At 39.9% G+C, this 144,179-nt stretch overlaps 3 protein-coding genes across 12 annotated transcripts; 1 reads left to right on the top strand and 2 right to left on the bottom strand.

Annotated features, from left to right (window-relative positions):
- Positions 1–34,085: 34,085 nt before the first annotated feature.
- Positions 34,086–37,806, bottom strand: LOC110739784 (malate synthase, glyoxysomal-like). The gene is made up of 4 exons (XM_021920255.1): positions 37,288–37,806; positions 35,953–36,278; positions 35,308–35,638; positions 34,086–34,950 (listed from the first exon to the last, which is right to left on the bottom strand). The coding sequence occupies exons 1-4, from the start codon at positions 37,675–37,677 to the stop codon at positions 34,291–34,293; spliced, it is 1,707 nt and encodes a 568-aa protein (XP_021775947.1). The 5' UTR covers positions 37,678–37,806; the 3' UTR covers positions 34,086–34,290.
- Positions 37,807–67,573: 29,767 nt separating this feature from the next.
- Positions 67,574–72,714, top strand: LOC110739785 (cyclin-dependent kinase G-2-like). 7 transcript variants are annotated; one of them, XM_021920260.1, is made up of 7 exons: positions 67,574–69,309; positions 69,420–69,555; positions 69,652–69,740; positions 69,850–69,961; positions 70,071–71,090; positions 71,656–72,114; positions 72,281–72,714. In XM_021920260.1, exons 1-5 carry the CDS (start codon positions 68,090–68,092, stop codon positions 70,182–70,184), a joined length of 1,671 nt encoding a protein of 556 aa, XP_021775952.1. In that variant the 5' UTR covers positions 67,574–68,089; the 3' UTR covers positions 70,185–71,090; positions 71,656–72,114; positions 72,281–72,714. The 7 variants fall into 7 exon arrangements, with proteins under 7 accessions (XP_021775952.1, XP_021775951.1, XP_021775953.1 ...); XM_021920259.1 differs by having other exon boundaries at positions 70,071–70,739; positions 71,014–71,090; positions 71,656–72,714; XM_021920261.1 differs by having other exon boundaries at positions 70,071–70,734; positions 71,014–71,090; positions 71,656–72,714.
- A 7,012-nt stretch (positions 72,715–79,726) lies between these two features.
- LOC110739786 lies at positions 79,727–91,050 on the bottom strand. Of its 4 annotated transcripts, none has more exons than XM_021920266.1 (6): positions 90,306–91,050; positions 86,369–86,800; positions 85,678–85,975; positions 85,370–85,590; positions 83,479–83,625; positions 79,727–80,319 (listed from the first exon to the last, which is right to left on the bottom strand). In XM_021920266.1, exons 1-4 carry the CDS (start codon positions 90,822–90,824, stop codon positions 85,442–85,444), a joined length of 1,398 nt encoding a protein of 465 aa, XP_021775958.1. In that variant the 5' UTR covers positions 90,825–91,050; the 3' UTR covers positions 79,727–80,319; positions 83,479–83,625; positions 85,370–85,441. The 4 variants fall into 4 exon arrangements, with proteins under 4 accessions (XP_021775958.1, XP_021775957.1, XP_021775959.1 ...); XM_021920265.1 differs by having other exon boundaries at positions 79,727–80,330; XM_021920267.1 differs by lacking the exon at positions 83,479–83,625.
- Between the last annotated feature and the right edge of the window lie 53,129 nt (positions 91,051–144,179).

Raw genomic sequence — 144,179 nt, forward strand, 5'->3', positions numbered from 1 at the left:
GGACGAAACTTCTTTTAAGAGGGGTAGACTGTAATACCCCGTATTTTTATACGTATTTTAATTTAAATAAGTATTTGTTAAAGTATTCAAATAATTCAAAATGAATTATTTATGGTTTTATTAATTTAAAAAGAATTATTTTAATTAAAAGTCTATTTTTAATTATTTAATGATCTTGAAAATATTATATTTTATGATTTGAAAATATTGGGGCATATTATTTTATAAAAAGATAATTTTTAGAGTCAATGGTATTTAAGGAAAGTCAAAATACTAGTTTGACTAGGAAAGAGATCATTAAGGGTAGTAAAGGAATTTTAAGTAGGAGGGATATTGAGAGGGGGTATAAATACCCATCATATGCCTAAGGTGGAGTGCACCCAAAGGTAAACTCTCTCTCTCCTCTTGTTTTCTTTTCCCCTTAATTTCTCCCCTTCCCCTTTATTTATTTTATTTTATTTTCAATCACCACCATTCGCCCGGCGCCACCACCACCGGCGCACGCCAGCAGCGGCAGCCACCAAGCCGGCACGCGGCAGCCGCCCAGCCATGGTGGTTCGTGCGCCCTTTTCAAAATAAAAAAAAACTATTTATTCTTTTTGTTTTTAATTCAATCTACCCTAAATCTAATTATTATTTTTGGGTTTCGTGATGATTTTATGATGTTTAATGATAAGTATTTTGTATATAAATTTTCAGATTTGGTTTTGAATTAAAAAGCCCCAAATTGAAAATCCTAAGTTTCTAAATTAATGTTTATTGATGGAATATGATTGTGGTTGATTAAAACTATTAAAATTAATGATTTTAAATTAAATTACAGCAAGTTTATAAGTTTTAATAATGCTGGAATTTTTATATATAAGCTATAATTATGTTTCTTGAAAGGATTTTTAATTACCAATTAATTGGGAATAAAAGTAAGGGTTTTAAATAAAATTTTAGCTTATTTTAGAGGGTTTATGAGTGATTTAAAGAGTGTATAGATCGCTGGAAATTTGTGTGGAAGAGGTATTAATACTTCTTTGTAATTGTAGTTTGTAGGAGACTTTCAAGTGAGTTTAGTCGTGGCGATTATGAGATCATATTCAAGGTACGTTCGCGTACTTAGTATTTAGTTGAATATGTAGAAGTATGCTAGGCTTTGCTTAATTAATTCCAAGTAGTATCATGATAGGTGATGGTTGAAATTTGTTGATTGGATCGATGTTGGTGAATGATTTGTGATGTATGATGAATTATTTGTGGTGAATTGATGATTGGAATTAATTATGTTGGCATGTTGGTTATGAACCACGCTTTTATTATTTACATGTTAGAGAGCATGTTTAAATAAACTAATCGTTTGATTTGGTTGGGAATATGAAAAGGAAATTTTATTATGGTTCATATAATTTTTATTGATGCTTTAAGCATGGGAATCGAGCTATCAAGTGTCTTAGTACACAGGAATGAATTATATTGTGGTGCTTATGTGCACTTAAGGTGTTTCTAACACCGAGGGATAGGATTTGCGGTGCGTTATGTATTTAAGGTGTCTTTGACACTGAGGTAGATTAAAAAGGGTTCAATTATTAAATTTATGTGGTCACTAATTATTCAAGAATTAAATTGGTATGTTTGATTGCTTGAATGATTTATAATGTTTGATTGTGCTATAGTTTGAGGGTCATCACCAAGTATAATAATATGTAAACACGTAAAGTGAAAGAGATTACACACTAAAACTCTTGGAACGTATATACCTTGAGTATGAACATATGGGGGGAGTTATGCGACTTTATATTTGACCATAACTTCTACTGGGAGTACAGGACGCTGTATTTTCCTTTTTATTTATTTTATGCGCAGGACGTCCAGTCACTTCATGTGACATTTGCCTACTCGGTTAGCTCCCGGTGTAGTTTACCTCAAGTTATTTGAGGCACGGATTTGGTTGGAAACTCGTTCGATGTGTAATCAAAATTAAATGAACATTGATATTTGTCTAGTTAGGTGTTGAGTGTTTTGTATGCTTGTAAACAGGTGCTACACGGTAAGCTGTGTGATGATAGGATGAAAGCATGTTAGTGTGTTTTATTACGCTTATGTACTCAGCATTGCTGATTGTGTGTTTGTATGTTTGTTTTGCCTTATCTTTACCTTGGCCCTACGACGACCCATTTCTAATAGCGAGTAGTGGGGACAAGTAGAGAGAAGCTTTATAGGTGGTGAAAGCATATTCATGATGGGCTTGAGTGAAAAGCGAATCATGCTTAGTTCTCATAGAAATATGATGTGTTACATTTGCTTTAAATATTATTTATATTATTATGCTCTCGAGACTAACACAAAGGTATTCATTATTGTTTGGTTTTAAGGGCCTACAATGGTTCTGAGTTGTAGGTTGACTTTGTTTGACTTTACTTTCGTTTGGTTTGACTTTTTTTAAGTTGACTTATTTTTACATGGTTTTAAAGATAGTCTTCTACTGTGTGTGTCTTTGATATTTTCCTTAGCCGTTTTCATGGTGGCGCTAATGTCTTAGATTTTCCTATTTCGTAATTTTAAAAGGGCAAATTTGGTATTTTAAAGGAAAGAAATTTCTAGGGTGTTACAATCCACCCCAGGTATCTTTATTGTAACCTAACACTTGTGTATAAGCAATTCATAGGTATTGGATACCATGTATGACTCACTTTATGCTCCTATTTCAGGAACCAAGTAAGAGGCTTCACAAGTGAATGTGCTACTACATCCGGACGACAGTCCTTCTGCCGTGTTTGTAGGCACAATTTTTGTCTTTTGAGATGTAATAGAACTTATTTAGTTTTATTATACTTTATCGTTGAGCAAATTATGATCTTTGGCATTGGACGCCGGGTAGTTTTTTATCACAAGACAACGACAATGGTTATTTTACACGTCTTGATTAAATGTTCTATGGTATATCACATTAATATATGTGCTTTCATTAGACAAAAGGATTTATAATGTTAACAATACCGCCAAAAGGGTTAAGACCAATGACTTGAATGAAACTAATTTGTGGCATTGTCGTCTAGGCCATATAAATATCAAATGCATCAAGAAACTTCTACATGAAGGGATTCTTGATTCACTCGACTTAGAGTCGTTTGAAAACTGCGAAGGATGCTTACTTGGCAAAATGATAAAACAATAATTCTCCAAGTTAGGAGAAAGGGCTAGTGACTTATTGGGTCTCATACACACGGATGTATGCGGACCAATGAGCATAACCGCAAGAAATGGTTATCGCTATTTTATCACAATCATGGACCACTATAGTAGATATGGTTATATCTACCTAATGTCACACAAATCTGAATCCTTTGAGAAGTTCAAAGAATTTCTGAGTGAAGTGGAAAATCAGCTCAGCAAGAAAATCAAAGCCCTTCAATCAGATCGAGGTGGCGAGTATTTGAGCTATGAATTCGATGACCATCTAAAAGAACATGGTATTCTCTCATAACTGACAACTCTCGAAACTTCACAATGGAACTTTGTTAGACATGGTTCGATCCATGATGGGTCTTACTGATCTTCCTATCTCTTTTTAGGGACACGTACTTCAAACCGCGGCACTAACACTGAACCGTGCTCCGTTAAAAGCTGTCGAAAAGACTCCATATGAATTATGGACGAAGAAACCTCCACGGTTGTCTTTTCTTAAGATTTAGGTTTGCGAAGCATATGTCAAAAGACTCATGTCCGACAAGCTTCACCAAAATCGGACAAATGTTTCTTTGTGGGGTATCCAAAAGAAACAAAGGGGTATTACTTCTACAACCAATCAGAGAACAAAGTATTTATTGCTCGAGATGGTGTCTTTTTAGAAAAGGAGCATCTTTCCAAAATGACAAGTGGGAGGAAAATCGAACCTGATGAAGTTCGAGAAAATGAGCAACAAAGTCAAACTGATAAAACTGACAATCAAAGTTATTTGGAAGCAACTGCTAATAAAAGTCAGAGTTAAACTAACAATATTCAAAGTCAAACTGACAATGCAAATGCTCAATCTACTACCCTGCGTAGGTCGCAAAGGCCTAGGTCTCAACCGGACAGATACCTCGATATCGTCTTAATCGAGAATCAAGACATCGTAGTTATGGATGAAGATGAGCCAATAACATACAAACAAGCTATGACGAGCCCGAACTCCGCTTAATGGCTAGAAACCATGAAATCCGAGATGGATTCCATGTTTGAGAATCAAGTCTGGGACTTGGTTGACTTGCCCGAAGGTTATACCCCTATCAGCTGCAAATGGATTTTCAAATTTAAAACCGACAAAGATGGAATTGCATATGTATGTAAAGCTAGACTGGTAGCAAAAGGTTACAGGAAAATTCACGGGGTTGATTATGATGAAACCTTTTCGCTAGTCGTCATGCTTAAATTTGTCCTGATTATCCTAGCAATTGCCGTATATTATGATTATGAAATATGGCAAATTGACGTCAAAACCGTCTTCCTTAATGGGATTTTGGAAGAAACTGTGTACATGACACAACCCGAAGGTTTTGTAGATCCAAACAATGCTGGGAAGGTATGCAGGCTTAAGAAGTCCATTTATGGATTAAAGCAAGCTAACAGGAGTTGGAATCTGTGATTCGATGAAGCCATCAGCAAGTTTAGTTTTATCAAGAATCTAGATGAGTCTTGTGTATACAAGAAGGTTAGTGGGAGTGACATTGCATTCCTTGTATTATATGTCGATGACATATTGCTCATTGGAAACAACATTCCAATGCCGGAGTCTGTAAAGACTTTGCTTGGAAAGTGTTTTTCAATGAAGGACTTGGGAGAGGCACATTATATATTGGGCATCAAGATCTATAGGGATAGATCTAAGAGGATGATTGGATTCAGCCAAATTACATATATTGATAAGGTACTGGCACGATTCAATATGGTGGAAGCCAAGAGAGGCCACCTACCCATGTCTCATGGCATAACTCTCATCAAGAAACAGTGTCCGAAGACACTTGATAAGCGAGAAAGAATGAGTCAGATTCCATATGCTTCGCTTATTGGATCGATCATGTATACCATGATATGTACAAGGCCGGATGTGTTGTATGCCTTGAATGCTACGAGCCGATACCAATCAGACCTAGGAGAGGCGCATTGGGCTGCGGCCAAAAATATCCTAAAGTACCTGAAAAGGAACAAGGATAAATTTCTGGTCTATAGTGGAAGTAAAGATTTGGTTGTTGAAGGTTATACCGACGCAAGCTTCCAAACTGACAGAGAGGACTTCAAGTCGCAATCAAGATATATGTTCTGTCTAAATGGAGGAGCGTTCAGTTGGAAGAGTGCTAAGCAAAGCACGACTGCAGATTCTACAACTGAAGTCGAATACTTGACAGCTTCTGAAGCAGCTAAGAAGGCAGTTTGGATTCGTATGTTCGTTAGTGAACTTAGTGTTGTACCCTTGATAAAGGGAACAATAAACCTCTATTAAGATAATAGTGGGGCTATTGCTCAAGCCAGGGGGCCAAGGGAGCATTAGAAAGTCAAACATGTCATGAGGCGATTTCAGATGATAAGGGAATGAAAGACCGAAGGTGAAATCAGAATTTGCAAGATTGGAACGGACGACAACATAGCCGATCCACTCACTAAACCTTTGCCTCAAGTGAAACACAACAAGCACATTGAGGCAATGGGGATTAGGCCTGTCAGTGACTAGCTTTAATTTCCCTGTTTGTGTGTTTTAATTAAGTTTTGGATATCTTAATGTAAAACACTAAGTTAAACCATTCATTTATGGAGTAATCTTAATTTTTCGCAAATTATTATTCCATTTCTATTTAATTGTGGTTTAGAATTAAATAATAAGTCCTTTCGATTTAAGAATATTCAAAATAGGGTATCAAGACAATGTCTTAATAAAGAAACTCCTATTAAGTGAACGTTGAATATCATATCGAAACTATCACTAATCGAGGTCATTTGAAAGTTGGATGACTAATGACCGCGCGAGATTAGTGTGTAGTATGATTTATAGCACCGTTTCTTGTGCTACAAGGACAAGATTGTCATAAATCATTTGCACAGGTATTAGTTTGGAAATATACCGAATCGACCTATGAGAATACTTTAAGAGATTTAACAATCGTCATAAGTATATTACTCATTTGGCTATCGTAACCTCTTTCCTTGACCATGAGTATTGTTAGTTCTCTTGTTTGAGTACTAGTCCGTTTAGATGTTGTCAAACGTCTACCATACAAGGGGTAGGGGCCGGTTCGGTGATCGAGGGTGTGAAACGTTGGAGGTCTTGCATTTGCGAGGCTTGAAGTTTTCTAAGTTCGAGCTCGAGTTACGAGCGAAGCACGCGTTAAGGGTGAGCTTCTTTCTCTCTGTTCTCTTTATGTGTTTATGTTTTCCTTAATTGCATGCTATTTTGTTATGTTTAATTTATGCATGCGATCAATTTTGCGGGTTTTGTTTTCACGCTGTGTCGGACATCGCAAAACCCAACAGGTGCTATGTTCAATGACTTCCGCAGTGACATTTATGGTGATGGTTCCAAGGGCTTGGCTACGAGATTTTTCATAGGCCCTTATGCTTTGTATGGATGGATTCAAGTCCTCATCATTTATTCCCAACATTCTAGCAGTACAAAGGGGGCATACATTGATTGCTGAACAATTGTTTATAAGAGTCATTAACACGTTCATCCTTTTGCATACCACTGTGAGGTGTAAGGCTTTGTTGTGTTTATCACCCTCTGGAGGTAAGTCTTTGTCAGAGAAGGTGATCAAGTTATTTGGACTAGGGAGGTCACTTGTGAGGAAATTGGCCAACCCTTTTGGAGTAGTTTCGGAATCTACTCCTACTTTTGCTAGAACATCCATCACCGCAACTCTATGCTCATGAGATGAGGCTAGAAGCTTCCATACATTCATCTCTACTTTAGTTTTCTTAAGTTGTTTGACTATATCATTGTCTTCTATGATGGATGTTGAAGCTTGTTGAGTTACAGGCAGAGGCACAGTTGTGGCTGGTTATTGCACCCTTCCAGACCTTGTAAGTACTGTGATTGGGGAATCTTCATCCCATATATCATCATTGCCATTGTTAGGATAAAGTGTTGTAAGGGGTGATTCAATCATGTCCTTGAGGTATACATCTTCATCATCACTATCCCAAATTTCATTGACAGTGGTATCATTGGAGGTAGGGATAGTGTTATCTTCTTTTGGGATCTTTTTCTTTCTTAAGATGAAGAGCTTCTCTTTATCTATGAGCTTTTGGACATATTCTTTGAACTGGAAATAGTTCTCAATTGTGTGGCCTCCAAATTGATTGTACGTATTTGCAATATAAATTGTCCATCCTCCTAAGGGATTTAAATGGCTTTAGTTCAAGAGGCTTGACCATACCCCTGCTATGGAGCATGTTAAAGTCTATTTCATAAGTGGTGCCTATAGGTGTGTAAGTCTTCTTATTCCTTTTCTCTTGTGGCTCAATAACGTTGAAAATAAATGGCTTCCTTCCAACGGTATTTAGTCCATGAGAGGAATAAGAAGAGTCACACTTTCTTTGAATAGAGTGGCGGTCAACACTCTCCATTCATCTAAGGAGGCCTCGAATTTTGAAATGAAGCATACAAAGAGTATTGTAAAGACGAGCCATGTCCTCTTTAGTAGCTTTATTTCAGGGGTTAGCAATGTTTTCATTGGTAGCCTCATCTTGGAAATCGATCCTAGCATCGAAGAAGACCTCCTCTTCTTCTTCAATGGCAGCGACTTCTTCCATGGGAGGTTCCTCAATAGGCTTAATGAGTAGTGATGGATCGAAAGAGGTTTGATCCTCAGAAATAGCCAAGGCGTCAGAAAGTGGAGAAGTGTTGATGCTTGACTTTTTACTGGCAGGAGGCATGAGGAGCTTGTTGTTATCGATCAAATATTAGATGGCTTCCTTTAGCTTCCAACAACTCTTGGTGGTGTGGCTCCTACCTTGATGGTACTTGCAATGGGCATTAGGATTCCAGTTAGGTGACCTTCTTTCAGGTGTAGGGTCTTGAATGGGTCCAATAGGAGTAATGAGTCCCTTGGCATTGAGACGATCGAAGGCGACGTCATAGCTCATCCCAATAAGGGTGAACTCTTTTCTTAGTTGTCTCCTTGGCCCTTGATTGTTCAGGGCTAAGACATCATTAAGATCGCAGGTGCTAACATTGTTACTAGAGTGGGTGCTTTTGGAAGAAGAGGGATGGTCGTTCTTTTTTCCTTTCCAGCCACTGTTGTTACCATTGTTAGCATCTTCCGATTTTATAAAGTCGTCTTCAATATCAATGGCTATGTTATAGACGGCCTTGAAAGTGTTCAAAGTTTAATATTTCAAGTGCTTTTTCTTGGAGATTTCTAATGAACATTCTCACAGATTGTTTTTCACTTGGAACTTCAATCATCTTGGCAGAAGTTTCCTTCCACCTATTATAAAATGCAGTGAAGCCCTCATTTTCCTTTTGCTTAAGGATTTCAAGCTCTCTATGATCAGTTTCTTGTTGAATATTACATTTGTATCTATCAATGAAAACATGTGTAATACTATCCCAAGTAGCAATTTTCTCAGAACCTATAGAGAAGAACCATTATTGGCATACTGGTTCCAATGAGAGAGAGAGAAAAGTGATGGGAAGATCTATTTATCAATCCCCTTGATCTCCATGATTGTCTCAAAAACCTTCAAGTGAAAGTAAGGATTGTCAATAGCATTGAACTTAGGGATGTCATTGGCAGAGAATTTCTGCGGAAGAAGGTCTTTGTCCACTGAGAGTCCCTTAGAGCTTATGCCAAGGTACTTATAGTCATTGGAGATTTGACTTAGGCTCTCTTCAATACGCTTGATTGTCTCAGGTGGTACATTCTTGTTAAGATCTTCGACCTTCTCTATTCTAGTGGTGAGCCCTTTGACAAGCTCAACAAGACCTTGATAAGTAGGTGCGGGTTAGGTTGTTGACTAACCTCCTAATTCAAACAATATTTATAAATTCCTAACTAACCACTAAGCAAGCATAGAGGCAAGTTCGAAGTTGAACCACAAGGACTAAGTGTATCAATTTGAGCTAATTAAACTCGTAGGAAAGATGTGAGGTAGAGGGAGAAACAACTAAAACACTACTTTAAACAATCAACAAAATACTAGGGAAAGTGGAATCCAATTACATTAATGAATTCAACATATTGCAATTAGATGATCATGATCTCAATTAGGAACAATCAACACACTCAACTCGCTCCCGCACAATTAAGCATGCTAACTATCCTACTAAGCTGATTCACTCCCGTGCAGCTAGGCTAGCATAGGTATGGAATAATCTAGACTCTCAATCAACTCACTTCCGCACAATTGATTGAAAGCACAATTAGAAACCTAGAATCAATTAGCTAAAAAAACTCTAAGCAATGTAAACATCATCCACACACTATAATCAAGAATCAATTGCATACTAATGACAATCAATCATTCAATTCATCAACATAACATTCATCTATTTCCGTGGAATAAAAGCTAAGCAATCATAATGAAGAATAATATGGAAAACAAGGTAAAACAAGAATTAAAGCAAGAATCAAACAAGTAATCTAATTATTATCTACTCTAATCAACAAATAATTAAACAAAAACAAGAATTAAAGAAAGCAATAAAGGTGAGAGCAAGTTAGGAATGCTCATTGAATAGTTTAGAAGAGAATCCACATAATTGCTTCTTCAAGCTCTCAATTCTCCATTGAAATCCCAAGCTTTCTCTCTCTAAAACTACTCCTAAACTATAAAGAGATTTCTTAATCTAAGCCTAATCCTAATTAGAGAAGAGAGAAAATGTCAAAATCTGGAAAAATTCCCCTCACAAAATAGGGTCGACCCCTATTTATATTACAAGAAGAAAAAGGTAAAAAAAATCGAAGATTAAACGCGAAGAACACCCAGAAAAACCGCCCGCGGTAGTCATGGCCATGCCCGCGCACGATTAAACATTGCTGCATAGTTGTAAACTTGGCGTGACACGGTTGGATCTTCCGTGACATGGTAGAACCTGCGATGACATGGTGGAACCTGCCGTGACACAGTGGTTCTGCCGCGCCACGGCAGCTCTTCCGCACCACGATGTTGCTTCCTCGGAGAACAATGCGTCTGAACAGGGCAGCAAGGTCGCGCCCGCGGTGGCTGTAGGCTGCACCCTCTCTTTGGCATCTCCTTGGCATCTACAGGATGTTCTTGCTTGAAGCTGCGCGCCCTCTCCGTGCCATCTCCGCTTAATCTTGTTAGCTTTTCCTCATCTTCTCCATTGCTCTTCACTTTAAAGCTTCATCCTTTGAATCTTGGTCTCTCCTTGTCCCATAGACAGCCTTAGACACCTCGAACACCTAGACAAAGGATCAAAGAAAGGCAAAATTAAGAGAATAAAGAGGAATAACACGCAAATCTAAGCAAGAAACCGAGCATAATTCACGTTAATGCAAACTAAGGCCTAAAAACATAAACTAAGGCAGTATTTACTAAAACAAGACTAAAAGGACTAAAATAACCAAAAAAGACCAAAATAAACCTAAAAAAAAGGGAGAAAACCACCCTAAAATGTGTCATAAATGACACTTATTAGACCTTCCATGGTCTTTTGGAGTTTGTCAACATCTTCTTGGTTGGCCGACATTTTCCTCTTTCTTCGAACCATGTTCTGGAAGAAGGTATCTTGTACGTAGGAGTTATCTCGAATTAAGCGCCCTTCTTTTCTTGACCAAACGCTGTAAAAAATAAACCATTGACTCTTTAATGACTGGACTCTAATTGACTCGTACTTTTATAGGGTTGAAAAAGCAAAAAATGGGTGCATATTTTATACGAATCAAATAAGGGAGACAAGTTTTCAAGCAACATAGTTTATGTTGGGAGGATAATATCCGACTTACCCCCCCTAAAAGAATGACGGAAAACAACGCATGCAAGACTCTAAGCATGTTCATGGTGAAAAAAGACATGTACAAAGTGTGAGCAAAGACTCGTGAGTAAAAGTGATATGTTCAAGACTCGTGTCATGACCATGTGACTAGAGATGTGATTAGATTTATACAAGACCAAGGAAAGACCATGTATGTACATTAAACTGGTTAATCGTGGCAGTGGACTCGACACGAAGACTCGGAAAGGAATAACTGAACCATCGCGTAACGATGGTACCGTCGCTGAACGATGGGTCCAACGCGAGACGACAACACTGTCGCGACGCGTTGGTAAGCCTCGTTCTGCGCTACAGATGCGAAGTAATACGCCAGAACCGGAGCATTACGACGCTCTGTTTTCAGTTGTTCTTTCGAAGGTTTAAACCTGTAGTCTTCTAGGTCGAGCATATTTAGACTTTATTGGTTCATATTAATTAACCAAATTGATTAAGCAAAGTCCTTTTAGTCTTTGGTTAGTATGTTTAGTCTTATGTACAAGAAACAAGTCAACACAAAGGGTTAGTTTAATCACAAACAAGGTTTACACAAGCAAGATATGCACAAGTAGCCACAATATGATGCAATGAGTTTGCCACCTAACCATGACTCTAGTTCTCTAAGGTCAAGGATTATGGTGTCCAAGAGGGTCGATGGTTAAGAGTCCGGATGCATCGCGCGGAAGCCTTACCTTAGAAGGCTTGGCACGATGGACGGGACCCCGCGACTTAAACTCAACTCCAAGGTTTGGTGAATTCAACAAACTCAGATGCACCCATTATTGCACGGAGCGTTTATTAGGGTGGACGGAGCGTGAATTCTCAAGGGCTAAAACCAGAACACATATGGGTTCAGAAAGGTCGAAAAAACTTAATCATGAATAAAATCATCGAGACGGTACTAGAATCGGGCAAAACACGAAGATAGAATTCTGGCGCAGAATCGCCAGATCGTATCACTGGACGGCAGGGACCAATGTCCGGCGACAGCATTGTCACGATGCGACAATGTTGTCGTCTGGCGTTGGTCGCTGACGCCTCGCGATGATTCTGACGCTCTGCGGCAATTTCAATTTTCGACGTTCTTTTACGATTTTTCGTAGCGTCTTTTCGATTTTAGTTGTGAAAAATATTTCCAGCCTATCCTACGTGTATGTCCTATGTTTTGACGCATTACGGATGGTCTTTCCAATGCGAACCTTTTTATTCTTATCCCGCAATGTTAATCAAAATTACGCACATGAATATCTAGAATCTTTCAAGTCTCATCCTCTCATTCCAAATCAATTGCTAAAATAATTTTAGGAATCAATCTAGAAATCCTCTCCAGTGGAGTCGCCAAAAACATAAGGGCGAGAGTTGAAAAATTGCCTACACTTTGTTGTAGTTCTTTTTTTTTTATAACTTTTTTTTTTCAAAAAAATTTATCAGGCTAATTCAACCAATGGATTATCTGAGGAGGAATGGAATGAGAATTTTAAAAAATGGTTTAAAGAAGTAAGCCATTAAATTTTCATCAGATTTTAAGATAATTGAAACTTGAAGTACATTAAATTTTTTTTCTTTTTTCTTCTCTGGTAGGTTGCTCGGTTATATGAGACTAATAAGAGCAAAGAAATAGAAAATCTCCTTTCACTATCACGTGACCCAACCCAAAATGTAACCTCTTTTAGTGGTTATGTTGTGAATGGGTATGGATTTCACACACAAAATCGTGAAAACGCTTTAAGAACATGATGTGGATTCTAACCCCTTGTTTAGTCAAGATTTTAGAAAATCCACAATCTTGAAGTAACGATCCAATCTTGAAGGATTTCTTTAAGATTGAATAAAAACGAACCGATATTTCTCCTCACAAGATCACTCCTGAAACTTATGATTCGAATCCCCAAATTAATTAACCCACTCCTGGACGCTAATTATTTTGAGATTAAACTCTTAGCCTACTCCTAGACACTAAGTGTTTAATGTTCTAATCTTCAACCAACTCCTTGAATTGAAAACTAGCAAAAGAATTTGTAAGCAATTAAGCAAAACAAACAATAAACTTGTATTAAATTTTCTGGTTTTGATATGTTCTTCAAAGCCACGAAAATAAGCTTTTAAAAGCCTCAAAAGAGGTCTCCTAGTCCTCCTAGAAGTAGAAGATCTAACCTAGATAGGATTCTAATAATCCTACATAAGATAGAATTTCAATCCTATCAAAGATAAGATTGCTAGGTAGTTTATTCCTAATCAAACTCTAACTAACTAAAAACTTTCCTAATCACCTTATGAAGTTTATAGCAACTAAATGACAGAAAAATAAACTTATCCTAATTGCTTAAACCAAGAAAAACCCTTTCAAGTGAAAGGTAAAAACTTGCAAGCAAAACTCTAGAAAAAACTAAGTAAAGAAAATCTTTCTTTTTGTACTGCCGCCGAACTACCACCTCACGCGCCTCCATCCTCGACACGCGCCCCACCACCGTGTAGCTGGACTCAGGCCGGAGCTAGGAAGCCGGCGCGTGGCACCCAGATCGGCGCGTCGCCACCGCTGTTGTCGTCGGAACCCAACTGGTCCTTGACTTCTTCTTCAATGGCTGCGCATGTTAACCATTCTTGATTCTTTGCTCCAAGCTCGAACCCTAATGGCCTTAAAACCAATATGATTGGCTCTTCAAAAGAATTTCCCTCTTGATTCACATCATTCTCCCCCTCTTCAAAAGAATTTGTCCTCAAATTCACTTCATCCATGTAAGGAGAACAATTCCATGAAACCATCCAAATTCGACGAATACAAGCCAAAAGAACTATTACATCAATGCTAGCAATTTTAAGCAATGTAACAACATCACCACGAGCAAGGCAATATTTTAGAAACAACCAATTCTCAATTTGGTCCTTGGTCTTCGAAGTTGACCATAAGAACACTTTAGGCTTCATGATATTTTTCTCATGTATGACTAACAATTTCTTCTCTTTATGCATGCCTAATGAATCCACCACTTCTAAAGAAACCATTAAATTATTATCTTGATTCACGAATGGCTCCTCAATAGTATCAAAAACCTTTTCCGACACCACCATTGGTAGATCATTATGAATAATCTGATCTTGAACAACGTCACACACAATTGGAACATCAATTGTTTCACTCACCTTTTCTTCGAGCTCTTTAGCACCTACATGTTCTTCTTCCTTATCCTTTTGACAATCTTCCTCCATCTCTTTAACTTTAACGCGGCATGGAGTAATAGTTAAAGGCATAAGTTTGAACCTCTTGTTTCCCACCTTGACCGAATATGTGTTGGCCACACCATCATGTTTAACATGTCGATCAAATTGCCATGGTCTCCCTAAAAGAAGGTGACAAGCACTCATAGGAATAATATCACACCATAACTCTTCCTTGTAATTGCGAATGGAGAAATTCACCAAAGCTTGTTGTTCTACATGAAAACTCATAGAATTATCTAGCCAACCCAACTTATATGGTTTTTCATGATCTCTTGTAGGAAGTTGGAGTTTAGTAACCATCTCTGTAGACGCTACATTGGTACATGAACCACTATCAATGATCACCCTACAAGTTCTATCAACAACTTTGCATCGAGTATGAAACAAACTATCTTGTTGACCTTGAAAAATAATTTCTTCATGTAAATTCAGTCGCTCCATAAGCATATGTTTGTTACCAAAGCCAAAATCTACGTTATCATCTTCATGTTTTTTCTTCTTTTTATGACCTTGAAGTAACTTTGCAAATTCATCCATAGATTTGCTCAAAGCTTCCTCCATAATTATAAGACAAAAACAGACTTAAAAGACCCCTTATCCACACAGGTATATCCCACAAAAATCGCAACACAACTTGGAACAAAATTGCACACAACGAGCAGTAAGTATTAAATCGGACCAAAACTGACACAGTTGCGGAAAACAGTCCAGTTTAATAGCAAACGAACTCGAAAAATTTCGAAATTTCACAGGCAGAAAGTAGACAAAATTTCACTCAAAATCAAAAAAAGAATCACCTGAAAAGACCTTGTAACGAAGGAGAACGAGCCTTCTGAAGTTGACAGAAAAACTGGTTATCCGAGAACAAGTGCGATTTGATGAACGAAGTGTTGAACGATCAAAAACCCCTGAAATCTGATACCAATTTGATGTGGTATCACACAAGCTCTGATACCAATTTGATGTGGTATCACACAAGCTCTGATACCAATTTGATGTGAATTCTAACCCCTTGTTTAGTCAAGATTTTAGAAAATCCACAATCTTGAAGTAACGATCCAATCTTGAAGGATTTCTTTAAGATTGAATAAAAACGAACCGATATTTCTCCTCACAAGATCACTCCTGAAACTTATGATTCGAATCCCCAAATTAATTAACCCACTCCTGGACGCTAATTATTTTGAGATTAAACTCTTAGCCTACTCCTAGACACTAAGTGTTTAATGTTCTAATCTTCAACCAACTCCTTGAATTGAAAACTAGCAAAAGAATTTGTAAGCAATTAAGCAAAACAAACAATAAACTTGTATTAAATTTTCTGGTTTTGATATGTTCTTCAAAGCCACGAAAATAAGCTTTTAAAAGCCTCAAAAGAGGTCTCCTAGTCCTCCTAGAAGTAGAAGATCTAACCTAGATAGGATTCTAATAATCCTACATAAGATAGAATTTCAATCCTATCAAAGATAAGATTGCTAGGTAGTTTATTCCTAATCAAACTCTAACTAACTAAAAACTTTCCTAATCACCTTATGAAGTTTATAGCAACTAAATGACAGAAAAATAAACTTATCCTAATTGCTTAAACCAAGAAAAACCCTTTCAAGTGAAAGGTAAAAACTTGCAAGCAAAACTCTAGAAAAAACTAAGTAAAGAAAATCTTTCTTTTTGTACTGCCGCCGAACTACCACCTCACGCGCCTCCATCCTCGACACGCGCCCCACCACCGTGTAGCTGGACTCAGGCCGGAGCTAGGAAGCCGGCGCGTGGCACCCAGATCGGCGCGTCGCCACCGCTGTTGTCGTCGGAACCCAACTGGTCCTTGACTTCTTCTTCAATGGCTGCGCATGTTAACCATTCTTGATTCTTTGCTCCAAGCTCGAACCCTAATGGCCTTAAAACCAATATGATTGGCTCTTCAAAAGAATTTCCCTCTTGATTCACATCAGAACACAAAATAGTGGAGTGGTTGTGATTGGAAACACGGGAGAAGGAGATGATAACATAGATTATTATGGAGTAGTAACAGATATAATTGAGATGCAATATCTTGGAGGAAATCGAGTTGTTTTATTTCGTTGTAAATGGTGGGATGTATTTGATAAGGTTAGAGGAATAAAAGAAGACGAATATGGAATTGTTAGTGTTAATTGCAATATGGAATTGTTATATTTTCCCTTTTGTTTATGGTTTATTTGAATTCCTAACATGTCAGATATACAATGTTTGAAAATTGAAATGCATTGCTTTAATTTAGCTATTAGCCTCATGCCTTCATCTGGTATAGTTATGTCGGGTATCAAGTCTATCGACACTATCCAAATCTGGGTATTATCCAGAGTACGCATCGAACCCTTCAGATGCATGTATGAATTTGATATTGTTTTCTTTCTACACTTTCTGGATCAATTTATGAATTAGATGCATCAATCCACATCCCAAATGTAGATGCTATATGTGATGAACCAAGATCTATCCACTAAAGGCCTAATCTGTTAAACCAATTATTCATTCATATAATACCTTATTCTCTGCTCCCTTCGTCCTTTATTCTCCCTGTCTTGACCTCAACAGCTGATAGAAGCCATAATTCAGCAATATTATGTGTTCTTGTGCTGGCCCTTCTGAATTTTATTGTGTGGCTGCCTTCCTTCTCTCCTCCACTGATCTCCTGCTATCTGCTCATAATTTGATGAAGTCCATCTGTCCATGGACCTTGCCCTTTATCCGGGCATGAATCTTGTGAAAGCAATCTTCTGAATATGTAGCAAACTAGCAGAAACTGACGGTGGCCTGCTTTAGTGATTTTACTGCAGATGGAATTGAGTGACTAACTAACAAATCAATTACATACCATTTATGCTATCTCCTTAAGAATAAATAACTTTATTTGTATCTTGATGTAATTTTCTCTATAATTAATTTTGTGTTCGGTAACATACTTTAATTTCTTTCTTTGAAACTTAGGTTGCACAAAAAGTTTTTAAATCCAAGTCTCGATATCGTGTTGTTGGTTTAGGAGGAGGAATAACTTTAAAAGATATGATTGGACCACAACCAAGTAGAGAAGAGCTTCAAATTGAGTTGAATGCAGCCCAAAAAAAAAAGTGAGATCTTACAAATCATGTGGAGACTATTCAAGAAGAAAAGACCGGACTTAAAAGTCGCATGGATTTGGTTGAAGCTGAAATGAAGATGTTGAAAAACACATTGATAAAACAATTCAATGCTTCGTTTTCGAACAATGGTTCCAACACACAAACTCCGAGTACCTAATTGTGCGTGGAGAGCTTTGATGAACAAGCCCATAGATTTAAATTTCAACCATTGTTTAGTTTGTTTAAGAATATATAAATACTTTTAGCATTAAGGTTTACTTTAGAACTTTGACATGGAGTTTTTATTTATTAATTGAGTTGTATGGATCGTACTAATGTATGACACTGTTTTTACTTGAATATTAAATTGTTCATGATTGTACATATTATGTTTATACTAACTAATTATTTCATCATACAAATACAGATTCAAATAATTTACAATAATGCAGCTCTTGTTATTTATATCCATATATAACGACAAACATGTACCGTCATTGTTTCACAAATTTTGAATAATTTAGATGATTTTCATATGATTTAACGAGGGATAATGTGGTCGTTATTGAATAAAAGTTTGTCGTTTTATGATATTTAATTACGACAACAAGGTGCATTGTTGTTAATAAATAACGATGAGAAGATATTTTTGTTGTTCTTAAGTAACGAAAAATATGAAATGTCGTTAGTTTTTAACGACGAACATTGTCGTTATAACCAATAACGAGGGAACCTGTTACATCAACTTGACGATGAAATTTTTTTCGTAGTTAATAATTTTAACAACCACTTTTTAGGCTTATAATGACAAAATTGTTGGTCGTTAAAAACCCTTTTTTCAGTATACATCTCCAGAAGAGTTTATGTTTAGTAAAATTGATATGTATTATTATAATTATATATAATAGTCTAGAAAAGTATAAAATGTCTAACAAGTTTAGCATGTATAAAGATTATAGTCAAAACTCCAGTAGAGTATGAGTTAATATTGGATCAAATATTAGTTGATTGTCTTGCCAATTGTATAAAGAAACACATGTTGGTGTTCTAATATCACACCATATTCATGGCCATGCATAAAGTAAGTTTAATAAAGTGATCACTAGAACATGTTAGAAAACTGACCTCAGTTCAATTTCAGAGATGTGATTGGATGTGATAATTAAATTAGGTCATCCGGGTTTAATAATTACCTGTTATGGAAACTTGAAGTTTCACTTGATATGAGAAAGAAATAATGTGATGACGCTCTTTCATGTTAGATATACAAAATTAATTGAATGGAAAAACATAACATTGAGATTGAGCTACGTATAGATTGTGATTTTAATAGTTTGTTTTGAAGAAATTTCCAAGTGATTGTACATTAGTTATAAAAATTTTGTATGTGGACATATAATAAGTGACCATAAGTGATTAGGGGATTTTTCCCCACCAATCACCATCTGACAAGTGGACCAATCAGGTTCCGCCATGTGTCCGTCACATGGGCCAATAGGAGCCTGCCACGTGTCAAGCAATGATCCGTCCACTATGGACCAATTACGACACGACACGTGTCCTTCCCATGACACCTGGGATAACCGGTCACCTAGGCCCAACTTCCGAGGGAAGCCCAATCAGCCCAAGGTTAACCTAAACCTAGATTGGCACGTTTCCCGAGGTTATAAATACCTCCCTTAATCCTCATTAAGGGGGATTACGCAAAAAACGCAGATTACACACATTAAACACTCTCACCTAGAGAGACCCAATCACTTTAATTTCCGCATTAATTACTCCTTAATCAAGTACTAACTTGACCGTCGGAGGCGGATCTCCAATCATCCGGAGCATCCGTTTGTTTTGCAGGTACAGGCGCAAGGATACCAGTCCCGGAATTGTAACTCTCCCGCAGGACATCAGAAAACCCCGAAACATCTTGGCGCCGTCTGTGGGGAGAGTACTTCTGAGATGGCATCCACGTTTGTACCGACTCCTGAAGAGAGACGTCCCCTGGACGACCCTCTAGTTCAGTCGGACCACGATACTGAGAATGAATTTGAAGTTGAAGCTCACACAACTTCAGACGGGACCCTAAGGGCCCGACGTACCCGTCATACCGAAAGGAGGGAGCGGGAACAACATCATACAGGAAGCGAGCCAGCAGGCGCACCGCCTGTTCGGCAGCAGCCGACTGATGGGTCTGCTCCCATCACAAGGAACGAACTCATGACCTTCATGAGGGACTTCAAGGGAGAAATTCAAGAGTTGATCAACAAGAAGCCGCCTGCTCTGGACAAGGAGCAGTCGACTAAGAAACCCTCCACTTCACAGAAGAGGAAGCCAGTTCAAGGGCGAGAGGCGACCCCTCATCCTAAATCTAGGAAGCGGGAGCCACCTGCCCTTGATTTCACAAAATACCGTTTTCCTATTCCAGGAAATAGGAAACCTGTTCGTCATATTCAGGCGGACGGGTCGAGGAAAACATACACAGACGCTCGGCTACTGCTAGAGCAGAAGAAGAGTGACCGATTGTCAGAGTCGGCCTCTACTTCAAACTTCCAAGACAGTCTGCGAAATTCCTCGATGAGGCATACTCAGTCGTATCATGAGAGTCAGTCAGGCGGCACCTCCCGTCAGTCCGGCTATCATAGCGACCAGGCGGTAACAAACTTACCGTTTGTACAGCAACAACAGTATTTTTTACAGCCACCTCCGTTTGGTGGACATGCAGCAAAAAACGTCCAACCTATGGACTGGCAGCTACGGTTGCTTAGACTTGGCGAACAGCCGTCGGCCTTCTCCAAGGAAATTACTGAAGCCGCTCAGCCGGACAAAGTGAAAAATGTATTAGTAGGCGCCTATGACGGCACTACTAACCCAGAAGACCATCTGATGGCATTCACCAACCTGATGTACCTTCAAGGGTTGGATGATCCCACTTGGTGCAAGTGTTTCCCAGCGACTCTCAAAGGAATCGCACAATAATGGTTCGGCAACCTGCCGACTGGTTGTGTAAATAACTTCAAGACGCTTGCTTACTTATTCACCTCCAACTTCTCCATGAACATCCCTGCGAAGAAGACGACCCTTGATTTAGGAACAGTTCAGCAGGGCGAGAAGGAGGGGCTTCGTTCTTACATCAGGCGGTTTAACCTGATGAGAATACAGATTCAAGGGTTACCGGATGAAGTAGCCTATACTGACTTTTTCAGAGGTCTCAAAGACGGGTCGACCTTCAAATTTGATTTGGTCCGAAAGAGGGTGGCGACTCTTCAAGAGGCCTTGATTGAAACGGAAGCTTATATACAGGCGACTGATCTTTGTAGTACGGTAAAACAGTCAGACGGGAGAAGGTCCGACAAAAGAGAAGGACGATAGAAACAGTCGTCAAACAAAGACGAGAAGAGAAAAGAGGTCTGGGCGGATGATTCCTCTAAACAGCTGGCCCAGAAAAAGAAAAAAGAATTCAAACCATACTCCCCAAAGTATGCGTTTAACAACGATAGCCAATTTATCCTAAAGGAAATCAAAGGACGGATCTCAATTGAGAAGCCGGTCCCCATGAAGGGTTCTGCAAACAACCGGAACCAAGAAAAATTCTGTGATTATCATGAAGATGTTGGTCATCACACCAATGAATGCATCAGTCTCATGCGGTATTTGGACCGCCTGGCTGAGCAAGGTGATCTTGACACTTATGTCAAGAAATCTACGGGGAACACTTCCTTGAAAAAGCAGTCGGCCAAAAAGAATCAGCAGGCCGATAGTTCCGATACAAATGATGCAGTCGTCTACACCATTGCAGGCGGCTTCTCAGGAGGCGGCCCCACTATTAGGGGCAACAAAGACAATATCAGACGGTTAGATGTAAATTCCGTTCACCAAGAACGGCCCTCCAAATATTCATTTCCTGAGATTGTCATCACTGAAGAAGATCTAGGAGGGGTAAGAGGGCCGCATGAAGACCCTATCGTTATTGAATGTAAAGTGGCCAACCAGAGAGTTGGCCGAATCCTCATAGATACCGGAAGCTCCTCAGATCTCATCAGTAGCAAATGTCTGTCGAAACTAAAATATCAGACTGATTGCATACATTCGGCATCCCACCCTTTAGTAGGGTTTGGAGGAGGAGTCGTCCATCCAGTGGGACGAGTGGATTTACCCATCCGCCTGGGCAAAAAAGGGGAAGGACGACACATGGTAGTCCGGTTCCTGGTAGTAGAAAAACTCTCGGCCTACAACATGATTCTGGGACGACCAACCCTGAATAATTCCAAGGCTGTTATAATCCCATCTCTTATGTTGCTCAAATTTGAGAGGGATAATGGAACAGTCGGGTCCCTAAGGGGAGATCAGAGGATGGCCCGAGAGTGCTATCTCTCGGATGTCAAGCCCACTGTTATGGCCACTATGTCGAGCGGTGGAAAAATAGACCTTGACAATGTCAAGGAGAGTGCGCCTGTTCAAGAAGCAGGCGGCAAGAAGAGAAAGGCATCCCAGACAGGGGCCGCAAGAAAAGACAGAAAATAGCAATCATTGGCAGAGGAGCGGTCGGATGAATTCCGCCCTCAGCCAGCTGGTGAGCATACGGACCTGATGTTAGATGACTCGCGTCCTGACAGAACAATCAAGGTTGGGACGACTGCTCTAAGGGACCTGGGTGACGACTTTCACAAACTATTGAAAGAATACAAGGACATCTTTGCCTTCGAAGTCCATGAAATGCCAGGCATTAGTCCTGATCTGGCGGTACATAAACTGGTCGTGGATCCGAAAAAGAAGCCAGTACGGCAGAAGAAGCGGAACCATGGCGAAGAAAGAAGTAAGGCGGCAGCCGCCAAAGTTAAAAATTACTTGATGCAGGGTTCATTCGGCAATGTTACTTCCCAGACTGGGTTGCAAATGTGGTGCTTGTTAAAAAGCCGAATGGCACCTGGCGAATGTGTGTAGACTACACAGACTTAAACAAGGCGTGCCCCAAAGACAGTTACCCTCTGCCTAAAATTGATAACCTGGTCGACTCAACAGCCGACCATGCTTTGATGAGCTTTATGGACGCCTACTCTGGTTTCCATCAAATTCCTTTATGGGAGAAAGATCAGGAGAAGACGGCCTTCGTCACTGATCAGGGGTTATATTGTTACACGGTCATGTCGTTTGGTCTTAAGAATGCCCCGGCCACTTTCCAGCGAATGATAAACACTGTTCTTTGATCAGATTGGGAGAAATGTCGAGGCATATATTGATGATATGATTGTCAAGTCTAAACTTCAGAAAGATCATCTGTCGGACCTCCGAGAAACTTTCGCCACACTCAGGCGGCACCATGTCATGCTCAATCCCAAGAAATGTGTCTTTGGAGTTGAGTCTGGAAAATTTCTCGGATTCCTTATCAATCAGAGAGGAATAGAGGCGAACCCTGAGAAGGTGCAGGCGGTCATTGACATGCAGTCGCCTCGTACCATCCGAGAGGTTCAGAAGTTAACAGGTTGTCTGGCGGCCTTGGGAAGATTTCTAAGCTGATCAGGCGACAAATGCCTATACTTTTTCCAGGCAATTAAGAAAAAGGCAAGGTTTGAATGGGGGCCGGATGCTGAGGCGGCCTTCCAGAAATTGAAAGTTCACTTGCATTCCTTGCCGAGGCTGGTCAGCCCTTTGCCCAAAGAAGTACTCTACATGTACCTGGCTGTCTCTGATCATGCGTTAAGCGTTGTTCTCCTTGCTGAAAGAGACGGTTGTCAGCTCCCGGTCTACTTTGTCAGTCACGTACTGAAAAATGCCGAGTTGAGGTATCCCTTAGTGGAGAAATTTGGTCTTGCACTCTTCATGGCTGTTAAAAAATTGAAGCCCTACTTTTTGGCACATGCAGTCGTCGTGTATACAGACCAACCTATCAAGCGGCCACTGACCATCATGGAGTCGTCAGGCCGAATGATCAAATGGGCCATAGAAATACAGAGCCTCGAAGTTACCTTCGAGCCTAGAAAAGCAGTGAAGGGGCAAGCCTTTGCTGACTTTATTGTTGAGATGACTCGTCCTCCTGACTCTCAAGTTCCAGACCAAGTCTAGAAGGTATATGTGGACGGAAGCTCTACTTCAAATGGTTGTGGAGCAGACGTCATATGTCAGTCGCCAGAGGGAGACAAGTACGAGTATGCTCTACGCTTCAGTTTTCAGGCCTCAAACAATGAGGCAGAATATGAAGCTTTACTAGCCGGAATCCGCATGTGCAAGGCGGCAGGGGAAAGAAAAATATACGCCTGTTCCGATTCACAATTGATAGTGAGTCAGTACAATGGCGAATACGAAGCAACCCATCCGGCCATGATCAAGTATTTACAGGCGGTCCGACAAGCAGTCGGCTCCCTTGAGGATTTCCATCTGACCCAAGTGTCGAGATCAGAAAACAACCAGGCGGATGCACTTTCAAAATTCGCATCATCCGCCTCCTGTGATACTCCTCGAGCTGTTTTTTGGGAAGTAATGGAGAGGAGAAGCATTGAGGAAGAACCTATTGGAATCTTAGACAGAAGCTCAACCTGGATGGATCCAATCAGGGCATATCTGACAAATGGTACCCTGCCGGATGATCATCAACAGGCGGCAGCACTGAAAAAACGAGCAACCAGTTTTGAAATAATAAAGGGAGAACTTCACAAAAGGGGGTACCTTCAACCCTTCTTAAAGTGTGTTACTCCAGAAAAGGGGCGAGAGATACTGGACGATCTTCACTCTGGTTACTGTGCTTCCCATATAGGCGGTAGGACGCTTGCTCAACGGGCAAGGCGGCAGGGCTACTTTTGGCCTGCTTTAGAAGCAGATGCGATGGAGATGGTGAAAAAATGTGACAAGTGCCAAAGGTTTGGCAAACTAATTCACCGTCCGGCTACTGACCTCACTACCATTCATAGCCCACTATCGTTTGCTAAGTGGGGCATGGATATTCTGGGTCCATATACGCCTGCTACAGGCGGAAGGAGGTACATACTTGTTGCCGTCGACTACTTCACTAAATGGGTAGAGGCGGAGGTTGTAAAGGGAATCAAGACGAAGGATGTAATTTCATTCATTTGGAAAAATGTCATCACTCGGTTCGGGGTTCCCATGTCTATGGTTTTTGATAATGGTCCCCAGTTTGAGACGCCTGTTCTCAAACGCTGGTTGGGTGACCAAGGAATTGCACACTACTTTGCATCTGTCGGCCGTCCACAAGCAAACGGCCAGGTAGAAGCCTTTAATAAAATCATCTCAGACGGTCTCAAGAAAAAGGTTGAACGAGCAGGCGGCCTATGGGCGAATGAATTACCACATGTTCTCTGGGCCATTAGGACAACTGAAAAAGGGGCGACTGGAGAAACTCCATTCCTCCTAACTTATGGTGCGGAAGCTGTTCTTCCAATAGAACACTACGAGCCGACTCTTCGAGTAATGCTATATGACGAAGAGGCAAACTGGGAAGCCATGCGCCTGGCATTAGACTCACTTCCTGAAAGGAGGGGCAATGCTGTCTTGCGCCATGAAATTTACCGCCTGAGAATGACTAGATCATACAACAAAAAAGTACACAGGCGTCCACTCAAAGTGGGGGACTTTGTACTTAGAAAAATGGAAGCGATTGGAAGGGCTAATGAGTCTGGCAAACTAACTCCCAACTGGGAAGGACCCTACAGAATCTGTGAAGAGGTCAGGCACGGTACCTACCGTCTGGGAACACCAGACGGACAACCGTTGCCTCGAACTTGGAATGTAGATAATCTTAAGAAATATTTCTTTTGAATGATGTAAATAGTCAAGGGCTACTTAATTAAAGTTTGCATACTTAATATTCAATTTTGTACTAAGAGGGGCACGCCTACTAACAAACGGTCGGCTACTCTCCATACTCAGTTTTTATTCTTACTTAAGAGGGGCATGTCGTCTGTACCTTTACAGTCGGCTACTCTCCATTGAGTATTTTACTCTATCTTAAGAGGGGCATGCCGTCTGTACCTTTACAGTCGGCTACTCTCCATTGAGTATTTTACTCTATCTTCGGAGGGGCATGCCGCCTGTACCTTTACAGTCGGCTACTCTCCATTGAATATTTTACTCTATCACCATAGGGGCATGCCGTCTGGACATATAGTCGGCTACTCTCCATAGAAGAGGGCCGACTGGTTCCAAACACACAGCCACCCCCTTATACTTAACTAAAAATGATCAGGGCCTGGCCGACCCTGTGCCTAAACAAGCGGCTACCCTCCTTTTACTTAGCACCTACGTTCACCAAGAACTAACCAAGGCCACAGGCCGAATGATCAGACCAGGCGCCAAGCCAACTGATCCAATCTTCAAAACTAATACGACCTGTCCCAACATCATAGCAGGCGCTCGGCGGCATCCTTCCGGATGAAATTCGTCGCAGAGAGCAGCTCCCTTTTGGGTGGAACATTGCTCTATAAACTAATTACACGGAACCTATACGACTGACCCCAAGGGCAACCACGTAGCCGTTTTTGAGACAAGGATAACTCTATCACTAACCAAACCAGTGGTAGCAGTTGGCATCTGAGTCAGATGACCGCCTGTATTACTTGGGATAAATTCAGGGGGTACCTCTTGAGTTAATAGCCAACAAACATTGGCGAATCAAAAGGTTCAGCCGGCCTCCGTCGCCTGGTACCTTTACTACTCAAGCAGGAGTGACGGCGACTGAGTAACACCAAAGTTAACTCAGTCACTCTCTCAAACTTAGTATGGAGCCTAAAAGGTATGAGTCGTCCGCCTGTTTTTAGCAAACAGGGGCTCTCAACCACTACTCCTGCTAAGTTAACAACCTATGAGTTAAAAGCCAACAAACATTGGCGAATAAAGGGGGACAACCGGTACCCACCGCTTGATACCTCTACTACTCAGTTACTTGGCGACTAGGTAACAATCATGTTTACTTGGTCACTCCCTAAAAATTTTAGTTTGAAACTAAAAAGGTGTTCATACAGTCAACCTAGACGGCCTAAAGTCTCTAGCCTAAAAGCATGACAAGTAGGAAACAATTTCCCTACTTGGTTGATTTTACAAATGACAGGACCGCCTGCCTAAAGGGGATCCAGTCTTTAAAATGGTTCGAATACCGATTGGGTAAATGGCCGACTGATCGTCTAGCCTGGAAACAGACAACCAGTCGTCCAGGGGCATAGGCGGCGTGACTAACTATCCGTACCTGTCTGCAACTATCGGCCATGTAAAACAGTCGGTATAGTGTACAATTGGATATCATAATAATTCAATACTTGAACAAATTTGAAGCAAAACAAAAAAATTCATTAAAAAGAATCCGGTCATTAAAGACCGGCAAAATATTCAGAGCCCCGGCCCCTGGCCGGGTAAATACAAACAAACGGCACGCAGGCCGTGGAAAGAAGACATAAAGCTTAAGAAGGGGGCAGATCTTCAATATTAGCAGCTGCCGCCTGGTCAGCACTCTTCCTGCTGGACTCGGCTTCAGCTGCATCCTTCTTTGATGCATTACCCCCAAGCGGCACAAGCGCCACTACCGGCTGCTCCTCCTCCTCCAACGCCTCTTCCTCAGCAGCCGCCAGGATCTCTTGATTATATCTATCAGAACACTGGCGGTACGTTTTTTCCCATGAGGCAAAGTCGGCATTGGGGAAGAGGCGGCCCCAAGTCATGCGCTGGATTTGAGCAGAGTCTTCCATCATCTCCCGGACCAGCTCTTTCTTTTCTTGCTCGGCCTTTTCCGAGAGCTCTTGAGTAAGACTCTTCTCCTAGGTCACCAGGCGTACCTTTACGCTCGCCAAGGATTTCTCCAAGGTCTCGTATGAGGACATCTTTTGGCGAAGAGGTCTCAGCTCGGCCTTGAGGTTGTTGATGGTCGCCTTCAGCTCGCTATTCCTCTTCTGGGCCGCCTCTAACTGAGCCCGGATAGCGGCGGTAGCCTGCGCCTGATAATAAAGAATATCAATGGTCAGAACTTCATTTTGGGCAATTTGAAACATTGCCTTATCACAGTCAGAGGCGGCCATAGCTTTTGCAGCCTTTACCTCTTTGTTCTTCCGGTCAAGCGGCTTGCGAAGGCCGTTCACTCGGAGCAGGGCTTAAGTAAAAAGGGGAACAGGCGTCAGTTTCCAAACAAAAAAAGAAAACAGGCGTCCTGGAATTCAAATACTCAAAAATATGCTAAGTATACCTCAGCAAGGACCCCTGCAATCCCGTCTAGGTCAAGGGTGCCGACACCCCTGACCGCCTCCCTTTCAGCTGGAAGAACGGCCTTGATCATAGACTTGGCCACCTTGACCAAGTCAGGCTCCTGAGGGCCGGCTGCATCAAGCATAAACAAACGGATTAGACCTAGTACAGAAGGGAGCAAGTCTAAAATTTACAAGGATAAATTCATACTTCTAGGTGGCCCAGCTGGAGTTTTAGAAGAAGTGGTCGGCTGCTTCTCAGCCGCCACATGTTTCCTGGCAGAACCAGGAGAGCTCGCAACAGTCGTCCTCCGGGCCTTGGGGTCCGGCTGTTGGGAAGAAGAAGCTCTTGGAGCGCCCGTCTAAAAAAGAAGAAAAGAGTCAGTATATGCATAAACACAACTCCAAAGAGAGGGTGAAAGGTTCGAAGCCCACCAAGGGTGCCCCCTTGTTGGGGGAGTCGGTTGAAGACTGTTGCATGATGGAGGCCCGCAACATGGCCGCCGCAGTCTTGGAGGCGGTAATCTTGCTCATGGCGTCCGCTGCAAAAACAAATAGCAAAGTTAATAAAAGTCATAACACGAAATGCATGGAACAACAGAGTATTCGACAGGCCGGCTACCTCTTGAGCACCGACTGCTGAGGCCACAGGCGGGCAAAAAGTACTCGTCGTAGAGCCATTTGAAGCTCGGGACGCAGTGCAGGGGTACTTGCTCTCGTACCCCTGAAGTAGAGTTCACCTTCGACTCTACTTTGAAGAGTCCTTTATCTAGGATCTCTTTCTTAGCCTTGGGGGGAACAGGCGGCATGCTGCGGCCGCCTGCAAGAAGGGGCGGATTCCTGTTCCACCTATTGAAGCGCTTGTTCAGCTCTGTGTCTGAACTCTCAATGATAAGGAAGGTGCTCCGCCAGTCCTTCCATTTGTTTGCTTTACCTCTCGTCATGAGGTAGCCCCTGTGGCTCGTCAATTGATATCAGCCGGTACCGCCTGCCTTAGGGGTCCGGCTGAGGTAGTTCATGTGGGCGAAAGCCTCGAAGTTCGGCTCCACCCCGTGCAGTTCGCACCCGGCCACATAGCCGAGTACGTTGACCCAGGAGTTCGGGGCTAACTGCCATAACCCCAACTCATACCCATCCAAGATCCGCTGAACAGCCGGATGTAATGGGAAGCGCAGCCCAGCCTTGATGGCCGCCTCGTAGCAGCCAAAGCAGGCGCCATCATAACTGGTACCAGCCGGCCAGACGACGGTGTCTTCTGGATCCGGCACGAACACTAAAAAGTCGGGGCCCATTGTGTGGTTTGCGATAAAGCTCTCCACTTTCTCTTGCATGGCTGTAATCCGGCCCCGAGGTACCGTGCAGTAGTAGGGGGTATTTTGCTCTCGGTGAGAGGCGGATGGCTCCGCCCAATCGTCCCCCTTCTCAACTGCGTGAGAAAGCCTCGCCTCTTGTAGGCGACTGTTTTTCTCTTCTGTGTCCAGAGAAGCATGGCCAGAAGAGCTAGACTCGGAATCGTCCTCTGACGAGTCCGAAGAGGACGACTCTTCCCCTCTCCCGGAGGGGCCCGCCTCCTCTCCTTTAAAAGGAGCAGGAGAGAATGTAGAATTGTCAACTGTAAAATGGGAAGGGGTCACTTTGACTCCTCCCTCAGAACTGCTGTCTTTCAAGCCGCTTTGTTTCACTTCCACATCTGGCGCCTGGTCAGATGTTTCACGAACTGCCGTCTTTTTTGTTCTGGCCATCATGCTCTGCATAGACACAGATACAGTTGGACTTTGTATAAAGGGAAAAGATGGGTCCAGAAAAGGGCAGGCGGCACTCCTAGTCCTAGATTCATCCGTCCCGGTGACCGGCTGATCAGTAACCTAGGTCGTGTCGTGTGCTTCCGTGGTGCCATTTCAAAAAAGAATAAAGTAAAGAGAAAATTAAGAGTAAGAGAACCGACGGTTTCCTGAACGAGTGACGATTGATGAAGTTCTGAAAATCCTTTGCAGTCGGCTTGTCAGAGCAGGCGGTAGGCAGAAAGGGTCCAAAATGTCAGAGCAAGTTCAGGGGTCCGAATGTTCTCTCAAAGTTTTCAAGTGTGAAAATGACCGAAGTCAACACTCCTTTATATAGGCGAAGTGAGAAGGCGAAGGGTCACTTCCAGAATTCAAAATTTTGGCGGGAGAATCTCTCGGCCTCTCGCCGAGTGACACCTGTAGCAGGTCGTCGCTTGTTACAGGGCGATACCTGTCACAGGTAACACGTGACCAGTCACGTGCCACCTGTGAGGGGAAAATGATTAGGGGATTTTTCCCCACCAATCACCATCTGACAAGTGGACCAATCAGGTTCCGCCATGTGTCCGTCACATGGGCCAATAGGAGTCTGCCACGTGTCAAGCAATGATCCGTCCACTATGGACCAATTACGACACGACACGTGTCCTTCCCATGACACCTGGGATAACCGGTCACCTAGGCCCAACTTCCGAGGGAAGCCCAATCAGCCCAAGGTTAACCTAAACCTAGATTGGCACGTTTCCCGAGGTTATAAATACCTCCCTTAATCCTCATTAAGGGGGATTACGCAAAAAACGTAGATTACACACATTAAACACTCTCACCTAGAGAGACCCAATCACTTTAATTTCCGCATTAATTACTCCTTAATCAAGTACTAACTTGACCGTCGGAGGCGGATCTCCAATCATCCGGAGCATCCGTTTGTTTTGCAGGTACAGGCGCAAGGATACCAGTCCCGGAATTGTAACTCTCCCGCAGGACATCAGAAAACCCCGAAACAATAAGTTTACATATAAATTAGAAGTTTACCGCAATAGCTTATATGTTGTTCACTATTAGGTGACTTGAAGCTCACCAAAGTAACTTTTACGAGGAAATGTTTAGATAACTTCCACTATTAAAATTTTTGGGATCCAGGAGATCATCATCTAGTGGAATTACAAACAAGTTATTTATATTTACACAATAATCTCTAGATGGGGTTATTATAAGTCAGCATAAGAATTAAGAAAATAAATGATAAATAACTGCACAATAAACTCCTCCCCATGGATAACAACATAGATAAATTATGTTAAATATAATCCTCCTAAAGAATTTTGTTGAACAATTATGCACTAAGTTGGGTAAGAATTTTGATGTCCCTATGATATTTAATATATTTTACCAGCTTAGGGGGAGAAGAAATGGAGTAAGTTGCCAAAATTATAATTAGTTGATTCCTATATTGGTAATTTGTAAAGTTACATGCCAACTTCTATATCAAGATATGTTGCACACATCTATGATTTGATTTGTATGCCATTATGACCCGTTCAAAGGCATAGAGAGATACATTTTGGTCATAGTGAAAATGTGCATACATTGAGATATATCTTATCAAATTTCCTTGAATCACTATACTCAAAGTGTAGATTGTATGATCGGTTCCAATATATGTAATATATGGCAAGATAGTGTAGTTGACACTTTTAAAGTGTAAGAATATGATATTAATACCATAATGTATGAAATACCCTAGAAGTGGTATAAATATCTGAACTATAATAGATGGCCTATGATATAAGATGATTATAATACTACCAAATGGAAATGGATTCAGATATCATTGTAAAATAGCATGCGGAATGTACATTACAAAAATTTTATGATACCGGTATATTATGGAACCGATAAATACTATGCATATGCATGATAGAATGGACTAGTGAATAAGGGATCTGAAATATATAGGTTCATTTTGATGTGGACATAATGATAATGATCAAAAGTTTATCACGGACCAGAAGTCCAATGAAATATGGATTTCTAAATACACACTGTACAATGTCTTGCATTATTTTGAATCTCATGTTCATGTGCATGTGTAAGTCATACGTTATTAGATTACTTATTGCATGTGTAAGAAGTTGTTAAATGCATTACTCATTGTATATATTATTTAATATCTTACCATGATTTCTATATCTCATATTCCATGCACTCGTTTCTATACAATATTTGTGGTATATGTGAATGTTCGTCCAAAGTATAGCAATATTTACAACTTTGATGGAAAATTAGAAAGAGATATTTATATTCCAACAGGCTTATAATTGTGATGAAATTATATATGACGTTGATCTAATAACATGTTTTGAATCATGTAAGAAAAGTTCCTAAAGAACTTATATAACGTATTTAATTATCCAGTCTTACAAATTTTATATTTTGAACATTGCAATTATTATCGAACTTCTGAAAAGCCTATGTGACTACATCATTGGCATCTTAACCTGAAGTTTGGGCATTTGAGAGTTAGTGAGATTTACTATTTGTATTTGCTAGAGAACTATCATATCAATTATGAAACGTCGTCTAAAGAATAATAACGAGGTAGTTATGCGTGAGAATGTCCTCTTATGGTCCAAAAGAACCATAAGTAAAGCATGTAATTATTAAACATATAAGATTGGACAACGACATTGATGATATCACGTACGTGTTGACATCAAATTATTAAGAATAAATCTTTGATCAAATTTTGGTCATTAGTTTTTATTTTGCATGATATGACCTCCAAAAGAAGGCATTAGTTTTACGTTTAAGGCAACTTTAAATAGAGATTTCGAATGACATAGAGATAAACACATGTATTATTATCATTAGCATGGTGGAATGAAGACACTTTACATGTTCCACGTAAAGACTTGAAGATTCAAATTCAATTTGGGAGGAGCAACTATCAAGGAATATACTTTATTCTGCTACAAATGAAAAGTTATCCACCGGCATTGGATTCATTGTAATAGAAGATCTCAAGTTATGTATTCATCTGGAGGAGAATTTACGCGCTGCACTCTTTTTCCCTTGACCATGGTTTTGTCCCATAATGGGTTTTCCTAGTAAGGTTTTTTAATGAGACAGCATCTCAAGTGTATTACAAAGAATGATGTACTCTTTTTCTTTCATTAAGTTTTTATCCCACATGATTTTTCCTAATAAGGTTTTAAACTTTTAACGAGGCACGATATTCAATAATGGACATCCAAGGGGGAGTGTTATGAAATATTGTGTGGATGCCCATAATACCCATGATCATTCCGGAATACACTAGATGTAGGGTTAGTCCATTGTTATCCAAGTAAACCTTATATATATATATTGGGATCCAGTGAGAAGTGCTCTTATGGTGAGAAGTGTGAGAAGATCAGATACATCGATCAAAAACATATTGAGGTATATTGACTAAAAATTATAGATACATTAGAAATTCATTGCAGATACATCGATTATTTATTATAGATACATCAAAAAAATTACTCGTAGTTTAGATACAATAAAAACACATTACGGATTCATTGACTATTCACTATAGATACATCAAAAAATCTGTTCAGGTACATTAAAGTAAATAAACCCACTGCAGGTATACTAAAAGACCATTATTGTGAATATCACCTGCACTATGAAAACTTGCTTAATGAAAAATACATTTAATGAAGGTAAACCTCTTCAATCTTCATGATTCAAGTTGGGAATTATGTTTTAATTAGCTAGCATATTAAATTTATTATTATAAAACATTAGACATTTTCAATTCAATTAAATTCAATTAGCTGTTGGTCATCTTCTTCATTCAAACACCATTTAGAGCATAATTCAATTAACCAAAAAACAGAACTAGAGCTCTAAACAACAATGGAGGAATTGCAAACAGGGTACGACGAAGCCGACTGAAAACAACATGACCCGTTTCGAGCTCCATAGCAACACTTGAAGTTGATAAGAGGTTGAAGAGAGAGAAAGGAGGAGAGGGAAAGAAAATGGGAAAGCATTCTATCGGGATCTAGGAATTGTTCGAAGGACTTGAAATGTTTTTGGGACATTAAAGATGATCTATTGTGGATACATTAAAAATCATTATAATTACATTAAATAATTTATAGAAATACATCAAATAGATAATGTAGGTACAACAAGAATTAACAGATGACAAATATGGAATGACGCCATTTTCAACTTCCATTGCTCCATGAAATTATAGAAGAAAGAAGGGGAGAGAAAATGAAAATGATACTACCAAAGTCCTGTATTAGTTTTTGGGTAGAATCATGTGGAGCATAGTCTGACAAAAGGGAAGGATAATGTTTGTATAATTACCAATATGCCATCACTAACACGGGAGTATTATTATCCATCAGATATAATTGATCTAACAGCTACGGATGCTTCTCACACTTCTCACACTTCTCACCTTAATTGTATTCCTCACACGGGAGTTTTTAACTGGCTTCTCATATTCTCATTTCTCATTCTAGCAAATTCATATATATATATATATATATATATATATATATATATATATATATATATATATATATATATATATATATATATATATAAAAGAAATAAGAAAATGAGAAAGCTACTAATCTCTTGACATATCATCTTGGTTTAAAATTCAAATTCCCTCCTCTTTTTATTCTTAACTTTCTCATATTTTAACAATGAAATGTGTTAGGATATTATTAGCTTTCTCATTTTCTCATTTCTCATTCTAGCAACTCTCTCTCTCTCTCTCTCTAAAAAATGACCTGTTTGGTAGGTTGTAGGTAATTTGACCTATTAAAAGAAATACTCCTTTAAAGTCGACTAATTTTGAGTTAATTGAAAAGTTGGCTTATTTTAAGCTAACCAGGGAAAGGTTGGCTTATTCTTGACAAATTTTCCAATAATTTATTCTTACAATACTAGCATTTAAACATTATGCGCATTGGTTTTTTATTTTTATGATGCAACATAGACCTAGTGCAGAATCCCAAGTAAACATAGTAATAATAGACCATTGCTTCAAGTCTCCTTTAAAGCCTCGGCGACCCAGGCTTGGGGTGATCGATGACAATGTGGTTATAAGCATCAAGAGTCAGAAAATCATCCAGCTCTGTAGCAGTACACTGGTTGGTAAAAAGGGTGCAGGCTTCCTTGTAATTACCAGTCTGAAACTTCTCACTTCCAACCTGTTTCTGAATTCTCTCCATTTCTTCCTCAACTACGCGAGCAAAGAGTTCCGGAGTGACCTTAACTCCAAGCCCATCCCCGTCTAACTCGGCCCTGTACTTGAGCCACTGCCAGTTCTGAGCCCTGCTGATCTCTGCAGTAGCAGCATCCTCCATCAAGTTGTACAGAGGGACTGCACCTGACCCTGAAAGCCATGCTGCTAAGTACTGAATTCCAACTCGGGTGTTGAGCCGGAGCCCTTCTATGGTACGAACTCCTTCAGGTAGCTGCAACAGATCCTCCTCTGATATGGCAGAAGCTTCTGGCCGGGGCGCAGATTGGATTTGGTTTGGGGCATCGCCCATGTTGGGGTCGAAGGCTTCTAAGATTGGTGGGATTAGGCCTGGGTGTGCAGCCCAAGTACCATCATGTCCTGCTTTTACTTCTCTCAACTTGTCCAACTTTACTAGCTCCATAGCCCTCTCGTTTGCTTGTGCATTGTCCCTTATAGGAATCTGGGCCGCCTGTTCATTAAAAATACGCATTTGTTACTTATAATTTTAGATTGAATGTGTTATGTGTAAGTAGTGAAGCGAATTGGACAGTCATCGTGATCAGACGATCTTACAATAACTTACTGTTATAGTGTTATACCAAGGAATTTTTTACTTTTAAGGAAAACTTGGAAGTCTCATGCTATGTTAGTGTAAAACTTCAAAAGTCATGTATTTGAAACATAGAAAAACAGAAGTGCCAATGATATAAATATAGAGTGGTTATAACAGTTCCAGTAAATGAAGACTAGTAATGTTTCAGACAGGCGAGAGTAATGTTTCAGACAGACGAGAGTAATGTTTCAGACAGGTGAAAAGAGTACATACCATGCCTCCCATAGCGTGGACACCACGCTTGTGGCAAGTGTAGATGAGAAGATCGGAATAACTTCTCATGAAGTGTTGGGACATCCCAACCTGAACACGGTCAGGTACAAGGCGGTCAGGGTGAGATTGGAAAGTCTTGATATAGCTGAAGATGTAGTCCCACCTCCCACAGTTGAGCCCTACAGAGTGGTCTCTCAGCTCATACAATATCTCATTCATTTGGAATACTGCAGGAAGTGTCTCTATGAGTACCGTCGCCCTAATACTTCCTTTCTCTATTCCTGCTATCTTCTCTGCTTTCTCAAACACATTGTTCCATATCTTTGCTTCCCTGTGTAATTGAACAAAGTAGTTAACAAATTAGCACATTGTACAAGCATAATTGCATAAACCAAGAAAGTGTAGCTGGAAAATGTCTAACATTTGACTAGCAATAGGAGTAAGACATCTAAAACACATTATACAAGTATATATCAACAGAGTGAAACAGCAAAAAAGTTTTATAACCTAGTAAATCGAGCAAGACTCGGGTACTATCTAGCATTCTAGCCTATCTAGTGAGCTAATAACAGGAGTAACACATTAAAGAAACTGTAAAAACATAGCTGCATATACAGCAATGTGGCAATGTTTCATATCATTCACCTGGAGTGTTCCATCTTTGGGAGATAGAAGAAGGGGCCAAAGCCATCACCCTGCACTTGGCGGAATTTGGCAAAGTTGTGGTAGAAGTAGAGGCCAAAGTCGACAAGACAGCCAGTAGCAGGCTCGCCGTCAATCAGAATATGGGCTTCAGGCAGGTGCCAACCGCGTGGGCGGACAAAGAGCTTAGCAATTTGGTCATTTAGTTTATAGACTCTATTCCTAGCTTTGTCATTGAAACTAATTGTCCCATTCACAGCATCTCTTAAGTTCACCTGTCCTTTCATCAAGTTCTCCCAGCTTGGTGATAATGCATCTTCAAAATCAGCCTGCATTTATTATAAAATCAATAATTAACATCACAATATAATTAACCTTATTTGTTCAGGCATGTTACGGAGAATATACAGAGAATTATTACAAGTGATACTATTATCCAAAGATAAACAAAACATTTAAGGAAGTAAATAATCTACAACAAATATTTATATATCTTGTATACTGTCTTACACACTACACATAATCAGAGGGACTTTAAGAGTGAATCTCATCCGAATCAAAAGATTCATTTAGCTTCAAAGTGATTTTGCTGTTTGCAGGATTTTAGAAATGAAGCAGCAAACAATATAGTGGATATTCTGCATTTAAACAGGGAGTAAAAGAACAGGGGAAAAAAGAGGTGTACAGCACTAATCATAGACATAGAACTATAGTCTCAGACTATTGTGATCTTATGTCCAAAAAAAAAAAAAAAAACTATTGTAATCAACTCAATCTGACTCATACCCAATTACTCAAATAAAACTAATTGCTATCAAATTTACGACTGAAATCGAAATAGGCCAACATAATTGATGATTGATTAAGCCACATAAATTGATTAATAACAGTATGATACAAGTCTATGTAAAACCAAACCAAATGATTAATCGTCACCCTAATAGACATAAATCAATTTAATCCCCATTCAAACTACTAGTAAATTAGCTGTACTTAATAGGATGATGCGATGATCAATTTCCTAGTGTAGTCCAAACATTACAAATTACTAATCAGCTAATAGGTTTAAATTCAATTATCTTTAATTTATAAAAAATACAGAAAGTGGATCATAAACATGACACAACAGTTGTGCAAATCAGCAAATATAATTGTGACACATATTTGAAAGTGGTAATATATCATGCATATATCATCCATAATCTTTCAAAATAAATGAGGAATCAAATATAAAATAAAACAATAACTATTGTATATACATAGTAAAATCATATAAATTATTGACTAGAAATTAGGATCAGATGAAATGGTAACATATCATAAGGTTGGAATGCATACCATAAAGACTTTAGCCCCAGAATTAAGAGCATTAATGACCATCTTTCTCTCAACCGGACCCGTAATCTCAACCCTCCGATCAGCAACCGCAGGTGGTGGTGCAGCACACACCCAATCCCCTTCCCTGATCATCTTAGTCGAAGGATCGAACCCCGGTAACGCCCCACTATTATACTTAGCCTTAGCCTCCTTCCTACACTCCATAGCATACTTAATATGGCTCCTAAACTCCCTTTGTAACTCAGCAACAAATAGCAAGGCATCCTTAGACAGGATTTTCGCAAACTCGTCGTCGTACCTTCCTCTTACATCCACCCCTTCGGGCACCTCGTACCGATCGGCTTCCGATCGGCCGGTAGCCGGATAATGATGTGTTGTTCCCAAATCCATGCTTTTTCCTTGGTAAATTCCTAACCCCCTCAAAACTTTTATTTATGTATTATGGTAACGTTTAGTATATAGTTTGTGTATAATGAATTGGTACACTGTACTATTATTAGTTGTGATGTGCATTTATATATGATAATGGATTGGATATGACAAATGACAAAGCACGATAAAGATTAAAGATATTATCGTATCATTATTTATGGGAAGTGAGTTAGTGACAGTGGCATTTTGTGCGTAGGATAGGTTGGATGATTAGAATCTGACGCAAAGACTGGATAGATTAAAATATTATGGCCAATATTGCCAATTTTGAATTTTGTGCTTGTAGCAATTGCCTTGGTTAGGGCAATTTCTGTTACCAACATGGAATTCCAAGGTATGTGTTTGTTTGATAGTCCGGTCGATGGGCTGAAACGTGCCCCAACGGTGTATTGGTTCGCTTTTTGGTCGACTAATAATAATTTTTAAAACCAACGATATACATTTCATACTTTTTTTGTTTTTAATTTAAAAAATTTATTTATTAGACGTAATCTTGATTAAATTAAACACTTCAAAGTTGGACCACCAATATTTACAAATATGTCAAATGAAAAATGTAGTGACATCTTGTTGAAATTGTTTTGATTAGACCCATTGAAGAGGAGTACAAGTTAATGAAGTTATCCAATTGCACAAAGTAGAAATTCCGAAGGGCTTAATTGAGTCAATTCCTGGAGTTAATATAAGATTGGGGGTCTTACTTTTCACATTTTTTACCTTTTGGTACTTGTGATTTTTTTTTTTTTCACCGTTTGGGACCTATATTCCTTTTTCCGTCCAAAAAATATACAAAGGTGAGTTAAAAACTCATACCCTTGGTTAAAAACTTAATCTCTACCTTATAAAAAGTATAAAATAACTCTTAGAAACAGTGTGCTACCAACTATACCCTTAAAAATGTGTATTTACATTTTTACCTTCATTAATATGTTTACTTCAATGATATTTTAATGTTTTTTCATTGAAAATATCATCAATGCTTTTTTTTTAATTTTTTGAATAAAAAAAACTTCTAATGCTTTATTATTATTATTATTATTGAAAAAGAAAAACAATTGTATGTACGAAGAGACTATTTATTTTTACTCCTTCGTGGTTGCTCTTCTTATTTACAATCTTGTCGTCCTTTAATTAGGGCTTGCAATAGGGGCGTTCAAAAAAACCCGACCCGGTTGTCCCGTCCTGATTACCCGATGACCCGCAAAAAACACGATGGGAAATTGACAAATTTTTCTGTGTTTTTTTGGGTCGGGTACCCGTCCCGCTAAAATAGTAGTTTCGTGGCCCGGGGCATGGGACAGGCTTTGCTAATCTCGGGTACCCGGATACCCGTTAAAAAAAAAAAAAAAAAAATCGTTAACCAGCCCAGTCTAAAATGAATCAGGTTTAGATCCAAGCTTCATAAACTTCATCTTTGCCAAAATTAAACAGCACCCACCAACTAAAATCAAAAACCCAAAAACAGAAATCTGGGTAAAAATGAAAAACAAACTAAAGATCAAAGTAAAAACTAAAAATGACCCTCCTTCAAACACCTTCTTCTTTCCTCCAAACAAAAGTTTAAGAGAGAGAAAGTGAAAGTGAAAATGAAGAGAGAGAAAACAAAAGTATAGTAATTGATGAAGAAAAGGGAGGAGGTTAAGTTGATTATGCTTCCTAACAACGTTTTCTTTCTCTCTCTCTCCTTTTGCCTCACTTGCTGAGTGATGGGCCGCAACCCACTGAGTTTAGCGGAAATCGCCTCGGACGACAATGACGATCTAGGGTTTCGGTCGAATCAACGATCGGATCTCTTTTCAAGCGCGCTCATCCTCTCCCGCACAATTCCGACGCTTTGAAATTCACCGAACATCAATTCTCAGTCGCCGGCCACCGTTTTCGCTCTCGTCGAAAATTGTTCCAGTTCAAAGGAAATACGTTGATTTATGCCGTCATTTTGCTTGTAGTGTTTGGAGAGCTCTATTACTTCCATGTTTAGGCAAGGCGGTGATGCCGGTGAAGCGTCCACGCGCGGGTTCAGGCTTAGGACTGGTTTACGGTTTGTTTAAAAAAAAAATAAAATAAAATAAAATCCGGTTACCCGTGTCTCGTCCCGGATAATTCAGGTACCCGAATTATCCAGGACGGGACACGGATCGACTTATCAACTACCCGAAAATCCGGGTACCCGGATCTGAACACCCCTAGCTGGCAATCCCTAACCCAACCCGAGAACACGACCCGAACCCGAACAACCCGAATTCGACCCGATTTGATCCAAATTTCATATTTCGTAATAATATTAGGTTCTACACAATTTTTGATAGTTTCTAAGCATAACCCGAAATCTGACCCGAACCCGACCTGCTGACCCGAATTGTGACCCCTACCTTTACCTGCAACTATTGTTTATTAGGTTTATTAAATTTTGAAATGTACATCTGTTTGATGGTACATAAACAACGTTATGGAATTGTGAGTGAGATTCATATTAAATAGTGATATTTGAGCAGATGTCATCAAAAGGTATAAAGAACTTAAAAATCCTAAAATCAAGGGAAATCAGTGATAGAAAAAAAAAGCTGGTATTATTTATGGGAGGGAAAATGAAGGAATTTAAGAGGAAAAATATAACTAATTGGTTATTGCTTTAGTATTAGAAATTAGATGGTAGCAGCACATTTAAGAATTTTCATCTTTAAGTTTTTAGCTAGCAACATTTCACATATTATTACTTCGTATGACTTAAGCTCACCAAAAAAAAAAAAATTCTGAAGAACACCACGCTAGAAATATTATACGAAGTATTATTGAAACATGCAAATCAAGTAGGAGTTATAAACTAACATACAATTGCCCCTTAAGATATGAAGGGATAATAATATGATATGAAGGGATGAAAATCAATTAAATATGTTTGATTTGCCTCAAAAAAAATATATTATTTGATAATAATCATGGAATAATTCTTTCAAACTTTAGAGGATTTTAAAAAATAATCGTCACAAAAGATTTTGGTGGCTTTCAATCCCTTCTACAAAACCACCACATAGCACATAAACCAAATAGTACGTTTTAAAACTACCACCCAAACTTAAGGTATAAACACAAGCCAATATAACTTCTCTGCCAGGGCTAGCCCCTCCGAACGCATCGCGGGCGTAGGCCACCCTAGTCTCTCAAAAAGTGCAATTATGCAGGTAAAAAAAATTATATATATATATATAAAAAAAAAACCATTAGTTATTGCTTCTTCAACAAAACACTCATTCTCAAAAAACCCACTTACATGGTGTTTTGTCAAAGCAAAATTAATGGGTTATTATTATTATTATTATTATTATTATTATTATTATTATTATATTATTATAGAAAAATAACAAAAACCTACAAAGTAAATCGATTTACAAGAAATTAGTGGGGAGTCGAGATACAATCTGGGCCCCCACCCCTCTAGTTATAGCAAATCCGATCCTGTTGAAGATGTGAGCAGCTACACGAGCACCGATATCCTGAGTCCTAGCGAACGTCTGAACCCACTTCAGTAACGCAACAACATCCTTATCTAATTCCCCCAATGAAGAAAAGGAGAAAGGAAGAAAACCATAGCCAATAGCCCTGCAACGCCCCATACTTGTCCCACTTCTGTTGAGCCGCAGCCAACACAACATGACCAGGAACGAAGTTAGACAACCCAGATTGTGTTAAAGGAGAAGATCCCGTCAAGTCAACATATACATCAAGTCCTCTGTCCTAGGAATAAAGCAACACATCTACTGGTCGAAGAGTCCCATCGTTCCCTCCAGTCAACCCTTGAGCAAGCATAACACGGTGTCGAAATGGAGAACAAAGGAACACCCAACTGGTAGCAAAGAATACAATGGTAAGTCTTACCATTCATAGTCTGACCAAAACTTGATATTGGGGCCACTCGCAACCAAGCAAAAATGTGATCTCCCTGCTAGGACTTCCATAAGGCAACCTGACGTAGAGATAAGGAGAAAGTGGATTCTGCAAATGTAGTGACCTTCGTGAAATATATATCTGCCAATTACTTCATGAGTTTGGGGTTGCGATCTCACTAGGGTTACTCATAAGGTCAGTCTCACAGTCCTATTAAAAAGACTAAGAGCACCTTCGAAGGCCTAACCAAGACCAACAATACCAGAATTGCGAAGAAGCGTAGCCTGAAGACTAGTATACTGCAAGCGCGACGCAAGGAAAGCATAGTGCCGAACATCACCCGCTGAATAAACACCCGGTCCACCATAAGCAAAAGGTAATGTGGCAAGTCGCCATTGCCAATCACCAAAACCAGGCCCGGAAGAAGTTACAATGCGCTCCAACGAAACCCGAAGGGCCACATCAAAAGAAATCTAGGCCGCTTCAAAAAGACGAGGGGGACAAGTTCGCATAGCAAAGTAAAGTTTTGAAACCCCAGTACACGCACTAAGTAGTAACAACTCACATTGGGGATCATCAAGCTTAGCAACAACATCCATTAGCACAATGGTCTTAGACACTCTCTGCGAAACAAGCTCACCACAGAAAGAGGAATCCGAACTGACAGGACCACCAAGTAAATTAACACCATGCACAGGTCGAGCAATATCTGGAGGAAAGACACCTACGAGACGGCTACGTAGGTCCTTTGTGGGAAAGAAAACTTCCGATTTCTCATCGTTGATGTTTCGGGGTTTTCTGATGTCCTGCGGGAGAGTTACAATTCCGGGACTGGTATCCTTGCGCCTGTACCTGCAAAACAAACGGATGCTCCGGATGATTGGAGATCCGCCTCCGACGGTCAAGTTAGTACTTGATTAAGGAGTAATTAATGCGGAAATTATAGTGATTGGGTCTCTCTAGGTGAGAGTGTTTAATGTGTGTAATCTGTGTTTTTTTGCGTAATCCCCCTTAATGAGGATTAAGGGAGGTATTTATAACCTCGGGAAACGTGCCAATCTAGGTTTAGGTTAACCTTGGGCTGATTGGGCTTCCCTCGGAAGTTGGGCCCAGGTGACCGGTTATCCCAGGTGTCATGGGAAGGACACGTGTCGTGTCGTAATTGGTCCATAGTGGACGGATCATTGCTTGACACGTGGCAGGCTCCTATTGGCCCATGTGACGGACACATGGCGGAACCTGATTGGTCCACTTGTCAGATGGTGATTGGTGGGGAAAAATCCCCTAATCATTTTCCCCTCACAGGTGGCACGTGACTGGTCACGTGTTACCTGTGACAGGTATCGCCCTGTAACAGGCGACGGCCTGCTACAGGTGTCACTCGGCGAGAGGCCGAGAGATTCTCCCGCCAAAATTTTGAATTCTGGAAGTGACCCTTCGCCTTCTCACTTCACCTATATAAAGGAGTGTTGACTTCGGTCATTTTCACACTTGAAAACTTTGAGAGAACATTCGGACCCCTGAACTTGCTCTGACATTTTGGACCCTTTCTGCCTACCGCCTGCTCTGACAAGCCGACTACAAAGGATTTTCAGAACTTCATCAATCGTCACTCGTTCAGGTAACCGTCGGTTCTCTTACTCTTAATTTTCTCTTTACTTTATTCTTTTTTGAAATGGCACCACGGAAGCATACGACACGACCTAGGTTAGTGATCAGCCGGTCACCTGGGACGGCTGAATCTAGGACTAGGAGTGCCGCCTGCCCTTTTCTAGACCCATCTTTGCCCTTTATACAAAGTCCGACTGTATCTGTGTCTATGCAGAGCATGATGGCCAGAACAAAAAAGACTGTCAGGATCTCAAACTCAGATGGCTCCTCCCACAGGGTGCCGATTAGTGAAACATCTAACCAGGCGCCAGATGTGGAAGTGAAACAAAGCGGCTTGAAAGCCGGCAATTCTGAGGGAGGAGTCAAAGTGACCCCTTCCCATTTTACAGTTGACAATTCTACATTCTCTCCTGCTCCTTTTAAAGGAGAGGAGGCGGGCCCCTCCGGGAGAGGGGAAGAGTCGTCCTCTTCGGACTCGTCAGAGGACGATTCCGAGTCTAGCTCTTCTGGCCATGCTTCTCTGGACACAGAACAGAAAAAAAGTCGCCTACAAGAGGTGAGGCTTTCTCACGCAGTTGAGAAGGGGGACGATTGGGCGGAGCCATCTGCCTCTCACCGAGAGCAAAATACCCCCTACTACTGCACGGTACCTCGGGGCCGGATCACAGCCATGCAAGAGAAAGTGGAGAGCTTTATCGCAAACCACACAATGGGCCCCGGCTTTTTAGTGTTCGTGCCGGATCCAGAAAACACCGTCGTCTGGTCGGCTGGTACCAGTTATGATGGCGCCTGCTTTGGCTGCTACGAGGCGGCCATCAAGGCTGGGCTGCGCTTCCCACTACATCCGGCTGTTCAGCGGATCTTGGATGGGTATGAGTTGGGGTTATGGTAGTTAGCCCCGAACTCCTAGGTCAACGTACTCGGCTATGTGGCCGGGTGCGAACTGCACGGGGTAGAGCCGAACTTCGAGGCTTTCGCCCACATGAACTACCTCAGCCGGACCCCTAAGGCAGGCGGTACCTGCTGGTATCAATTGACGAGCCACAGGGGCTACCTCATGACGAGAGGTAAAGCAAACAAATGGAAGGACTGGCGGAGCACCTTCCTTATCATTGAGAGTTCAGACACAGAGCTGAACAAGCGCTTCAACAGGTGGAACAGGAATCCGCCCCTTCTTGCAGGCGGCCGCAGCATGCCGCCTGTTCCCCCCAAGGCTAAGAAAGAGATCCTAGATAAAGGACTCTTCAAAGTAGAGTCGAAGGTGAACTCTACTTCAGGGGTACGAGAGCAAGTACCCCTGCACTGCGTCCCGAGCTTCAAATGGCTCTACGACGAGTACTTTTTGGCCGCTTGTGGCCTCAGCAGTCGGTGCTCAAGAGGTAGCCGGCCTGTCGAATACTCTGTTGTTCCATGCATTTCGTGTTATGACTTTTATTAACTTTGCTATTTGTTTTTGCAGCGGACGACATGAGCAAGATTACCGCCTCCAAGACTGCGGCGGCCATGTTGCAGGCCTCCATCATGCAACAGTCTTCAACCGACTCCCCCAACAAGGGGGCACCCTTGGTGGGCTTCGAACCTTTCACCCTCTCTTTGGAGTTGTGTTTATGCATATACTGACTCTTTTCTTCTTTTTTAGACGGGCGCTCTAAGAGCTTCTTCTTCCCAACAGCCGGACCCCAAGGCCCGGAGGACGACTGTTGCGAGCTCTCCTGGTTCTGCCAGGAAACATGTGGCGGCTGAGAAGCAGCCGGCCACTTCTTCTAAAACTCCAGCTGGGCCACCTAGAAGTATGAATTTATCCTTGTAAATTTTAGACTTGCTCCCTTCTGTACTAGGTCTAATCCGTTTGTTTATGCTTGATGCAGCCGGCCCTCAGGAGCCTGACTTGGTCGAGGTGGCCAAGTCTATGATCAAGGCCGTTCCTCCAGCTGAAAGGGAGGCGGTCAGGGGTGTCGGCACCCTTGACCTAGGCGGGATTGCAGGGGTCCTTGCTGAGGTATACTTAGCATATTTTTGAGTATTTGAATTCAAGGACGCCTGTTTTCTTTTTTGTTTGGAAACTGACGCCTGTTCCCCTTTTTACTTAGGCCCTGCTCCGAGTGAACGGCCTTCGCAAGCCGCTTGACCGGAAGAACAAAGAGGTAAAGGCTGCAAAAGCTATGGCCGCCTCTGACTGTGATAAGGCAATGTTTCAAATTGCCCAAAATGAAGTTCTGACCATTGATATTCTTTATTATCAGGCGCAGGCTACCGCCGCTATCCGGGCTCAGTTAGAGGCGGCCCAGAAGAGGAATAGCAAGCTGAAGGCGACCATCAACAACCTCAAGGCCGAGCTGAGACCTCTTCGCCAAAAGATGTCCTCATACGAGACCTTGGAGAAATCCTTGGCGAGCGTAAAGGTACGCCTGGTGACCCAGGAGAAGAGTCTTACTCAGGAGCTCTCGGAAAAGGCCGAGCAAGAAAAGAAAGAGCTGGTCCGGAAGATGATGGAAGACTCTGCTCAAATCCAGCGCATGACTTGGGGCCGCCTCTTCCCCAATGCCGACTTTGCCTCATGGGAAAAAACGTACCGCCAGTGTTCTGATAGATATAATCAAGAGATCCTGGCGGCTGCTGAGGAAGAGGCGTTGGAGGAGGAGGAGCAGCCGGTAGTGGCGCTTGTGCCGCTTGGGGGTAATGCATCAAAGAAGGATGCAGCTGAAGCCGAGTCCAGCAGGAAGAGTGCTGACCAGGCGGCAGCTGCTAATATTGAAGATCTGCCCCCTTCTTAAGCTTTATGTCTTCTTTCCACGGCCTGCGTGCCGTTTGTTTGTATTTACCCGGCCAGGGGGCCGGGGCTCTGAATATTTTGCCGGTCTTTAATGACCGGCTTCTTTTTAATGAATTTTTTTGTTTTGCTTCAAATTTGTTCAAGTATTGAATTATTCTGATATCCAATTGTACACTATACCGACTGTTTTACATGGCCGATAGTTGCAGACAGGTACGGATAGTTAGTCACGCCGCCTATGCCCCTGGACGACTGGTTGTCTGTTTCTAGGCTAGATGATCAGTCGGCCATTTACCCAATCGGTATTCGAACCATTTTAAAGACTGGATCCCCTTTAGGCAGGCGGTCCTGTCATTTGTAAAATCAACCAAGTAGGGAAATTGTTTCCTACTTGTCATGCTTTTAGGCTAGAGACTTTAGGTCGTCTAGGTTGACTGTATGAACACCTTTTTAGTTTCAAACTAAAATTTTTAGGGAGTGACCAAGTAAACATGATTGTTACCTAGTCGCCAAGTAACTGAGTAGTAGAGGTATTAAGCGGTGGGTACCGGTTGTCCCCCTTTATTCGCCAATGTTTGTTGGCTTTTAACTCATAGGTTGTTAACTTAGCAGGAGTAGTGGTTGAGAGCCCCTGTTTTCTAAAAACAGGCGGACGACTCATACCTTTTAGGCTCCATACTAAGTTTGAGAGAGTGACTGAGTTAACTTTGGTGTTACTCAGTCGCCGTCACTCCTGCTTGAGTAGTAAAGGTACCAGGCGGCGGAGGCCGGCTGAACCTTTTGATTCACCAATGTTTGTTGGCTATTAACTCAAGAGGTACCCCCTGCATTTATCCCAAGTAATACAGGCGGTCATCTGACTCAGATGCCAACTGCTACCACTTGTTTGGTTAGTGATAGAGTTATCCTTGTCTCAAAAACGGCTACGTGGTTGCCCTTGGGGTCAGTCGTATAGGTGCCGTGTAATTAGTTTATAGAGCAATGTTCCACCCAAAAGGGAGCTGCTCTCTGCGACGAATTTCATCCGGAAGGATGCCGCCGAGCGCCTGCTATGATGTTGGGACAGGTCGTATTAGTTTTGAAGATTGGATCAGTTGGCTTGGCGCCTGGTCTGATCATTCGGCCTGTGGCCTTGGTTAGTTCTTGGTGAACGTAGGTGCTAAGTAAAAGGAGGGTAGCCGCTTGTTTAGGCACAGGGTCGGCCAGGCCCTGATCATTTTTAGTTAAGTATAAGGGGGGTGGTTGTGTGTTTGGAACCAGTCGGCCCTCTTCTATGGAGAGTAGCCGACTATATGTCCAGACGGCATGCCCCTATGGTGATAGAGTAAAATATTCAATGGAGAGTAGCCGACTGTAAAGGTACAGGCGGCATGCCCCTCCGAAGATAGAGTAAAATACTCAATGGAGAGTAGCCGACTGTAAAGGTACAGACGGCATGCCCCTCTTAAGATAGAGTAAAATACTCAATGGAGAGTAGCCGACTGTAAGGGTACAGATGGCATGCCCCTCTTAAGTAAGAATAAAAACTGAGTATGGAGAGTAGCCGACCGTTTGTTAGTAGGCGTGCCCCTCTTAGTACAAAATTGAATATTAAGTATGCAAACTTTAATTAAGTAGCCCTTGACTATTTACATCATTCAAAAGAAATATTTCTTAAGATTATCTACATTCCAAGTTCGAGGCAACGGTTGTCCGTCTGGTGTTCCCAGACGGTAGGTACCGTCCCTGACCTCTTCACAGATTCGGTAGGGTCCTTCCCAGTTGGGAGTTAGTTTGCCAGACTCATTAGCCCTTCCAATCGCTTCCATTTTTCTAAGTACAAAGTCCCCCACTTTGAGTGGACGCCTGTGTACTTTTTTGTTGTATGATCTAGTCATTCTCAGGCGGTAAATTTCATGGCGCAAGACAGCATTGCCCCTCCTTTCAGGAAGTGAGTCTAATGCCAGGCGCATGGCTTCCCAGTTTGCCTCTTCGTCATATAGCATTACTCGAAGAGTCGGCTCGTAGTGTTCTATTGGAAGAACAGCTTCCGCACCATAAGTTAGGAGGAATGGAGTTTCTCCAGTCGCCCCTTTTTCAGTTGTCCTAATGGCCCAGAGAACATGTGGTAATTCATCCGCCCATAGGCCGCCTGCTCGTTCAACCTTTTTCTTGAGACCGTCTGAGATGATTTTATTAAAGGCTTCTACCTGGCCGTTGCTTGTGGACGGCCGACAGATGCAAAGTAGTGTGCAATTCCTTGGTCACCCAACCAGCTTTTGAGAACAGGCGTCTCAAACTGGGGACCATTATCAAAAACCATAGACATGGGAACCCCGAACCGAGTGATGACATTTTTCCAAATGAATGAAATTACATCCTTCGTCTTGATTCCCTTTACAGCCTCCGCCTCTACCCATTTAGTGAAGTAGTCGACGGCAACAAGTATGGACCTCCTTCCGCCTGTAGCAGGCGTATATGGACCCAGAATATCCATGCCCCACTTAGCAAACGGTAGTGGGCTATGAATGGTAGTGAGGTCAGTAGCCGGACGGTGAATTAGTTTGTCAAACCTTTGGCACTTGTCACATTTTTTTCACCATCTCCATCGCATCTGCTTCTAAAGCAGGCCAAAAGTAGCCCTGCCGCCTTGCCCGTTGAGCAAGCGTCCTACCGCCTATATGGGAAGCACAGTAACCAGAGTGAAGATCGTCCAGTATCTCTCGCCCCTTTTCTGGAGTAACACACTTTAAGAAGGGTTGAAGGTACCCCCTTTTGTGAAGTTCTCCCTTTATTATTTCAAAACTGGTTGCTCGTTTTTTCAGTGCTGCCGCCTGTTGATGATCATCCGGCAGGGTACCATTTGTCAGATATGCCCTGATTGGATCCATCCAGGTTGAGCTTCTGTCTAAGATTCCAATAGGTTCTTCCTCAATGCTTCTCCTCTCCATTACTTCCCAAAAAACAATTCGAGGAGTATCACAGGAGGCGGATGATGCTAATTTTGAAAGTGCATCCGCCTGGTTGTTTTCTGATCTCGGCACTTGGGTCAGATGGAAATCCTCAAGGGAGCCGACTGCTTGTCGGACCGCCTGTAAATACTTATCATGGCCGGATGGGTTGCTTCGTATTCGCCATTGTACTGACTCACTATCAATTGTGAATCGGAACAGGCGTATATTTTTCTTGCCCCTGCCGCCTTGCACATGCGGATTCCGGCTAGTAAAGCTTCATATTCTGCCTCATTGTTTGAGGCCTGAAAACTGAAGCGTAGAGCATACTCGTACCTGTCGCCCTCTGGCGACTAACATATGACGCCTGCTCCCCAACCATTTGAAGTAGAGCTTCCGTCCACATATACCTTCCAGACTTGGTCTGGAACTTGAGAGTCAGGAGGACGAGTCATCTCAACAATAAAGTCAGCAAAGGCTTGCCCCTTCACTGCTTTTCTAGGCTCGAAGGTAACTTCGAGGCTCTGTATTTCTATGGCCCATTTGATCATTCGGCCTGACGACTCCATGATGGTCAGTGGCCGCTTGATAGGTTGGTCTGTATACACGACGACAGCATGTGCCAAAAAGTAGGGCTTCAATTTTTTAACAGCCATGAGAAGTGCAAAACCAAATTTCTCCACTAAGGGATACCTCAACTCGGCATTTTTCAGTACGTGACTGACAAAGTAGACCGGGAGCTGACAGCCGTCTCTTTCAGCAAGGAGAACAGCGCTTAACGCATGATCAGAGATGGCCAGGTACATGTAGAGTACTTCTTTGGGCAAAGGGCTGACCAGCCTCGGCAAGGAATGCAAGTGAACTTTCAATTTCTGGAAGGCCGCCTCAGCATCCGGCCCCCATTCAAACCTTGCCTTTTTCTTAATTGCCTGGAAAAAGTATAGGCATTTGTCGCCTGATCGGCTTAGAAATCTTCCCAAGGCCGCCAGACAACCTGTTAACTTCTGAACCTCTCGGATGGTACGAGGCGACTGCATGTCGATGACCGCCTGCACCTTCTCAGGGTTCGCCTCTATTCCTCTCTGATTGATAAGGAATCCGAGAAATTTCCCAGACTCAACTCCAAAGACACATTTCTTGGGATTGAGCATGACATGGTGCCGCCTGAGTGTGGCGAAAGCTTCTCGGAGGTCCGACAGATGATCTTTCTGAAGTTTAGACTTGACAATCATATCATCAATATATGCCTCGACATTTCTCCCAATCTGATCAAAGAACAGTGTTTATCATTCGCTGGAAAGTGGCCGGGGCATTCTTAAGACCAAACGGCATGACCGTGTAACAGTATAACCCCTGATCAGTGACGAAGGCCGTCTTCTCCTGGTCTTTCTCCCATAAAGGAATTTGATGGAAACCAGAGTAGGCGTCCATAAAGCTCATCAAAGCATGGTCGGCTGTTGAGTCGACCAGGTTATCAATTTTAGGCAGAGGGTAACTGTCTTTGGGGCACGCCTTGTTTAAGTCTGTGTAGTCTACACACATTCGCCAGGTGCCATTCGGCTTTTTAACAAGCACCACATTTGCAACCCAGTCTGGGAAGTAACATTGCCGAATGAACCCTGCATCAAGTAATTTTTAACTTCGGCGGCTGCCGCCTGACTTCTTTCTTCGCCATGGTTCCGCTTCTTCTGCCGTACTGGCTTCTTTTTCGGATCCACGACCAGTTTATGTACCGCCAGATCAGGACTAATGCCTGGCATTTCATGGACTTCGAAGGCAAAGATGTCCTTGTATTCTTTCAATAGTTTGTGAAAGTCGTCACCCAGGTCCCTTAGAGCAGTCGTCCCAACCTTGATTGTTCTGTCAGGACGCGAGTCATCTAACATCAGGTCCGTATGCTCACCAGCTGGCTGAGGGCGGAATTCATCCGACCGCTCCTCTGCCAATGATTGTTATTTTCTGTCTTTTCTTGCGGCCCCTGTCTGGGATGCCTTTCTCTTCTTGCCGCCTGCTTCTTGAACAGGCGCACTCTCCTTGACATTGTCAAGGTCTATTTTTCCACCGCTCGACATAGTGGCCATAACAGTGGGCTTGACATCCGAGAGATAGCACTCTCGGGCCATCCTCTAATCTCCCCTTAGGGACCCGACTGTTCCATTATCCCTCTCAAATTTGAGCAACATAAGAGATGGGATTATAACAGCCTTGGAATTATTCAGGGTTGGTCGTCCCAGAATCATGTTGTAGGCCGAGAGTTTTTCTACTACCAGGAACCGGACTACCATGTGTCGCCCTTCCCCTTTTTCGCCCAGGCGGATGGGTAAATCCACTCGTCCCACTGGATGGACGACTCCTCCTCCAAACCCTACTAAAGGGTGGGATGCCGGATGTATGCAATCAGTCTGATATTTTAGTTTCGACAGACATTTGCTACTGATGAGATCTGAGGAGCTTCCGGTATCTATGAGGATTCGGCCAACTCTCTGGTTGGCCACTTTACATTCAATAACGATAGGGTCGTCATGCGGCCCTCTTACCCCTCCTAGATCTTCTTCAGTGATGACAATCTCAGGAAATGAATATTTGGAGGGCTTTTCTTGGTGAACGGAATTTACATCTAACCGTCTGATATTGTCTTTGTTGCCCCTAATAGTGGGGCCGCCTCCTGAGAAGCCGCCTGCAATGGTGTAGACGACTGCATCATCTGTATCGAAACTGTTGGCCTGCTGATTCTTTTTGGCCGACTGCTTTTTCGAGGAAGTGTTCCCCGTAGATTTCTTGACATAAGTGTCAAGATCACCTTGCTCAGCCAGGCGGTCCAGATACCGCATGAGACTGATGCATTCATTGGTGTGATGACCAACATCTTCATGATAATCACAGAATTTTTCTTGGTTCCGGTTGTTTGCAGAACCCTTCATGGGGACTAGCTTCTCAATTGAGATCCGTCCTTTGATTTCCTTTAGGATAAATTGGCTATCCTTGTTAAACGCATACTTTGGGGAGTATGGTTTGAATTCTTTTTTCTTTTTCTGGGCCGGCTGTTTAGAGGAATCAGCCGCCCAGACCTCTTTTCTCTTCTCGTCTTTGTTTGACGACTGTTTCTGTCGTCCTTCTCTTTTGTCGGACCTTCTCCCGTCTGACTGTTTTACCGTACTACAAAGATCAGTCGCCTGTATATAAGTTTCCGCTTCAATCAAGGCCTCTTGAAGAGTCGCCACCCTCTTTCGGACCAAATCAAATTTGAAGGTCGACCCGTCTTTGAGACCTCTGAAAAAGTCAGTATAGGCTACTTCATCCGGTAACCCTTGAATCTGTATTCTCACCAGGTGCCGCCTGACTGACTCTCATGATACGACTGAGTATGCCTCATCGAGGAATTTCGCAGACTGTCTTGGAAGTTTGAAGTAGAGGCCGACTCTGACAATCGGTCACTCTTCTTCTGCTCTAGCAGTAGCCGAGCGTCTGTGTATGTTTTCCTCGACCCGTCCGCCTGAATATGACGAACAGGTTTCCTATTTCCTGGAATAGGAAAACGGTATTTTGTGAAATCAAGGGCAGGTGGCTCCCGCTTCCTAGATTTAGGATGAGGGGTCGCCTCTCGCCCTTGAACTGGCTTCCTCTTCTGTGAAGTGGAGGGTTTCTTAGTCGACTGCTCCTTGTCCAGAGCAGGCGGCTTCTTGTTGATCAACTCTTGAATTTCTCCCTTGAAGTCCCTCATGAAGGTCATGAGTTCGTTCCTTGTGATGGGAGCAGACCCATCAGTCGGCTGCTGCCGAACAGGCGGTGCGCCTGCTGGCTCGCTTCCTGTATGATGTTGTTCCCGCTCCCTCCTTTCGGTATGACGGGTACGTCGGGCCCTTAGGGTCCCGTCTGAAGTTGTGTGAGCTTCAACTTCAAATTCATTCTCAGTATCGTGGTCCGACTGAACTAGAGGGTCGTCCAGGGGACGTCTCTCTTCAGGAGTCGGTACAAACGTGGATGCCATCTCAGAAGTACTCTCCCCACAGACGGCGCCAAGATGTTTCGGGGTTTTCTGATGTCCTGCGGGAGAGTTACAATTCCGGGACTGGTATCCTTGCGCCTGTACCTGCAAAACAAACGGATGCTCCGGATGATTGGAGATCCGCCTCCGACGGTCAAGTTAGTACTTGATTAAGGAGTAATTAATGCGGAAATTAAAGTGATTGGGTCTCTCTAGGTGAGAGTGTTTAATGTGTGTAATCTGCGTTTTTTGCGTAATCCCCCTTAATGAGGATTAAGGGAGGTATTTATAACCTCGGGAAACGTGCCAATCTAGGTTTAGGTTAACCTTGGGCTGATTGGGCTTCCCTCGGAAGTTGGGCCTAGGTGACCGGTTATCCCAGGTGTCATGGGAAGGACACGTGTCGTGTCGTAATTGGTCCATAGTGGACGGATCATTGCTTGACACGTGGCAGGCTCCTATTGGCCCATGTGACGGACACATGGCGGAACCTGATTGGTCCACTTGTCAGATGGTGATTGGTGGGGAAAAATCCCCTAATCAGTTGACATGGAGGCCGAGACGAGGTCCCTCTGCCATTATCAACTCCATAACCTTTCCTACCACCAAGGTGTCACTAATAATAGTGTCGTCATCCAAATAATAAGCTTGCAAACACAAGTCAAAAAAATCCCTGATTCGGCACACCAACGGATGGAGAACCAAAGTAAAAAAGCAAAGGGCCAAGAGGATCACCCTATTGCACTCTTTGACATGACCATAAGGTATGCTCCCCATAAAACAGCCTGGCTGGAGAAGAGTAATAGAATTCCACCCAACGCGAGATTGCTTGACAACGGAGACGAACCTCACGCAACAAAGCCGTACGGTCAACCAAATTAAAGGCATTCTGGAAATCCACCAGCAACATAGAGAGCCCAACATGACCACCACGAGCCTCAATTCAACCAAACGATTATATAAAAATAACAAAATCCTACAAAGTTAATCGATTTACAAGAAATTAGTGGGGAGCCGAGATACAATCTGGGCCCCCACTCCTCTAACTATAGCGAACCCGATCCTGTTGAAGATCTGAGCAGCTGCACGAGCACCAATATCCTAAGTCCTAGCGAACGCCTAAACCCGCTTCAGCAACGCAACTACATCCTTCACTAATTCCCCCAATGAAGAAATGGAGAAAGGAAGAAAACCATAGCCAATAGCCCTGCAATGCGCCCCATACTTGTCCCCCTTCCGCTAAGCCGCAACCGACACAACACGACCAGGAACGAAGTCAAACAACCTAGATTGTGTCAAAGGAGAAGACCCCGCCAAGTCAACACATACATCAAGGCCTCTATCCCAGGAATAAAGCAACACATTTACTGGTCGAAGAGCCTCGTCGTTCCCTCCATTCAACCCAACGTTAACCTCCTTTCTTGCAGAATTCCCCGACCGAAAACAAATATCAACAAGGGTGTCACGAACAACGTTATCCCATCTTCTTCTCCTAAATCTTCCCTCTCATCATCTTCTTCTTCTTCTTCAATCTCTCTTTCTCTCTTTTTTATCACTCTGTAATCAAATACTTAGTTCTTCAAATTAATCAAAAAACCTAGTTCTTAGGAAGTCAAACTTTCTTGTTTCAGTTCTCCTAATCTAATCTAATTTAATATTATTGTATAATTGTTGTTGTTGTTGCTTTTTTTTTTTTGACAAGAAGAAAAGGAATTTCATAAATAAAATATAGCCAAACGGCACTTACATATAATTCGTAAGATATCAAGAATACCAACACAAATAAATAACAACTTAAAACAATAATATCGCAGATTCGATCAATAATTGTCTTAATAAAAAACTTCATCTGAAGCAATACAATATGCGAGTTAGCTCTAATTCGGCTTGAAATCCACTGATGCGTAGTCGTTTGAGTGAAAATACTCATGTGGTCCTCTGGATTCTTTTGGAGAATATGAAACCCTAGATCTTCAATTCTCGCCATACAACCACAAAAAGAAAATAAACACAAGAGAAACATCATCATCTCAAGGATGAGATCTATTTATTGAAAGCAATTAAAAGGTTTGTGGGGCTTACCACCGGTAAGAACACCAGTGGAAGCCCCAAAAAAAATTCACAACTGAGAGAAAGAGATAGTAGAGATGAAGAGAAAAGGGAAAAGAGAGAAGAGAGAAGAGAGAAGAAAAACCTTAAAAAAAAAAAAACAGAAAAAACCTAGCAATGGAGGTTAGGAAAACCCCTCCCATAGGAGAAACCCTAGAGGTAACCAAGAAAAACCCGATTATTGTTGTTGTTATTGTTGTTGTTTCTATTGCTCCGTATTATAGTTAATATGAGGAAAAATTGGTTGTCGATTCACTTTTATTAATCTCGTCTATTAGTTATTATTTAATAATTTGAACTTTGGGGGGATTTAGCCTCATTTGATCCCAAATGACCGGTAACCTATTGAATGGGTTGAATACGAGTCGAGCTAAATATCGAACGTGTTAGTTACAGACCAAGTTGAATTTAGGTTGGGTCAGTAATGATCGATTTGAATTCTGGTCAAGTCGGTATAAAATCATGTCAATTATAGGTTGTGTTGAATTTGAGTTTCAACAAGTCAAAACAGGTTAGGTTAGTTTAAGTTAGGTTCGGTCAAGTCAATAAATTATGAGTTAAATTCGGTCGAGTCATGTTTGGATTCAGGATTTTGAATTCTAAGGTTAACTCAGGTTTGGGTTAATTTTAGGTTGGGTCATATTAAGTTTAGGTCATCACCATTTTTTTGGGTTCAAACGAGTCGGGTCATGATCGGGTTCAGGTTAATATTTTTTGGATCTATCAGGTCAACTTTTGATAGCTCAACGTATTTATAATTAAGGTTATTCATTATTATACATAAACGTGTTTGCTACTGACAAGCAATAGTATATGGTTGCAATTGAGTTATTATTGATGTAATGACGGTGTTATAATTAATGTATTAATGAGGTGATCACTCTAATATTATATCATTAATTAAACGTGCAACGTCTAAATAAAAGTATAATAGTAGACCATATGAAAGACATCTATATCTATTCTATATCTATCTATATACTTCGTAATATATTAAATCTCAATGACAAGGATTATAACCTCGCCACATGTTAATGTTGCCACTACTAGAAAACAGGAAATTTTCGACAGAATTTTTCCATCGAAAACACTCCGTTTTTCGTCGGAAAACCCGTTTCCGACGGGAATTCTGTCGATAGCGGTTGTCGGAAGAGTTTTTGTAGGAAAAAAGACCTTTTCCAATGGAAATTCCGTCGGAACCAGTTTTCTGAAGGAATTTTTCTGTCGGAAGACATTTTCCGACCGTCGGAAAATCCTATTAAAAAAAAACTGCACCACCACCAGCCCCCACCCCAGAACCACCAGCCCACCCAACCAGACCCCACTACACACCGACCCCAACCACCAACTCACTCTCCACCACACCCACACGGCCACACCAGCGCCTATCCCACGTTCACACACCACCACCGACACCACCACACCAAAAATTAACCCCAAAAAAAAGAAACTTAGCAAAAAAAAAAGCAAAAAATCGAAAATTAACCCTAAAAAAACGAAAATTAGCCTAAAAATATGAAAATTAACACAACAAAATCGAAAAATACCACAAAAAAAAAAATCAAAACCAGTAGATCTACATATTTAATCAAAATTTCATAAAAAGAATTAAAAAAAAACGATAATTAAACAACAAAAATTAAAGGAAATATATAGATATACAATTATCTAATAAAATTTAGATAGTAACATTACAATTACATAAAAAATTAACTAGATCTACAATCTAACCTAAATTAAAACTAGATCTACAAAACAAAAACCTTGAGAGTTGGTGGCTCGCAACGGTGGTTGTCGACTTTGTTGTTGTTGCGCCGTTGTTGGTGGTGTTGCGCCGTTGTTGTTGTGATTGATGTTGGTGGTGGACAGAGAGAGAAGAGGAGGACGTTGTAGCGTAGTTGTTGTTGACGGTGCTTGATGTTGGTGGTGGACGGGAAGAGAAGGGGAGGACGGAGAGAAAGAAGAGAAAGAGGAGGGGAGAGGAGAAGAAGACCGAGAAAGAGGAGGGAGGAGGAGTGAAAGAGAGATCGAGAAGAAAAGGAAAGAGAAGAGAAGAGGAGAGGAGAGTGAAAGAGAATGAGAAAGGGGAAAGAAGAGGCGGAAATGAAGGGGGGTTGGCTGTTTAAGGTTTGTTTTTTTTTTCTTTTTTTTTTTAAATTAGATTCCGACGAAAATTCCATCGAAAAATTCCGACGGATATAAATTCCGTCGGAAATTTAATGTTCTGACAGAAAACTCCGTCGGAAAGTACATATTTTCCGACGGAATAATTTTCCGACAGGGGCTTTTCAACGGAATTTTTGAATTCGTCGGAATATCCGACAGAGAATAAATCCGCCGAAAATTCTGATTTTTCCGACGGAATTACGTGTCCATCTGAACCTGTCCGTCTGAATTCGACCTAATTCTTATAGTGTGCTTAACAAATGATATGACGCTATGTCATACTATTACCGAGCGATCACCTATGTTTCTTCACGTACTAAAAATAAATTTGTTAACATTAATATTTGAAATCATGACTTCATACTCATTGAAGTTAAACTTTAACTTCCACTCTAATGACATATATTATGATAATAAAATTATATTAGAAGAGTTATTTGTGTTCATAAATTATGAAATTTTAATTGTCACCTTATATGTGTATATTTTAACAACAACATGATTACAAAATTAATTTCATTTCTTTCATTTACACATTGATAATTCATATAGGTTATAGATATTTAAAAAATGTAACCCAAAAATGCATAGCAATTTTAAAAGTTTTTTCTTTCAACCATAAAATATGTTTATTTTCAAGGAATTTCTTATTACTACTCAAGAATAAAATCCCCTTTAACAAGTAAAATAAAGTGATATAAAATAGTTACTTCAAATTGTTTATGACAAATGGTTTTTTTTTTTTTTATAATAATTATTATTATTATATTTCACTTTATTCTATTAGTATCTCTGTTTCTTATAATTTGCAACAAAGGGGTATTATTTGACACATAAAAAATTTCATTTGTGACAAATAATAAGAAGGTTCTATAATTTTTTTAACAAATAATAAGAAACGAAGGTTCTATTTTTTTTTATATACGAAGTATATAAACAATGGCCCGGGGCCAAAAACTAGTTTAATTTCTAAAAGGTTGGTAAATGAGAGGTTAGCAATCTCATAATGCCACGTTAGCAATAATGTAATCTATACTTATTATTTAAAAATTCTAATCAGGAAAGACACATGTCCCCATCCTATTACACTTCTCTATCTTCTTCTCTAACCCAAGTGCCACATGTCTTATTACATTATTAATTTTTTATTACACTATTTTTCTTTATTTTTTATTAAACTACTTCATCTTCCATGCATACTTCATCTTCATCTCGATCCCCTCTTCAATTCAACTTTTTCCTTTTCTCTCTTTAATTTTAGCCCCTCCACTTTTATTTAAGCCACATTTTCAATTAAAGTTCCAACAATTTAATATCTTTAATTATATGCCCGACTACACATTATACCCCTAATGACTTAATGATATTTCCTCACTCATTTCTACATGCAGTTCTCTATAAATAACCTATGCATTGCATGGCCAGAAAGCTAGTTCTACTTTTTTAAAAAAAAAATAATAATTACGTTACTATTTTTCTAAGTTGTACAACTGCTAATTTTTAAAGGCATTTAATAGTTTGTACATAATATGTGTCTTCAATACTTTTGCATTATATTAGGGTGGCTAACGCGGGCGATGCACGCGCATAACTAGCCATATCTTGAAATTTTTTTCAATTTGATTTTATGTCACAACATTAGTACGTAGTTGGTAATATTTATGAGGAAAAATATGTAAATAAAAAATTTTAGGAGTATATCACACTATTTTTAAGAGTTCAATAAAAAAAAGAGTCAACTAACATTAAACAAATAAGTAGATAAACATTTTAAAGGGTATAATTGTTCAAACACTATTTATAAGAGTTATCTCAAACTTTTTAAAAGGTACGAATAAAAAGGCAAAAAAAAAAGGAAAAAATGTTACACACTTAATTCGTATACATAAATGGGGTCGTGGGGGTATATAAGTAAATAGACATTATTTTTAGGGATATAGTTGGCATAACACTACTCATAAGCATTTGGTTAAACTTTAAAAAAGATAGGGATTATTAATTTGTGTGCAAAATTAGAACATAATTGACAATTAGCCTAGATAATTAAACAATAACGTTTCTTCTAAAGGGTTAACGCTTTTTAATAGATTAGTATAGATTTTTATTTAAAACAAAGATTAGTATATATTTAAATCATTTAAAAAATAATAATTATTTTAAAATAATAATTATTAATTATTAATTCTGAAAAGTCAACAATTATTATAAAATTAGATATTTTTTTTCCAAATTATGTAATAATTGAATCAAATTTGTTAGGATGAAACCCTGTAAATGTTAGGATGGACGAACCCTTTAATTTGTTGGAATAATTTTTCAAGTTCTGTAACTGATTGAATTTTTTTTTTTTTTTTTTTTTTTTTTTTTTTTTTTTGGTGTTTCATCACCTGGTTCACCTTTTGAGCTTATCCGGATTCGAATCAGTTCTGGATGGTTAGGTTTTAGTCCCCTTTTAATTATTGCTGTAGGGGATTGAACACGGGTCCTCCCTATCAATTGCAGTCTCAATCACCACTGTAACAACAACCAATTGGTTATAACTGATTGAATGTGGTAGTATTAGAAAGTAGTAACTAGACTACTCAATGACTACAAGAAAATTATAGTTACTATAATTAGTTTTAATCTCGACCTTATTAGTTTGAAGGACCGCCATAAGAATTTTTATCTGAGCCGCCTAATTAATTCGGTTGGAAAAATATCTATGTTATTTGAATTGGAAAACGAGTTGTATTAATAATGTTAGTTGTTTCTACCGAGTATTACATGTCAATTGAAATTTATAGTAGTTATTTATTTATTTTTTTCTGTTTTTTGTCCACTATTCAACAAGAAAAATGCAACCCAACAACAACGACACCAATAGCAGCCGCGACGACAAATTTATAAGATTCTGCAACTCTAATGAAGATTTAATAGCATTCTCTTTCTCTTATTTATTATGATCGTTGATAATGATTCTACTTCTGTTCCAAAGTTTCAAGTTGATTCTGTTGTAGTGTCTTCCATGAAAGTATAATAACAGTAAATATGTAACAGCTGATTTGGACTTTACTCTCACAATAATTAACGAGGATGAAGGCTTAATATATTTCGCCCTAATGCAAGTCTCATTAGAGTATCACCGAGACGAGTTTCTTTCATCTACATCACTCGAAGCTTTTCTTGTACATGACTACCGACAACAGCTGCAATTTGGAATGCGGATCAAGGAGGATAATCACCTTCAAGTTGTACAGTTTGCTCTAAAAGCTCAAGGTCACTACGTAAGTCCACTTAAACAATATTTTGACGTATGTGGTATCAAACTCGTGTGTCAAAACATAACAGTTGGGTTCTTACCTGTAAACAATTTCACAACTGGGAGTTTGATTGTCAGTCCACTCCCTTGCGAATGCAAATCTGATTGTAAATCTAACAATTATTAGATAGATGAATGGAGGGTGTGTAACAGAATTTATTTGGCAATTTTTTATTTTTTTTTTTTGGCTATTTGAAGCTTTTTTAGGCATTTATAATCCTGATCAATTATGTTTTTTTCGCTTTTCTTTGATCTTTCAATATTTTAGGGTAATCTTCGTCTGTAGTGTGTAGGTTATTCCAATAACTAAGGGGCCAAGTCGTACAAATATGATTGTGTAGTCACTATGTTTTTGCCATAAAGAAAAATCAAGGTGTTAGTTATTTACTTCTATGATAATATATACTATCATGCAAAAAACTTTTATAATTCTTCAAAATAAATGATGAATCAAAAGTAAGATTAAAATTCATATAAATTGTTGGCTAAAAACTGTGATCTGATGAAATGCATACCATAAAGACTTTAGCCCCAGAATTAAGAGCATTAATGACCACCTTTCTCTCAACCGGAACCGTAATCTCAACCTTCAATCAGCAACAGCAGGTGGTGGTACAGCACACACCCAGTCACCTTCCCTGATCATCCTAGTCATAGGATCGAACCCCTGTGATGCCCTGCAATTATACTTTGCCTTAGCCTCCTTCCTACACTCCATAGCATGCTTAATATGGCTCCTAATTAAACTCCCTTTGTAACTCAACGACAAATTAAATTGCAAGGCGTCCTTAGACACGATATTCGCAACATCGCTGTACCTTCCTCTTACATCCACCCCTTCGGATACCATAGCTCGTACTCATCGGCTTCCAGTCACCCGGTAGTCGGATAAATGGATAATGATGGGTTGTTCCCAAATCCATGGTTTTTCCTTGGTAAATTCCTAACTCACTCTACACTTTTTTGTGTATTATGGTAGTATAGTTTTTGCATAAATATATGCATATAGGATAATATAGTTTTGTGAATAATGAATTGATACTCCGTACTATTATTAATTGTGATGTGCATTTAAGTAATGATAGTGGATATGACAAATAACAAAGCACAATAATAACGATTAAAGATTTAAAGATAATATCGTATTATTATTTATGGCAATTGAGTTATTATAATGTAATGACAGAGAATGTATTAATGGGGTGGGGTCCGGTAGACCTGGCAAATGGGTCCTTCGGGTCGGATTAATTCTGGATCAACAAATAATCGGGTCGGATCATTTGAGTTTCGAGTCAATAGATAATCGGGTCGAGTTCTGGTCAATACTTTGGGTTGAATTCATGTTGGGTCAGTTAGGGGTCAACACTTCGGGTCAATTCAGGTCCAATTATCGGGTCAAGTTTGGGTCGGGTCACTTCGGGTCAGTTCAATATTTAGGTCCAATTGTTGGGTCAAGTTCGTAAGGTCACTTTGGATCGGGTCGATTTTCAGCATCATTTTAATTTTTAACTGCACATGTATGTCGATGTAGAAATTTTATAATAATAATTATAACTTTACTTTGTTATATTACTTTTTTTTTCCCTGCTTATTTACAATGTTATAAGTTTACAACTTACAAGTACTTAGACTAATTTGTAATGTCTTAATTTGCATTTTATATTAATTTATAAATTAAAACATCTACTTATAAGATTTTTAAAAAGTGAAAAAAAAAAAATACCCTTTTTAGTTTAAGTAAGGCCCTGTTCTTTTGAGCAGCTCTGTTGAGTATTAATAATCTACTCTGCCTTATAGACACCTACTCTGCCCTATAGACATTTACTGAGTATTGACATTTGCTCTGCTTTGCTCTACTCCACTCAAAAGCTCAAAAGAATAGGACCTAAGTCTTTTATAAATATTATGGTCACAACTATTATTCTGAGATTTTGTAGTAAGTTCGTTAATTTTCAATCTTTCACCAATTTATTATAGTAATTCAAATGGAAAAAACAACATGAAGGGAATATTCAAAACGTGCACCTTATACAATTAATTTCAAATAAAAGATAAGGGAAAAAAAAACAAATCGATTTGCTTTAGACTATTTTCGATGAGTGTCCGCTTGGGTCAAATAATTAGCCCTAATTCCATTAAATCATTTTAGGAACCAATTTATTTTTGGTTTAGGTCATTTCGGGTATAAGGTAATTATCGTTCGGGTCACTTCATATATCATGTCTCTTCGGGTCAAAATCTAGTCAGGTAACTTCGGGTATCGAATTGGGTCACTTGGGGTATCGGGTTTGTTCGGGTCAATCAATTCGAGTTAAAATTAGGTTGGTTCACTTCGGGTTTTGAATAGGGTTACTTCGGGTATTGAATCAATTTCGAGTCGAGTGCAGTCGACACGAGTACGTATTAGGTCACGTTCGGGTCAACTCCACTTTGGGTTGGGTCGGGTAAGTTCGGGTTCGGGTATAAATCTATGAATTGGTTACTTCTGTTTCTATAATTTCAACAAATATTTTTACACACTTTATATAATCACTATCAACATATCTAATGTAATTTTAGAATATATATCTAATATAATTTTAGATTAGTATAGAGTTTCAAAATTATGAATATACGAAACTAAAGTAAGATTAAATTAACTCAGATTAAAAAATATATCTATTGTATTTTTTTCTAAAAAATAGTTAAAAATATATTCCTAGAAAAATTTAAATTCGGTACAATTTTAAAATATTTCTTTTAATAACATAGATATCTAATGAAATTTTATAAATAATATTCTCATTTCTATAATCATTAAATTTTCACATTTATTTTGTGTGTAATTAGTGGATGAATTATGTATTTTATTCTTATTAATCTTAATACATATCTTTTATTCCTAAATTATTAATTAATATTCATACTTGGCCTATATATTTGTGTTGTTATTGAATCATTTGTTGGCTATGTGAGTATTATGTAATAGTATTTGGTACAATGCTTAGCTTAGGAAAATATAGATAGGTGGATAAGATATATGGTTATTATTGTGTATATAGATTTGGTGAATGCGACGGGTAAAACAGGTATTAAATTGTGTAACTACTAGAGCGGATGGTATAACAAGATAATTTTAGTTTTTTGTATTCTTTATGGGAGATAAAAAAAAAATTAGTCTACTTCTCTTACAAAGTATAAGTTATGTGGAGCATTATTCATTGATTTTTCAATTAATAAAAGAATCTTGCTAACGAACACCCTTGGGGCATTAGATAAGCATTTAAAATACTTCTTTAGGTGGTATTTAATTTGGGTATGTATGATAAAATACGCATCGATCGGTGAAATTAGTGTTCATTTTTATTATATATTTCTACTCTTAGTTATCTTATCCAACGCCCCCGAATCGTTTGTTAGATTTTGCCTTAATTAATAAAATAACATTATAAAAAAGTAAAAGGGAATAAAATTGAATAAAAGAAATGCAAATGACTTCAAATAATATTGAAATCACATTCCTTAATTTTATACCGGCCATTAATGCAACTGAATTTTTTTTTAAAATAATATTCAAATCACATTCCTGAATAAAATTTTTGACAATGTCCACCAACAGTACAATTGTTCTCGTTTTAGTAATAATCACCAACAGTTTTTCTCATTGAAATTTACCACCTATAGTTTTCCAAAATACTAGAACTTCCCACCAGACCGACCAAACACTCTAAAGTGACGTCACATTGGGCCCCACTAACGGTCTTCATCATTTTCCCCTTTCTTTCTTCCTTCTTCTCACTATTTCACTTTTTCTTCTGCCATTTCATTTCTAATTGGGGGTAAAACTTGAAATTGATTTTACAAAAACAAAATCTAAGGTTTCAAAAACACTCCAATGATTCCACGGAGAAAGGTATTTTGTTTAATTACTGGGCTTGACTACTTAATATAATTTGGGGGTTTTCAATTGAAATTAGGGTTTAGGGTTTTTAATTTGGGAATTTGGTTATGGGTCGAATTTAATCAACATTTTGTGAAATAATTATGGGGATTTTTTTAATCATTTTGTTGGGAGGGGGGTTATTTTTTTTTCAATTTAGACTTCAATAATGGTTGCAATTATAGTTGTACGGTTTATAGGGTTTACCATTGTCAATAAAAATAGTCGTTTTACCTTGAAATATCTCTAATTCGCGCTGAGCTTGATAGAAAAATCCTCCAAACCTTGGTCCCCCTCCAATGTTGTCGTTTTTGTGAAGTTTCGGTATGTTCTGTGCTAATCAAGGTACAATTTAGAAATATGTTTTTTTTTTCCAATCTGGTGGGAAGTTTTAATGTTTAAGAAAATAGTAGGTGGTAAAATTCCAAAAAAATAAAAAATTGTTGGGGTTATTACTAAAACACCAATAATTGTTGGTAGTTATTGTCAAAAAATCCACATAAATGAACCCTTTATTACTAATTGTTGAATTATCTTTGTTTTTTTTCCTACTAGATTTTGACAATTAGTAATAAAGGGTTCATTTATGTGGATTTTTTGACAATAACTACCAACAATTATAAATGAATTATAAAAAAATCTATTACGAGTCAAAAACAGGATGTTGGAGGGATACTTGTCCTCTTCTTGTTTTTCCTGTTTTAAATAATTTTTTAAATAATTGTTTTCAAATATATATATATATATATATATATATTAAAATAGAAATTCAATGAAATATCTCTTCTACATCTCTTTCATCCCAATCCCCTAACCATGCCTATTCAAGAAAATAATTTATTGGATCAAAATGTTAAATATATATATATATATATATATATATATAACGAAAATTCAATAAAATATCTCTTCCGACCGAATTTACAAATGTATACTAATCTTTTAAAACAGGAAATTTAAAGGACACTTGTCCTCTTCATGCGTTTATGACTTTTGCTTTATTTTTATTTTTTTTGTTTGTTTTCTCTCTTTTGTTTCAACTAAAGTGTAAAAAAATAAAATAAGATAAAATAAAATAAAACCAAATTAAAAAAAAAAACTCCTAAATGATTCAATCCCCTCAAAAAGAGACATCAATTTTCATTTGTGTCTCTTGGGTTTCACTAAATTTGTTTATATATATAAATTTTCAATCACACTAAAAAATTAATATTAGTTTATCTTCCCCTCTCTAAATTTTTACGCTATCTCCATTTACCCTAACTCTACCATTTCTCTCTTTCATCCTAAATCTACAATTTGTATTAAGTAATAAAAAAAAAAATTATTATCAAGATGTATATATACAAACTTCAAAATATAATAGGGGTATTGAATTTATGGGAGCAATCAAACGTATGTTTTCTCAACTTTATTTATAATTCATTTTTTTTTTTCAAATTTCTTTTCACTTTTTTGTTGCTTTGGTAAATAATCTTTTTTTAACAAATTGCGCTTTGAATTTTGTCTAGGTTTTTATAAAACTTTGTATTTTTTTCCTTTTTCAATGTTCAAAGATAATTTTTTTCTATGAATTTTAATATTTTTAAAATTTTCACTTTTTTTTTTCAGATCTCGATTTTTATTAAGTTTATGTAGGGTTTTAATATTTTTCTATTTTTTTTCTGAAATTTGTTTTTGGATTTTTAGGTGATTGGTGTTTAATCGTTTTTTTAAGAAGAATTGTGTATCAGTATTTTGTTTGGATTTCTTAAAAGTTTTGTATAATTAATTTTCTTTTACAATATTTAAATATAGAGTTTTTATAATTCTATTTTCAAATTTTTTTTGCTATTTTGCTATATATATTTTCTTTTCATTTTTTAAGATCTCAATTTAAATTTATTTATTTTTTACTTCATTTTTGTCTATGATTTTTGTTTATTGTGTTTTTAGTACTGTTTTTGTAAATTTGAACTAGATTTTGCAAAACAGTTTTTTTTTTGTGATCTAATTTTAGTTACGTTTTTAAATTGTTATTTCCATTTATTGCTAACATGATGTTTTTCATGTGGCAAAGTAGTTATTTGTATTCTTTCCTTGATGCTACATTATACTTTCATTATATAACAAAATTACGAGTACCTATTTTTAATGTTCAAAATGTTCGGTTGGACAAAAGCTAGACTCTTTATTGAGTTTTTTTTCCTTTTTTTTTTTTGGTAAAATCTTTTTCTAAATTTACATTCTACTCCACTATATATTTTCTCTTTAATAATCAATTTTGATTTTCTTTTCTATTTCTTGTAAGTAATGTTGATTTGATTTATTTGGTGATTTTATGTGTTTGCAGATGAAAAATTCAATATTCAACAAAAGAACAATGTATTTGGATGGAAACTACAATATATCAATTTTGTGAAGAGACAATTGAAAGTATTTAATAAGAATTTCATATGATTGGTTTTGTACAAATAATTTTATTTTCATTGTACTCTCATACCGTTTCTTTTTTGAAAGAATAGTGTTTCTTGATATTAACTAAAATAAAATAAATAATAAAAACCTTAATCACAAGTATTAGTGTTTGATTATTGTTTAATGATTTTATTATAAATTATTTTGTATTTATCAATTTATTATTTAATGCATCCATATGTAGGTAGGCTAGCTAATGTTTTCCATCACATATAAGTTGGGTTTGGCTTAAACCTACAAGTATTAGTAGACGGGTTTTTTTTTTTGCTTGATGCAATTTGTATTTCTTACATATAATATGATGTATTTTTATTTTGGATTAGAAAATCTCGCATTACATTTACGTAGTATTTTATGTTACTAACAAAATGCAATATAATATATATTTACATATGTTTTGATTTAAAAAAAGCCTAAGAACAATTTAAACACACTAATAAAATTCTTTAATTGAAAAACAATATACTTTCTATTAAACCAACAAGATTAACTTGTACATCGCATAGGCTAAATACTAGTTTAATTTATATTCCGTGTATCTTATGGAACATTAATTTTCTTAAAACTTTGTGTACTTGTATAATATTCCAATTATTGCGAATAGGGAGAGTATTATTTTAGGATAATTAAAAAAAAACTCGTTTTTATTTTTGAAAACCGGCTAATTTCCTTCCGCCGACCTAAGAAAATATAAAGAGGAATATAAAAAGGGCATCCGTCACGAAATTTCTCTCGAATATTCGTTTACGACTCGTTGTTTTGCTGGGTTAAGTAGCGTCAACGACTTTTGTTCTTTCTTTCCTTCGCACTTTCTCTCTCCTCATCTTATCGTCGACGATTACTCTTGCGATTTCCAATTTGGTGGCTCTTGCGATTTCATCTGATAATCTCTTTCATCGTTGTTTGGTAAGATCTTCGGCTACCTTTGATTTCTGTCTAATAATTCTTGTTCAAATTGAGGAAAACCGCTGCGATTTTCTAGGGTTTTGCCATCGATTTTTATTTAACATCGATTTCTCCCAGATCTGGGAATTCTAAGGCTACATACCCTTTGTTCTTCATCAATTTCATTGTGATATCATTGATTTTGGATTTTAATCGTCTGTAATTGAACGATTTCGTTGTTTAGGGTTCTAAAAAATTTCTCAGTGTTGAGAATTAGGTTTAGGGATTTCTGATCCTTCAATTGTTTTTCTTTTTCTCGTTAATTGAGGTAATTTTTGTGTGTGCTGATATTATGGCGGCTGGTAGAATCAATGTGTCAAGGAGTTTAGATCTTTCTCATGTTTCAAGAAAAACCTCTGGGGTTCATGCTCATGGTGTTTTTGATTTTGGGGCTAAGGTTAGGTCTAATTCTGAAGTTTATGGAGATTTGGAATATGTGGGTGGAAAGAGGGGTGTGTTTGAGGATGATAGCCGTGATAGATGTAACGAAGCCATGGAATTTGATGACGGGATTGTGCTTTCCCCTCTTCAGAAGAGGAGGAAGTGCTCTCCTGTTATGAACCTTGATGATGATCAGGAGCCGGGACAGCTTGACGAAGAGGACTTTTCTCGTGCGCCTAATATCATGATGTCTCGTTGGGCGAATGATGATGACCTGGAGGAGGGTAGGAGCGAAGAGAAGGGTGGAGTTGTTTTTAAAGGGGACGATAGGAGCGAAGAGAAGGGTGGAGTTGTTTTTAAAGGGGACGAGTCGAAGGGAAGAAGGTCGAGTCCTGAGAGTGGGGTTACCCAAAAAGAGAGTTCTGATTGTTCTGGAGGTAGGTCTTCTGGGTCTGATGGAGGATGTGTGCGGAGATACTATAGTGAAGGTGAATGTTCGGAAAGCGAATTGGAGGGTGATGAATTGATGGAGATTGATGTGAGTGATGATGAGGACATTGAGGCTGGAGTTGCCGGGCAAGGAAGGAGAAATATGCTGCAAGGTTGTAGAACTGTGTTTGATTACGAAAAACTTGGTAAAATTAGTGAGGGTAGCTATGGTATTGTATACAAAGCAAAGGACAAGGAGAGTGGTGAGATGGTTGCGTTGAAGAAGATGAAGTTGGGAAATCAAAGAGAGGGTTTCCCAGTGTATTATTTGAGGGAAATTAATACTCTTATGTCCTTAAACCACCCTTCAATTGTAAATGTGCGAGAAGTGGTGGTGGATGAAAGCGCCGAGGGCTTTGATAACATTTACATGGTGATGGACTATGTGGAGCATGATCTTAAGGCGCTGATGCAGGCAAGGAAGCAACATTTTAGGCAGAGTGAAGTGAAGTGCTTGATGCTTCAACTTTTGGAGGGTGTTAGTTATCTTCATGATAATTGGGTTCTTCATAGAGATTTAAAGACATCAAATCTCTTGTTAAATAATTTGGGCGAGCTGAAAATATGTGATTTTGGAATGGCACGCCAGTATGGTAGCCCGTTGAAGCCTTATACTTCACTGGTGGTTACTCTTTGGTACAGGTAGAGTTGCTGCTCTTTATTTTTCCCTCTTCTGAAATAATGATGTATTTTGTTTGGTGCTTTACTTTAGTCTGCTAATTGTATGTGATTGTGTTTTGTTGTGTTTGCAGGGCTCCTGAACTTCTTCTAGGAGCTAAGGAGTACTCAACAGCTGTGGATTTGTGGTCAGTGGGTTGCATAATGGCTGAATTGCTGACCAATAAACCATTATTTGATGGAAAAACTGAGTTAGAGCAGCTTGACAAGGTAGGCATATATGTTCCTTTTATTTTGCCATCTTTCAATAGGTAGTCTTCTCTTTTGAGTGCTTGATTATTTAATTTGTTTATGGCTATATTGCAGATATTCAGAACACTGGGCACGCCTAATGACAAAATTTGGCCGAAGTATTCTCAATTGCCTGGGATCAAAGCCAACTTTGTTCAACAACCGTGAGTATATGCTGTCATACTGTTTCATTTAGTTGTACTCTTATGGCAGTTTCCTTGTTTAAGATGTTGCTCCTAAGTTCTAACTATGTTATCTTTATTCTGGTTTCAGGTATAATCAATTACATAAGAAGTTCCCTCGTGCTTCTTTTACAGGCTCTCCAGCACTTTCTGATTCTGGGCTTGACTTGCTGAGCCGGTTATTGACCTATGACCCTGAAATGGTATGTCTGCTTTCAAAATACTCACAGGATGCTCTAGTTTTATTTATATGTTCTTGTTTTGAGATCTTAAATTGTTCTAATTTGAGTTCTGTTCCTTTTGTTTTTGCAGAGGATAACAGCAAAAGAGGCCCTCAGCCATCCCTGGTTCCAAGAGGTTCCTCTTCCCAACTCTAAAGAGTTCATGCCTTCTTTCCCAGCAGACAAGGTAGTTCTGGCAAGATAAGGCTTGATGCTTGACATTGTCTTATCATTGATCATAGTGGGTTCTCTTATCATGTCTCTGTGGACCTCACCTGGCAGTATTAGGCATCTATGGCTGGTTTTTTTGAGGCTGGTTGAATGACTGTCTATTGGAGGGGTGGCAAGCTGGGGTTGGACAGATTTGGAACATGCAGTGAAGGGGAAGTGAAATATGCATTATTGTTTCTGGGATCTATTACTTCCTGTGTCTCTGTTGTGTTTTTACAGATACAGTCAGGGCACGTTGCTGTGGGGTTTGCAGCAAATGTTGGCTATGATGTGCAGATGTACTGCTATGATGTTGAATTGGTTGTTTCGTATATGAATACAGGAAGTAGCAGATTTTTTTTGACTGATATTACCTTCCTGAATAGGATTTACTACCATTGTGTCCTGTGCTCTTACAGATCTGAGCCCGTTTTGGAGGTTGGACATAATTAGCCATAGTGATGGAGCAGACTTTGTAATTGAAAAGGAGCTGCATGTCTGAACTCAAAAGAAAAAAAATATGTTTCAGGCACCTGCATGAACATGTAAGGTGTGCAGTAGCAGTTCATTTCTTCGTGAGCTTTTTCTTTCCTCATTTCAATTGTTCCTTGGTCATCATTGTTTTGAGTATTCTTTGATCAATTTTGCTTTTATCTCATACACTAATTGGTGGAGATTTGAAGAAACTTGTAAATATTCCAGTATTTTCATGTACATTCTTCCTTAATTTATAGACTGGCTATGGAGTACCATAAAAATTTATTTATGATCTTTCTGTCATCTTGACTTGTTCTTAATGTTCGACATGCGCTTATTTTTGCAAGAATTGCTGCATTAAATGGGCACTGGAAACTGTTAACCTCATGCCTCAAATAAAGGAGATATGTTTCAAGCTTTTCAGGTATTTACTTGATAATGGATTGCAGATGTGGCAGTGCAATACTGCCATGTTTGAAGTTGCTTTGTGAAACTGTTGTGCTGGCATGTTGTTTATGTTTCTGGTTTTCATCTTTGCCTACATTCTTCCAAGGTTTAAGCGCATGTAAACGTTTAACCCTTTAAGGGCGCCTATACTTGAGCAGCATTGATGTGATCTATATCTAATTTTTCCATAAGATTTTGTATTTTCTGTACATAAGCTATCTTCCACATTAGCTATCATTACATTTGTTGCCGACTACTGCTTCCTAGATCATTAGCACCTCATACGATATGTCAGGTGTTGGCATTATATATTGCAATGTAATAATCTAAAACCGTGTGCTACAAATATAGTACAGGGCTCCATCCATAATAGTTGACCATCTGTAATTTACTGATTATTATGTTTTTTTTGAACTTGTTATTTGATTTATTAATAGAGAAAAATGTACAGCAGGCAGATGTTTGTGGCAGCTTGTTTGGACATTAATAATCCTTTTTTTTGCCTTCTTTGGTCTTTTCTCCTTTGTGTTTGATCGAAACAGAAGAGTTGATATTGAACTGGCGATTCTTCACTCTAGGTTCGTAGTCAATTCCAGGTAACCGTCTGCCGTTCAGCATTATTCGTTGGAGTTGGGCTGATATGTTTAATGCATGGTCTGTCTTCTGCTCTTAGCTGGCTTTCCTTGCATGAATTTGATTATTTGATCCTATTTCCCCTGGATGTGTGAGCTTCACAAGAGATAGACAAACACAGGATCAGCTGGAGCTTTGTACTTCATTTATGGTAAACTGAGGGAGTACTGTATCTATGTTTAACTTGCGATTATTTATTTAGTTTTAGTGGTTTTGCTTTTTTCGTTTCCTGTTTTTTTGGTTGATAACATCAAAGAGGTCATGAGCGAGATTCAGAAGTTTTGGCCGTGACACTTGAACAGCTTGTTACATCAAAGAGACTCTGTAATGCTTTACCAGTACAAACTGTAACTTCTTTACGTACTAAGGTTAGGCCAGCCTCTTCTCTGGGGTGAATACTTTTTTTCCTCTTAATTATATTAATTACAACATTCTGAAGAAGTTAGTATGTATGTCTTTCGGAGTAAGTGAATTAAAGTGAGGATAATTTTTCTTTGAATTTCACCTGGCTTACTTTCGGGCATTGTCCTTCAGTGTATTTTGGTAGATTGATTGAGAGGATGATTCTTCTTGTGGTTCAAGCAATGTTTTGATGCACTATTGTTACAACTTACAAGTGTGCAGACACTAGGAAGCCAAAGTTTCTGCTATCTAATTAAAATTCTAGTGGGAATTTCTCATCAGTGTTTACCTTTTCTGATTGGTGTGGAGATTATTGTGGAAGAATGTGGCGCGGGAGAAAAGAAAATCAGCTTGCGTAAAAATAATTAATTCATGCTGTCACATTTTGGTCTGTTGACACGATTGTAAATTTCAAGCTGTAAAATTAGCTCTGGAAATGAGATTATGTGGATAATAGTCTTACTAATTTGGTATATTTGTTGATCAGTTTGACGAGTTAATATTTGTCGTATACAGTGCATTTTTGTTTATATGCTTAACAGCATAAAGCTCTCAGGTTATATTTCCTTGCCAGCTTGGGTTGCTAGTTTAGGTCTGATAGAATTTGCAATAAAGTTGACAAATTGTAATGCCCAGCTGTCAGAACTTTTATGCTGAAAACTGCACGAGTTGGATTTACTAATAAAAATGCTAGGCAAACAGGGCTTAACACCATCAAATCTCAGCACCTGCTCTTTCCTAATCCAAATTGAAGTCGAATATAAAAGCGGAGTGGGCGGTGATAGAATGTTCTCTCTTAAGTTATCCAAACAAGTTGAGACGGATAATTGCTTTTCATGTATCTATGAGTTCATGTTCTGTTTCTTTTTTCAGATTTGTGATTTTTAGATTTAAAAAAGTCATGTAAAATCTTAGATTACTTAATAAAATTCAATTTTTATTAGTTTTTACAATAGTGTAATTAAAGATGTTTTGTTTGAATTTTTGCATTAGTTAACTTAATAAAAAGAATTGTAATATCTAATTTAGAACAGATGAAGTGTGTAATTAAATTTAAGTGGTTTTGTTTAGTTTATATGGATCCAAACCTTTTCTATTCAATTCAAATTGAATATAAGATCTTTCAATCTGTCTAATCCATCCTTTTAAATACTCCAAATAATGAATTGGACTTTGGTTTTTCTCCAAATAATGAATACCCCAAATTGGATGGGTTTGTGGATGTGGGTGGGTAATTAGAAGGATTTATCAAAGAGTTTTAATCACTTGAGACCAGCAAACACTGTTTTTCTTAAAGCGTATGGTAGAGTATGTGTTGACTTTAAAGCGGCTCTAGACAAGTGAATTGCAAAACTATGCCCGGTATTTACCCGGTAATGTCCGTATTTTAACACGACTTTACAAACATGCCCCTCTTATAAATTTAACCTATTTCACTTTCACCTCCTTTAAACTCTCTATCTTGTTACCCTACCACCCACAGAATATCCACCACCATCGAACACCCAACCCCACCGAACAACCACCCCCACCATCCACCACTCCATGTCATAATATTTTTTAAGAAAATTGCTTTACTCTTCAACGATTAGCATTCCTTCCATGGCATGAACGCCTAGAATATTAAACCTCCCCACCTGCTGAACCCGGGGTACCCTTAGAGGCACCATCCGAGTTTAAAGAATAACAACCCATAGGAGGCGCCATCCATTTGATGAGGGTTTCAACACGAGGTTGCAGGCTATGATTAGAAGCCAATGGATGATCACCAAGCACTCTCCAAAGCGGGACAAAAGAAATTGTCTAACATCAACATGCATGTCTTGAGTTCGATCGAAAGCTATGGCATTCCGCAACCTCCAAATCCACCAAATAGTAGTTGCAAAATAGGTCGGCCAAATTTCTGGAGACATGTCATTGCGGCTTTGGATTTTGATGTTCCTAACTATCCATTGTTTGAGAGAACCTGAGCGGAAATCAGTAGCATTTGCAGCGCCCCCCCCCCCCCCCACTTGCCTCCAAACCTCCCTAGCAGCCTTGCAATCACGGATTACATGAAGAGTAGTTTCCTCTGTATGATGGCAGAGCTTGTAGCATGGTTTAGTTGTTAAATTTCGCTTGAAACGATTAACATTACACATGATTCTGTCATGAAGAACAAGCCAGAGAAAAGCCTTTACTCGTTGTTGCACCTTGAGACGCCAAACAAGGTCCCATGAGCCATCCTCCATCTCATCATTGTTGCTTCTTATAATCTAAATTACTGATTTTATTAAGAATTTACCCTTTGCATTACATTCCCAATAGATCAGATCTGCCTCCTCTGGGTTCTTGATAAGCGCATGAGCCTCAATTTCACGAATGGTGCTTTGGGGGAGCAAATCTTCAAAAATATGCCACTTCCAACCCCCTTTACTATCCCACATTTCTTCCACGGTTGCTCCTTGGATATCAATGGGAATGTCTGCAATTGCTAGCTCACGGAGAGGGGAGGAAGATATCCACCTGTGATCCCAAAAGAGGGTGGCAGCCCCATCACTCACCGCAACTCGAGTTCCCTTGGAAAGAATTCCCGTATTTTCAGTTATGCCTTTCCAAACTTTTGACATATTCGACTTTGCTTCAAACATGTCTAAGTCACATCTACAATGGCAATACTTGCTACGAAGCACTCTCGACCAGAGTGCGTTAGGCTCCGTTAACACCCTTCAACCTAACTTTGTCAAACGCTACATTCGCTTGTCTAGAGGAACGAATGCCCAGACCTCCACATTCTCTCGGCTGCTATAAAACATCCTAAGAGATTAAGTGAATGCGTCTTTTTTCATCATCACCTCCCCATAAGAATCGTCTTGTTCTCTTGTCGATATCATCACACAATAATCTCGGAATTCTTGCCGTTTGCATAGCATAATTAGCCATAGTTGAGATAGTCGATTTTGCCAATGTAATTCGGCCAACCTTAGATAAATATTTAGACTTCCATCCCGATAACCTACGGTCAATTTTTTCGCATAAATAACCAAAGGTTTCTTTTGTGACCCTACTCGTGAGCGTGGGCATACCCAAATAAACTCCTAGATCGTCAGTTGAATCAATACCCAAGGCAGTGCTAATGCTTGCAATATCATCAGTATTCATATTTTGCGAGAAAAACACACGGGACTTTGGGAAACTAATTTTCTGACCTGAAGCAGAGCAAAAACGCTTCAAACATTGCTTGATAACCCCTGCCTGCTCAACACTTGCTTCGGCAAACAAGATTATGTCGTATGCGAATCATAAATTCGAGAGCTTTGGTCATCTTTACTCGCTTTAATTGGTTTCCAATTCCCAGTTATAATCGACACCTCAATAATCTGATTTAATCGTTCCACACGTAAAACAAAGATGTACGGGGACAATGGATCACCTTGACGAATACCCCGGCCCGGACAAAAGCTTTGAGTAGGTTCACCATTCCACAAGACTCTCATTGAAGAAGAGGATATACATTCCATTATGACATCACCATTAAACTCGGAAATCTGATTTTTGAGAGCGTATCTTTAATAAATTCCCAACGCAAACTATCGTACGCCTTCTCGAAGTCAATTTTAATAGCCATGAAACCCTTCCTACCTTTCTTATTCTTCATAGTATGCACGACTTCGTGAACTATAACAATGTTATCAGTGATTTAACGGCCCGGGAAAAACTCATTTGAGTACACGAAGTCAAGTGAGGCATCATTGGCTTAATCCTATTCACAATAGCCTTTGTAATTATTTGTAAGTCACATTACAAAGGCTAATGGGCCTAAGTTGAGAGGCCAATTCCGGATTTTCAACTTTCGGAATAAGGACTATAAAAGTATCATTAAGAAAATTCGGTATCCTTTCCCTGAAAGAACCTCCAATGCTAATTTATAAACATTATTAGCGACCATATCCCAGTTTTTTTTGGAAGAAAAGCTCTTGAAAACCATCCGATCCCGACGCCTTAAGAGCCTCCATATGCTTCACCACATTCTCAATTTCACACTTATTGTATGGTCTGGATAAAAGATCCCAATCACGAGCATTAAATTCAGGGAAAATATACCTGGGTAAATCATCAAAACCACTAGCCACTTCACTTTGGAATAAATCCGTAAAATAATTGACAATATGGGCTTGGACATCATCTTTACTGTTAAGCAATCCCCATCAAGAGAAGGTTTGATAGTCGAGATTTTATTCCTCCATCGTCGAGCTATGGTGCTTAGGTGAAAAAAGGTAGTGTTCCTATCACCATCCCGTATCCAGCCAACACAAGTTTTCTGGTACCAAAGTAATTTGCTCAAGAATAATACCAAGTTCCTTCCGCAACTTGCCTTCCAGTTTAATGAGGTCACGGGCCTTCTGTAATGCTAAGGCTCGTTGAACTCCAGTAATCCGGGCCATAAGGGTTTTTTCTTTTTTAAAAAAGATATTATGGAATGTGTGTTTGTTCCACTCTTGTAATTTCCCAGCTAGAGTATTAAGATGTGGCACAAGCGGAGCCTCTTTGCTCCAATGTTCTTCAATAAAGTCACGAAAATTTTAATGGGTCATCCAAGCCGCCTGAAACTTGAAAGGCCTATTAACTTCCGCAATTCGGTACAAACACATTCGGAGAAATAAGGAGAGGACAGTGATCCGATTGTATAGCAGCAAGGTGTTTGACTGAGGCATGAGGGAACCGCAAGCTCCAATCCCCATTACATAAGGCACGGTCGAGGCGAGCACTCTTTCAAGTATTAACATTATTCCCACGAGACCAAGTATGCGAAGCTCCACTAAATTCTAATTCCAAGAGACTCATATCTTCAACCCATTCGTTGAATATAGCCAACCTCCTAGTGGTTTCCGGGAAGCTAGAGGCTTCTCTCCCAACCAAACCTCGTGTCATTGAAGTCACCTGCCAGAAGCCAGGGTTCATTGTGATGTTCAGCAAAATCTTTTAATTCCCTCCAAAGCTCTTGTCTTTTTGAGGGGTCAGGGCTAGCATAGATAGCCAAGAAATACCACGGTTCACCGAAAACACGCCTAATGCTCATAGTAATGTGTTGACCATGTTTGATTATAGGTTCAACCAAAACAAGATCCGGCTTCTAAAATATCCAAATACCTCCGCTAAATCCCTGAGCATCAACACGAGTATGCTCGAGGTAGCTAATAATTGAGGAAATCCTTTCAGCTTGAGCCCCCCCCCCCCCCCCATGTGGGTTTCAATAAGTGCAATAACATTACGCTTATTAATTCGAACAATTTCTTTAAAAGCAGCAATAAATTCTCTAGTACCCGCCCCTTGCACGTTCCAAATCATGCAAGAAATTGGTAAGTAATGAGGAGCCAAGTTCGGTAAAGTGTCTTCTGTTTCGGGGTTTTTTGATGTCCCGCGGGAGAGTTACAATTCCAAAACTGACTTGGACGTCTGTACCTGCAAAACAACGGAGACTCCGGTGGATGGGAGTTCTACCTCCGACGATCAAGTTAGAACGTGTATGAGGAGTAAAGTGCGGAAAGTAAACGGTCTCTCTTGCTCAGTTCGAGGTGTTAGGAGTCTGACTTTCTCTGATTGAGAGGTAATGTGAAGTAAAATAATTTTTGAATGAGATATTCCTCAGAGGGAAACATCTCTCTTATACAGCATTGGAAAACATGCTCAGTAGTAAATCTAAGCCTGACTGGGCTTTGCCTAGGAATTTGGGCCGTAGAAGACTACTTCCTGATGGGCTGTATGTCTGCCACGTGTCGTGGCCTGATTGGTCCACCCTGGACCTCTCACGAGGTGACACGTGGCGGACTCTGGTTGGTCCACATGGATGACACGTGGCAGGACGTGAGTGGTCCACGTGACGGGGAAAAATCCCCTAATCATCTTCCATTAAAACAGGTGTACAAGTTAACGAGTTTAGATAAGCATCACTTAGAAGTCTGAGAATACGACTTACTTCAGGTGGAGCAAGAATGTTCACCACTAATTCCGGGAGGGGTTCGATCCAAGTGTTCATTCGAACTTCCATCACATGTATCAGGGGGTCGGCTGTGATCAAATAGGCCATGTCCATCACCTGTCCCGCACATATTGTCTTCTCCGGTGGAATGTGAAGGTCGATCACCTCCCTGGAGTATTGACCCATGCTGGAATTCTTCACTCGGGTCCTCTGCAACAACCTCATAAATATCTTCGTGAACTGGCTTATTGAGGGCCTGATTAATGGGCTTTTGGGCAAAGAAAATTATATTTTCCTTGTCAGGGTAAATATTGATAAATTGTGAATCATTGTTTACTTGTGGAGAAGTAAAATTTACTATAGGCTGTAATGGGATAGAATTTTTATGAGTTATCTTTTTTTTTGGATATTTTTTGAATTCATAGGATTTTTGGAAATTATTCTTGTTACCTTTTTTATTTCCATCTAGATGGAAAGAAATCTCTTTAGGGTCTTTTTGCGATATATCTCCAAGATTCACTACCATATTCTGGCTAGGATTAGAATGAGAGATATTTGCCGAATTATTCGCAAGATCTTTAGTCGCCAAATCTTCTAGATGAATATTATTCTGTTCACTATCCTCCAAATCAGCTTCCTGATTAAGCGCTGAAAATCCTGACCCCAACTCCTCGGCTACTGAATTTTTGAAATTTTGTTTTGGCGCTCCTTGGTGTTTGGTCATCGCCACCACAACACCACCTTCTTTCCCACCCCCGGTAACAGTTTTTTCCATCCGAGGATTTCTTTTACGCACTGGTTTTTTAACCAGCATCCAGGAGCTTAAATCATATTCTTGTTCCGGCTTCAGATCTTTAGCTTGTTCTTCTCGATCAATTGTTTGAATAGGCTCATTAAAACGGTCAACTATCATATCATCATTCGAATGGGTAGAAGCACATTGCTCTTCCGTATGTCCTAACTTCCCACACTTATAGCTTATTAGCTTAATCCCTTCATACTAAACGCGCCAAAATTTTCCTTTAAGCCAAAATTTCGATAGCAAAGGCTTCGAGATATCAATTTCCACACTAAGCCTGGTAAATTGTCCCCTCTCCGCATTGTCGACCTATCAACTCGAACCACTTTGCCAATTTTAGCTCCAATTTTCATCAAAAAATCCTTATCAAAGTACTCCACAGAGAGGTTAGGGATTCTAACCCACGCAGTAAGAACCTAAATTGAAGCTTCTTCTGGAATGAAATTCGGAGACCATTTCCTAACTGTGAAATACTTATCATCAATTAGGTTGGGATCGACGATGAGAGTATCATGCCGGAAGTGGAGTTTGCCGACAATGACAATGCCAAATGTAGGTGAGAGAATCATCGTTGGAGAAATTACGAAAATACCCCCGGGTGTACCTTCCTTAAGGTACTCCCGGGAGTATATAACAGGTGCTCTATTGAAACAAAGAGTATTAATTTCAACTTAGTTTTATTTGGATGAATTATAATGATAGGTCACGGGTTTTGATCATGTAACCCAATGCAAGTTAATTTTGATCAATGGCTTCCATAACTTCTTTGTCATGAGAACCAAAACCATAAATGATGATGCTAAAATCAACAATCAAGGTCTTAAACAAGAGTATGTAAATAGTATAAAAAATAGAAGTACGTAGTTACATACTTTCCTAAAAGTTAACCCTAGTGCTATGAGGCTAGCTTCGTATACATTGCAAAACAGTAAGATTACAAATTATAGTTTACAAATTTTGTACACCAGATGGACCAATATGTAAATTGGCTTCCAAACCTATCGTAAGATATTAACCTTAGCCTCAGTTTTCTATATAATCGCGCATCTTAGTCATCTGTCACACTACAGACAAATTGGATGGCGAAGATACAGTCTAGTTGCTACAAATATACAAGTAATTGTTTGCTCCAAAATGCCTCAATAAATAAATGTAATCGCTCAGCTTGTATTCTACTGTTGACTGGGGCTGCGGGTTGTTCCTTTTGGTCATCATGTGAGTAAAATAGAACCCAGGTAGTGGAAAAATAAAGTAAGCGTTGGTATCAGTATAGCCACCCTAGTTGGCAACAAAGTTTGCCATCAACACAGGTTTCTTTCTGCGACAAAAGAGGCCATAGCTACCAGCTACCATTCCAGGTTTCTTGCTGCGACAGAAGAGGTCATAACTACCAGCTACCATTTCAGCAAGTACCTGTAAATATGCTTCACAGCAACAACATAAAAAGTACAGAGATCATTTGTAAATTGTTGAAACCACAGAGAACTTGTGCGATATTAGCTAAACCATAACACCTGCAGTTTGCCATGAACAAAGAGATACTGGAAGCAATGGGTATGGGTTTGGCTATATATATTTGAAGTTTATCAGGGACTAGACCAAAAACATGTTTATCTTGGGACACAAGACTATATCACATACCTAGAAACCCAAAATAAAAAAAGTAATGCAAACTGCCAAGGTTCATTGCGAAGTGCCAAGACACCAACTGGATAAGATAATGAAATATATTATGATTGTTTTCAGTCATAAGCGAACGATCCAAATATATGAGTATATCTCTGATTCATGCATAAAGATATGGTTGAGTTTGATCACTTTGACAATATATGTTTGTCACAAGAACATATAGGTGCTTAAGTGATTATGCAACTTTATAGGTGCTTGTTGCAAATCTTGCAATAGATGGCTCTTCTAAGGCGATATATATGATAGGGGCAGTCAGTAGGAACAAAGTCATGCAGAACTTTGTAACGAATCAGGCTAATACACCAAGGGTGGAGACAAGCAGCAGCGAAAAAGGACAGCAGGGCAGAGACAGACAGAAGTCATTAATGTTCCGCTAAGGCCTTGAGTAACATGAATTGGGCAAACTGATTTTCTGATGTAGTAGTGACAAATCTAATTAATGTTAGGGTTCCTAACAATTGCTTTAGTATAGATAGGGGATAGGATATGCACAAGGGGATTTTATGAATTGTGAGGAAATATGTTGAGAGTAGTAACCTCAAGTTACTAGGAGAGTGATAACCTGAAGTTATCAAGAGAGTGATAGCCTCAAGCTATTAACCTATCCTTTTGTAACCTTTCAGCCATTATCAATAAAAATATAAAGCTTTCACCTCTATTAATCCTTAGTATTCATATAGTATTTACAATTAGAAAATCAGTCTATAACAAACTTTATACTTAAAAATATAAACCATGTAATACAAGATGTAAACCCAACTAACTACAGAGTAATAAACAATATGCTCAACAAGAAACACAAAAGGATAAAGCAAAATGTTAGAAATAAATAGATGAAGCAAATATTAACAATGATAATGGTGCTGTTTATTCTCCAAATTGTAATGTGAGCATTTTCATTTTGTATGTGATAAACCAAACTTAAAAATTTTCACACTTACCATGCACACATAACCTACATGTATGGAGTATTAGACTTAATACCTTTAAATAACACCTAATAAATAATTAGATCACCTTTTACAAAGCTTGAAAAGCATTACAGAACGTTTCAAAAAATACATATGGGAGTGGACATAGACATGGATTGATGAAGTAAAACCAAGTGGTTATAGATGATGTGAAAGATTAATACTACAACCAACTTTAACAGAGCCTTTATAACAATGATGGGGTGAGCTATATGAACTAAGAATTTCTATCTTGTAGTCTTCAACCAAGATCCTCTCAATGCACTTCTACAAATTCTTGTAACCTCATTTTCTTTGTATTTATTCCTTACCCCTTTTATCCAAGTCATCCTTGGTCTCCTTCACCATCTACCAGATCTTCATGATTTCAAGTCAACTTTATTCCTGCTCCCTTTTATCCAAGTCTTCCAACTTCGGCTTCTACTAAGATCTCCATGATCTCAACTCTACTTTTCTTACTAGCTCATTTTTTGGTTTGTCTTACTTGCCCAAATCAACACAAATGATTTTATCTTAATTTATTATCATTGTCTACAACTCTAACCCTAACTCCAGCCTTAATTTTCCCCCAAATATCTTTAGTCCTAATTTATCCCGTAAAGTATTCCCACGAATCAATTTTAACTTATCTCTCCTATCTTCCAAATATGACCCATCCTAGATGCCTAATATTCTAAATCAATAACATTGGTGGTTTAATACCCATCCAATAAAGCTTTCCTTTTTACCTTGAGGTATATACAATCACCAGACTCAATTCTATGAATCAAAAATTAGTCAATATCTCCAATCCTATGCAGAATCGACCATAGGTACAGAGTACTTGAAACACTCACTTTAGGGAAAATCCTTACCAAAACCCAATACCTAGGTTGTTGTGACTCGAAATTTTGGTCAAAATATCCATTCCTATAGACAATCGACCCAAAGTATACAAAACACTCACTTTTGGACAAATCCTTACCATCCAATGTTACTATATCATTACTTGACTCCCACTTAGTACTAAAATGACATTCCTTAGTACTCAATTTTGCTTCGACTTAGTTTCAACCACTGAGATTTCAACTTTTAATCTCCATTGCTCCAATTCAGCATCTACTCTAACTCTAATCTCGTCCACTAATACAGTGTCATCCATAAACAACATACACCACAGTATATCATCCTGGATAGACCTTGTTGATTCATCTATATTGCTGCAAAGATGAGGGGACACAATGTAGATCCTTGGTGTAGTTCATTCATAATAGGAATATCCAAGTCATTACATTTTTCACGGCTCGAAACTTATATCTAACTACGTCAATATGATCATGTGAAAGATTAATGAGTATGGACATTAATCTAACTCTACCCAATGCTTTACTATCCTTAAAAAAAGGAACTAGAGGACGGGGAAGGGAAGTAAAAATGTTTCCTAGATAGATCAATATCAATGGAGTAATCTAATCCTCTAAAACTCCCAAAACAGGGAGAAGCTTTGATAAAATCACTGATTGAGAAAAATATTTCGATTCTTAGGTTGCTAATGTTGAATTGGTTTCACTACACTAACAATGCAACAAATGTGATAGGTGATTAGAAAGAAAGTCAAGATGGGGTTTCAAGATTTGAAATACAACACCCAAAGATGATATGTGGAGGGGTTATATGATCTGATGGAAGAGAGATAATAGGGGCTTAAAGAAGATAACATCTTTGTAATACATGATTAAAAGATAAATGAGAGCCAGAATTTTCAAGTAATTATTCAGGTCATCAATTGTCTCAATAAGGAATAAATCGGACTATAGAATGCAAGTAATTTGTAATTGCAAACATGTATAGCAACAAATGGGGGTGCGTGATGGCTATCAAAGTACTCCTTAGCACTCAAAGCTATTTATGTGTTAAATTGATACTTGAATACCTGATAGGTAAAGAGATTTATTTTCCAGCTAAGCAATAAGCTCCAAACAAAGCAACGAGCCAAATGGTTATTCTTAATTCCCATATCCAAGACCTTCTAAGGACACTGCTTTCCATCTTAGTGATCCTTGTGCAGTTACCACTTTTCCTAAAGAACAACAAATTATTTATAGTTATACAAAGCATTTCCTATTGCAATACAAAGTGCAGCATTTATTGTTTCTACTTTTGTAACAAACAACTCTAATGTTGCACATGATAAGGATCAATACATGATTGACCAAGTATATATTGATATTTATCATTAAACAATTTATTTTACCACCAATAAAAATCCAATGTTGTAAAATTTAGGGAAAAAAACCATCTTACAATTTATTGAGGGGCCAACAACAACCTAATAAGACATTATCTATGCAAAATACTACCTTTTAGCTAAAATTAAATTTAGGCCTTGTTCTCTTCATCTTAAAATAATAATATTATGTAAAAATAAGTTAAGTTAATAAAAAGAATTCAAGTTCAGTAAAAATAAGGTTTTTTTAGCATAATAAGTCAAGTTTAGTAAAAATAATTTATTTGTAGTAAAAATCAGTAAATTTAAAGAAGAAATATAATAGAGAATCAGTAAAATCAATTTAAGTTCTACAAAGATAATTTCAATTTAGTAAAATTAATTTCAGTGAAAATTATTTCAGTTTAGCAAAAATAATTTCACTTCAGTAACAATAAAAAATAAGGTGAAGTGAACAGGATCTAAGTTTTAATCAGTATAAATAAGTAACTTTAAAAATCAAATATAATAACAAATCAGTAAAAATTAAGTTCTAGTCTATAAAATAATTGAAGTTCGACAAAAATGCTTTACATTTAGTAAAAATAATTTAACTTCAGCAAAAATAATTTAAGTGCAGTAGGCCTTAGTATAATTCAATTAAAATATCATATTCAATAGTTATTGGCTTATCACCCAAAAATAAAATAAAATAATCACAAAGTAGTTTTTGAGCAAGACATGTACTTATACGGTACATTTAGCTAAATACAAAATAATATGTAAAGCAGGCCATTCAAGCTGATTTTGCTTCTTTCCTAAAAAGGAATTTCAATACTCCTTCCATCCCAAAATACACTTTACTTTTTTCCTTTTAAAATTGTCCGATATTGCTATATACACTTCCATTTTGAGAATGAACCCGCCAATATATTATTTTTACCTCTCTTCCCACTACTAAAATGTTCGACCCCACAATATCCCATTGACACTTACAGTCCTACTACTACTAGCTACTACTACTTATTTAATACAAAAAATAACAATTGATAACCACACAACCATTATCACCTATAAGTTTGAGCAAACTGCAATGGTGAGAGGGCCAGAGGAAGTAACAAGGGAACCAGCCTTGTCAACCAGTGGAGAGGTTAAGAGAGGGGGGAGGGGGGGGGGGGGGACTTCATAATTTCATATAGACACCATAGTTTCTGATGCTGGAGGCCAGCACAAGGACTAGAGAGACCACTACTTAACCCCATCCACCTGAAATCAAGATGTGATTGTCATAATCACACTTCCAACCTAATGGCTTGTGCATGGTGGCTTACAATTGAGTTTCAGGTTCTAATAGTTATATTTCTGGGTAACAGGTAGTAGCTTGTAATAAAACACAAACAAGGGTTGTGGATGCAGGGGTAATCTTACTGATCCATCCCAATTCTTCTACTTGGGGATCAGTTACACAATTCTCTATTCATACTTGATTATTTTTCTTAAAAATAAATATACCCAGTCAAGATTATAGATACTTTTATCTAATTTAAGAGGCTTCTAGACAAATTCATTGCACAGGTACTTCATGTAATAGGATGATAACAAAAGACCAAATTATTACCATCAGTCAGCCGTCCGTGCCTCATTTAAGAGGCAAATTAATATGTATTGTGCACTCATGTATCAGGCTTCTTCAAGTGTTGTTTGTTGTAAATGTTAATGTCTTGCCAAGAACAAAAGTAACCATAGTGAGTTCAACACAGAATATTGTATCCATGAATGCCCTATTCACTGTCCATCCAAAAATGGTCACTCCACCAGGGTTGGCCTGCATATACATGACTTCAGAAAAAAAGAATAGTGAGAAATAGATGATTCTGTATGAATTACAATTCAGCATAAGTGTAAATTAGCACTAGAAACACACACCAAATGCTTGTCTTTTGAGATATGAAGACACCTTTGGATTCAATTCTACATTCATAGATGGTAACATGTAGTCAACAGACTCCATGTCACTCTCTGGGTAGTTCATTGATGCAATTGCTGAACCAGCAAAATTAAAGTTCCCACCATTTTCTGATGCCCTGAGAGTCTCATTTGAATGACATGTTAGTAGTGCATGCCATCTGCTAGCAAATGATGCCAGGCTTTCAGCTCTATGCGATATTTTTGCAGCAGCATGAAGACAAATAATTATTCCGACTACCTGAACAATGGAGGAGATCTGCAAGTTGCCATTACTAAAAGTAAGTAGAATTCCATAATAAATTAGAGCATAGTAAAGTTTGCAAAAAACAATTACACATGCAAATGAATGGCGCAGTACAACATTAGTAGTAATATATAATACAACATTAATAGCTAGTACACGGCTAAACTTCAATTTATCTTTCCAGATGCCTTATAAAGAATCATGGATATTTGTAGATACTTTAGCAGAAGCATTGGATAGGCAACAAAAATATAGAGTCCAGAACTTGTTGTCTAAGTAGCTTCTAAGCCATATGTAGCATAAGAAAACAAAGGAAAGAAAAACACTGCCTCATATTGTAAAGGTGCTGTCAAGAAATTCTTCAGTTTCCATATATTCAAGGGCACACTTAAAATTGAGACTTACTGCAAAATCCGCAGCATTTATGAAATTGATGGTCCCACTGTTCCCTGTCGTTTCAAGCAGAGTCACAACTTGACTAGCAGTTACAATCAAGAACTCCAATATAAGGAAAATTCGGAATCTGTGACTTATTTTGGACAGATTAAATGTAAGACGACTGTGCTCTTCAATATATACTAAAACATCCAAATTCCTTTCCAAAAGCTTCTTGTAGTTCTCAAAGTGTATAACTTGTAAACTGCAGACCAAACTGAACAAGGTGCTTCCAGTCAGGTACACTGTAGCAGTATAAGTCCAGGAAACAAGCAAAACACACACAACCATCATAGATTGCACCAGTGAATCATTGTGGACATATATAACCCTAACAACCTCCCGTGCCATCTTCAAGATAACGCATGGCAATACCCATACAGCCAGCGAGCGAAAGAAGTCCTGAAGAAAATTGACAGCAGCTCAATTGTTTATCACACAAGCTTTGATGAATTTCTCTATCCCGCCTAAAAGATAAAACGAAATTACAGAAAACATGTGTATATGAGGCATAAATAATGTCACTGACGTAGGACACATGGTAATGCAAAAGCAAAATCTCTAGCAATTGCAAGTCACAAGCAGAGAAAACATAGTGAAGACGATGTAAACACAATACATCTCTGATTCCTCAACATAATCTGCGATGTAATTAGTTCTAAGGTGATTTGTACTTGTGTTGGGATTTTATATTTCCTAGAAATTGTTTGTAAGTGCCGTTTGGCTATCTTTTATTAATGAAATCCTTTTTCTTCTTGTCAATATAAAAAAAAAACATAATCTGCTAAGGTCAGACCATGATAGATAGGGAAAAGAATTAGAAATAGTTCTTGCTGAATTACATCTAACCACTGCAATATGACACTTTCTCTAATTGTCATGGAAGTATATCATAATCACAAAAGCACAAGTATGCTTAGTCATCTACATTTCAGTATATGAGCAGAGTTTATACAGTTTCTAATGGTCTCACAGATTGAATCCAGAAGAGCTAAATACATGTCATTCCAAACAAATTATATTTCTTGATTGAAAAAAAACCAAATGTTAATGAGAAAGGATAATTTTTTCTTTGGATATCCGTTGACATTTAGTAAAACTTTACGCTACAATTTGTACCACTGAACTTACTAAAGAAGCATTTAATTTTGTAATTCACTTTTTGTTAGAGCACATGCATCAAATTGAGAAGACTAGACTAACAGCTACAAATATAAGTCATCTTAGCCCCCTTCCATCTATTGTGCAGTTAATAAAGAGTAGCTATAAAGATGAAGCACCGAATTGTATCTTAGAGGGTGAAATTTTCTGAAATTGTGAAAATAGGGAAATAAAATAGTTATCAAAGAGTTCAAAATTGTAAGATTTTAAGGAACAAGTTAAACATAAAACATGTCTTTCTTAAAAACTACCCAAGCCTAAAAATTATCTTTAAGGTTTGAAGTAGAGGCAGACCTAGCATGAGCCTTCCATACCCTTAAATTTTTTGAAACATTTAAAGACCATAAAGAAATTCTACGGTTTAGCTGATATTTTTTTGATGTCAATAAAAAATTCTACCTTATTTAATTATTTTTGTCAAATGATATCTTGAATTAAAAAATCTATTAAAAATAGCACCTTAAGCCAATTTTCCAGCCATAAAGTCAAGATTCCGGTAGTTGACTCCTACTTTCCCACCAAAATTATGAGAGCGCTCTACACGTACACTAATGGTTCACGTGCATTCTCTCTTCTACATTAATGAAAGACTAATTCTAAAAATTCAATCTTCCCTGTCCAATTCAGAGATGATCTTGAATATTGGGTTTTAACACCTGCTTGGATGAAATGATTTTTTTCCCTATATTATTCCCAAACTGCAATACAGTTTGTACATAATGGTCGCAAAATTACAAAATTTGCACCTTCAACCATTTCACAATAAGAAATGACTTCATACTACATGGTTACAAAATCACCTAATTATATCAATAAATACTTCCTCTGTTTTTTTTAGATGCATCATTTGCAAAAATACGAACTCCTAGGCATATTTTGGAGATAAGAGAGATATAGAGAAAGAAAACAAGAGGACCCAAGTGATATGAGAGAGCTAGAAAGAATTTATTAACTAAAAGGATAAAGGAAAGTGATGTATCTAATTTGAAACTTCCTTATTAAGAAAATGATGCATCTAAAAAAAAACAGAGGAAGTACACTAAAACTACTTAGGCTAATTGTTTTATCACCACCCAAAAGCAAAATACTTGTCTAGAAAATTAATCACAACTTCAACAAAAACTTAAAAATACTAATCTGGGATTAACGCTAATATCACTCATCACATCAAGGTCATCAACTACTTGTGAAGATGGAGGTGCTTGGGATGGCTTCAACTTGCCTATATGGAAGTTTGCTTCTTGATTATGGATGAGTTCTTTTTGGAAGATTTCAATTCGGTAAAAAATTGTGTTGTAAATATTTATTTATTTATTTTTAACACAAAGGCATGTTTTGCACGCGCATATTTACAACATAAGTGGGAAATTAGAAGTCTATGACCGGAATCTTGAGGTTTTAGCCGGAAAATTAGCTTTAGACACTTTTTAATCAATTTATTGATTCAAGGCACAATTTGACAAAAAAAAAAAAAAAAAAACCATTAAGGTATTCACAAACTCAAACAAAAAGAAGGTATCTTTTGACAATTTTGCATTATTGATTTTAGGTGATTGAGAAAGCAATCTAAGATTCTAACTCAGGCAAAATCTAATCATAGTTAAGCGAAACACCACCAACCAAACTCATTACGTTTGATGACATTTTACACGTTTGGGGATATGTCAAGATGGGGTGCAATACAGGTTATTTTACCTAGAACAGACAATTATATGGTATAAAGTCCCCCCTATTAGCACAAATTTGAATTATAGCCTTAAAAATTTACATACTCCATATTGCCATATGGAATTCCAAGACACACCATTGGGTTTGTACGGCTCATGATTACACTAAAGAAAAACATCAATCCTAGATCAGATCAATGTCTTTGATACCTCGCAGCTGGATTTCAAGAAACATAATTACACACACAAGTACTCCATTAGATTATCAAGGTGCCAAGAAAACTAACTCTCTGAAGAGGAGCGTGTTCAACTCATTATATATTATTAACAATCTCCTTCTTCCTCATTTTTTATTTTTACTCTAGATCTCTCATAAGTTACAAGTCTTACAACAATCACTTTAATTAAGTAACCAAGCAATATTAACCACTTCAAATATCAATAGATGGCTTTTTGAGACATAATACTATAATAGTACAACTTTTGTCGCCATTGAATTTCTTTATTTTAGGCTCTAGGGTAAGAAAAGAAGCATCACAAAATAAATTTTGTGATCCACTCCTTAGTACAAGAGTACTTCTCACTTCCATAAACAAATACTCCCTTTATCTCGTAATAGTACAACTTTTATCGCCATTGAATTTCTTACTTAGTTTTTAGGCTCTAGTGCAAGAAAAAAGGCATGTACCACATAATTAATTTTGTGAACCACAACCTAATACAAGAATACTTGTCACCTCCATAAACAGCTACTCCTTCCTCCCATAACATAGTGTCATTCTTTAAGTGACACTACCAAGTACCAGCTGACATAGTCCATTACAAACTTCTATTTGTGGGGCCCACATCCAATTTCCTAGCTTGCTCTAATTCTTTAAATCTTTTTCAACAATTCAAATTCATCAGCAACAATCCATTAGCAAAAGCAGCCTAAAACATAGTAATATCCCACAAATTCTAACTAAGTTTTGGCCAGGAAAAACACATACTAAAATGAAACTAAATTTCTCTTTAAAATAACAATATATAACAATTCAAAGCATTAAATTGAAAAGAATAGAGTTTAATAAAAAACTTACATTGATTTTGGGGATATACTCAAAATGAAATTCATCACCAATTTCATGATACTTATCAACAAAAAGAAAAATCCTGAGCCCATATTTTCTAAAACTCCGCAAAAAACAAAGCAACGAGACCGCAGCAGCAGTAGCCTGAAAAAACAGCGTCTCCAGCTCAAAACTTTTGACATGATATTTCCGGCATGCGGCAACATCGGAAGAGCCGCAGTAGAAGAAGATGATGACAAGAGAAGGAGCGCCAACACCGAAAAATAGGAAAGAGAGGGAGGAGAGAGAAAGTGAAAAGCGGGAATCATGGATGAAACCCAGAAATCTAAGGAAGAGTTCTATACGTCGGAGAGAAAAGTGTAATGGAAGAGTTGGGGTTTCTGGTTGTGTATCTGGGTTGTAACATCGGTCCTGTAGAGGAGAGTAGTGTGATGTTGAAACCGCCATTGTTGGAAGCTTGGAGTGTAAAGAGAGAAAGAGGGTGCTTGATTCTGGGTTTAATTTGATAGTTGATTGCATTTGATTCATTGTTTGGGAAGTTGAGATTTCATTTTTGATTTTTCTGAAGGTTACTTGGATTGTGACATGATCGATTAATAGCGCCTTTCAACAATTTTATATACAGTAATTATCAGAGTAATTATTTTAATAGCTACAAATGTTAAGCTTTTAGTCAAGCCAAGCTTGAAATTTTTAATTAACTAGAGTATGATTTTTTTTTTATTTTTTTATTAAACCATTTATTAATTTTTAAAATTTGGGTTAGTAAAAAAAAAACAACATAAAGTTTCCAAAAAAAAAAAAAAAAACACCAAAATAAAGTTCACAGGAGCATTTACCTAATACAATTTTTTTTTTTTTGAGACAACCTAATACTATAATTGAATAATGTGTATCTTGTACAATAATGTAGAATACAAGTATTATGGAAAATAGTGTAAAAATTTTCCTATAAAAGAGCAAGTTTACTTATTGTGAACAAGGCAAATATTACAAAAACTCTACTTCAATGTCTACTTTCTACTAATTAATTTCTTTCTATCATTAAGAGTTTTTACACTTTAAAATTAATGAGATATCATAGAATATTATTGATATTATCGTATCCTATTTTTGTGAGGATATTTATTTGCAAATATTAACTTCCTAATATTCTAGATGATCTTTTATTCTAGGTAAGAAGATTGTAACTACTATATATTTTCATGATGATCAATAAGAAAGCTAAGCCATTCAATTCTCTTTATCTCTCTATTTTGTCATGGTTTCAAGAGCAGGTTAAATTTTTTTAACAATCAACCATGGCTAGCGACAAAACACCACCACTGCCACCTCCACGAAAAATTGAACCCAATTCACCCTATTTTCTCGGACCTCAAGACGACCCGTGGACTATTGACAAGATCTAGTCGTATCACCAAATCAAAAAAATTACATAAATCCTCTAGCTAAAGCAGATAGGGAAATAGGGTCGAATCCACAGGGAAACAAGTCTTTCTATTCCTAAATAATTAATATAATCTAAACTATCAAGCAACCAAGTTGTTTTGAGAGAATTAAACTAAGAAGAATAAATGAACTAAAGCAAAATTAAACTAAGGAAAAATCAATAGATCAAAGCCTAGGGTCTAGGTCAACCAATAAATAATATTCTAGGGAAGAACACAATAATCAGTCATCAATGCATCAATTAATCAGATCATAAAGGGATTTCGCTACGTATTACAATCACAAAATTAATCTACCGGTTTAAATCGCATCTCTCGAATCTTGACTTAACCATTTATAAATTAACCTGCCTATTGAAACTAAGCCTAAACATTATTTCTCATCTCTCGAATCTCGAATCAATATTGCATAACTCATACAATTAAACCTGGCCAAATCTAATTGCATAACATTAAATCAATCAATAGGAAATCAATCAAGCATTAACAATCATGTCAATCAACAATAATAAATTACCCCTTCATATTATTTATGGATCTCCACAAACCCTAGAAATAAAACTACTCACACATATTAAAATCTAAATCAAACAAAGCAATAAACAAGACATGATTAATCAAAGCAATTAAATTACTGAAAATAAAAGGGAAAGAAATCGTTACCAAAATAAGCAAAAATAATGAATTGCATAAACCAAAAGAGTTGAAAGAACAAGAGTATTAATAAAAAAGCTTAAAACTAAAAATCTGGAAATTAACTAATGGATGACGTCCGCAAATCTCGCTTAACAAAGTGTATTTATACTTAGGCTCCTAAATCCTAAAGTAAAACAAAGTTTAAGTCGCAATAACGCTCCTCAAAAGCATGCGCCCGGTCGGGCGCCATCTCGCCCGGCCGGGCTCGCCTTCGACTGGAAGCCTTCTCATCTCGGCTCGGTCGGACGCGCTTCAGGGCGAAGAGTATTCCTTCCTAACTTCCTCACCCGGCCAGGCGTGCCTCAGGGCGCATGGATACTTCGATTGGCTATTTTCTTGGCCCGATCCGGATTTCCTTTTTGGGTCTCTAACACTCGGTCCATTGCCTAGGTCTCTTCTCAACTGTTGAGCCCTTAATCACCGGTTTGATTGCTCCAACGCGGTCTTGGGCTACGGAATGTGGTCATATGAACACGATCCTACTCCAATGCTCGTAGTGGCTCAAATATATCCGGGAAAAAGCTCTAAATCTGTAATTTCCTATAAAATAATACCAAGGCTACGAAAACACTAGAAAACGCATATTAGTAATAAAAGTGGCTCCGTAGAGCCAAAAGTACTCCTAAATATGACCAAGGAACGGGGGTAAAACACTATATAAAATAAACATATCAAACTCCCTCAAGCCAAACCTTTGCTTGTCCCAAAGCAAAGAGCTCATCAATGAACAAATAAAACATACTTCTCCCCAAAATCAACTAAAACCAAGCATAATCGACTCAAGGCAAATCTAACAAATAGGCATCAAAGTCAACCAATCAAATCCATCCAACTACTCATCCTCCCTAACAATCGTCGAACAAAGCGAACCACAAGTGTATATGGAATTCATGACTAGTGCTCACACACTCTTCACTCTTTTATGTGGCGGATATAAAATGTATTCGATCGCTCTCCATCCAACCCCTTTATGGTGAACAATGCCCTCCCAAACTCACAACACTCGTGTGTTTAAGAAAACAAGCACTCAATCTAGTAGTCGACTCGGAATATGCCAAATCATTATTTGCATTGATAAACAACTAATTTCACATCCATACAACTCTATGCACAAAGGTTAGAAGGTCTTTAAAGCTTGTAAGGTAAGGCTAGGGTAAAAGGGTAGGAAATATTTGGGAAAATGTGAGAGTAAAACCATGCTTAAGGGAGCCAAATCCTAACAAATAACCAAGGTAAAAAATAAATAATGACCAATCATCTCCAACATAACTCAAATCAACTCTACAAAATTCACCAAACATCCAATTATATCAAAAATTCCCATCACTTACAATTTCACTCGTAAAAATAAGACATTACAAAACTTGAGTGAATCAAACAAACTTTGAAACTCTTTTTCTCAACTTGATTTTTTTCATTAGAATTCATTTTTTTTTCTTTTGATCAACCTTCACTTAGAACATTTAAACATTGAACAATTTTCTCTTTTTGCTCTTTTTTTTCTTTTGAAGTTTACTTTCTTTTTTCTTTTCTTTTTCTTTTCTTGAACTTTTTTTTTCATTATGCTTTATATTTTTTTTCAAGAAAATTCAACTTTCAACTCGTCAAAAATAAACCAAAATCAAGAACAAAACAACTTCTAAAAACCACCCAAATTGTGCAATAAATAAGCACACTACAAACTCCTTCACCTCTCTCACTAATAGCTCCCCCAAGCCAAGCTTGGGACTAGTAACCAATGGGGCAAAAACGGCTTGTAATGTGGCTAAACAACAATGAAAAGTCAAGGAAAGAAAATGGGAAGCAAGACGGGAATAAATGTATCTAAAATTATATGAAGGCTACCTAAGAGAACAAATGCCTTCGTCCTCCTCAATGTGCATAATATGAGCCATAAAAACATTACTCAAAGTTAAAAACCAATACTCAACTTCATTGACATACCAGGAACTACCACACAATTCCTAACTAAATCAACTAGTCAAGCACCAAATCCACAAATAGTTGGACAAAGTTGACTCAAATTAGGGCATCAAAGCAATCAAACATCAAATCATGGCTAACCTATCCACAATATTCATCATCATATACCAAGAATCAAAATAATTTACATGTATGGGGCACAGGGAAGCATGATTTACCATTTATTGGTTCGTATTTTTGTATTTTTTTTAATTTTTTAATTTTTCAATTTTTTTGTATTTTTCATTTTTTTCAAAGCAATAAAATCTACACTAGAAAACAATAAAATCTATACTAAACACACCAAAAACAAAAAGAGAGAGAAAAGAAATAAGATACCTCAATCCAAAAATCTCCCCCAAGCCAAAATCAGACAATGTCCTCATTGGCTCGAGAATTAGCCGCAGCATGGCTAATCAGCACCATCCTCATCCATTGTCCCAAATCCTCCACCGCTACCACCTGCACCAGAAGAACTCCCACCAAAGTAGTTAGGGTTAACATTACCCCCTATCCCCCCAAAAGGAAAGTCTTGACTGTAGCCAAAGAATGAGGAGTAGTCTGTGTAAATACCGTAGAAGTCGAGATCCACATATCCCTGGGGTGGTGGTTGGAACTAGTCAGGGTAAAGTGAGTCAGCAGTTATAGCACCACGACGAGCATAGTCGTCGTACATCGGGAAAAGTCCCTTACCCGTGTTCCTCTCAACATATCCCACCCGCTGGTCAAGGGAGCCAACTAACCTCCTAATGTCTCCTACCTATGCCATAAGCTCCCCTAGGTCTCCTCTATTCTACCTATAGCCTGACCTATACTCTGTAGGTCCCAAATGGTCTCGGGGTCTGGCCTAGGCTGGTGAGGGGGTGGTTGAGGCACATGTGGCGGTGACGGAGGCATATGTACCTGGGGCTGGGGCTGTGCCTGTGCTTGGGCAAGCAAAATATCATATGTGTAAGAATGTTGCCTAGGAGGGAAGGCGGTCAACTCTGGGTTAGGGAGAGGGAAAACGGGTATATGATCCTTCCCTACCCTCACGTGCCACTCGAGGACCTGGCGGGGATTAGGCTTAACCCAGTTCAAGCTTTGGAGGTAAGACAAGTTTATATAAGTGCCCTCCCCATAATTGGTCAACCCCTCATAGCTAGTCTCACTAAACCCCGCCTTTTTTATCTCTATCTTAGTGATTAGGCCGCCAAAATGAATACGAGTCTTGACATTTTTACTACAAGCATTAGCATGCCTACTCAAATGGTTGATAAATCAATTTAGCAATGTTCAATTTTCCATAACCAAACACGTAATGTCCTAGGATAGCTAGTTCCAAAGTTTGGGCGTTATGGGGTTTGTGGCGGGCCAGAAAACAAGTCCCGGAAAATCTTTGAAAGATTTTTGGGACAGGATGGTGAAAAGGGAGTGCACTAGCATGCTCAGAATTGGGGCAAGGCTTGCCCGTCAAAGAAAAATATATATCATCGGCCTTATAATCCTCATGCAATCGGGTGGTGGGAAAGGGATCAAGCTCAAACAAATTTGCAAATTCGACATAAGTTAAATTAACATTTCTATTATTTAAACGGAAATGCTAATTGGGGCCATTGTTAGATTGAACTACATTTAGAGAGGATAAAAATTCACATGTTAATTCTCTATATGTAGGATAGTGCAAATCAACGAACTTCTGCATACCAATATGATAAGTGTCATTTATGTCGCTATTTTTAAGAGTTTTCTAGTTATTTTTTCATAGTTTTTATATCTTTTTACTTGGTTTTAATAACATTTTATTACATTTGTCATGATTGCGTGTGAAATGTCGTTATTGCTCAATTTTGGCTTTTCTTGCATATTTTAGTTGCTTATGGCATTAGATTAAACTTTATTGGTTTATTCTTATGTTTAGGAACACTTGGATAAGTTCATTGCTCAAGATTGAAGAAATATAAAACATAAAAGAACAAGTAATGAAGAAATGTGCACTTGATTTTCAATGATCGAACTTCAAACGCCTATATCTTTTGATCTACAAAACATTTTGAGGCAATTCCAATTGGAGATGAAAGCTTATCTTGAGAGCTTTCCAAAGACAGGTCATATGCCCAATTCCGTCGTAAAACGTGGGAGATATGCTCATTTGAAGCTGAGCGGTTTGCCCAGTCCGATAGGAGCGGGCGCGCATCCTATGAGGAGCGCCCGCTCTAAACTTTCTGGAACGATTCTGCCATATTTTGCTGCAGCTAGGAGCGCCCGTGCACGAAATTGGAGCGCCCGCTCCTCTGCACGCTGCTCGACTTTTTGCGGAGCTTCCTAGGCAATTTAGTAAGGGGTATAAATAGATTTTTTTGCTCATTTTAGAGGAGAGAATTCATATTTTCAGTAGTTTTAGGTTAGTTTTAGGTTTTTAGAGAGAGAAACTCTCAAATTTTGGAGAGAGAAAGTGAGAGAAACAATGGTTATCATGGATTTTGGATAATCAAAGGAGGAATTTGATGATTTGAAGATCTCCATTTTATATCAATGAGCATTTCTTACTCTCTTCTCTCTTTATGCTTTATTAATTGCTTTGTTAATCATGTTTGAGTAGATTTCCTTCTACTAGGTGTTGAGTGAAGCTTTGTTATGGTTAATTGAGTTATTTGAGATAAATTTGATGATAATTGTGTGATTAAATTGATTGAATTGATGATGGCATGTTGTTGTTTTAGATTGGATTGATCTCCCAAGATAGCAAACTTAATTGCATGTTAGTTCTAGTTTGACAAGGGATTGTGAATTAGAATTTATATATTTGATTGCATTTTGGGTAAATTTCTTCTATGCACCTAGTCAATGAGGGATCTAGGCTAGGAATTTGAGAGATTGCTCTTGATGGTAATTAATTCCCATTTTAATTCTTTCTTTGCATGATTGATTATCAAATCGATTCCCATTAACTTGTTAATTGTTCAAAGTGGATCTTTGCCCCTAGTAGACTTTGTAATATCTTGATCTTTATATGTGTGTTAGTGTAGTTGTAGTGTCCACTATCCATAAACCGACTTCGGCATAGCTTAAGCATTAGATCGAGAACAATCCAACATTACCGTTCCTTGTGGTTCGACTTCGAACTTACCACTAGACTTGTTTAGGGGTTAGTTTAGGATTATAATAAATTTTGTTTGGCCGTGAGGAGGTTAGTCAACGACATAATTTCCCCGCGCTCACAATATCATTCATAAAACGTCTAACATGCTCAAATAAACCTAAAGTTAGTAGGGTGTCTCGGTGTAACCGTCGAGAAGGATGTACCTCCCATTCGTAGAGGTTTATGAGCTGGTCTCGTTGTTGTGGAGTCGCGATCTGGATCATCGGCCACTCGGTTAGTTGTAGAGCCGGGTCAACTTGCGCCCTTGAGGTAGAGCCACGTCCGCCACCATGTGTTCTTGCTCTCTTGGTTGCCATAATTATGGGTCTACAAAATTTTCGTTCCAAAATCAACTAAAATTAGTGTAGATGTAAAGAGGACGAAGAGAGGAAGAAGAATGTGTAAAAAAAATTTGAGTTTGGATGAGAAATGGAGGAGAAATCTTAGAGAGAAGTTAGAGAAAATAAAGGTTTTAGAGAGAGAAACAATGGAGGAAAGAGAAAATAAGGAAAAAAGAAAGAAAAAGGAAAGAGAAAGAAGAAGAAAGAAGAGGGGAAAACACGAGGAGATAAGGGCGCACCCGGTCGGGTGATCTGGCTTCGTCAAATTTTTGTGCTCGCGCCCGGTCGGGCGAATTCTCCCCCGGTCGGGCGAAATTTCAAACCCGGATTTGTTTCCTCTCGCGCCCGGTCGGGCGATTTCGACTCTACTTTCGACCTTCACTCTCGCGCTTGGTCGGGCGATTTAAGGCCAAATTTCTTCTTTTTGTCTCGCGCCCTGTCGGGCGATTTTGACCTCTCTATTTCATGCTCTCGCACCCGGTCGGGCGCGCCTTCAGTACTAGGACTCCGAATTTTTTCTTCTTTTCTTCGAAATTTGGCTAACTCTTTTTCTCCAACATGTACAAAATACTCAAAAACACATTAAATTCCCTCATCCCTTCTCTCAAAAGACAAAAACAAAAGGAAATACTACTCTATAAAGCAAGAAAAATACGGGTTGCCTCTCAAAAAGCGCTGGTTTATCTAGGTCCCGCACGACCTTCTTACCATATGCTTATCAAGATGAGCTGGAATCGATTAGGTGAAGCAATTCAACTGCACCTATTGTAGCCCCTTCATGGTATAACTTCAACCTTTGGCCATTCACCTTAAAAACTACCACTATACTCATCATATAACTCAACAGAACCAAATTTATTTGCCCTTTTTACAGTGAAAGGACCCGACCACCTTGACTTCAGCTTTCTTGGGAAAAGTTTAAGTCTAGAGTTAAACAACAAAACCTTATCATCCTCTTTGAATTATCTCGGAAGGATCATCTTGTCATGCCATTTCTTAGTCTTCTCCTTATAGACACGTGCACTATCATAGGCCATCAACCTAAACTCATCTAGTTGGTTAAGTTGTAGAAGCCTCTTTTCTCCACTAACTTAGCATCCAAATTGAGCTCTTTAATTGCCCAATAAGCCTTATACTCTAATTCCACCGGGAGGTGACATGCTTTCCCACACACAAGTCTATAAGGGGAAGTACCAACAGAGGTCTTAAATGCGGTTCTATATGCCCATAGTGTGTCATCTAACTTATCACTCCAATCCTTCCTAGACTTCGCTACCACCTTCTCTAGAATAGCCTTAATCTCACGGTTAGAAGCCTCAACTTGGCCACTAGTTTGGGGATGGTAAGCTAAACCCGTCCTATGGTAAACACCATACTTCATTAGAAGAGTATCTAACTTCCGCTCATGAAAGTGAGATCCTCCATCACTAATAACGGCTCGAGGGACACCAAATCTAGGAAAAATTGTTTTCTTGAAAAGTTTATGGACCACCTTAGCATCATTGGTAGGTGTGGCAAAGGCTTCAACCCACTTGGATACTTAATCAACGACGACAAGGATATAGCGATTCCCTCTTGAAGAGGGAAAAGGTCCCATGTAATCAACACCCCAAACATAAAAAATTTCAACTTCTAAAATACCAGTTTTAGGCATCTCATGCCGCCATGAGATATTGCCAGTCCTCTAGCAAGAGTCACAAGCTTGAATGAAAGAGTGAACATCCTTGAACATGGTAAGCCAAAAGAAACCCAACTCATTGATCTTTGCTACTGTCTTAGTGGGGCCATGATGTCCACCATAGGGTGAGTTGTGTCATCTTGTAGGTACTCTGTGAAATTCCCATTCGGGAGCACACATGCGAAATAGTCCATCTGCACACTCACGAAACAAAAAAGGATCATCCCAAAAATAATGTTTAACATCATAAAGAAACCTCTTTTTCTTTTGGTAGGACAAATCAAGAGGTAGAGTACCGCCCACCAAATATTAGCTAGTCGACATACCAAGGGTGTTGCTCTACAACTGCAAACAAGTGATCATCAGGGAAAGAATCATCTATCGGAAGAGTGGGAAAGAATTATCTATAGGAAGAGAATCCTTACCCTCATCATACCTGATCCTCGACAAGTGATTTGCAACAACATTCTCTGCTCCCTTTTTATCTTTAATTTCCACATCAAAATCTTGGAGCAAGAGAACCCAACGGAGGAGCCTAGGCTTTGTTTCTGCCTTAGCTATGAGGTATTTCAAAGCTACATGATCAGTAAAATCAATAATTTTAGAACCAACAAGATATGATCTAAATTTTTCTAAAGCATAAATCATAGCAAGAAACTCCTTCGTAGTCGCATAGTTGACTTGGGCTTCATCCAAAGTTTTACTTGCATAGTAAATAGCATGAAAAACTTTGTCCTTTCTTTGTCCTAGCACAGCTCCTATTGCAAAATCACTGGCATCACACATAATCTCAAATGGTAGATCCCAATCGGGAGCACATATGATAGGTGCCAATATCAAAGCCTGCTTAATCCTGTTAAAAGCCTCAAGACACTCGTCAGTAAAATCAAGTGGGGCATCCTTGAGTAAAAGCTGAGTTAGTGGTTTAGCAATTCTAGAAAAATCTTTGATAAAGCGACGATAAAACCCCGCATGACCTAAGAAACTTCTAACCCCCTTAACATTAACTGGTGGAGGTAATTGCTCAATCACAGAAACTTTAGCTTTATCTACTTGTATACCCTTATCAGATACAATATGACCAAGGACCACACCTTCTGTCACCATAAAGTGACACTTCTCCCAATTTAAAACCAAATTTCATTCTTCACATCTTTTCAATATTTTAGTGAGATTATTTAAACATGTATCAAATGAAGACCCATGCACACTAAAATCATCCATAAAGACTTCCATGATAGACTCTATGAAATCAGAAAAAATGCTCATCATGCAACGTTGGAAAGTAGCAAGGGCGTTACATAAACCAAATGACATCCTACGATATGCAAAAGTACCATAAGGGCATGTAAATGTTGTTTTCTGTTGATCCTCAGGGTGAATTGGAATTTGGAAAAAACCCGAGTACCCATCCAAATAACAGAAAAAATTATGATTAGCTAACCTTTCCAACATTTGATTAATAAAAAAAAAGAGGGATGTGATCTTTCTTGGTGGCAATATTTAATCTACGATAATCTATGCAAATACGCCACCCTGTTACAGTTCTAGTGGGAATTAATTCATTTTTATCATTTTTTATCACAGTCATCCCACCCTTTTTAGGAACAACCTGTACGGGACTCACCCACTTTGAGTCAGAAATAGGATAGATAATACCTGCCTTAAGTAATTTCATAACCTCTTTTTTGACTACCTCCGGCATGTTGGGATTTAACCTCCTCTGGGGTTGAATACATGGCTTGTGATTTTCCTCTAAGTGTATCCTATGCATACAAAAGTCAGGGCTAATACCCTTGAGATCATCAATACTGTACCCAATTGCCATTTTGTGGGTTCGAACAACCTTTAAGAGTTGGGAAATTTGGGAATCATCGAGTGCAATACTAATGAATGGTGCAGTTCCTGTTCATCAAGAAATACATATTTTGAATGAGAAGGAAGAGGTTTTAGCTCAGGTTTCTTAACCTTTGCAGGTTTCGATTCCTGAACTAATTTTACTACCTTTTTGCTCTCCTTAAGGTCAAGCTGTTCAAGTGCGAGAGCTTTCTCAATAGCATCCACCTCTTTACTCCAAATATCGGCATCACCTGCATCAAAATCAACACAAAGAACTTCCTCCAAAGGGTCCTTTGCAAGGACCTGTTGTAAGCTACCATTGCAAATAACATCAATAATATCAATCACATCAATACTAAAACAATTTTCCTCTAACATAGGACCTTTCAAAACTCTTCCTAAATTAAAAGTGATATTATCATTTCCGACAAAAAGAGTGAGTTTTCCATTTTTAACATCAATAATGGCTCCTGCAGTGTGGATTTGAGGAAAGGTGTACCTAATATTATAGGAATTTGTGTATCTTCAGCCATGTCTAAAACAACAAAATCAACAGGGATAAAAAATTTAACAACTCTAATAGGTACATCTTCTAAAATACCTAAGGGGTATTTAACAAAATGGTCTTCCATTTGCAAAGTAATGTTAGTAACCTTAATCACCCATATTAAGTCTTGAACACACAGACGATGGAATTACATTAACACTAGCACCCAAATCACATAATGCTTTATCAATGAAGACATTACCAATATGATAAGGTATGGAAAAACTACCGGGATCCTTTAATTTTGGTGGAGATTTATTTTGCAATAAAGCACTACATTCCTCTGTAAAAGCTACAGTCTCTACCTCATTAAAGGCTCTCTTATTAGTCAATATATCTTTCATAAATTTTTTTGGGTTTCGTAGAGTCCGACTCTACGCGGAAGAGAAACCCGCCCAAGACTCGCCCACTAATTTAGGCAACTAAGCATGCAATCACTAATTAAACAACAAATTAAAGAGAGAAAGAAAAGACATTCTTACCCTTGACGCGTGCTTCACTCGATTCCCCAGCTCTTACTTGAACCCCGCAAACGCGAAGGTCTCCGACGGCTCATACCCACGAACCCGACCCGAACGGTCCAAGTCTCGAAGGTTAGTCAGCGGTATCGGAGCCGCGCTCAATTTAATTTTTGTAACTAATAATTAATTAAGGTGATTTAAAATGGATTTAAATATCTGGTTGTGCTTTCTAATTGGATTAGAAGCTCGTTTTAATTAGTTTTTTTTAATCTTGTATTTTTATAATTTTGGCTGACGAACCCAGATTTTGACTCAAAAATAGTGATTTTTGGGTGGAATCGATGTTCAAAATCGTTTCTGATTCTTTTAGGGTTGTCCAGAAGCCAAAATCCACCCATAAACATGTTTTTTGAGGGGTTTTTTCGTTTTTAGACGAATTTTTTTTAAATCTTTTAACCTTGATTAATCATTGCATGTTGAAGGTAGATTAAATGCATGGTTGCATCCCTAATCTACTGCAATTATAAACCTCATTAAGCATGTTTATGAAGTCATAATTGGTGCTTAATTTGGTATGTTCATTTTCACATAAACTTGAATTTTTCACATTGTTGCAAATAAATTGCTCCTACTGTGAAAGTTTATGGTGAACTTGCAATTTTTGAAGTCCCTAATATTTCAAAGGTCCAATCTTTAATTGTTTATTTGGTTGAAACTTTGAGTACTAAATTCCATGTTAATTCTTGGATTTAATCATTTTTGTGTTGATTAAAGTCCTTAATGTTCAAAACTTGTGATTGTATTTTGATTAATCTTCATATTGGAAGATGTAATTTTTCAATTTTACACAACTTATTGTTGGGAAATTTTTCATTGGATGAAAGGGTTTAATTTTCCAACCCCTTTAATTTTGTCAAATCTCATTATTAATTCATTTTATTAAATTAATTATGAGAGTAGCCCTTCATTTTTTTTAAAAGCATCAAAGTAGACCTAAATTGATTTAAAGAATGGTTCTTGAATAATTTAGGCTTGTGCACTACTTAGTTTAATTAAGTTGGACTTATTTTAATTTTATTCATGTGCTATAAATTGATTCTAAAATAAATTTGGAATTAATTCTAGTCACACATATATCGGGATTAAAATCCCGAATCTATAGCACGCAAAACTCTAACGACTCATCAAATTCTTCGAATTAATTCGTCGTCTCGGATCGGTTGTTCGATTGGGTTCGACCCGAAGGGTTCAGTCAAGATTAAGCAGTAACATTAATTGTACATTAATATTACTTATCGGAAGCGACCTCCACCTAGGCATTCCGATCACTTGACCTTACTGAATTAGCTTTCTAATAATTTTGAACCCTCTATCGGAATAATACACTTGTTGGAAGGACACCATTCCTTTCAAATTTAGCATATGCAGGAACTTGTGTAATTAATTATGTGAAAGGAACTGTTACCTGCAAATTCTTCACAACCTCTAAAAACTTACCAAATTGCTTATCCAACTTACTCTTTTAATGTCTATTAGGGAATGGAAGTTGGACAGATGGGACTTGCACATCTCCACTCTTGTCCTGAGATTTACCCTGCAAAGAATTATCAGAAGGGTTAGTTTTACCCTGGGGCCCCGCTGGGCTAGTAACAACATCATATGGTATAACAGAATCAGGATTAGCAATTTCTGTTATAACAAGTTCATCATCTTTGGGCATAGAAGGCCCATCATAGAGTGAACCACTTCTTAGGGTAATTGCATCAGCATGATCTGTAAGTTGTACTAGCTGCGATGGTAAGGCTCCCTGTTGGCGAGTTTGTAGAGTGGAGGAAAGTTGTGCAATTTGATTATCTATGATTTTATTATGTGCTAGGATCGAGTCAATTTGCGCATCCCTACTCTGCATATGCTTTTGTATATTGGCTAACATCATTTTAATTTCTAACATGGCAGGATCAGTGGATGGAGGTGGAGTTTGTGGTTGGGTCCTCTAGTTTGGGGGGTGGTAATATTTTTGCTGTGATTGCTGTGGGGCTTGTTGTTGTGGTTGCTGTGGAGGTGGAGGGTTTAGCACATTAATACTCCGGTAGGAAAGATTTAATGGTTTTGGAGACTAGGATTATAAGTGTTGGAGTATGGGTTATTTTGCCTATAGGCTTGGAAGCCATTAACCTGCTCCACGGTACTCCTACAATCTTGTGCCCAATAACCTACAATTCCACAATTTTCAGAAAAACCATCAGTAGTGTTATTATTAATAGCAGAAACATTATCTAAAGAAGCAGGAATAGCAGTACTAATATTATCTAATTTCTGACAAATAGAGGTTAATTGAGCTTGCACAAACGATACGGAATCAACATTATGCTTCCCTTTGTTTAAAAAACCTCTAGGATTCTCATATTGAGAATTATGAATTCCCATCACTTTGATAACTGTGCCTGCTACATCCTCTTGAAGATTCATAAATCTTCCATTAGCTGCTAAGTCTAGGATTGATCTTGAAGAATTTCCAAGCCCGTTGTAGAAGGCTTGGATTATCTGCCACTGTGCTATCCCATGATGAGGGCATTCTCTCTGCAAATCCTTAAATCTTTCCCAAGCTTCATATAAAGTTTCATCCACTTCTTGGGAAAAATTAAGGATCGAACTCCTCAACAAAGTTGTCCTCTCTGCAGGGTAATATTTATTATAGAAATTCATAGCAAGAGAATTTTAGTCAGTAATACCGAGAGCAATCTTATTCAATCCATTATACCACAATTTAGCTTTACCACATAGAGAGAAAGAAAAAAGAATCTCCCTGATTTGGTCCTGCGTGACCCTAGCTTGTCTTATGGTATTGCAATATTGGCAAAAATCCAAAATATTGAATCTTGTCTTATGCTTCCTTTCGATCAGAGTAATAAACTGGGGTTTAATGTCAAATTGTACTCCCTCGAGATTTGGTGTAGGAGCAAGATGTGGGAAATTTGTCAGGGACAGTTGCGAATAATCGCTGAGCTTGCGAGGTGGTAGTGGTGGTGGATTCGCCATCTCTGTTTCTGGTTCTAAAGAAACTTCTGTGTCGCTAGAATCAGATGGGGGTTCCAAGGTATATTACCCTCGGAAGTAGCTCGTACTTGTCTGAAAAGGTTCTTCTTTCTATGAAAAGAACGTTCGATTTCAGGATCCAATGGAATGTAACCTAATCTAGAACTCCTAGGCATAAACACATAACTAAACAAACAAATATGAGAAACTGTCCAAAAGAACTTGCGTTCTCTGGGACGAAAGAAAATAATCTAGACTACAAAAATAATCAGAAATTAAAATAAAACCGTTTCCCCGGCACGGCGCCAAATTTTGACAGGATCTAGTCGTATCACCAAATCAAAAGATTTACCTAAATCCTCTAGCTAAAGAAGATAGGGAAGTAGGGTCGAATCCATAGGGAAACAAGTCTTTCTATTCCTAAATAATTAATATAATCTAAACTATCAAGCAACCAAGTTGTTTTGAGAGAATTAAACTAAGAAGAATAAATGAACTAAAGCAAAATTAAACTAAGGAAAAATCAATAGATCAAAGCCTAGGGTCTAGGTCAACCAATAAATAATATTCTAGGGAAGAACACAATAATCAGTCACCAATGCATCAATTAATCAGATCATAAAGGGATTTCGCTACGTATTACAATCACAAAATTAATCTACCGGTGATTAGGGTAAAAAATACCCTAGCCACGTGGCCCAATCAGCGAGTGCCACGTGTCAGTCCCAGAGAGGACAAGTGGGAGCCAATCCCAGGCTGACACGTGGCACATCCTTACTGGTGGGGATACAGTTCCCTAACCCTATAAATAGAGGAAAATACCTCATTTATTGGGTATTCACAAATTCAAACACAAAAACACAAAAAGCCAAACAAGCATTTATTCTCTCTGAATCAGAGAGAAAACCATTTAATTTCGCACTATTCACTTCGAACGAGTTCTAATTTGATCGTCGGAGGCGGAACTGCACCCAACCGGAGTTTCGTTGTTTTGCAGGTACACAACTGGTCAAAAAGCCAGTCTCGGAATTGTAACTCTCCCGCAGGACACAGAAAAAACCCCGAAACATTTGGCGCCGTCTGTGGGGAGAGTACTTCCAAGATGACTTCCGACTATGTACCGCCTGCTGATGGCAAACGACCTATGGTCGAAGCCGAGGTCCACACGGACCCAAGCAGTGGTGACGATAATGATGTTGACACCTATATGGCCCCAGACGGGTCATTCAGGTCGCGACACACCCGTTCTCGAGAAATAAGGGAACGGGGATTGGATGCAGTCCATGACCCCCCAGCCGGCCAGCCTGCCCCAGGCGGCGGAGGGTTCAGCCCCCGTCACCCGAGACGAGCTCATGAAATTCTGGACTAGTTTCAAGGGGGAGCTCACGGATATCATCAAAAGGTCTACAGGCTCCAATAGGGGTCAGGCGGCCAAGAAGCCTTCTCCCTCAAAGAGGGGGCATGCGGCAAAGAAAGCTTCTCCCTCCGGGAAGAAGCAAGTAAAAGACCGGGTGCCTACTCCACACCCTAAGCCGAAGGGGGAGGATGGGCCCGAAATTGATCTTTCAAGACTCCGTTTCCCTGAATCAGGGCAATGGAAAGCCATCCGACAAGTACAGCCGGATGGGTCCAAGAAGACTTACTCCAACGCCCGGATTTTAATCCAGGAAAGGAGAAGTCAGCAGCTGTCTGGGTCGACTTCCACGTCGACCTTCCCCGACAGCTTCCGTAATACTTCAATGAAGCATTCAGAGACAAACAGAGGAAGTCAGTCGCTTGGAGTGTCCGCGCGCACCGGCCTTCAAGTGATCCAGCCGGCATTGTATGCGCCCCAGCCGCCATACATGCCCTATGGATCCCCATACATGCAGCCGGGTCTCTTCGGAGGTCAGGCGGCACCCCTCCAGTCAGCCGACTGGCAGCTACGGCTGCTCAACCTTGGTGAGCAGCCGTTAGCCTTTTCGCGAGAAATAGCCGAGGCGGCTCAGCCGACCAAGGTTAAGAACGTGTTGGTCGGTACCTTTGACGGTACCACCAACCCGGAAGACCACCTCATGGCATACACCAACCTCATGTACTTGCAGGGGTTGGACGATGTCGTCTGGTGCAAGTGCTTCCCGGCTACCCTCAAGGGCATAGCCCAGAGGTGGTTTGGCAACCTCCCAGCCGGGTGCATCAACAACTTCAGAACGTTGGCGTATCTCTTTACGTCCAACTTCTCCATGAACATTCCCGCCAAGAAAACTAGCCTCGATCTAGGGGCAGTACAGCAGGGGGAAAAGGAAGGACTTCGGTCCTACGTCAGACGGTTCAATCTGACCCAAATTCAGATAGCCGGCCTGACGGATGAGGTTGCCTACACAGACTTCTTCAAGGGTGTGAAGGACGGGTTAGCTTTTAAGTTTGACCTCGTCCGGAAGAGGGTTGCTACCCTTCAAGAGGCACTGATGGAGGCTAAAGCCTATATACAAGCGACAGAGCTGTGCTCCATCAGACAGCCGGCGGACTACAAAAGGTCCGACAGAAAAGACAGCCGACATGCCCAGTCGGCTGCCAAAGATAAGGGCAAAAGAAAGGAAGTCTGGGCAGCCGACCGTACTGGTCAGCCGTCCCAGAAGAAAGCAAGAGAGTTGAAACCGTACGTCCCAAAGTACGAGTTCAACAAAGACCCATCCTCCATCCTCGTGGAGGTCAGGAACCGGATGACCATTGAGAAGCCGGCTCCCATGAAAAGTCCCATCAGCAGCCGGGACCAGAGCAAGTATTGCCAATTCCACGAGGACATTGGCCATGACACCAGTGACTGCTATACCCTCAGGCGGCAACTGGACCGTCTGGCTGATGAGGGGGCCCTGAGGTCCTATGTAGTGAAGCCCAAGGGCGAAGCCAAGTAAAGCAAAGGGCGTCCGTCCAAGAAGCCGGCTGCCAGCTCTGATACGGATGAAGAACAAATCTTCACCATAGCAGGCGGCTTCGCCGGAGGGGGTCCAACCATCCGGGGGGCTAAAGACAACATCCGGCGTCTGGTCAACTCAGTGGATGAGGGCCAGGCGTCGCCAGATACCTTTCCCAAAGTCCTCTTTTTTGAGAGGGACCGGGGCAAGGTCAGGCGGCCTCATGACGACCCCCTGGTCGTAGAGTGCAAGGTCGCCAATCAGCGAGTGGGCCGGATCCTTATAGATACCGGGAGCTCGTCTGATCTCATCAGCTACCAATGCCTAGCAAAGCTGAAATACAAGCCTGGTAGCATGCAGCCGGCTCCTCATCCCTTGGTTGGCTTCGGGGGAGGAGTAGTGCATCCGGTGGGGAGGATTGACCTACCCATCCGGATGGGGGAGAAGGGGGAAGGACGACATATGGTGGTCAAGTTCCTTGTAATTGAAGAACTGACCGCCTACAACATAATCTTGGGCCGTCCAACCCTCAATGAGTCCAAGGCAGTCATCATCCCCTCTCTCATGTTGATCAAATTTGAGAGGGATGATGGGACGGTGGGTTCCATGAGCGGTGATCAGAAGACGGCAAGGGAGTGCTACCTCACAGCCGTCAAGCCGACTGTACACTCAGCCAGCATCAATGAGGAACCCCCCCTCGTTGGAGAAAGCATGGAAGCCGAGCCTGCTCCCTTAGCAGCCGGCAAAAAAAGAAAGGCGGACCATCCTTTGGCCGCCAAGAAAGGCAAAAAATAGCAATCACTGATTGGGGAGCGATCAGATGAGTTCCGTCCCCAACCGGCTGGTGAAAACACTGACCTCATCCTGGATGACAGCCGTCCAGAGAGAACCGTCAAGGTGTGGACGGTTGCCTTAGGGGAGTTGGGCGAAGCATTGCACCAACTTCTCAAAGAATTCAAAGACATCTTTGCCTTTGAAGTGGATGAGATGCCGGGTATACATCCGGATCTTGCTGTTCACAAGCTCGCCGTGGATCCAAAGAAAAAGCCGGTTAGGCAAAAGAAGAGGAACCACGGCGAGGAAAGATCTCAGGCGGCAGCCGCCGAGGTCAAGAAGCTCCTTGATGCCCGGTTCATTCGACAATGCTACTACCCGGATTGGGTAGCAAACGTTGTTCTTGTCAAGAAGCCGAATGGTACCTGGCGGATGTGTGTAGACTACACCGACCTGAACAAGGCATGTCCGAAGGATAGCTATCCGCTTCCTAAGATTGACAGTCTGGTTGACTCAACAGCCGGTCATGCCTTGATGAGCTTCATGGATGCCTACTCCGGCTTCCATCAGATACCCTTGTGGAAAAAAGATCAAGAAAAGACGGCTTTCGTCACTGATCAAGGGTTGCTCTGTTATACGGTGATGCCGTTTGGGTTGAAGAATGCGCCTGCCACCTTCCAACGGATGATTAATACGGTCTTCATTAATCAAATCGGCAGGAATGTGGAGGCGTACATTGATGACATGATAGTCAAATCCAAGCAACAGGCGGATCACCTCGCTGACCTCCGGGAGACTTTCTCAACACTCAGGCGGCATAAAGTGATGTTAAATCCCAAGAAATGCGTCTTTGGTGTTGATTCCGGAAAGTTTCTCGGCTTCTTGATTGATCAAAGGGGAATAGAGGAAAACCCGGACAAGGTGCAGGCGGTGATTGACATGAAGTCACCCCGTACCGTCAAGGAAGTCCAGAAACTCACCGGTTGCCTGGCTGCCTTGGGAAGATTCCTGAGCCGGTCGGGTGACAAATGCCTTTACTTCTTCTAAGCTATCAAGAAGACCAGATTTGAATGGGGGGGGGGGGGGGGGAGAATGCCAAGGCGGCATTTCAGAAACTAAAAGAACACCTTCACTCGTTACCCCGACTGGTTAGCCCCTTAACCGGTGAAGTGTTGTACATGTACTTAGCCGCCTCGGATCATGCCCTCAGTGCCGTTCTCCTAGCTGAGCGAGACGACACACAGCTCCCGGTTTACTTCATAAGCTACGTCCTCCGGAATGCAGAACTCCGGTATCCCATGGTTGAAAAGTTTGGTCTCGCTTTGTTCATGGCTGTCAAGAAGTTAAAACCATACTTCTTGGCACATCCGGTGGTGGTCTATACCGACCAACCCCTCAAGCGGCCAATGACAACCTTGGACTCATCCGGTAGGCTTCTGAAATGGGCAATCGCCATTCAAAGCTTAGAAATCACTTTTGAGCCAAGAAAGGTAGTGAAGGGTCAGGCGTTTGCCGATTTCATTGTAGAAATGACAAGGCCACCCCAGCCGGATAACTTAGATCAGGTCTGGAAGGTGCATGTAGACGGGAGCTCTACGATGAACGGCTGTGGTGCAGGCGTAATTTTCAAATCCCCGGAAGGGGATACTTATGAATATGCACTACGGTTCAAATTTCAAGCCTCGAATAACGAGGCAGAATATGAAGCCCTGCTAGCCGGTATCCGCATGTGTAAGGCAGCAGGGGCAAGAAAGATTGACGCCTGCTCGGATTCTCAATTGATCGTCAGCCAATTCAATGGTGACTTCGAAGCCACCCATCCGACAATGATCAAATACTTGCAGGCGGTTCAAGAAGAGGCCGGGACACTTGACGAATTCAAACTAAGTCAGGTGCCCCGGTCAGAAAACAATCAGGCGGATGCATTGTCCAAACTGGCCTCATCCGCCACCTCTGATGCGCCTAGGTCTGTCTTCTGGGAAGTCATGGAAAAAAGAAGTATTGAGCATGATCCCATTGGAGTTTTGGACCGAAGCTCTACCTGGATGGACCCCATCCGAGATTTTCTAGCACACGACACTGAGGCGGCTTTGTTGAAAAAACGGGCTGCCAGTTTTGAAATGTTCCAAGGAGAACTCTTCCGGAAAGGTTATCTCCAGCCGCTCTTAAAATGCGTAACCCCTGAAAAGGGAAAAGAGGTCTTGGAAGATCTGCACTCAGGCTTTTGTGCATCCCACATAGGCGGCAGATCCCTAGCCAAGAAAGCCAGGCGGCAGGGATATTTTTGGCCGACTCTTGAATCAGATGCCATGGATTTGGTGAAAAGGTGTGACAAGTGCCAGAAATTTGACCAGCTCATCCACCGTCCAGCAACAGACCTAACGACCATCTACAGCCCGGTTCCATTTGCAAAGTGGGGCATGGACGTTTTAGGACCATGCACGCCAGCCTCAGGCGGGCGTAGGTACATCTTGGTGGCTGTAGACTACTTCACCAAGTGGGTGGAAGCAGAGGCGGTCAAGGGCATTAAAACAAAGGACGTTATTTCCTTCATATGGAGAAACGTTATCACCCGGTTTGAGGTGCCTATGTCCATGGTCTTTGACAACGGTCCTCAGTTTGAAACTTCTATACTCAAGAGTTGGTTAGGGGATCAAGGAATCACCCACTGCTTTTCATCAGTAGGTCGTCCTCAAGCAAACGGCCAAGTTGAAGCCTTCAACAAACTCCTCTCAGACGGCATAAAAAAGAAGATAGAAAAGGCTGGTGGTCTATGGGCAGACGAATTGCCACATGTTCTATGGGCCATCAGAACAACTGAGAAAGGGGCAACCGGTGAAACCCCATTCCTCATGACATACGGCACTGAAGCCGTCCTGCCAATTGAACTGTATGAGCCAACACTTCGAGTCATGCTTTATGACGAAGAGGCTAATTGGGAGGCCATGCGGCTAGCATTGGATTCTCTCCCGGAGCGCAGGGGCAATGCTGCCTTGCGTCATGAGTTATACCGTCTGAGAATGACGAGAGCCTACAACAAGCGGGTGTACAAGCGGCCTCTTAAAGTAGGTGACTTTGTTCTAAGAAAAATGGAGGCAACCGGTAAGGCAAATGAGCAAGGAAAACTAACCCCAAATTGGGAAGGGCCCTACCGGATTACCGAAGAAGTTAGAGGTGGTACCTACCGCCTGGAAACTCCAAACGGTAGACAGCTACCTAGAACTTGGAATGTAGATAACTTAAAAAAGTACTACTTCTGATAATTTGTAATAAAGTATTAATAAAAAGCTTTATTCTCAATTTGTATCATGTCGCAACTGTGCAATGCACAACCGGCACTTATTTGTTTAAATACTTGCATATATTCGTCTGTCCAAAAAGGCAGACATCCGGCGACATGAATTTGGCTTCAATCGTCGAAGAGAACATCTCCCATCCGGGTGGTACATTGTTCTAGGATCATAACTCAACATCCAGTTGAATGATTCCCCAAATTCAAGATAAAGGCGCCTATCACCCAAAGGTGATACAGGCGGCGTCTAAAATCTTAAAGCACTACAGGGGCATGCGCATAAATTGCCTACACTTTAAACCGTCTGTCTAAAAAGGCAGGCATCCGGCGATCTGAATTTGGCTTCAATCGTCGAAGAGAACATCTCCCATCCGGGTGGTACATTGTTCTAGGATCATAACTCAACGCCAGTTGAATGATCCTTCGAATTCAAGATACAGGCGCCTATTACCCAAAGGTGATACAGGCGGCGTCTATAATCTTGAAGCCCTACAGGGGCACGCGCATAACAAAAAAAAAAGCAATAATTACAAACCGTCTGTCCAAAAAAGACAGACAGCCGGCTTCCAAAGAAGCCATAACTACTATGCACCGATTAGTGCCCGAAAAGTCCTGTAGCCGGTCTTTATCTAAAGACCCTACAGGCGGTGTTTTACGCAAAGCCCCTGTAGCCGGTCTTTAATTGAAGACCCTACAGGCGGTGTTTCACCAAAAGCCCTGTAGCCGGTCTTTATCTAAAGACCCTACAGGCGGTGCTCTACATAGACAGTGTAGACGGCATCGCACCCGGCAGATACTTTAAAGTAGCCGGGTAGCAATATGGACGGCTGCCTCCTTCAAGTTGGAATGACTTGAAACATGCACCCGTCCAGGGGCAGACGTACCCAACACTTGTAAAATTTTTGCAAAAATTGAAATAATTGAAAGCAAAAATAGATCTTGAGAAAACCGGTTGTACCGGTTAATATATATATATTAATGTTACCCGGATCAACGTCCGGTAAAAACAAAGTTGAATCAGTACATGGCACACAGGCCGGAGATGAAACAAAACAAAAAAAGAAAAACTACTGCTGCTGCTGCGGAGGTTGAGGTTGTTGAGGCTGATCAACAGACGGCTGGCTATCACCGGCTGGGGGAGCTTCATTGGCTTGGCCTTGGGTTTCAGCACCCTCAGTCAACACTTCTTCTTCCTGCTCCAACTCCGCCTGCACCCATTCGTCGAAGGGTGCCGGCTGGTCCAACCCGAGTACCTGAGCGTCGTATACTTCACTCGCGTATCTATAACTCAAGTCGAAGAACGCGTACTCTGTCTCCGGGTGGAGCATCTCCCAGGCCATCTTCATCCATGCCTCACAGTCCCGTTCTTTCTCGTCGATCAGGCGGGACTGTTCGGCCTCCAGCTTGCCTTTGAAGACCTCTTGAGCTTCAGCAAGCTCCTTCTTAGCACTGGCAGCCTCCTCCTTGAGCTCATCATACCCCTTTTGAGCATCCGTCAATTTTTGGACGTCTGCCTCAAGGGACTTGACCTTCAGCTCGGCCTCAGAGGCCTTTTTCTCGAACTTGGCTGCTCTTTTATTAGCAGCCTCAGCAGCAGCCGTAGCATTTCGGAGAAGTTCCTCCTGTTTCATCTCCCCGACTTTAGTTTTAACTTCATACATAAGAGAATTATACTGATGGATGTCTACTAAGTCGGCTGCCCTTCGTTGGGCATCCCTTACCTCCTCTTGCTTGCAGCGGAGAGGGCCACGGAGTCCATCAATCCGTAACATCAGCTGCAATACAGCCGGCAAAAGATGAGTTAGCATCCGGTTAAATGAAAACTTGCATAAAAGTAACCCAGCCGGCACTTACCTCAGCCGCAAGTGATTGTAGTTGGTCAATGTTGACCTGCCCTACACCCGGGATTGCCTCCCTTTCAGAACGGGTGAGGGTCCGGACCATTCTCTTGGCATAATTTTGCAAATCTAGCCAACGAGAAGTTTCTGCATCAACAGATCTACCGGTTAAGTAACGGGCATAAGCACCGCCTATATTTTGTCGGTTGGCTGTAGAATCGCCTGACTGAGAAGCCTGGGACTTGACTCTGACAGGTCCAAGCGGCCAGGGGTGTTCAAAAGGGGAGGCCATACCTTGAGATTGAGGCTGAGAGGTTGAAACACCCCCAGCCGCATTTGAGCCGGATGCTACAGCAAGCACCCGGCCAGAAAGAGCCTCTGGCTCCTCAGTTTCAGTTCCTCCCGTCTGGGAGCCGGGAGTGAAGCCTCTAAGGCTTTTTCCTCCAGAAGTAGACCGCACTTGTTGAGCAGGCGACCTGGCTCTGGAGACGGGAGGAGGAATGGGAATGGTTCTCTGGCGGGAGGAGGCCGACTAAGAGAGAGCCTCGCCGGGCCTCTTTGTCATCTGCCGGAAGGACCTGGGAACCGCCCTGCTTCCAGACTGCAAAAGAAAAAGTTGCAAACATTAACAAGTTAATTTGCATCAGGAGTAAAGGGTATGAGCTACAACTCATACATCCGATAAAAAGAAGAGAAAGCATCCGTTACTTACCCCTTCATTCCGGGCTGCAACTTGAGCCCACTTCTTTTCGAGCTTTTCTTTGCGGAGCTCAGCCGCTGATTTAGTCGGGGTCATGTTCGGGGAAACCATCTCTCTACCTTTTTCTGCAAAACAAAAGAAGAAAGTTAGAATAGTCCAAGCATAATACAGGCGGATGAAAAGGCCGGTTGTCTATGACGTACGTTTGGTAAACATGGTACTCAGACTGCAGGCGGAGAGAAACACCTCGTCTCCAAACCACTCCGGATGAGGAACCCAAAATTTGGGCACGATGATATGTGTCCCGTCATCCAGGGGCATGGTCGTCTTCTTAAAGAGCCCCGGCTCCATAATTTGATCCCAGGCCTCTCCCGATATCTTTGGGAGGGCGCACTTCTTCCCAAGAAGCAACGACTGCGTGTTGTAGGTACGCAGCCTCCGGTTCTGTTGGAGAGACGGTGATGACACCAAGTAAAATTTACTCTTCCAACTTGACCACTTGGACGGCTTGTCCAGGGTCATCATGAACTCCGGATGCGTGGTCAGGGTATACCACGCATTCCAGCCGCCTGGGGCACGGCTCAGGTAATGCATATGTGCAAACGCCTCCCAGCTAGGCGTCATGTCCTGCATCTCGCAGGCGTCAATGTATCCCAGAATATTAACCCAAGAGTTGGGTGTAAGCTGCCAAACGCCAAGGTCATACCCCCTTAGTATGGCCTTGATTGCTCGATGCAGGGGGAACCGGAGACCGGCTTTGAAGGCCGCCTCATAGCAGCCAAAGTAGTTGTCCGCATGATCCCGGTTGTCATCCCAGACAATCGTCGCCTCAGCCGGCGGCACTACTAGGTCCCAGCCGTCCCCTATTGGTTTCTTTGCCAAGAAAGCCGGCAAAGTGGCGTTTAAAGTGACAATGTCCCGGACGCTCATTGATGCCTCAGTGGGATTATTTATGGACGACCACTTGAAGGCGTCCTTGTCCACCTCTTGGACATCCGGCTCCCCGGATGTTATGGCAAAAGAAGAAGAGGCAGATCTCTAAGCAGCATCCTCCTCACCAGATTCAGACCCCTCTAATATCCTATCACTTAGTGTACTGGGTACACCCGGTTGGTCGTAGGGGATGTCTTCAACCGGAAGTCCGGCTGAACCTTCAGACTGGTAATCCGGATCGACCGCCGTCCATCTTGTGCGGGCCATTCTGTCCTGCACATGAGCAGAGATGGTTGGATTTTTATCACAAGAATGGACCAAACACTTCCAGGCGGCATCCCCAGTCCTAGACTCAGCCGTACTTGGTGACCGGTTGACATCAGTTCTAGGTTGTGCCAAGTGTGTGTTGGGTGAGTCCATTTCTAACGACCTAGTTAGTCGGAAAATTGACAAGAGAATGTAAGGATTACAGGCGGTACCTTGGTACTGAATTGAAAGTTGAAAAGTTGAAGGCTGATTGGTAGCACTGCAGACGGTCTCAACAAATACCTGTAAAAAATGATCAAGTAATCAGAATTCAGAAACTCACCCAAAAACACCCCATCCGGTTCTGGTCAACGTTTTTGGCCAAACTTACCCTAAAACACCCCATCTGGTTCTGGTCAACGTTTTTGGTCAAACTTACCCAAAAACACCCCATCCGGTTCTGGTCAACGTTTTTGGTCAAACCTACCCAAAAACACCCCATCCGGGTGTGGTCAACATTTTTGGTCAAACTTACCCAAAAACACCCCATCCGGTTCTGGTCAACGTTTTTGGTCAAACCTACCCAAAAACACCCCATCCGGGTTTGGTCAACGTTTTTGGTCAAACTTACCCAAAAACACCCCATCCGGTTCTGGTCAACGTTTTTGGTCAAACTTACCCAAAAACACCCCATCCGGTTCTGGTCAACGTTTTTGGTCAAACTTACCCAAAAACACCCCATCCGGTCCTGGTCAACGTTTTTGGTCAAACTTACCCAAAAACACCCTATCCGGTTAAAACCGGATGGGGGTTTATTGAAAGCTTTTGAGAAAAATAAAATGACTCAAAAGCACCCCAGACAGTTAAAACCGGATGGGGGTTTATTGAAAGCTTTTGAGAAAAATAAAATGACTCAAAAGCACCCCAGACGGTTAAAACCGGATGGGGGTTTATTGAAAGCTTTTGAGAAAAATACAATGACTCAAAAGTACCCCAGACGGTTAAAACCGGATGGGGGTTTATTGAAAGCTTTTGAGAAAAATACAACGACTCAAAAGCACCCGAGACGGTTAAAACCGGATGGAAGTCTATTGAAAGCTTTTGGAAAAATTTAGAATTCCTCCAATAGCTCCCCAGACGGTTAAAACCGGATTAGGGCTTATCAAAGGGTCTTATGTAAGGCCTTTATCTACCCAAATGCCCCCCAGACGGCTAAAACCGGTTGGGGGTACATTGAGGAGCCTTGGAAAAAATGGGGTCATTCAAAGATCCCTCAGCCGGTCATAACCGGATGGGGGTCCTTTGAGAGCCTTGAGAAGAAACCCAAAAATTCCTCAACAGTACCCCATGCGGTTTATACCGGATGGGGGTCTATTGAGCAGATATGAAAAGTTTTCCAAGAATCACCGGTTGTTCAAAAATAAATAAATCCGGCTGCTACCCTAATCTATGGCAAGCTAACCTCACCGGATAAGTATGCAAAAAGGGTTGAAAGTTACCTCAGCCAGAAGATTGCGGGTGTCTTGAGTTAGGAAATGATGCAAAGCCGGATGTGAAAAACAAGGAATGATTGGTGTTTACTCTCAGCCGGTATCAGAGCTCTCTTGATTTTTTGGAAATTTGCAAATGTTGCAAATGATTGAGGAAGGATTCCTTATATAGGGGTCAGGGAAGGCGAATCACCATCTTCCTGATTCAAAGTTCAAAAATTTGGAGGATGACGAACCGTCACCTCCCCTTCAAAAAAAAAAAAAAAAAAAATGGAGGGAAGGAGACCAACCGTCCCCTTCCCCTCATTGTGACAACTGTCACATTGATGTTGCGTGGCATGCCATGTCACAGATGCCACGTGGCACGCCACGTGTCATCTGTGAGGGGCAAATGATTAGGGTAAAAAATACCCTAGCCACGTGGCCCAATCAGAGAGTGCCACGTGTCAGTCCCAGAGAGGGCAAGTGGGAGCCAATCCCAGGCTAACACGTGGCACATCCTTACTGGTGGGGATACAGTTCCCCAACCCTATAAATAGAGGAAAATACCTCATTTATTGGGTATTCACAAATTCAAACACAAAAACACAAAAAGCCAAACAAGCATTTATTCTCTCTGAATCAGAGAGAAAACCATTTAATTCCGCACTATTCACTTCGAACGAGTTCTAATTTGATCGTCAGAGGCGGAACTCCACCCAACCGGAGTTTCGTTGTTTTGCAGGTACACAGCCGGTCAACAAGCCAGTCTCGGAATTGTAACTCCCCCGCAGGACACAGAAAAAACCCCGAAACAACCGGTTTAAATCGCATCTCTCGAATCTTGACTTAACCATTAATAAATATCCTGCCTATTGAAACTAAGCCTAAACATCTATTCTCATCTCTCGAATCTCAAATCAATATCGCACAACTCATATAATTAAACCTGGCCAAATTAAATTGCATAGCATTAAATTAATAAATAGGAAAATCAATCAAGCATTAACAATCAACAATAATAAATTAACCCTTCATATTATTTATGGATCCCCACAAACCCTAGAAATAAAACTACTCACACATATTAAAATCTAAATCAAACAAAGGAATAAAACAAGACATGATTAATCAAAGCAATTAAGTTACTGAAAATAAAAGGGAAAGAAATCGTTACCAAAATAAGCGGAAATAATGAATTGCATAAACCAAAAGAGTTGAAAGAACAAGAGTATTAATCAAAAGCTTAAAACTAAAATTCTGGAAATTAACTAATGGATGACGTCCGCAAATTTCTCTTAACAATTTGTATTCATACTTAGGCTCCTAAATCCTAAATTAAAACAAATTTTAAATCGCAAAAACGCTCCTTGAAAGCACGTGCCCGGTCGGGCGCCATCTCGCCCGACCGGGCCCGCCTTCGGTTGGCTGCCTTCTTATCTCGCGCTCGGTCGGGCACACTTCAGGGCGAAGAGTATTCCTTCCTAACTTCCTCGCCCGGCCGGGCGCGCCTCAGGTCATCATGGATACTTCGATTGGGCTATTTTCTTGGCCCAATCCGAATTTCTTCTTTGGGTCTTTGACACTCGGTCCATTGCCTCGGTCTCTTCTCATCTGTCGAGTCCTTAATCACCGGTTTGATTGCTCCAACGCGGTCTTGGGCTACGGAATGTGGTCATATGATCGCGATCTTACTCCAATGCTCGTAGTGGTTTAAATAACTCCAGGAAAAAGCTCAAAATCTGCAATTTCCTATAAAATAATAGCAAGGCTACGAAAACACTAGAAAACGCGTATTAGTAATAAAAGTGACTCCGTAGAGCCAAAAATACTCCTAAATATGACCAAGGGATGGGGTAAACACTATATAAAGTAGACATATCAACTATATTGCACCAACTCGCCTCAAAGGTGACAATTATGATGAATGGGGTGGCTGACATTCAGACTGCCCTCGAGGCGCGACACAAGTTTGAATTTCTGGACGAAATAATTAACAAACCAACACCCCACTGTACTAAGTCTGATTGGACTGCAATTAATTCCATGCTTCTATCTTGGCTTTCAAACACCATTGACGCAGAAGTGAAATCCTCTCTCTCGAAATTTAGGGAAGCCAAGCCCTTTTGGGATCACCTTAAGAAGCGTTTTGCACAAACAAACGACCCTCGTATTCAATAGCTCAGGTCATCTCTCGCTAAGTGTGAGCAGACCAAAAATATGTTCGTATCCGTTTATTACTGAAAATTACATGCCATATGGCACCAATTGGATCACCATGAACAATTGATTTCCTGTAATTGTTGTACTTCTTGTACGGCGGGCCGATTACATGAAGTGAGAAGGGAACAATCTCGCTTACATCACTTCTTGATGAGGATGTATTATGATTATTACTCCTCTTTGAGGACAAATATTTTGTCACAAGATTCGTTACCAAGCCTTGATCGTGCATATCAACTCGTAGTTCAAGAGGAACCAGTTCGTACAGCTAAGCAGGAAACCGAGATCACACCCATCGAAGCACTTGGGTTTGCTGTGCGTGCTAGCACCGGTGCTGGCCATGGTGCCTCTAATCGACCTCCTTGTGAAAGGAATGGTGTCTTTTCGAACAAGTGTATTATTCCGATAGAAGGTTTGGAATTAATTAGAAAGCTAATTATTCAGTGAGGTCAAGTGATCGAAATGCCTAGCTGGAGGTCGCTTCCTACCAATAATATTAATGAATAATTAATATTACAGCTTAATCTTGACTGAACCCTTCGGGTCACACCCAATTGTGTAATCGAACCGAAACGACGAATTAATCCGAAGGATTAAATGAGTCAATAGAGTAACTACGAACAAAGACGTCGAATTTCGAGCTTAGAGCGTCGAAACCGAGCGTCGTAAGTCCAGACGAATTTAGTAAAAGACGAGACCAAAAAATCAGCAAAACGACAAGTCATAACATATAGCCCTAGCCTCGGAATGGCAAGCCAACCGAAGGCTAGAGCAATATGGGTAGCAAGGTTGCGGAATGCCGAGCTAGCTAGCTGGCGTAGCAAGGGCATCATTGCTGGCGTGCATGTTAGCATGCTAGCACCAGCCACGCACCATCGCAAGCAAGGCTAGCAGCACATAAATGCTAGCTGGGCCTTGCACGACATAGCAGCCGTTGCTAGCGTTGGCTACCCAGGCTAGCATGCATAGGCACACGCATCACAACAACATCGCCCTGCAGCAAGCAGCCCGCATATGCGTGGCACGCTGCTGCGGGCTTGTGCGAGGCTGCTAGCACACGCGACCAGCTGGCAGGCCCAGCCAAGGGGCCAGGCCGCCTTGGCGCCCAAGGCAGGCCGCGCCAAGTTGGTGGGCCGTGAGTGGTGCGTTGCGTGTGGGGAGCCCGGTTTGCGGGATTGCTTGGGGAGCAAGGGGAGGATGGTCCCCCCCTTGTGGTTCTCACCTAACCCCTTGCTCTCCTCATGCCACTTGTGGTTTGGTGATTCATTTAGCAATTTAATTTAATTTAGAATTAAATTAAATTCTATTTTGCTATTTTACCAACTCTCCCACATTGATGGGAGATGGGATTTCAAGGGCTCCTTTCTCTATAATACCAATCATTTGGCATTGGGAAAGAGCATTTGAGTTGGTGAACTTGAAGGGATCTCCAAAGAGAGAAAACCTTTGTTCTAATACTCTAAGTAATTTTTGTTCTAGCCTCAACTAAGCTTCGGGGTAGGGGCCGACTTGGTTCGGTAGCGAGGGTGTTAGCCGTTGGAGGTTCGCGCATTTGCGGGACTCTACGCTTTCAAGTCCGAGCTCTAAGTTAGAGCGAAGAACTCTTCAAGGGTAATGATTCTTTCTCTCTCTTCTTGTTAATCATGTGATTAAGGTTTTAATACGTGCTTAGTTACTTTAATTTGTGTGTGGATTTTGGTCGGGTTTCCTTCTGCGTGGTGTTGGACATCACGAAACCCAACAGCGGTATCGGAGCCGCGTGCATTTGATTATTGTAACTAATAATTAATTAAGGTGATTTAAATGGATTTAAATTTCTGATTTTGCTTTCTAATTAGATTAGAACTCGTTTTTAATTAGTTTAATCTCGTATTTATGCTAATTTTGGCTATAGAACACAGATTTTGACCCAAAAATAGTGAATTTTGGGTGGAATCGACGTTCTACATCGTTTTTGATCCACTTAGTGACTGCTCCAGAAGCTAAAATCCACCTAGAAACATGTTTTTCGAGGGTTTTTCGTTTTTGACGAAAAATTTTAAATCTATAAACCTTGATCAATTATGGAATGTTAAAGTTAGATTATGTGTATGGTTACACCATTACTCTACTGCAATAATAACCCTTATTAAGCATATTTATGAAGTCATATTTGGTGCTTAATTTGTTGAGTTCATTTTTCACATAAACTTGCAATTTCACATGTTTGCAAATTATTTGCTTTAAGTGTGAATGTTTATGGTGAATTTGTATTTTTGAAGCCCTTAAAATGTTAAAGATCCAATCTTTAATTGTTTATTTTGTTGGAACTTAACTTTCTAATTTCATGTTGAACTAATTTTTGATTTTAATCATTTTTGATTTTATCAAAGTCTTAAAAGTTCAAACTTGTGATCGAAATTTGATTACTCTCCATATTGGAAGGATGTAATTTTTCAAGTTGACACAAGTTAGTGTTGGAAAAATTTTCATTGGATAATTGTGTTCATTTTTCCAACTCCTTTATTTTGTCAAATCTCATTATTAATTTATGTTTGGTTAAATTAATTGTGAGAATAGCCCTCAATTTTTTTAGCATCAAGTTGAGCCAAAAAAATAATTTAAAGAATGGTTCTTGAATTAATTTTGGTTTGTGCACTAAAAATTGAATTTATTTAAGTTGGACTTCTTATATTTTAATTTTTTCTCAATAATGATTCTAAATATAATTTAGAATTAATTTTACGTCATAAAAAATCGGGATAAAATCCCGAGGCACAAGCACGCAAATCGAGGCACGAAGCCTCAAGCACATCTCTCGGCCAGCTGGGCTGCTTGCGTAGCCTGCATGTGGCTGCCGAGGTTGTGCGGGCTGGTGGGGTGTGTGTGTGTGTGTGTGTGCAAGTTTGTTGCGCATGGTGCAGGGAGGGTGCTTATGCGAGGTGTGATGTGAGGCTGCTAGGCAGCGTCAGCTCGCACAGCAACAAGGGCCTTTGAGGCCCGCACTTGCTGGCGTTGTAAGCACGCTGCTGTGGCCAGCATAACGCACATGGTGCGATGCTGTCAGCCACAATCAAGCTGCTTGGCGCAGTAGTGGCTGTGCGGGGCAGCACCCACGCAAGGCAGCCGTGGCTCGGTGCCTAGCAAACCAAGCTTCATTACTTGTTTAAACGATTATTAATTTTATTATATTTAATTTTTTTTGCCGTTTTTAATTATTATATTTAATTATTTAAACGAGGCTAGGCCTCGGTTTTTCCCGGCACTTGCAAAAATGATTTTGGCAAAATTTGGGTAAACCGGCTTAATTAAATTAATTGGATTAATTATAATTAAGTTGGATGCGGAATTTAGTGGGAGCTTCATTAATTTTTGAGCTAATTTTATTGCGTTTAATCACATAATCGGTTAACAACTTTGAATAGTTTTAATTAGGCGCGTTAATTGGATTAACCACCTAAGTTAGTTACTATTTTCCGCGTGTTTTTGCTTTATCGCTTGTTTTACTTTGTAAAATGCACGGGCCATTCACGTTAGTGAATGGATGAATGGAATGAATATTTTATCACAGGTCTTACAAAATGGCAACTAGTGGGGCCTGACTAGGATAGTAAATACAGACTGCGTTCTGTTTTTTATTTTTGTAAATCTAAATACGGACTGCATGCCGTAAAGTATTTTTGTACTTAAATTATTTAGATTAGTCCTAGCCTTTCTAGTAGTTGCATATTTGGTGGTGATGTCTCGAAAACAGCGTTTCTAAGAAGACGAGCCAAGAAAAATGCAACGAAGGCCCTTGAAGATTTGAAGACTCAAGTTCAAGGGGTCATGCTAGTTGCCAAATGCATCTTTAATCATGCTTTGTATATTTTTTTTATATAATTGCGATGTTAGATGCATGCGTAGGATTTCGAATGTTGAATGATTAGTTTAGTTCACTTAAATCAACCAACATAGAAACCCTAAGTTCCAAAGAATATTGAGTTAAATTTGCCATTCCAAAATGGCACTTACAAAACTAATGAGAATAGTAATGGGTTGTGCCAAAGTACATCATTACTACTTTCCTAGGGAAGTAAGGTATGTTGGTGCGCTTGCCAAAGCAAGGCATCGCATACACGTTAGTTTTGGTTAGACTCAACGATATCGGTAAAGAACCCTTAGATGTCGTGGCAGTGGAGATAAAACGTCAAGAAAGCATTAGATGTGACGTTTTATCGAACCAAGAGTAGCTTAGAGCTATTAGCAATTGGATTGCTTACCTTAAAATATTAAGTGTTAAGACAAGCCAAAGCATGCTTAAACACTTTTTGATTTTTGGGGTCTTGGAAGCATTTTATTCTTGCCTAAATGGGACAATTTTAAATGTGTGGATAAAACTCTTAATAAGATTGAAAATTTGCATGTATGCTTTAAATTTCAAACTTATTTGTTTTATGAATGGTTTTTCATTTCAAATTATTTCAATTGTAGAATCATGTCTGCAATTAATAACAACAAAATTACATGTTCCCAAAACTCCCCGACAGTTGGCTTTTAGCCTAAACTTGGTCAACTTAAAGGAATGGAAAGAGGAAATCCGGAAAACTCTTCGAAATTGTGCCATGGAGTACATTCTTGGTACTCTCATTCCAAGCTTCTATTTGAAGGGAATCATGAGTGATGAAACTCCTGATGCATGGTCTTCCGATAGCAAGAAAGTCTCATGACTAATGGCTAATTCCATCCTGGAAGTATGGAAGGAAAAGTTCTCCTCCTATTTTCCGGACATGTTCCTCCAAGCTCTTGAGGACATTGTCAATGTGAGAGTCACCAAGAGTCTCAATGACAACTATGGTGGACTTGTGTTTGACGTTACTAGGTCACTTTCAAACATGAAGATAAAGCCACCAGAAGAGGGTTGCCTTGCTAAAGAGAGGTACCGACTTTGGTCGAGGGTCTACAATACCAAATTGAGACTCGGTATTGCCCCTCCAACCTCATGTGCTTAGAATGACTAGGCTCTTCAAGCACATGGAGCTTCTCGGGATCCCATTGGAGGATGAGATGGCGTGTCATATCTTGCTTGCCTCACTCCACTCGGGCTATGATGCACTTAGGATGCATATAGCTGCGGGAAAGGAGTCATACTCATTGAGAGATGTGGTGCAACTTCTTCGCAAGGCCAACTCCTATGGAGCAACCAAAATGCCCTTAAGAGCAAAGAAGAAGGAGTTCAAGAACAAAGCGAAGATGCGATGCTTCTATTGTGGTGGGCAAGGCCACTACAAGAGGGAATGCAAGATCTTCCAAAGGGATGAGTAAAAGAGGAATGTTCCATCTACCTCAAGTATCTTCATTAAAACTTGTGTATAAGCTATTCATAGGTATTGGATACCATGTATGACTCACTTTATGCTCCCATTTTCAAGGACCAAGTGAGAGGGCTTCACAAGTGGATGTGCAACTACAAGCGGACAATGAAGATGATCTTTCCATCGTGCTTGTAGGCACATTATTTGTCTTTGGCTTGTAATAGAACTAATCCTTGCTTTATTATGTTTTGCTTACCATTGAACATAGTTTAATATATGGAGTTGGGATGCCAGGTTGTTTTGATCACAAGAATATAACAATGGTTGTTTTAAATGTCTTGCTTATATGTTTTATGAGATCACACATTCTAAATGTGACTAGACAAATGTTAATGATACCACCAAAAGAGCTAAGACCATTAAGTCAAATCAAACCTACTTGTGGCATTGTCGTCTTGGCTTCATTAACATCAAACGCATCAAAAAACTTCTTCATGAAGGGGTTCTTGATTCAGTCGACTTAGAGTCGTTTGAAAACTGCGGAGGATGCTTACTAGACAAGATGATAAAGCAGCCATTCTCCAAGTTGGGAGAAAGGGCTAGTGACTTATTGGGTCTTATACACACGAATGTATGTGGACCAATGAGCACAACCGCAAGAAATGGTTATCGCTATTTTATCACTTTCATGGACGACTTTAGGAGATATGGTTATGTCTACCTTAGGTTGCACAAATCTGAACCTTTTGAGAAATTCAAAGAATTTCAGAGTGAAGTGGAAAATCAGCTGGCAAGAAAATCAAAGCACTTTGGTCGGATCGAGGTGGCGGGTATTTGAGCTATGAATTCAAAGATCATCTAAAAGAACATGGAATTCTCTTAGAATTGACACTTCCTGGAAGTCCACAATGGAATGGAGTGTCCGAAAGGAGAAATCGAACTCTGTTAGACATGGTTCGATCAATGATGGGTCTTAGCAATCTTCCTATCTCTTTCTAGGGACACGCACTTCTAATCGCGGCACTCACACTTAACCGCGCTCCGTCAAAAGCTGTTGAGCAGACTCCATATGAGTTATGGACGAAGAAACCTCCACGGTTGTCTTTTCTCAAGATTTGGGGTTGCTACAAAGATGGAAATGTATATGTATACAAAGCTAAATTGGTGGAAAAAGATTACAAGAAAATTTGCGGCGTTGGTTAAGATGAAACCTTTTCACTAGTCGTCATGCTTACGTCCGTCCGGATTATCCTAGCAATTGCCGCATATTATGATTATGAGAGTTGGCAAATAGACGTCAAAACCGCCTTCCTTAATGGGATTTTGGAAGAAACTGTGTACATGACACAGCCGGAAGGTTTTGTTGATCCAAATGATGTTGGGAAGGTATGCAAGCTTAAGAAATGCTTTTATGGTTTAAAGCAGGCAAGCAAAAGTTGGATTCTTCGATTTGATGAAGCCATTAGTTAGTTTGGCTTTATCAAGAATCCAGATGAGTCTTGTGTTTACAAGAAGGTCAGTGGGAGTGACATCTCATTCCTCGTCTTATATGTCGATGACATATTGCTTATTGGAAACAGCATTCCAATGTTGGAGTCTATAAAGGCTTGGCTTGGAAAGTGTTTTTCAATGAAGGACATGGGAAAGGCACATTACAAATTGGGCATCACGATCTATCGGGATAAATCTAAAAGGATGATTGGATTGAGCCAAAGTACTTATATCGATAAGGTACTGGCACGATTCAATACGGTGGAAGCCAAGAGAGGCCACCCACCCATGTAACATGGCATAACTCTCAGCAAGAAAAGTGTCCTCAGACACCTTATGAGCGAGAGAGGATGAATCATATTCCATATGCTTCGCTTATTAGATCGATCATGTATGCCATGTTATGTACTAGGCCGGATGTATCATATGCATTGAGTGCTACAAGCCGATACCAACCAGACCCAGGAGAGGCGCATTGGACTGCGGCCTAAAATATCCTAAAGAACCTGAAAAGGAACAAGGATAAATTTTCTAGTCTATGGTGGTAATAAGGATTTGGTTGTTGAGGGTTATACCGACGCAAGCTTCCAGACTGACAGAGACAACTTCAACTCACAATCAGGATACGTGTTCTGTCTTAATGGAGGAGCGTTTAGTTGGAAGGGTGCTAAGCAAAGCACGACTACAGACTCTACAACTGAAGCCGAATACTTGGCAGCTTCAGAAGTAGTTAAGGAGGCAATTAGGATTCGTAAGTTCGTTGGTGAACTTGGTGCAATCCCCTCAATAAAGGGACCAATAGACCACTACTGTGATAATAGTGGGGCTATTGCTCAGGCCATGAGGCGATTTCACATGATAAGGGAATGGAAGTCCGAGGATGAAACCAGAATTTGCAAGATTGGAACGGAAGACAATGTAGCCGATCCACTCACTAAACCTTTGCCTCTAGTGAAACACAACAAGCACGTTGAGGCAATGGGAATCAGGCACATTTGAGATTGATTTTGATTTCCCTATTTGTGTGTTTTAGTTAAGTTGTGGAGATCTTAATGTAAAACATCATGTTAAACCATTCATTTATGGAGTAATTTAATTTTTCTGAAAATTATTATTCCATTTCTATTTAATTGTGGTTTAGAATTAAATAATGAGTTCATTCAATTTGAACATTCAAAATAGGGTATCAAGACCATGTCTTAGATAAAGAAACGCCTATTAAGTGAACGTTGAATATCATATCAAAATTATCCCTAATGGAGGTCATTTGAAAGTTGGACGACTAATGACCAAGAAAGATTAGTGTGTAGTATGATTTATAGCACCGTTTCTTGTGCTGCAAGGACATGTTTCTCATAAATAATTTACACAGGTATTAGTTTGGAACTATACCGAATCAACCTATGAGAATACTTTAAGAGATTTAACAATCGTCACAAGTATATTACTCATTATAGCTATCAAAACCTCTTTCTTCAACCATGAGTAATGTAAGTTCATTTGTTTGAGTACTAGTCCGTTTTGATATTGTAAAACGTCTTCCGTACAAGGAGATTATAAAGGCAACAGTTGGGCGGCTAGGGCCACTTAGTTAGGGCTTCTAAGAGCTCGTACTTGAAAGCGTTAAGATCCGCAAATGCGCAAGCCTCCAACTACTCTCACCCTCGAGACCAGACCCGAATGGTCCCTACCCCGAAGCTTAGTCGGGGCTAGACCAAGAAATCTTAGAGTATTAGAATTAAGGTATTCTCTTCTTGGAGATCCCTTAAAATTCACAACTCAAGTGTCCCTTTCCAATCCCAAATGATTGGTATTTATAGGAAAGGGAGTTCTTGAATTCCAATCTCCCATCACCGTGGGAGAGTTGGTAAAATGCACTTTATTCAATTTATTTTAACTCAAAAATCAAACTGAAATGTAAGTGAATTAACAAACGCCAAGTGTCAAGAGGTGAGCATGGGGTTAGGTGAGGACCACAAGGGGGGGGGGGCAACCACCCCTTGCTCCCCAAGCAACCCATTAAAAAACCGGGCTCCCCATGCATGAGCTGGCACACGCACATGCTTGCTGGCAGCCTGGCTTGGCTGCCAAGGCGGCCTCGCTGGCACCTAGCACCATGGATGGGCCTGCTAGACAGCCCGCATATGCCTACGCACAGCCAGCATGCCACGTACGTCATGCGGGCTGCTGTTGCTACTGCGTTGCTTATGCTTGTGCTAGGCGCTGCCCAGCACGCAAGCACGCATAGCCCATAGCACAAGCACGTATAGCGTGCTGCTGCTCCTAAAGCGATGCTTGTGCTAAGCGTAGCCTAGCTGCAGCTACGCTTGCGGATGGGTGCGAGGCCCAGCACACTAACACGCTAGCATGCATGCGACCAGGTGCACCAGCCCCGCAAGCATGCTCGGCCAGCAAGCCTAGCACGCACATGCATGCTTGGCTTGTGGCACAGCCATGCGATGCGGTTGGTTCCCTATGCTAGCCTAGCCTTCGCATGGCTAGGCCAATGCGAAGCTACGGTTTAGCTTAAACTTGTCGTGTACTTGATTTCTCGTCTCGTAGAATTCTAAATTCGACTCGACTTACGACGCTCGGTTTCGGCACTCTAAGCTCGACATCCGACGTCTTTGTTCGTAATACTCTAATGACTCATTTAATCCTTCGGATTAATTCGTCGTTTCGGTTCAGTTACTCGATTGGGTGTGACTCGAAGGGTTCAGTCAAGATTAAGCTGTAATATTAATTATACATTAATATTACTGATCAGAAGCGGCCTCTAGCTAGGCATTCTGATCACTTAACCTTACTGAATAATTAGCTTTCTAATAATTTCGAATCCACTATCGGAATAATACACTTGTTCGAAGGACACCATTCCTTTCAATCTCCCACTTGTCCTTCCGGGCAAGTGCACTGTTAGTGTACAACCCATTTCCTACATCACTTAATGTCTCTTAATGAACTATAGGGTAAGATTTTTCGTCATCCTTATTACGTCCAGAAGTGTTTCTCGATTTCCGAGGTTGACTGTCAATAAGCAGATGATTTCTAAAATCCATATGAGCACGGCCATGCATTTTCACAGTCTCGCTCTTCGAGAGGCCTTATTAACAACAAAGACATATTCCCTATTGTTAATAGGGGGACATTCCCAGTCTTGTATTGTTAGCTTCCCTTACTAAGAAGACCTAGCCGCTTGAGTGTTGCCGTTATAATCCCCATTTAAGGTAGACGTTTTACAACATCAAAATTGGACTAGTACTCAAATAAGAGAACTTACAATACTCATGGTCGAGGAAAAAGGTTCTGATAGCTATAATGAGAATTTCCAAGTCCTCTCCCAAGTCCTTAATTGAAAAAAATTTTCCAAGCCAAGCCTTTACAGACTCTAACATTGGAATGTTGTTACCAATGAGCAATATGTCGTCGACATATAAGACGAGGAATGCGATGTCACTCCCACTGACCTTCTTGTAAAAACAAGATTCATCTGGATTCTTGATAAAACCAAACTTACTAATGGCTTCATAGAATCGCAGATTCTAACTTCTACTTGCCTGCTTTAATCCATAAATGGACTTCTTAAGCTTGCATACCTTAGTAGCATTGCTTGGATCAACAAAACCTTCCGGCTATGTCATGTACGTAGTTTCTTCCAAAATCCCATTAAGGAAGGCGGTTTTGACGTCTATTTGCCAAATTTCATAATCATAATATGCGGCAATTGCTAGGATAATTAGGACGAACTTAAGCATGGCGACTGGCGAAAAGGTTTTATCATAATCAACGCCGCGAAATTTGCCCGTAACCTTTTTCCACCAATCTAGCTTTGTATATAGATACATTTCCATCTGTATTGGTTTTCAACTTGAAAATCCATTTGCAAATTCAGGGCTCATCATAGCTTGTTTGTACGTCGCTGGCTCATCTCCATCCATGATTAGGATGTCTTGATCTTCGGTTAAGACAACACCGAGGTATCTGTTTGGTTGAGATCTTGGCCGTTGCGACCTAAGCAGGGTAATAGGTTGAGCATTTGCATTGTAGGTTTGACTCTGACCAATGTCAACAGTTGCTTCTAAAGCATTTTGATTGTTAGTTTTGTCAAGTTGACTTTGTTGCTCGTCCTCTCGAACTTCATCGAGTTCGATTTTCCTCCCACTTGTCATTTTGGAAAAGTGCTCCTTCTCCAAAAAGACACCATTACGAGCAACAAACACTTTGATCTCGAATTTGTTGTAGAAGTAATACCCCTTAGTTTCTTTTGGGTATCCCACAAAGAAACATTTGTCTGATTTTGGGTGAAGTATGTTAGAAATTAATCTCTTGACATATGCTTTGCAACCCCAAATCTTAAAAGACAACCGTGGAGGTTTCTTCGTCCATAATTCATATGGAGTCTTTTCGACAGCTGACGGAGCTCGGTTCAAGGTTAGTGCTGCGGTTAGAAGTGCGTGTCCCCAGAATGAGATTGGAAGATCGCTAAGACCCATCATTGATCGGACCATGTCTAACAAGGTTCGATTTCTCCTCTCAGATACTCTGTTCCATTGTGGAGTTTTGGGAGGTGTCAACTCTGAGAGAATACCATTTTCTTTCAGATGATCGTCTAATTTGTGGCTCAAATACTCACCACCTCGATCCGATCGAAGTGCTTTGATTTTCTTGCCTAGCTGATTCTCCACTTTACTCTGAAAACTCTTTGAATTTCTCAAAAGATTCAGATTTGTGCGACATAAGGTAGACATATCCATATCTACTATAGTCGTCCGTGAAAGTGATAAAATAGCGATAACCATTCCTTGTGGGTGTACCCATTGGTCCACATACATCCGTGTGTATAAGACCCAATAAGTTACTAGCCCTTTTTTAAGTCGAATGAGTCAAGCATCCTTTGCAATTTTCAAACGATTTTAAGTCGAATGAGTCAAGAATACCTTCATGAAGAAGTTTCTTGATGTGTTTGATGTTAATGTGGCCAAGACGACAATGCCACAAGTAGGTTTGATTCGACTCAATGGTCTTAGCTCTTTTGGCATTATCATTAACATTATAAACTTGTTTGTCAAGAGAAAGCACATAAAGATCATTTTCTGAATGTGCTTTACCATATAAAACATTATCAAAATAAAATGAACAACTATTGTCTTTTATTCGAAATTCAAATCCCTTGGCGTCCAACGCCGAATTGAAATAATGTTTTGGTAACTCTTGGAACATGATAACAATTGTCAAGTTCTAGAACAAGCCCAGAGGGAAAAGACAAATTGAGTGTCCAACGGATACGACTGACATCTTGGCTCCATTGGCGACCCGGAGTTCAACCTCTCCCTTCTCTAGCCTTCTATTTATCCTTAGTCCCTGAGCATTGGAACAAAGGTGTGAGCCATATCCGCTATCTAATACCCATGATGTTTTGCTAGCGAAGTTTAAGTCTATAACAAAAAAACCTGATACAGAAGCAACGACGTTGTTCTTCTTATCTTCCTTGAATTTGAGGCAATCCCGCTTCCAATGTCCTTTCTTCTTGCAATAGAAACATTTGGAATCGGATGTAGAAGAGGCTACCTTCTTGGCCTTGTCTCCCTTGGTAGAGCTTGACTTAGGTGGAAAAGTCTTCTTACTCTTCCCCTTAAAGCCACTCTTCTTACCTGAGCGCTTGAAAGGCTTGCCCTTTTTGACCATAAGCATGTCATGCTTCCCCTCATCCTTGAGCATTTGCTCGGCTTGCTTCAACATCCCATGAAGCTCGGTGAGGGTTTTCTCCATACTGTGCATATTATAGTTCATCTTGAACTGATCACAGCCTTTATGCAACGAATGGAGAATAATGTCAATTGCCATCTCGGTCGAATACCCAACGTCAAGCCTTTCCATGTTCTCAAATAATCCGATCATTTTAAGTACATGTGGGTTGACTGGCTCTCCTTTCTTGAGCTTTGTCTCAGGGATCTTCCTGTGGGTTTCGAACCTCTTAGTTCGGGCCTGTTCTTGGAACATGTTCTAAAGTTCAAAAATGATCTCAAAAGTCGTCTCCCTTTCAAAGAAAGTCTTTTGGAGGTCCAGAGACATCGTGGCCAACATGATGCACTTGACATCCCGATTGGCATTTTGCCATCGGTTTAGGGCAGCCTAAGTGACCTCCTCACTGGGAGCATCGAGCATTTCCTCATCAAGGACGTATTCCTTTAGCTCTCGCATGAGAATTATACGCAAGTTCCTTTGCCAATCAAAAAAATTTGGCCCACTACTTCTCCTTGTCGAGAATTGAGCGTAACGAAAATTAGTTGTTTAAGTTATTTGCAGACATGATTCTACAATTGAAAGAATTTGAAATGAAAAACTATTTATAAAACCAATAAGTTTGAAATTAAAAGCATACATGTAAATTTTTAATCTTATTGAGCGTTTTATCCATGCATTAAAATTTGTCCCTTTTAGGCAAGAATAAAACGATTCCAAGATCCCAAAAATCAAAAAGTGATTAAGCATGCTTTGGCTTGTCTTAACACTTAATATTTTAGGGTAAGCAATCCAATTGCTAATAGTTTAAGCTACTCTTGGTTCGATAAAACGTCGAATCTAATGCTTTCTTGACGTCTTATCTCCATTGCCACGACATCTAAGGACTCCATACTGATATCGTTGAGCTTAACCAAGTTCAACTTGTATACCTAGTATACCTTACGTCCTTAGGGAGATAGTGATGCCTTGCTTTGGCATAGCCCATCATTATGTGCATTAGTTCGATAAGTGTTGTTCTTGGAATGGAAAATTTGGCTCAATTTTTATAGGGACCTAGGGTTTTTATGTTGGTTGATTTAAGTGAACTTAATTAATCATCGCAATATTCGAAATCTCAAACATGCATCTAACACATCATTCATATATATAAGCATAATTATATATAGAAAACATAAATAAAAGATGCATTTGACAACTAGCATGACCCCTTGAGTCTTCAAGTCTTCAAGGGTCTTCGTTGCATCCTCTTGGCTTGTCTTCTTAGAAACGCCGTCTTCGAGACATCTCCACCAATTATGCGACTACTAGTAATTATGACTAGGATTAATCTAAATATTAAGGTACAAAAATACGCAACGATACGCAGACCGTATTTTGATTTACAAAAATACATAACGGATCGCAATCCGTATTTACTATCCTAATCAGGCCCTACTAGTTGCCATTTTCACAAAACCTATGATGGAATATACATTCCATTCATCCATTCACTATATGTGAATGACCCATGCATTTTACAATGTAAAACGAGTGACAATGCATAACACGCTCAAACTAGTAACTAACTTGGGTGGTTACTCCAATTAACGCGCCTAATTAAAACTAGTCAAAGTTGTTAACCGATTATGTGATTAAACGCAATAAAATTAGCTCAAGTAATTAACGAAGCTCCCACTAATTCTGCATCTAACTTAATTAATCCAATTAATTAAGCCGGTTAACCCAAATTTTGCCAAATTATTTTGCAAGTGCCGGCAAAACCGAGGCCTAGCCTCGTTAAAATAATAAAATAATTAAAACGGCAAAAATCGCAAAACACATAGCCCAACGATGCCCAAGTGCCTAACACCAAGCCCCAAGGCTTGGTGTGCTAGGCACCAAAGCGCGGCTGCCATGCGTGGTTGCTGCCCTCACACACCCCTTGCTGCGTCAAGCACGTAGGAGTGTCTAAGAGCATCGCTCGCGCATTATGCTGGCCACATCAGCGTGCGTACGTGCAAGCAAGACTCGGCCTCAAAGGCCCTAGGCTGTGCGGGGTTGTGCTGCCCACTGCGCACACTGTAACACCCCATGCATCACACCGCACACTGCAGCACCAAGCGTGCACTAAGCTCGCACACACCACACACTAGCAGCGTACCATTGAAGCATAAGCCCGCACTCCTCGGCAGCCACAGCTAGCCGAGGGAGTGTTTGGGCATTTTGTGCCTCGATTTGTGTCCTCTTACCTCAGGATTTAATCCCGATTTATGTGTGATATAAAATTAATCCTAAATTTATTTTAGAATTAATTTTGAGCAAAAAATTAAAATAATCAAGTCCAACTTTATAAATTCAATTTTAGTGCACAAACTAAAATTAATTCAAGAACCATTCTTTAAATTGTTTTTGGTTCATCTTGATGCTGCAAAATTGAAGGGCTATACTCACAATTAATTTAACCAATCATAAATTAATAATGAGATTTGACAAAATTAAAGGGGGTTGGAAAAATAAACACAATCATCCAATGATAAATTTCCAACACTAACTTGTGTAAACTTGAAAAATTAAATCTTCCAATATGAAGATTAATTAAATTTCAATCACAAGTTTTGACCTTTTAAGACTTTAATCAACTCAAAATGATTAAATCCAAAATTAGTTGAACATGGAATTTCGAAAGTTAAGTTCCAACCAAATAAACAATTAAATATTGGATCTTTAACACTTTTAGGGACTTCAAAATTACAAATTCACCATAAATATTCACACTTGAAGCAATTAATTTGCAAAAAAGTGAAATTGCAAGTTTATGTGAAAAATGAACTCACCAAATTAAGCACCAAATATGACTTCATAAACATGCTTAATAAGGGTTATTATTGCAGTAGATTAATGATGTAACCATACACATAATCTAACATTAACATGCCATAATTAATCAAGGTTTAAAGATTTAAAATTTATCGTCAAAAACGAAAAACACCTCGAAAAACATGTATCTAAGTGAATTTTGGCTTCTGGACAGATGTCAAAGAGGGTCAAAAACGATGTAGAAAATCGATTCCACCAAAAATTCACTACTTTTGGGTCGAAATCTGGGTTCTTGAGACAAAATTTGTATAAATACGAGATTAAAACTAATTAAAACAAGCTTCTAATCTAATTAGAAAGCAAAACTAGAAATTTAAATCCTTTCAAATCACCTTAATTAATAATTAGTTACAATATTTAAATGAGCGCAGCTCTGTTATCACTGTTGGGTTTCGTAGTGTCCAACACTACGCGGAATGAAACCCTCCCAAAATCCGCACACAAATTAAAGTAACTAAACATGCATATTAATTAACAATCACATAATTAATTAACAAGGAGAGAGAAATAAGTCGATCTTATCCTTGACGCGTGCTTTACTCTTACGTGAAAGAAGAAGTCAGGTTGATCAAGCAGAAAAAACGAAGTTTCTCTACGGAAAAGAACCAAGCCATACTAGAGGAAATGGATAAGCTACTAGAGGTAGAATTCACCGAGCCATGTGATTACCCTGAGTGGTTAGCCAACGTTGTCATGGTAAAGAAAGCAAACGGTCAATGGAGGATGTGCGTTGATTTCACGGATCTCAATAAAGCATGTCCAAAGGACTGTTACCCGCTGCCACGAATTGAACAATTAGTAGATGCGACAAGTGGACACGTGTAGGGAATTTTTCAAAATCAACCTAGAGCCCCACTGTGATCATGCTTTTAGGCATGGTGGCGTCCAAAGGGAAATAAGCTAGAGATAAAAGATTCGCCAACAAGTTTTAGGAACTTGTAAACCGTTCACGGGTGTGAAAGTTACACCCCATTCACGATCACGGAGATCGCTAATTCCATAGTGGTCCAGAACCATGACTGGATATTCGAGGATGATGGTACGAATCCAATCTAAAAAAGATTGAACCCGCCCTAAATCAAGCTCTACTTAATTCTTATGATATTCATATGCACTTTTCGATCAACACACATACAACAAGTTAGCTCTGAACCTGTTTAATCTACATTGGTTGATTATTATGCACAAATAAATCTAATATTGGTGATCACTTGAATTAAAATCATATTAACCTAAATCAAATTATTAATTATCTTATTAGGCGTAATTTCAAGGACAAATTCCTTTAAACCTGCAAGAAGGGGCGTGATCAAGCAATAACAATAAATTATGAATAATCAAGCAGTGTAATTAATTGACACAACAATCATCATCAATATAATCATAATCTCATCAAAACATGATTAATAGTAAGACCTTAGGCATGATACTAAACGGATTACTAACAAAACCTAGCATGTCACTAATAAAAATCATAATCAAAGCATTATCTCACATTATACTAGAAATCAATATGATATTAGAATTATTAATTAACACCCTAAACATGATACTAGAAATCAAAATCAACATCCTAACATGATACTAGGAATTAAAAGAATAATTAAGTAATAGAAATACTTACTTTGATGTCTCGTATCTCTTTCTATCAAAACAATACACATGATAGTAATTTCAAGAAAGATTAAATAAAATAAACCAAATAAATCAAATAAGAATTAAAATATAGATTTGGAACCAAACCCTCAGAATTATCAAACTTTCACGTCGAGGTCGAAGGCAACATCGAGATTGGCTTAGAGTATCCGAAGCTCGTGATGGAGGTATGGTGTTTTCTTAGAGAAAAGTATCAAGGATGTGTGTTTGGGAGGTGTTTAGGCTAGGCTAAGAAATCACGAAAGAAGAGAGAGAAAAGCTTTATCTTAGAGAGAGGATTAAATGATGATTGTTTGTGAATCAAAACGGGGTGAAACAACCTCTATTTATAAGGAAAAAAGAGGGTCGAAGGATCAGAAAAGAGTCAGAATTCGACTCGGAGTAAAACAGATTACATCGCGACGTGACAACCTTGTCGCGGCGTGATGGTGCTGTCGCTCAACGATGGTTTTTGAAAGATTGAATTCGTACGTAATTCTATTTCCAATTAGATTGGGTTAACCGAATATCTGTATGTATTCTATTTTGACCGAGATTAGGATCATTGAAAAACATATGTTTTATCTGATATAAAATTCTTAAACCTTTATCTTTTCAAAAACAGGATGAATTAGAACCTTCTATCCTAAGGGATTTAGGATAAAAAAAACAACCTTCTATAGGATTCTAGAAGCTTGTAATAAATCCTAATTGGTTTAGGAATGAGGTTGAGGTTAATGGACCCTCCACATGGTCATTGGGTCGCAGGTAAGGCTAGGTTCGAGCTCGGTTTAGTATTTTGGCCATAACTTCCTCATTATAAGTCGGATTCAGGCTTATAATATATCGTTGGAAATCTCTTTTCAAACCCCATACAACTACACAATAATTGGAACAGGATTATGGACCAAAATAGACTGGTTTGGACGTTTTATAGGTTTGGGCACGAAATGAATGATTTTAAGGACACGAAATGAATGATTTTGGATTTAAAGACACGAAATAAATGATTTTGATTTAAAACATTATAGGAAAGGTTAGGAATGGTCAAGGCTAAAGGGAAATTCACGAGACTCTTTAACTTTTTCACCTTACTCGATAATCAAAGACGTGAAATGTACTCATCACTGGGTTTGGTTTTTAGGGAGAAATAAGCAAGTGTCTACAACACGCATTGCTAAGCTTTATGGATGCTTTCTCAGGACACCACCATATCAACTTACATAAACCAAACAGGCAGAAAACTGCATTCATCACCGAAGGGGGAGTATACAATTGCTTCGCCATGCCCTTTGGGTTGAAGAATGCAAGGACCACGTTCAAGAAAACAATGGATAGGGTGTTCATCCACGAAACGTGGAAGTGTATGTAGACGACTAGATCGTCAAAAGCATCACGCAGGCAAGACATATCTTAGACCCGGAGGAAACTTTCGCTACACTGAATAAGTATCACATCAAATTGAACCCGAAGAAATGCGTCTTCAGGGTGAGCTCTGGAAAATTCCTTGGTTTCATGGTGAGCGAGAAGGAAATTGATGCCAACCCTGAGAAGGTAGAAGCTGTTTTCAGTCTCCCAGAGCCTAAGTGCACTAAGGACATTATGTATTTAACGGGGAGGATGGTAGCGCTGACTCACTTCATCAGTAAGTCAGCGGACAAAGCTTTACCATTTTACCAGCTACTGAAGGGAAACAGAGAATTCAAATAGGGTAAAGCGGAAAAGAAAGCTTTTGCTGGGATTAAGGAGCATTTGACCAAGCTCCCCACAATGAATAACCCTGAGCAAGGTGAAAAGCTCCAGCTGGATATTTTAGCCTCGACGCAGACTATAGGAGCAGTCCTCTTGGTTGAAAGGAGCAAACAATAGCGATCAGTTTATTTTGTAAGCCACGTGCTGACCAAAGCTGAACAAAGATACCCGCTGGTGGAGAAGTTAGCTCTGGTCGTAGTAACAACAGCAAGGAAGCTCAAACCTTACTTTGATGCACATGTAATTCAATATCTTACAAACCACCCACCAGAAAAAGCCTTGCAGAAGATGGATGCCTTAGGACGACTGCTGAAATGGGCAATTGAACTCTCCAAGTACGAACTGAAGTCAAGCCAAGAGCAACTATAAAGGCCCAAGCTCTAGCCGTTTCCATAGTGGAAGCCTCGTACGAAGAAAAGGAAGATGAGGTGGGAATCTGGAAAGTAGCGGTGGATGGATCAACAGCTCAAACAGGCAGCTGCACCGAAATAATCCTGACCTCACTTGAGGGCAATGTGTTTGAGTATGCCATCAAGTTCAAGTTCAAGGCATCAAACAATGAGGTTGAATACGAAGCAACCTTGTCTGGATTGCGAATGAGAATCCAGCCAGAGCAAAGAAAGTACACTTACAGACTGACTCCTAGTTGGTAGCCAGTCAGCTGAAGGTGGAGTACGAAACCAGAGAGCCTACAATGTTGAAATACGCAACCAGGGTCAAAGAGTTGGCAACCCAGCTAATGCATTTCCAAGTAGACCTGGTCCCCAAAGCAGAAAACTCCCAGGCTGACGCACTATCAAAGTTAGCCAGCTCCACTCTTCAAAGCCTCACAAGAACAGTCATGGTAGAAGTTCTAGAAGAAAGCAGTATCGCTGAAAGTAAGCAGGTGAACTACACCACTCAGCAACAAGCATGGTTCTCGGACATATTGGTGTACAAAATGCATGGCATACTGCCTGATGACACAATAAAAGCCAAGAAGGTCAAGAGAGATGCCAACTGGTACTTAGTGATGAATGGAAAGCTAAACAAGAAAGGGTTCTTTAAGCCGCTTTGAGGTGCATCCTAGAGTGGGAGTCGGAAGGAATCATGGAAGAGGCACACTCTAGTATCTGCGCAAATCACATTGGTGGAAAAGCTCTAGGAGTTGAAGTACTCTAAAGAGGAGCATATTGGCCAACATTGACACAGGACACCTTAGCATACGTTAAAAAGTGCGAGAAGTGCCAGAAATATTCTCCAGTCATCAATCAACCAACAAATGATTTGACTCTAATTCTCAGCCCGATCTCGTTTGCTTAGTGGGGAATGGACATATTGGGACCATTCACCGCTGGATCAGCGGGCAGGAAGTACCTCATAGTGGCAGTGGACTATTTCACCAAATGGATTAAGGCCGAGCCCACAAAGTACATAAAGGCATCTCAAGTTAGAACGTTCATTTGGAAGAACATTATCACAAGATTCGGGGTACCACAATGTACAGTCTTCGACCGTGGCTGCCAGCTCGAGTGTGATACCATCAAAGACTACTTGGAAGAGCTGAACATCAAGTATGCAAGTGCTTCATACTGCCACCTATAGAGCAATAGCCAGGCAAAGGCAGCGAACAAGTTGATCCGAATAGCCTTACAGAGAAAATTGGAGGAGCACAAAAGACTTTGGGCCGACCTGGTGCAAGAAGTGTTATGGGCAAATCGAACAACAGAGAAGGAAGCTACTGGCAATAGTCCATTTGCTTTGGCCTATGGAGCAGATGTTGTTGTTCTGGTAGAAGTGCAAATCCCCAGCCTACGAATTTAGCACTACGAGCAACAAAGAAATGAGAAGCTCCTGCTAGAAGAACTAGACTTCCTCCCAGAGGTGCGGCTAAAAGTAGCCCTCAAACTGGCTGCCTAAATGAACAGAATCATAAAGGCTTTCAACAAAAAAGTCAAGAACCGAGAGTTGCTACCGAGAGACTTGGTTCTCAGAAGCACCGCAGCGGTGGCAAGAGGAAATCAGCATGGAAAGCTGCCAGCCAATTGGAAAGGCCCTTTTCTCATCCACGAGCAAGTAGGACCAGGTGCTTTCCTCCTCTCTGACCAAGAAGGTCAAGTTTTAAGGAACAGTTTCAATGCAGATGTGTTAAAGAAGTACTTTGTTTAAAGTCATATGACCAAGAGGAAGCATAGAGAAACTTTGTTTTATGCAATGTTAATGAAGGCAACTTAAGCCAGCTAAATCAATGAAATACGAGCCTCTACGTGAGGAGTATCCTACATAAACTTGCCTAAAGCATGTTTATATCTTATGTTACACTTTAGCATTATACACTAACATGCAGAGAAATTAAGATAAACTAAAGTGTTAAGGCAAGATATGGAAGGACATGCCACCAAAAGGGACGATCTCAAGAGCCATCCAGGGTCGAACTTTTTACCCAAGAGAAAATGACACCACTGCCTAGTTCAACCTGCCAACTCAAAGTAAAACAGGGCATTGCCTTAGGGACGCCTGAGGTAGTTTCCTGACACGTTCAACTTGAGGTGGTGGGGTAGAATGAAAAACGAAAAGGAATTGAGTGGGCAACACCAAGGCTCTCTTGGTCTTACCCAACTCATTTTTGTAGGGAGTAGAGGGGATAACACATTTGTAAGCTCTCACATAAATTAAGTGAGAAGTCTAACAAAAAGCCTTCACCAAGCAAGCTGAATGGCATACCCGTAAGTCCTTACATAGCTAAGTGACATAAACAATAAGCCCTCGCCATATAAGATGAACATCACAAATCCAAGTCCTCACCCAATTAAGTGAGTGACCTAATCTTAAAGTCCTCATCAAATGAGAGACAAAAATACCAACAGCACCAGGCAGAGCCAAAGGCTCGGCAATAAAGCCCCACACAACCAAGTAAGGGGTAGACAGGCTAAAAACAATAGGGTGAAAAGAGTGCACAAGCACAACAAGCAAGAATAAAGCAAAAGCGTACAAACAACAAGCTCAGTGGGCAAGCATAACAAACATGGTAAGAAACGTTAAAGAAAGGAACACGTTTCATGATCAGGGTGGAATCCCAACCTAAGTGGTTTCACTTGGAAGGGGAAGGGAGATACTGAGTTAAGGCTTAGGGACCACTATACCGTAACTCAGCAAAACTCCCAAAGAAGAAACATGCAAGAGAAAACGAGCAATAGACAAGGTAACAACAAAATAAGCAAAATGCATTCATATATCCTGGCTGAACCTCCACCCACCAAGGTGAAGAAACATTCAGCCAAAGTTTGAAAACATTCACAGACTAAACCTCCAACCACCAAGGTGAAGAAACATTCAGTCAAAAGTTGAAACAAAAGGAAACCAAGTCAAGCTGGACAAACCCAGCAAAGAAGAGGTAAAAAGTATTAAGTACAAACACACATATAACAGAGGCTTTTGGCGGCTATACACCCCAATGATAAAAACAAACACTACCTAGCGACTACAGACCTAGGTGAAGGAAACTCCGAGGAACCACTGCAGGATGGGGGAGACAGCCGCCAAAGCCTTTATTGCTCATCAACCAGAGTCTTAACTCAAATGGCAGCAGCAATGTTAGGGCAGAAAGGCACCTCCAAGTTCAGCACAACGTGGTTGGGAACCCTGCAATTGACAACACGAGGATGGTCATCAGGGAAATTGTAATGCTTAGCATTCCCAGCAGCATCCACCCTACCCTAAAAGGTCTGAAAGCGAGCGTGTTGATCATCACTATCCCTATATAAGTGGCTCATGTAGCGAGCTGCCACTTCCCAACCTCCATCGTGATAGTCAATAAGCAGCCTGGCAGAAGTAAAGGAAAGTACAAAAGACTTGAGAGCTTCCTTCTTAGCCGCCGCAAGCTCAGCCTCCCGTCCAACCTGTAGTCGAGCCACCTCTACCTTTAGTGATTGTGCTTTAACACGGGAAAACTTCAGCTCCCTCTCGCAGTCTTCCAGTTTCCTCTTGTGGGGCTGAAACTCCTCCAGCTGAAGTTGAAGGGCATCCGCTCTCTCCTTCTAGGAAACCATCTCACCAGCCAATGCATCCCTCTCAGAACAAACCCGCTGGATCTCCTTGTCCTTATCAACAAGGGCAACGCTCTAGTTCTGAAATTCCTTTTTCACTGAAAGTAAAGCATTAGCCAAGTCCCCAACAGACTTGGTAAGCTGCAAAACGATAAAAAGCAAAAAGCAACAACTTATAAAAAAGGCAAAGTAAAGCAAGAAAGGAAATAACGAAAAGCAAAAGCAAAAGAAATACCAAGGGAATAAGAATGAACTAACCTTCTGGAGGTCATGACAAGTAGTGGCAGTTGGAAGGCTAACCGAGCCACTGGTAGAGTCTGCAAGAAGCCGGATACCTTGAGTAAGACAATATCCTAGAGTACCACCCTGCTGCGGGTTATCCATAAAAAGAGACTCGTCAGCCCGGACATTCATTAGAGGGCGAAAGGAAGCATTTTAAGCCCCATCTGGACACAAAACAGGACGAAAAAGCATCATCAATGGGCACCTCCCGAAACTCTATGGGACCAGTAGGGCAAAAAGTGCAACCAGCTGACCTACAGGTCGCTGATAGTGGGTTCTTAAAAGCGTTACTTAGAAAATGGTGAACAAAGCAATTGAGCTCGCTGGAATTGTGAGTTTTAACTTCCTTCGCAGCATTTTCACCAAGAAGACCAGTGTTAGCAGAGTGAGAGGCAAGGGGATCCAAAGTAGAGGAGGTGCGAGCCCTCTTGGCAACAGGTTGCTCTTTGTTAGCAACAGGTAAGACAGAAGAATCATCCTCCAAGTCAATGAATTGGGGAGCCCGCTACTGAGTTCCAGCAGATTGAGAATGGTCGCCCCTACTAGCACTTCGCAAATGACCTAGAACCCAAAGAGAGCGGGGAGTAATTCTAGGAAGCTTCCCGATAACATCACTAAGAAGCTCAAACTCAGCAGTTTGAGCAGTAGGAACAACAAATTCTTTGGCAGTAGTGGAAGTGCCAATACTAGTAGCAGAGAGCAGAACATGCTCAGCAGAAGTTGTGGGTTTCTCACCCACCACAACGTCAACCTCAACCTCCATTTCAGGAGGGAAGTTAAGAGCGTTGTTAGCAAAATCATTAACATTATCGCTCTTAGGGTCATCAGAAGCTCGTTTTTCTGGTTGGTTTACTTGGGAAGACTGAGGTGCCACCTAGCCGGAAGCCGCGGTAGGGTCCTTCACATAAGATGAAGTCCTCTATGCCACCAACGCCTCAGGTCCCGAAGTAACTTCTCTCGGCCTGTTTCGGGGTCCCCGCTAGCTCCCCACATTAGAAGAAGAAGGCTCAGCTTCAGCTCTGCTTGGTCCAGCAAGATCTGAAGGAGTCATAGTTCTAAAGACAGATCTCAATTCAGCAAGGCCCAAGCGAATTTCACCCTTTAATGCACCAGCATGAACCTCCAGAGTGTCAAAAAGCTCAAGAGGGTTGTCAGGGGTGGCAGTGATAGGATTCTTCCAATTGTCCTGCAGACCAAGAATCTGCCTGTCCAACTTGTCATAACCTAAAATAGCAAGTAAACAACAACAGAGAAAAGTATAAGACAACGATAGGCAGAGGCGGAAGAAAAAGAGTAAACTAAAAAGCAAAGGGAAAAAGGGCATAC

The sequence above is a fragment of the Chenopodium quinoa genome, unplaced genomic scaffold (genome assembly GCF_001683475.1).
Source record: "Chenopodium quinoa cultivar QQ74 unplaced genomic scaffold, ASM168347v1, whole genome shotgun sequence".
Classification (NCBI taxonomy): domain Eukaryota; kingdom Viridiplantae; phylum Streptophyta; class Magnoliopsida; order Caryophyllales; family Amaranthaceae; genus Chenopodium; species Chenopodium quinoa.

Bases quoted from the DNA above. Each gene is read 5' to 3' on its own strand.
- LOC110739784 (XM_021920255.1), bottom strand. From the start codon at position 37,677: ATGGATTTGGGAACAACACATCATTATCCGGCTACCGGCCGATCGGAA. The intron at 35,639-35,952 runs GTGAATGATATG...TCAATTACACAG, and splicing joins CCAAAGATGGAACACTCCAG to GGAAGCAAAGATATGGAACA. The intron at 34,951-35,307 runs GTATGTACTCTT...TTTAATGAACAG, and splicing joins TCCACGCTATGGGAGGCATG to GCGGCCCAGATTCCTATAAG.
- LOC110739785 (XM_021920260.1), top strand. From the start codon at position 68,090: ATGGCGGCTGGTAGAATCAATGTGTCAAGGAGTTTAGATCTTTCTCAT. The intron at 69,556-69,651 runs GTAGGCATATAT...GCTATATTGCAG, and splicing joins AGTTAGAGCAGCTTGACAAG to ATATTCAGAACACTGGGCAC. The intron at 69,741-69,849 runs GTGAGTATATGC...TTCTGGTTTCAG, and splicing joins GCCAACTTTGTTCAACAACC to GTATAATCAATTACATAAGA.
- LOC110739786 (XM_021920267.1), bottom strand. From the start codon at position 90,824: ATGAATCAAATGCAATCAACTATCAAATTAAACCCAGAATCAAGCACC. The intron at 86,801-90,305 runs GTAAGTTTTTTA...AATTTTCTTCAG, and splicing joins AGTATATCCCCAAAATCAAT to GACTTCTTTCGCTCGCTGGC. The intron at 85,591-85,677 runs GTGTGTGTTTCT...TTTTTTCTGAAG, and splicing joins TCTCAAAAGACAAGCATTTG to TCATGTATATGCAGGCCAAC.